The sequence below is a fragment of the Gavia stellata genome, chromosome 1 (genome assembly GCF_030936135.1).
Source record: "Gavia stellata isolate bGavSte3 chromosome 1, bGavSte3.hap2, whole genome shotgun sequence".
Taxonomy (NCBI): domain Eukaryota; kingdom Metazoa; phylum Chordata; class Aves; order Gaviiformes; family Gaviidae; genus Gavia; species Gavia stellata.
Window position 1 is genome coordinate 125,267,325 of NC_082594.1, and position 140,339 is coordinate 125,407,663.

Genomic DNA, 140,339 nt, shown 5'->3' on the forward strand with positions numbered 1-140,339 from the left:
CTGAACATTGCTATTCCTGTTTATGTGGTACTGAATCTACAACACACTTATGCTTTGTCTCTGCTTAGGCTAAAAAGAGATAGCTTTACTGGTGTGATGGATGCACCCGTTGTAATGACAGTCAGTGGCAGACCTACAGTATAACACTTACAGCAACTGTGGCTCCATCTTTGGCTATTTTCAAAAACATTTTAACAGAACTGCTTTTAAAACTAGCTAGGAGTTTTAGAAATTTTTCTTTTTAGATCAGTCCCTCACGTAGATGACTTTTCCCTGTTTCTGCAACAATTATCAGCACTTTATGCACTATAACTGTGCTATACATAACTAAATATGGTCCTGGAAGTTGGTATTTATGCCTCCATCAAGAGGTACCACTAGGGCAGCCAAAAGAGCGTTCATACTAATGATTAGTGTTCATAAAAGATTTCTTGCACAGAATTTATTAAAGGACAAGTTTTCCCACTTGGTTTACAGACATGCGTGAAACTGAAAATACCACCACAGCTAAAAGCTGCTCCTTCAGCTTCAGTCAACAAATTGTGAAACTTAACCGTTTTCTTCTGGTACTCTCATCAATGTAGTTGGAAATGAGTATGCAGTTTTTCATAAATAGCTCGAACACCTTCTTTGATTTCCAAGAACCCTTGATAATGACCCAACCTGTCATCATAGTCAGGAACAATGCCAGCAGACGCTTTTATGCATGTAACAATCCCTGGAAGTCAAATGAGAAATATAAAAGAGGACACAAAAGAGAAAGATATCCTAAAGTATTCTAAAAATGTATTTGTTGTATGGTGTAGAACCTATGAGCCTGATGTAAACCACTGAAAAGCTCTTGAAATTACAAGTGGACTGTTAGGCTTTACAAAGTGGAACAAAAATCAGAAGGTACAAAGTATAAAGTCTTTAATACATCTTTAAATAATATTTCATCTGTGCTGAAAGACGGGAAAATAGATGACAATGAAGCCCTTGACATTAATCACAAACAGCAATTTCACCCAATGCTCCTGTGTTGTCCTTGATGAATGTGCCTTGTAATAAAATGAAAGCATCAATATTGCATTATGATTTTACCTCAGTGTTGCTGGCAGCTGAGGGAGGGTGCCTACATTAGCCTTCCTGTTAAAAATCAGGAATGTGCTTCTCAGACAGCATCCCAATAGCTCCCACATGCAGCACTTGGGTTCATGTCACAGAACGGCTCAGAGCACGGGGATGGGATTTCTTTTAGACAAAACAAAATTGGCAGATGTACTTGATAAGCTCAACTTGGGTGCTCCAGCTGCTAAAGAGCAGTCAGTCCATGGGATTTGACTAGAGCCAGTCCAAGTTAGCCACCTTAAAAAGGCATATAGTGTAGACACTAGGTCTTCAGCACTGTTTGGCTCCACAAATCAATTCCTATTGCACTGTGCTACTCATTAATGTGGACATAGCCATAGTCACCTTGAGGTAAGATAGATCCATATACATACAAGTATGCAAATACTGCCTCCACAACTTCCTCTTAGAGAAGATGACAAGGCCTCAGTGCTAAAAAGCATTTGGAGTTCTTCCAGTCTTTTATTAATTAAAGCTTCAAGAACTGGCAGTTCATTTAATTCCCTTTTACCTGGAAGGTCATTTTCACGGAAACAGTATTTGAAAATTTGTGACCAGCAAGGCTTGTACAGACTAGCACTTCTGCGAGTCAGCAAGTAGAAAACTTGGGTTGCTATGCCTCTCCCTAAACACTTCTTACTGGAAGAAAAAAAAAAGAAGCATATTACTGTACCATGCTCTTGTTTTTCTTATCAAATAAAATTTCCTATTGATTTCACAAGCATCTCTTTCCTCTGCTTTGTAGGCTTTGTTTTAAAACTGTGGGGACAAATGCCCTTTTCTGAGTTAATGTGCAAATAGAGGGCAGTATGAAAATAAGGCATTCAAACATAATTATCACATGCAAATTTGAGAAATATAGTCAAGTATCACATAAGAAAAGCCTCTAGACCTCTATATCTTTCTTAGCTTTTTTTTTTTTAAAGTTATTATTATCTTGCTGTTATATTTCTCATTGTTGCTTACAAAGCTTCATTAAGGTTAGCAGTCACGGACATTTTCCTCAAGGTCCCTTCCAGCTACAGGTGTTATTCCTGCAGTATCCTGTAATACCACTCAGAACATTTTTAGTCAATGAAACCTAAGTACCCATAAATCATTTTCTCCATAAAATATTTCCAAAGGTACTTTGCCATTATGAAATATTTCATGATAACATTAGATATTCTACAGTAGACATTAAATCAGGAAGATTTAATGGCAGAAATTCTGTGATTCCCAGCTCCTGAATCAGTGGCCCAAACACATTTCCTCTAACTGTAAAATTTGAAGTCTTCTAAAAAGTATCAAACACAGCACTGCTCCTGAAAAAAAAACCCAAAAAAACAAAAAAGGAAAACTTACCTTTAGGCAGCAAGCTGTTCCCAAAGCCAATGACTGAGAAGGAGATCTGTCTTTGCACAATTGTTCCAATCCATCATTGTTTTTTCCAGCATTCTTTCCATTTTGATCAATGTAACTTTTCTCATGGCCTGAAGGGGAAAGGATGAATTCTTTATGAGAGATGCTCATTTCTTTGCCTTCAAAATCTCAACAATAATCTCATACTCCATGGAAGAGAACAACTGGCCAAGATATAGGTCTACCCACTCACTTGACTCTGACCTGGCTGCACTGATTTAGCTAAAGTAGCTACCTATGTAGACTGACAATCTGAAATTGAATTAACAACAGATAATAGACTGGATCAGCTTCAGCTGTTTATGACTTAGGAAAGAGCCCACAAAAGGTACCTGCACTGATTCAAACTTATGCAACTGTCTTGATCACCTTCATCTTGGTTTTTCAATCCTACATTATTTAAGAGGGACCCTGACATAGGATTTTCCCTGGAAAATGCAGATAAAACAATTCTCTTAATCTACTCAGAAGACCTTTCTAATTAGAGTGCATGTGGTGATCATCTGGAAAAGATCATGACAAGGTGGAATAAACAGAGATAGAAGGCATAAAAACTATTATACTTAAAGCCTAACTCTGCCTGGGAAAGCCTGCTTTTGTGTGATTACATTAATTGGGGTTATGCACTTGCTGCACTGTGTCAGCCACACTGTTGGTGAAAATATTTAATGAAGTTTCCTTCAGATCTAGGCACTTTCCAGTCTGTCTGCATCAATAAGAACTGAGTAACGGCAGAGCTAGAAGCAGGACAAGCAGGTGAGTTCAACATGTCTGTGCTAAAGCAGTTTTCTACTTGAGACCTCACAGTATTATAATAAACACACATGCAACAAAAAATAAATGTATGTTTCTACACAGTTTCTCTATCATACCATATTGTTTCACATATTGCCATGTATTATGCTATGATCATACATATGCAGTACATACCAACATACTAGGGTTAGTGTACGCTAGTGAGAAAACGGATCTGGTAGAAGAGTAGAAAGAACAGAGTGAACTGAGGTGAGCTGGAGGAAAAAGACAGTGACAGGAAGAGATACAGGAAAGGAAGAAAAAGATGATGAAGAGGAAAATATGCATGAACTGAAGATGTATTAGAACAATAAGACTAAATTAAGAGAGGAAAACAGCAAGATACTCCAGAATTTCTCTGACGATAATGCTTCCTCCCTGAATGGCTAGAAAAATAATAAACACATCACCCAAATCCTTACTAAGGCCAGAACGGTCAGTCCAATTTGCGCACCTCAGCAACTCACTTTTCACTTGTGAAAAATTTATCTGAGATACAGGCTGTTTTCTGCTGGCATTAGAAATAATATGCCTACCTGTTGCTTACTCTTCCCATTGCAAGGGACAGATTATGCCACATGGCCTCAGCAGTCAGTAAGGTCCCTATGTTGCTTTGGATTAGTTATGTGATCTAGCATTACGTATCAATGAATGGTCCAAGATTAGGGCATGTCTAGGAGTGTGGATGTCCTCAGGCTTGGACCTGAATTCGGCTTACCAAAAGGGGGAACCAAGTCCTACATAAAACTTGCAGACAGAGCCACAGACTGGTTGTGAAATAGTTGCACAGGCTCAAGAGTCAAACAGCCTCCTCTCTCTCTCCCTCACACACACTTTTTCCTAACTTACACAAACACGTAGGCACAAATAAACTGTGAAAAGTGGCCAAGAGATCTTGCATTCTAATCCCTGCTTTGCCAGGGGCTCTGATGTGACCTCAAGAAAGTTATGTCACCCTGATTTCAAGTCTCCCCATCCATAAAACTGTAGCCTTCTCTATCCTGTTAGCTGCTTTTCTAATCAGGATTTCTTTCCTTTTGTCCATAAGGAATTACAGCAATTTAGACTCTTTAACATACTCTTCAAAAAAAAACCAAAAACAACCCAAAACCAAGGAGGATCTTAACTCAGGTTAAGACAGCCATCAAGCCAGTGTAACCTTGGCTAGCTGCAGTAGTTCAAGTTTATAGACAAGACCATAGTTGAACAAAAGAGGCTTACCCCAAGTTCTACCTGGAATTGCTCTGTCTTCACTGTTATTTTAGCTGAGCGACAACATAATTTCATCACATGCCACTTCCTGATGTATAAATGTATCTTCCATCTTTTGGGCAACAATAAGAAGTGATAAATGATGTAGGCAGACAAATTTCACTTCAGTAAGGAGAAATAAGTTAAGGTATGTTAGTCTAATTAATCTAATATAGTCTGTCTTAGTTTAACCTGCACACTGGGGAATGGAAGTAAAGTGTAGATACAGTCATGATCCTCCCTCCCTAAATAAGTACGGCTCACATGCCTCCAAGTCCCAACCTTGAACTCAGAACTTCAGCGCTTTTGAGTATGTGGCCACTGGCATGACAGGTTGTAGACCTGCTGTGAGGTCCACGTGTGCTAACTGCCAGTTCCCTCTGCAAGGCCCTGTGGAGAGGAGAGGCTGACAGAGGTTTTCATTTCACCATTTGGAATGTGTGGCTTTTAGGCTACACTGAGGCCACCAAAGAGATTCTGGCATCAATTCACTCAGACCCCATTTTTAATGTCATGAATGTTGCTGCTCACAGAGGATGAGCCATCAAGATTAGATTAAAAAGAGGATGGTTACATACTGTAGTTCTTTACGGTTCTCAGCAACATTCACTTTCATTCTTCCAGTGTCATGAGAGTGCCTGAATCATAGCTGGTATTTTGCAAGCCTTGCTTTGACACACATGTGGCCCCCCAAAGAAACGTGGCTGTTCCATTAAGGAAGCATTCATTCACACACAGCATGCTGCTCTAAGAAGTGTTTTACCCCCACATGCTGCAAAATGTGATCTCCCTATGGCTATAAAGAAGATTCACTAGCAACAAGAGGGCCTATTCATATACTTAGGAAGAATTACTAGAAATACCATCTTTCCCTGGTGCTGAAAAGCAATTTTAAAGGACAATAAAGCTTCTCCATGTTGCTAAATAATGTAGTATCTGGTGTTTCTTTCTGAAGGCTAACTCATGCAATCACATGACTACACATGACCTTCAACTCCTTTGATATAAGTAGTCTTTCATCAGCCTGGTTAAAGATCTAAAGCTGAAAAATCTGAAAGCCTGTGCAAGATGGCGAATAGAGAAGAACCCCAAGTTATTATGTATTTTAAACAAATCTTGTGACTTTGAGTCATCTTCGAACGGATGGCTTGGGCAATGTTGCATCTCCTAATCTTTCCTTATGCTTTGCTGATGATCTCAGTGCCAAGTAAAACTTTTACTTAACAGACAATATAATTTTAAGATAATTGTGTGGAAAAGATTGTACCTTCCAGCATGTTTGCACAGGACATGGCAGTAGGAGACCTGATTTCCAATTGCACACTGCAGAATTGTAAGTGCCATTTGAGCAAATGAAACATCAGGCACTGCATCAAGTATCTTTTTTCCATCTCATTGTTTTTATTTTACTTTGTGGGGAAGTGCCGTATATAGAACAGAATAACTACTGCAATGGATGTCCTGCTGCTTAAATAATGAAGGGTGAGGTCTAAAGACTCTGGATTTCTACATTCAGCTCTGCAAGACTTGAAACGTGGCTCTGATGAGATCAGAAGCAGCCGAGCAATATCCCTTAGTTATAACTACTATTAATATCTAGTGTATTGCGTAGCTCGTAAGACACTCAGATCCAGACCCCTATAATATTACACACTGCAGAAATGCATAACAAGAAGACTGGCTGAGCACCCAGAGTGCTTACTGCCTAATGACTCATTCAGTCATTTTTGGATACTCGGCGTGAAACACATTATGCTAGTTTTTGGAAGTCCCAAGGGGAAGTAGCTCTCGGCAGTAAGAACCAGGGCTGCAGGTCCTCAGCATCCTTTAAGACAAGGCTCAAGAAGTGAACAAATTCTGTCTAAGACCCTGTGGCCAGCATTTCTGGTTAGCAATGTCTTTTGAAAGGCATATGGTCAGCCAACAGGAAACTAAGCTGTTTTAATAGGGCCCAGGACATAGCAAATCTCCCAGATATTGAAGCTCACAGCATTAGCAAACGTTCTGAAAATGTTGGTAGTTGTCCTTCTGCTCATCAGAATGTAATGTGAAGCAGGACTCACCTATGTTCTCCATAGGGTTCATTAATCATTGCTCAATGTTTTACAGTTAGTATGATTCGACTGCCATGCCTCAAGAACGCTAATAAAAAAATATGAATGACCAATTTCTTCTCAACTAAAGCACCCCACATACTATCCAGGCTGTTATAATAAAATAACAGTAAACATGAACAAGACAAAAAATACTAAAAAAAAAAAAAAAAAAGGCAAAGCAGCATGAGTGCCAAACTGCTGCTACTTAACTTCATGCCAGCACTAAGCAATGCAACAATATGCTAAAAGTTAGCAGGGAAATCCAAAACCAAATACCAAATCTGCACAACATAATGTAAGAAGCAGAGAGTATCATTACAGAGTCACTTCCTAAGGGGAAGATAGGTCATTACCACAATTTCCCAAGGGGCTATGAAGTACATCAATGAACTTGAAGTCCTGAAATCCTATTCAGTGCCTAATACAGTTCTATTTTGGCAGAACTCCACTGAAGTCAACTAGAACTTCTGTTCAGTTGAAAGACAAGTTTAACACAAGCAAACCAGCTATTTTACCCCTCTCTTCCTCCAGTAAGGCTCTCCCCTTATTTGCAAAAAGAGGTTTGAGCTCCACTCTCCCGGGATCCTCCCATGCTGAGTCTGGAACCTACTGGAGGCTTTGAATTCAGTTATTGAGTTTGTGTTCTTTTTCTTTCTTTCATTTAGGACTCCAAGCCTATCTGAGATTGTGTTCCAAGGCTTAATTCTGTTTCATTTTTCATCTTGTGTATAGTACACAGAAAAGAGGCCAGCATTTCTTGTTTAAATGCTGGGTATTTTGCTTCTGTTTTCAGTGAAGCTAATTGTTCAGTATGTTTAGTGGATCTACTTTAGCCTCAGATATCCCATGTACTCAACTATTTACGCATTTTAATTGCTCACATCACAATGCCAACATAACATTATTTGTGGTACAGGCATACGAAATGCCTGTCTTCTGCAGTCTATACTCCCTTCACAGGTCCTCAGCAAACATGACAATTGAAGAATTGGAGTTTACATGACAGTCTAAATGCCTTGCTAGAGAGTCTTTGAAAGTATGCTTTTTCAGCAAATGTACATAACTTGCTTTCATATACTTTAAGTTAAGCATCCAAGGTTTTGAAAACAGAGGTCACAAAGCAAAGTAACTGCTGTATGGAATTAGCTGACTAGGCTGTCACTCAGTCACGTACACTTTTGGCATTAACAAGTGAAGCCTCGATTTCCTTCTCTCTGCCAATGCTACTGCTTTGCCACTTCTCCTTAACACTCTAATAGTTACCCTGTGGCATTGTTTTAACAAAAGGTCAAGTTGATCTTCAACAGAAAAAAAAAAGATGTCATTAGGTATATCATTAACAAGAAAAATGTATCTTATGATTTCCTTTGATGAAAGTAACTAGTGATTTATAACTAAAAGGAAGAGGAGCTTATGTTTAGAAAGCAGTACTGTTTTTTTTTAAGCAACTTTAATGTTGCCAGCGACATTTCCCTGAATACGTGTCTGGCTTCCTCTGAAAAATGTGTGGTGGGCTTAACAAGCCTTGTGACTCCAAAGCTTTCCAGAGCATATATCTACCTTTTTCACAAGAGAGGCAGAGTGTGCATTGCTCCTCCATGTATTTGATCTGCCTGTCACCTTCCCTCTAGTTTTGGTGTTCTTTCAAACCCTTTCATGTGAACAGAGCTGCAAAAAGAATCAAGATAACAAGCTAGATGCTGACTCATGTTTAGATTTACCAAAACTTGAGTAACAGTGGAAAATGTGTCCTATTTTCTTTTTGTGGCTGCAATTGCATATGTAATACAGGATACGGCTTCTAACATACGTTGTTGCATTTTCACCAGATATATGGGTCTTTTAAGCACCCTAAAAAGTCAGTCAGCTTTGCAAGGTAAGACATGCAGCCACAGGTGAGTCCCAGCTGGCAGACATAAATATCCCCCAGACCACAAAAAGGAAAGGAAAATAAGCATGAAAGCAGCTCTGAGGTCAACACTGCCTCCTCTCCACCCTTTCCTGCCACCACAGAAAAGCACAACTGCCTGATACAAAGCAGGAAAGGTTTTTTTCAGCCACCCCATTCTTGACAGAAAATAAGAGACTGATTCTATGATGTTTGTGCCTGAGTTAAGACACTTGTTGAGTGGGAGACACCAGCAAAGTACAGCACCGTCTATGAAGACTTTTGGCAATGGTGCTAAACAGCGTGTCAATAAAATACTGTTACCAGCTCTATGTAGCTACATTATGTTTGTCTGCATCATCATAGCATCAATGGACCCAAATGGGGTAGGCACTGAAAAAATCCAGAGACTGAAGCTCAGACTCCTCTTATTTTAAAAGAATAACCAATAAAGGTATATCTATGTACACTTGATACTCTGCAGAATGTTTATTTTGGGTAAGGTACAGCTGGAATTTCTAAATTAAATCTCTAGCTGATCTTAAGGACATCTCTTCAATAAAGCATGAGAAAGAGAATACAAATAGAGTGACAACATTCAAACGTATTACTAAATAAATCATTGGTGTTTCTATCTCTTGCAGAAGCAATCAGAGTATTGCCTAGAAGGGATGAGAATGTCAGACACTCCATTGCAAACCCTGGAAAAGCAGTCATGTGGGACAGAGAGCAGGAAAAAAAAGAAAGAAGGAAAATGTGTGAAAGTCAACATGTCTGATCTAAGATGGAAATTTTCCAATATCAACTAAATAAACAAACAGTTTATGATTTGTCCTTGTCTCTAGTGGAGAGCTTATACCCATGAAAGTACCGTAGTATAACAATTGCATCAGAAATGGCTAAAGATACACTCTCTGAAGACAAACGGGACTTTCACTTTGACAAACAAAGCAAGTATGGAGTTGCGTGTAATTCTCAAAGGAGGCTTCACATACATACAACAAGACCTTACAGTTCTCCAACTTTCTCTCCTTGGAACTTTTTGTACCGTTGAGGATTTATTTTACAAAGGTGTAAGTACCTTCTTATGGTAAATTCAACGAAAACGGCAATCTTTGAACTCTGGCCTTGGTTGTATCAGAGTGAATCTGAAGCAACCCCACTGTGTTCTGCAAGTTCCTTCCAACACACAGACAAAACAGAAGTCAGACTCTGGAACTCAGGTCCCAGCCTGAGGTGGAAATGAGACAGATAAGTACTTTTAGCTCCACAAAAGAAAAGCTCAATATACCGACAAGATAGTCACCTTCACTTACTTCCTTGAATTGTCATCAGGCACCAAACAGTACATATTTTAGTACTGGGAACTAATTGGAATGGATTGCTGTAAGACACTTATGACAAGTTGCCCTTTTAATTTGTATTTTCAAAGTAATCATCCATATTGACATGCCATTTTGCTCCTGCAGAAGTGTAGAGCAGGGGCACTGCTTTTACTATGAACCTTCTTTTTTCTGTTTCTGGCAAGTATCCTAGATTTTGTAATTTAATATTCCTGCCAAAAGCACTGGAAACGTTTGAGATGATCCTCATGGGATTTAGGACAAACTGTGGATTACATTCTTGGCATTGGACTACACTGGAAGCCTGCATTTTTCTTGCTGTTCCTGAATATTTGTGAGCTAACCAAATAAGACCACAGCAGAATTAAGAGTAACTTGATGTTAATTTACTTTTTCTTCTCAAACCGTCCCAGGATCTAATGCACTCCTGCTCTTAGTCTAGTGAATGTGTTTAGGTCGAGCAGATGTGTTTATGCTCATTAACCTTGCATATTAACAAAGAGAGAACAGGTCGCGGTGTGGCTGAGGATGTGACTTTTATTTTTTCTTCTGCACACTAGAAAATGTGTACTCAGCCATGAATCCTGCTCCTGTTTCACTGATGTAGGGGGTCAGTAACATAAGGACAGCCACAGTGAATCAGACCAAATCTATAAAAAGCCAGGCTCCTTCCTCTGACAGTGGCCAATAATGGGTACTTCGGGAAAGAGTACAAAAACCAGGGCAAGACTGACTCTTCCTCTAATATACCCTAAAGAGATCTGGTAATTTGCTATTCAGGGACAGCCAGAGCCAGAGGCTGGTTTTGCATCTGTGCATTTAATAGCCTTTCTATGATTGTCTTCAGTTCCTTTTTTGAGCCCATTTATACTCCCGGTCTCTGTAACACCCTGTGCCCATCAGTCTCATGGTTTATTTCTACTGTGCTATGTAAAAAGAACTTTCCTTTGCTTGATTTAAGCCTGCTGCCTGGTAATTTCAAGAGGCACTCTGACTTCTTGTCCTGTGATAGAATAACCCCCTCCCTAACCATCTGCGGACCATATGTTGAATACCAGGTCATCAGCAGTAGAACCACTATCACCACTATCTGTCCCACCACTCTCTGGTGGGGCAGGGGCTGGATTTAGAAGTGCGGAAGGAGATATAGAGAAAAAGCAAAGAACATAAGTTTTATCTTTTGCCATCACTATACCCACAAATTACAGGGAAAACTTTCAGAAAAAAATACATTGAATGTCAACAGTTTCTGAACTTACTAAATAATAACCAAAGCCCTCAGAGATCTAGTAGGTCTCCCTTGCAGAATAAGCCCAGGGTTTTGTACTTTAAACAAAGAAACTGCTCAAGCTAATGGACGACAGCTGTTAGAGTTCACCTCCCAGTACTTCCAGGAAGGGCTGGAAACATGCTAGCTCAGACATTTTTCAAGATCCAAAGACCTCAGCACTGAAAAATCAATCAAATACATCAAACTGCTTGAATGCAAGCTGTAACTTGCTATCTGAGTTTATGGAGAACTTGTCAAAAGATTATACAAGAAAGTATATAGCAAAACCTAAAACATATTAAAACATATAAAACTGTTGAACAGTTTAAGTAATTTGTCTTTTACAAAAGTGCAATTGAAATAACTGAGCTACAGATAGCGCATCCAAAACATTGACTTCAAATCAGCAAGAAATCAGGCAAGGTTCTTAAGTTCTTAGAATTTTTAAACTGACTATTTCCTGTATTGTAAGATTATTCTTCAAAAAAGGTGTATGTTCTCTAAAATGCTCGTGCTTTCATGAAGCCCTCAGAGTCATCCAGTATATAATATTGCTGTAATCCTGTGACAAAACTGCCCTGAAAATGTAACAGAAATGAGTCAGTATGTTTTTAGAGCAGTATCTTCCACAATTCCACAGACTAATAGAGAGTGTTAACACTGATAGACGTTTTTGAATTATCCAGAGAAATGCTACAGCAGTATTAAAAATACCTCACTTTTCTGTTACCTTGGATGGTTCAAACAATGCTCCACAAGTTTACCGGACTTGACGCACAGTTCTAGGATAGGTTAATATTGTATGTGTAATATACCTTCCTTTATTTCTTATAGCTAAATATAAAATGGGAAAGAAATGGATCACAATGATAGAGGAGGCTCACACTGATATCAGGATGAGGCAACAGAAGAACTATTCAGCTAGTGCATCATGCCTGTGTCCCCCACTTTCCCCAGTTAACAGATGTAGCCCCTTAACTGTTTAAGATAGAGACTGTAAAAACACTAATGATGGATTAAAGCCCAGTTTTTAAATGCATTTTGATACTATGCAACTCAACTTTACAACCTAAGAGACAGCTTAAGAATCAATAAGGGCCCTACCTGCCTTATGTCCCATGGTTTTCACATGGCCCCTTGTTTTACAAATAAAAGCCATCCTCTTACATCTTCCTTTGACAGGTGAAAACAAAAGAACTTCTCCAAGGCCTCTTGTTAAGAAATTTAGAGGGAGAAATTCTGTTTCTCCAGGAAGAAGGCACAGTGCTGCTGTGACTGGTCAGTATCTCACACGAAGGGAGAATGAGGAAGTCCAGAAGAGAGGAAAAGTTTGAAACTTGTGGGACAGGAAAATTTGCAGGAGTTTTCCACAAGTAAGAGTATAAAATAGCTCTTTTGTGAAAAGTAGACTCATGACAACAATCCTAAGGACTTGTGTTTCTACAAGAAACAAGGCCCTTGGGGAAAACCAGTGTTGAGCATGTGATAGTCTAGCCAGGGACTTTCAAGGCAGTTTTGAAGGACGGGGGAAGGAAGACATCGGGACAGGGCTCTGTGTTTTATTACACTGAAGAAGAATGAAACTGAAGAAGTACCCAGGAGGGGAAGATAATGCAGTGCTGAGATCCAGTATTGTTTAGGACACTCTGTTTCATTTAAAAGCTGAAAAGACAATGAAATCCCACAGAACTCATGACAAGGCATGCTCTGGCAAGAAGACCCAGTTATATAAATAGACAAAAAAGGAAGTCTGATGCTGAGGTGGTGCAGCTGCCCTACAAAGTCCTACACCTTATCAGCATTTTTGAGATCTCTGGTAAGGACTTGTACAGAGTAAGTTCTTGACAGATGCTAGTATCAGTAAGAAATCAATTCTGTGGCTTTCATTACGCTGGCCTGCTTCTCAAATCCATTTTAGTCCTTGCAAGCCACACCATACCCAACAGCGCTCCCCTGGAGTAGTTCAGCCCACTTGGGAAAACTAACTTTTAAAAAACATTAGTGGTTTGCAAACTAACTGTCACAAACCACCCCCAGAAGGTTCTGCTCTCTGCCCTTGCTGTCCACTCTCCCTCAAAGTACACCACCTACGTTCATCTGTACAGGGGCTCCTCCACTTCTCCACTCCAGCCCAGTCCCCAGAGTTCCTGCTCATCGACTTGCCTCTGCAGTCCCCAGCCTCATCTCCAGCGTGATTATTTCTGCTTTGGTGACATTGCCCCGTCCACAGAGCTAGACCAATGTGAGATGAAAGATTAAGAAACTCAGGCAACAAAGGAAGTGAAAGTTGTGATTCAACAGATGGTGATTCCTCTTAGGCAAGACTAAAATCAGAGTGCTGCCAAGACATTTATTGACTGCTTTTTTAAGGTGCTCTTTTTCAAGCCAGACATAAGAACAGACAGTGACAAAACACTGTACTTTGTTTCTCAGAGATCTGAGAGAAGAAAAAATTGCTCAAGACATTGGGTTAATATAGAAATCCACTAACCTGTTGATGAAGATCTGCAGTGTTTCACTTAAGAAACACATGCATTTCACGGGGAAGCAACGTATTCCTGACACATACTTTGCACATGGTGACAGTGGTCACCACATACGGAGCTAGTGGGCTAGGATTCTCCACCCTGGTGAAGAGACACCTTTGGGAGACCTGACGGCACGGATGGGAACAACTCTTCACTGTCTCTTCAGATATTCAAGAACCAGGAGCCATCAATAAAGATAACAGAAGCTGGGTTCTAGACAAGCCCTACAGATCACAGAGCTCCTTGCTGGAGGATTTCTAGCTGCAGAAAGTTCTCAAGGGAGACTGAGCATTTAGAAGAGAGATCTATTGACAGTCACTAACTAGATAAACCATACCGGGTTCAGGAAATCCCTAAAGTGAAAATACATAGGCTAGGAGAGTGTCCAGGAGAAGTATCATGCCTCATTCTTCTGCTCCCCTGGTGTCTGCTTTTGGGTTTGGTTTGCTTTTAGTCAGCCAGGTCAGTTTGTACTTGGTACAACACTACCAATCTGTTCTTGTGCACATTTCAAGGGCTGAACCTGTCCCCTCAGCACCATTCCTGCCCTGGAATGGCAAGTCTCACCAGGCCACCCCTAACCACGCTGCTTGTGCACTAGAAGCACTTGTACAAGAACCAGAGCCTCTTGCTGATTTTCTCGCAATTCTGATCTGAGAGGATCTCCCACCTGCTCTCCCATCATCTCTTCTTGCAGCCACACCACTGTCCCCACAGAGTGTGTGGGCTTCCTCACCTGCTGGCCTGGGCAAGTGTGAGCTAGGCAGGGCTTCCCTGAGCTTGGACCAGCTGCTTCCCAGAAAGCACCCTTTCACATGCTAAGCTCCTGGCAAACCATTAGACAGTGAGCCTGGGGCCATTGCTGGAGAAGGGGAGCAGGCAGATGCTTTGCCTGAACCAGTCTGATCATTTGTACATATGTTACTTTAAAGGCACAGCCCTCGCTGACACTCAGGGTCATGCACGTGGGGTGCTGATTGCACCAAAAAGTGCCTTTGGATCACTGAGAATTATAATTCTTCTGTTTTGAAAACAGAAGAAATACTGATGAATAGCTTTACAATCCAACCAGGTTTCTATGCTGAGGTAACAGACCTCATTCTACCCTACCCGATTCTGCATTTCATACCCGCCCTGCAGGAGAAGAATGACTATATTAGATTTAAACCAATGGAGAAAAATCAGGTCTGATAGTCAGATCTGGTAATTGAATAATGGCCATTGCAAAACCTGTAGTTATAACTTCTATGAACTAACAGCATGAGAAAAGAGTATCTCTTACTTGACAGTAATTAATGTAATAAGCAGGCCTTATCATTAGTTTTCTAGAAGCAATGCAGGAAAACCAGTTTACCTTCTTTTTCATAAAACTCCTGCCTGACCTTATTCCGGCAGTACAGTGTAAGGGTAAGGTTAAGATGCTGCATTAAGCCTACGGTTCCACCAGATGGTAAACCAGCCCCCCAGCACCAGGTTAAAAATGCCACAGCCAGGAACAATCGTGAGTCCTCAAGTGCCAGCTTCTAAATAACCGCAACACCCCTCTTGTGTACTGTCTCTTGATCCTTACACTGGTCATCTTCCTTGTCAGCGAGGGTGAGCATAGCACCTTTTTCCATGGAAACTGCTTTCCTGTCCTAAAGCCCTCTGTTGACTCTCCACATATGCATCGCAACCCTCCCTTGCCACTAGTCTTCCTGCTAATGCTGTCTTGGGCGGTGGCAATGATACAGCTGCTACTTCCCTAAGATTTCTGTTTTAGTAACTGCAACTATTAAAAGAATGCTGAATACTATATGATGTTCACTTACGTGTGCCTTACAGAAGTCCGATCGGCAAGCGCAGATTGTGAGATTCTCCAATTTAAAAATCTTAAAAGCCAAAGCAAGCTGTACAAAACAAATGTGAACAATTACAAAGTTACTGGTGTGAATATGATTTAGTCCAGTTGATTAAAGATGAACTAGAACCTAATGACATAGCTTTCATCCTGCCACCACACCTAAGACCACGAAAGGTTATGGACACACAAGATACTAAGACAGCACTGGAGCTCTTTTAACCCAAGTTGCTGCAGTTACCACAGCCACAGAGAAAAATTTTAGTATGTCTCTCTTGCGAGAGTGGGAAATGTGTAGTGCTTTCTGACACCCTTAGAATCAAGGCTTCTTGATGGGCATTACTGAACTTCAGGGAGCATAAGCTCGTGATTTTAAATCTACAAGTTCAAAGTTCAGTTCTGTAGTTATACAGGAGCGTTTCAAAGACCATAAATCTCTGGAGCTCTGTACAGCTGCCCAGAGAGTAGAGCAGTTTCAACCACGCTATCACAGTATATGTCTGTTACTCAGAAATAGCTGCAGACACGAGTCTCTTAATACTTGTGAGCTCACTCAGCTGGTCCTTTAGCTTAACCATAAACAGTGTACCGATTATTCCAGGGAAGACGGAAGGGTGTGTATTTTGGCTTCTGGATGGACTTTCATAACAGCAAACATTACATTTAGTCTGTATAAACAGCTACAGTGGCTGCAAGAAAAAAAAAGTATTATGACACTAGGGCAGGGGAGTAGTATGTTTGACCTGGATCTTAATACAAGAAAAGAAATAGGCAATCCACTTCAACAGATCACTTCTGCTCATTCTTTCCCTTTCCTTGGAAGCCTGGGAGAGATGTTGTGCTTTGGCTTTTTAGCCTTGATGAAGCCACATACGCAATAGCTATGGTTTTGTAAAATTCATGACATTTTATGAAGATGGTGTTATGTAATAGCAAATCTGAAGGCAGAGCTGAAGGAAGGGCGCAGAGGAAGCAGGAAAACAACAGACAGACTTCTCATTGCAGGGAATATTGTAGTACCTGACCTCGAGTACTAGTACATTTCCAGAGGAGGTTGCGTGCAGCACATTTTAGGGCCTGATTGTTAGTGCAAACCTGTGCAGGGGACTCACTCTCTTTGGACAATGCTACATTTCACTTTTTCTCTTCTCATTTATTAACTTTGTAAAGGTGATAAAGCGTTAGAGGACGAAAGGCTTTCCTGAGGCATTTCATAACTTCTCTTACCTTCCAGGAGGTAGCCTGAAGCAATTTCAGCACAGCAGCTTCTTGTTCTGTAGTTACCCTTTCCCTCCTTCATATACCCAGGAGAATCAATCCTGCATTAAACAAAGAAAAGAAAAAAAGGGGGCTTCCTATGAACCTGCGATCTGGACAAATTACTGAGATGACAGATATAGAAGGAAAGGTTTTCATCTTTGTCTTACAACCTTCACATCACCTACTGTTTCAGCTCAGTCCCCAAAGCTTTTATTTCTCTCTCTGACACATACTGAAATACTAACTTAATTCAACTTATACTGTCATGCAAAACCTTTGAGCTGGCCTCTGTTAAACAAGAGTACTTGTCCAACTTTGCAAGCCCTCAGCATCACTTTGAAGTCACAAACAAGGCTTTGTGTGATAAAGTAATCTGGATGAGATCGGCTTTTTTAACTTTAGAATACAAATGCCAACTTGATGGGGAAGTTTTCTGTTCTCAACGAATCTTTTCTTCCAATTTTCTCAGAAGCAGCTGTATTGATTCAGTGCTCAAAACAAAAGTATCAAACAACCTCAGTGAAAGCAATGTGCCTGTCTCGGTCTGAATCAGACCTGATCATGCTTCACTACCTTAGAACATGCAGTGTCTCTTGTTCTTTTGTTAATACCCTCTGTGCATAAATTCCCACAAAAAAGAAAAACCAGGTAGATACCACCTAAATACATGCAGCAGAGAAGCTTCAGAGCTCTTTTCAAAGTACAGGTAAAACAACGACAAAAAAAAAATAGCAATATTCTTTTCTTCATTGGAGGTCACCTTACATAAAACTGTAGATAAAAGTCCAGTTCTTCAAATCTTCTTGAAATCATGTAGCCCTACAACCTTCTCTAGAATCATACTCACTTGCGTCGGTAGAGGTTTTGGCTACAAAGCAAATCTAAATGGCTTCACTCTCATTGAAAACAAAACCCACCACAACATCATCACAACCGCAAGACCATCACTACCACAAGACCATCACTACCACAACACATACAGGTATGAAAATGGATGACCCACTAAGTGATACAATATTCAAAGTCATCTCACCATGTAAATTTTCAGTCAGACTTTAAAAATTGACATGGAAATTTCAAAGGGAAGTCAAGACCTTGGAATTTCACCCGGCCCACTAAAAAAGGAGTAAGGTACATTTCCTCAGATTCAATTCTTGTTCAAGCAAATGCAAGAACCAATTCCAGCTCTTCCTTTTGGCTTTGATCTAAGCTCTGAGTGCCTTTCTCCTTTTCCTTTTGTATTTCCAAAGAAACAGAAGAGCACAGAAATTCAACAGCACACACACAAGCAGAAAGCCCCCACCCGTCATACCAACACTATGCACTGAAAATGCAGATCAGAATGTAAGCTGCCATTTTCCTGCCTCTTATGACTGTTGAGTTGCTGAGCATCTCACACACATCAGTACGTGCTCCTATTCTCAGTACTGTAGAGGGAAGGAAGCTGAAATAATGTGGTGAAGCACACTAGTTCAAATACTGAAAAGGAAGCTTGAGCTACTCTCTGCAATGCTATTTTCACCTGCCAGTACAATTTGGTTGTGCACATATAAACAGGGCTACAAAAAAATATCTCCTGTGCAAGGTGCTGTTTTTGATGCCCTGACTGCTAATTGCACCTTTCCCACTGCTGCCAAGGGTAAGTATACGGCATTTGGCTGAAGTTTCAACCTTAAAGTGCTGTTAGAGAGGAGGCCCTCGCAAGGAGTTAACGCAGGAAGATTCAGCACAGGAACAGTAGGAGTGTTTTACACTCTTGTCACTCCTCCTGAACTCCGGCAGAGAGTGCAGCCCAACCACACTTCAGCGTCCAGCCTGAGAAATCCTAGTCTGTAAAGCAGTCGTGCTTCTAAGATTCAGCAGCAAGAGCAAGAAGCTGACCTAACAATGTGGTTGCGACAAAGGAAATTCTCACTAGATACTGAATGAAGGGTTAAATCACTGACGGTCCCTGGCTGAGACCCTACTGTGATACATAAAAGCTTTACTTGCATAGTTTTAATTATTTGCTGAGCAGAGTTGATAATAGGATGTTTCAAGACGTGTAACTCCCTTCCTGGCAAGATCAAATGAGCCTTGAGGTAGCTCGTTATGCCTCCTGAGTATATCATTGATAACAGGGACTCGAGACGTTTGTGTCAAGATAAGTGCTAAAGAACTAGTTCAAACTGACCCTTTTGTAACATTCTGAGGCCAAAGGATGGATGAGCCAATTCCATGACCATGTATGGACAAAGGAAGCCCGAAGTTCAATTAGCGGACAGTGTGAGGAAGACTATGAACGACCACCAGAGGGTGAAAAGACCCTAACCCTAATTTTACTGCGCATGCTTGGACTATGCAAATGAATTCCGGGAACTCATCCACATAAGACCGCCCTTTTTAGAATTCTGATGAATATGTATGATTTTTCTGTATATGAACTGAGGTGCTTTGCTAACCCGTTGGAGCACTCGTGGTGGACAAATCCCCAGTGCTGCCCAGCGCTGTATTAAAGAATGCCTGCTTAATAACAAACTAGTTGTTATTGAGTTATTCATCTCGGAAAACCGTCCCGATCGCGGGCTCGGTACCGACTTTGTTGTTTCAATACGAAAAAAATTCTTCCCGGTGGGGGTGGTGGAGTGCTGGGTCAGGAGCACAGGCATGACAGGGAGGAGGTTTTCCAAATGCAGATGGACAAGGAAGGCCCTGCGCGACCTCATCCAGCCCAGAAACGGGGAACCCCTGGGCTTGGATTAGAGACCTCCAGAAGTCCCATCCAGCTGAATTATGAGATGTTATCAATCAAACTTTGTACTCAACCTAACACAGAAAAAAAAAATAATAAAAAATCATTAAATGCTCATCAGCGTGAATGCATTTTACACATCTTTTGGCCTCAGCATTTCTTTATTTTTTCCATTATAGTAGTGTCTAAGAAACCCACTTAAAGAGCAGAGCTTTACTACAGTAAGCAGCAGTGTGCATTGTGCACTTCCATGGTTATCAGGAAAATGTTTAGGTAAATCCAGTGGATGCAATTCAAGAAGAAATTGAGCTATCACAGCCAGCCCCAGATAAAGAACTGTGGAAAGAGCTGCTTAGTGCAGCCAAATAAAGCAGACTTACCACAGCCCCTAAGATGGTAGTGTCCTCCGTCAGCCACAGATCTCTCCTGCAAATATTGAGGCACTCCTTCCCTCACTCCTATCACCAGGAGCTCAGATCTCCTGGCTCATCGGGGATCCTGTCCTCCAGCTAAAGGCAGAGGAGCGCCTAGCTCAGAGGTCTCCTTCCCTTCTCACTTGCAGAGCTTCAGCAGCTTCACAGCATCCTCTGCTGCCAAAGAGCAGAATCAGATCAGAAATGAGGCAATGGACTAAGCCTAGCTAACTAACGAATGGACTAACTACTGTTCATGAAGAGTGAACCTTATGGCTTTACACAGACCTCCTCCCCTGCCCCCCCAAATTACCCTACAATGAAAAGGGACAGCTAATGAAGCCCTGATCCATATTAGGGATAAATCTCCTTGCCTTCCATAGAGCCACCCTTGAAACTGATCTCTTCTTGGGTGCTACAGGTGCAAACCAGCCCTGAAATAAGCAGCTCACTGTTTCCAAGGCACAGTCCCATACCAGAGTACAAACCTTGCAGGGCTGGGCTTCTGCGGTAGCTATTATTTTTCTCAGCCTAACCCTAATATAGGTCCTCAATCAATGACAGGTTTAATAAATGTCATTACTTATTAGAAAATAATAATGTGCTTATTTTAAAAAGTAACATTAGTAAATCAGCTGTTTGATTTGAAAGAAAACTCTCATAGCTCAGTTCAGCACAGTACCATCACCAATGGCTGCACTGTCATGTTTGCGCAAGGAAAATTGTCGTTTTATTTGTTCGCTGAAGTCTTTTGTCATTGTGCTAGTTGGTTTGTTGTACTATTCTGCTGTTGATACGGCCAATGTCAAGGCAGCTGAGAAAACAGAAAATCATTTTAATGGATCTAGTGCCAACATCAGCACCAAGAAAATCAAACTCTGAATTGTAAGTTGGTGCTATGCAGTACCTTTCAACATCTGGCTCCACATAACCCTTCTCCTTATTACTCTGAATTCTTACGTTATTAGGAAAAAACCTCAGTGCTTCAATTTTAGAAAGAACAAAGAAGGCATAAGCATGCGCCCTCTCAAATCCATGGGAAATATTCCCTTGGCGCTAAACTGGCAGTCCCATAAACTGATCAGATTCTAAAAAATCACTGCTGCGAGTATAAAACCAGCAACGCCATACACAGCTGAGGAATTCCACTCGGTTCACAGGATAGCTCAAGAAAATACATCATTCCTCCTATTCCAGCCATGCCTGGCCCTGTACAAGGCTTTACTCGCATGACTCTGCGGACTCAAGCAACTGCATTGACGACACCGGGTTATCGGCTACTAGTACGCAGAGGTGTTTTACGGGCGCACGGACAGCAGCCCCCGCTCCCAAGGCCGCACCGGGCGGGCTGCGGCCCCCGAGCGCTCCCTCCACCGCGGGCTCCGCCGGCCGCTGCACCCTGACGGGGCGGGCGGCCCGGCGCCGAGGCAGCGCCCGCGGAGCCGCCGGCCGGAAAGGGAACGGAGCGCCTACAGCCTTAGCCGGGACGAGCTCCCCTGCGCGGACACGGACGCGTATCCACGCACGTAAAGGCGTGTTTCGATACCGCGCCGCCTCGGCCCGGCCCCCGCCCCGCCCCGCCCCGCCGGCAGTGCGGCGCTGGTGCCCGGCATGGCGGCGGCCGCGCAGTTGCTCCGTGGGGCCGCCCGCGCCGCGCCCGCCCTCGCTCTCGCCGCCGCGGCGGGCCGGCGGGCGCTGGGCTCCGCGCCGCCGGGGCTGGCGGCGGGTCGGGGAGGTCGGCGGGCCGCGCTGGCGGCGGCGGGGGCGCTGGGCGGGCTGGGGCTGGGGCTGTGGCGGCGGCAGCGGGCCGCGGTGGCGGCGTCCGAGGAGGAGGAGAAGGAGGAGGAGGAGCTGCGGCAGCGGTTCATGGCGCCGCCGGTGAGCGGGCTGCGGGAGCTGCGGCGGCGGCGGCGGGAGCTGCGGAGCCGCATGGAGCTGCTCATCATGGAGACGCAGGCGGAGGTGTGCCGCGCCCTGGCCGCGCTGGACCCCGGCGCCGCCTTCGCCGTGGACACCTGGGAGAGGAAGGAAGGTACGGGGGGGGTGCGGCGGGGGTCCTCCCGGGCTCGGGCACCCCGGGGGCGGTGGCCGCGGCGCGGGGTGACCGTGGCGTTGGCAGGCGGAGGCGGCATCAGCTGCGTGCTGCAGGACGGCGAGGTCTTCGAGAAGGCGGGTGTGAACGTGTCCGTCGTGTTCGGGCTCCTGTCCGAGGAGGCAGCGCGGCAGATGCGGAGCAGGGGGAAGTCTCTGAAGGCCAAAGACGGTAAGGTGTCCGGCGGGGAGGTGGGGTAGGGGACCGGGACGTCTTCACCCGACTATTCCCGTGCGGGTACTGCGACAGCAGAGTCTGGCCTCTGAGCAGAACGTGAGGAAGGCTGGACTCATCAACGCTCAAGGGAAGATTTCATTTGTATCATGGCTGTTCCCAGCCAGTAAGCCTGGCAGGGGGACTTTCACATCCCTGAAAAAGTAGGCATCAGAGTGCTTCTCCCTCTGTCTTGCCGCTTTAAGCAATGTACTGCAGGCACAGATCATGTCTCAATAACGACGCTGTAGCTCAACAGCGAAACAGCGCAGGAGTTGTGTACCAAAGACGTGGAGGGAGAGAACCAAAAAGACCTGAAGGCTAAAGAGGATTCAACCCACGTTCATGTAGCAAAGGGTAATTCGAGGACAGGGGTGGTGGAAAGCCTTAGTTAGCAGTGCCTTACGTTTTGAGCGATCTGCCTCTAATGGGTGCTCTAACATATTGTTGCATTTTAGGACAAATACCAAAAAAAGCGTTTAGTTAGGTGGATGGAAGTGCGTGGATGAGAAGTAAATTGCACATTGATTAATAATTATGGTGACCCAACATGGGGAATTTTCTTATAGTGGAACAGTAGCTTGGAACCTAAGGAAAAATAGTGATGTTTCTTAAATAGTAATAAATTATTTAAAAAACTGAAGTTTTTTTCCTGCACATCTTTTTATCTAGGAAAACTGCCTTTTTGCGCCATGGGTGTGAGCTCTGTTATCCATCCAAAGAACCCTCACGTTCCAACCATGCACTTCAACTACAGATACTTTGAAATTGAAGAAGCAGACGGTAAGAATTTTAATCCAATGAAGTACGTATGAAATGTATGACCCCGCATGAAGGAAGCGTGAAGGCGTGGCTGGGGTGAGAGGTTAAGAACCGGTCCAGGTTTCTTCCCAGCTGTGCCAAGAGTCTGTTGTGTAGGACAGGATCGCTTAACCTCTGGGCCTTCATTTGTCCATTTGCAAGATCAGCGTGATGCTTGCATCTGGTACGGTAAAGGTGTTGGCAGTTTACTTTTTGCAGCGTACACCAGGGGTTTCAGACTTAAAGTGTAGGACATTATAAGTAAGTGTGAAACATATTCAAAGAAGCAAGTTGAGAATTTAGTAGAAGAAAGGTCTGTGAAAGACCGGTAAGCATTCTATTCAGGATGTACCTTTGTCTCAGCAGCTGGGAGGAAGTAAAGTCAGAAACGTTGCTCTCTACGTGCACTATGCCTTTTGTCCCTGCGTTTCTGCAACTTGCTGCTGTCAGAAGCAGGACTCTAGGCTAGGTGGTCTAACACTGAGAGCCCTTGTGACAGTGTCAGAAGCTCAAAGAGAGCTTTCTTTCAATTATTTTGCCAAAGCGTTGTGGATCATTTTGAGTCAATTACTTCCCTGGATTTCATAAGGATATTTCCTTTCTTTGGCATGCAGTAAAGTGTTTCTGGATTCTTGAGTAGGAATTGCCAGCCCATCTTGTGAAATTGATATCCTGTAGTCAGGTCAGCGGTCCAAAATACCGGACAAATGGTTGTCACTGCTTTGAAATTTCTTTCATGTTTTCCTGAAGCCACTGGTCATCGCACAACCTCAAACTCAAAATTTTCACAATTGATGTTTAGGAACACCACTGAATAATGATTTTTGGTTTGTATTGTAAAAGTAGTCGTTAGTTCTTGGTGAACCACTAGCAATGTATTTCTGTTTGGAAGTTTAAAAGAAAGATGTTGCTGATTGCCTCTCTCCTATAGGAACTAAACAGTGGTGGTTTGGTGGTGGGACTGACCTCACTCCAACTTACCTGAATGAAGAGGATGCCGTTCATTTTCACAAGACTCTGAAAGAAGCCTGTGACAAGCATGATCTGAAGCTGTATCCCAAGTACAAGAAATGGTATGTGGGGAGAGGTCCCTTTTGTGGGAGCAGAAAGCAGCGCTGGGTATTGCCAGTTAAGTGTAGTCTAGGAACAGTAGGTTCTGCTGCCTTTTGAAAAAGTATCGGCAGACCCTAATGACTATCAGCAAGTGCGCACTGGGACAAAATGTAGTCTAAACCAACCTCTTATTTACAGAGAGGCCTGAGTTTTTCAAATCAGAGGGCTGACAACTAGGATCATAAGTCTACAGCCCGAATAAAAACCAAACTGACTCTACAAGGTTTTGTAAGCTACAGACTTCACTAGGCAACTTAAAAATTCTTTTTAGCCTCTGGTGTTAAACTAGGACAAGACTTTTGCCCCATGGACTTGCACTAATTCTGCTTACAGCGAACTCATGGTAAATGTCCATAACTTTAGTGTGAGCTCTTGGACCGGCACTGCAGTTCTGAAAATCCCATTCCAGTTTTTCTGCCTTCAGTCTGACCTTCATTACCTCTTTTTTTTTCTTTTTTTTGCCAGGTAGGTAAAGGAGCTTGTCCTTAATGTAGAAGCTTCATAGTTTTGATGAAGCTGTACTTTTTTTCCAGTGACACATTCACTGAGAGTTCAACAGCATATTCTCTAAAGATGCAAACTTTGAATGTTCTTCTTGAGCTGACAGATAAGAGGTGATGGGATCCTTCACTGTTCAGTGGGGGCGTGCTGCTCTGTGTCTGATAATCATATCTGCTACAAACTGTGGTATCCAGGAAGGAGGAGTTACCCTTTTGTAAGCTACCAGGTCTTGTCTGAGGACAGGAGATAAAGTGGGTGTTGTAGCTCGGGTGTGAACCACTTAGTAGAGAAGCACATCTTACACAACCTTAAGACTACTGTCTTATTCTCTGAGGAATTTTTGCATGGTATTTCAGAGTGTCTGCCTTAATGGTCAGGTTGTCTGCAGCGTAAGTAGGCTAGTAATGCCAGCTGCAGGGGGAGAGAAGGACACCCCTTCTTAGTCTGAGGGCAGCTCACGGGAGGACTAATTGTATCTCATGGACAAAGGCAGTTTTCTCAGTCCCAGCACGAGTGTTTGCTGTAAGCAGCAGCTGTGTAGGGGCATGCGGTTCTCGCTGCCGGAGCAGTGTGAATTTCCTCTGAGCTTCTACTAACTAGCATTGCCCCTTTTCCCACCATTCTCAAACATAAAAGCTCTTGTTATGTTTACCACACTGTCTTTAAGACTTTTGTCAGGCTTGCTCTCTTTTGCATTTCTGACTCACCCTTTTTTTCCTAACTCTTCCTGCTGCTATAAAAACCAAAAGCTGATCATGCCAGTGAATAAAAAATAGCATAGGTTGTCTGTTACAGCTCCACGTCTCTCTCGCTACAGCCATGCCATTTGTATTGCTTGACAACAGCAACTGTGAATGGATACATGCATGGAAAACTAGTCCTAAAGGAAGGCAGGGTTTCCTTGCTGTTGATGGTTTCTGCTTCTTACATCTCTTCCGTTTCTCCCCCACGTGAAGACTTGCAGAGCATGGCTGCCCAAGCAAGCCACTATAAGCAAGATAGGGTGTGGATACAATAAATCAGCTAATTTATAGTAATTGCACACCTACATATTCCCAGTAAATACAATAGAGATTAATTGCCTCCCTGTTGTAGGATAAGCTGCCCTTAATCCTTCATGAAGTTGAACATGAGCCACGAAAAGTCACTGATAGAATAACTCCATCTTGCAATGTTAAAAAGCCTTTTTCCAAGGAAGGCTGACTCACTCTTGATTTTCCCTTAAGTGATGGTGGCTTTCTTACCTGGACTTGGTTTTATACATTCTTTTAGTTTTGATGCAGAAAACCAATTCTTTCACTAGAATGGCAAAAAGAATAAAGAAGTTAATCTTCCAAGTTTATTTTGAGTTCATGTGAAAGCTGTACAAATAATTTGGGATCTATATACAATGCTGGGAATGAAATCTAGAAAGAGCGCGTAAGGTGACGTTCTGTAATCAGGTGTCCCTCCTCCTCATAAGTAGAGGATGTGAATTGGATGATTCCACATGGAAGCATCAGCCATGGTGGCTGAGTGTTACGTGTTCAGTGACTGTGCGGTGGTATGTAGCTTTGAAGAGACTGTTTAATCAGAGCTTTTACTGTAAGTGAACGCAGGAGTGCTTTCCAGATGGTGCTGTAGCATCCTGGCTCTCAGCAGTCAGTGAAACAGCGCGGCACCCGGTGCTGCAGGGACTGACTTTTCATCAATATTTAACTAGTGCCATCCTGTGCCACGTAACCGTTTGGAGTTCTGTTCATTTCTTTGAATATTGTGGACCATATTACTAGTTGTTGCTACCTCTTCTAGGTGCGACGACTACTTCTATATCAAGCACCGTGGCGAGCGAAGAGGGATTGGAGGCATATTCTTTGATGACGTGGATTCTCCCTCCAAGGAGGAAGTATTCCAGTTTGTGAAGAGTTGTGCCAAAGCTGTTGTGCCTTGTTACATTCCCATTGTGAAAAGGCACTGCCATGACTCCTTCACACCAGAGGAAAAGCTATGGCAGCAGCTTCGGAGAGGACGGTGAGTACTGAAGGAGTGAAAGAATACACGGGAGGTGGATTATGCTGGTGAGAAAAAAAAAATGAGCTAGTTGTTCATGGTTGCAGAGTTTATGTCCTGTTGCAGTGTGGGCTAAGTTTGTGTAAGTGCTCTAAAGCTTGCCAGAGAATTTCAACATTTTTGTGTACAGGACTATTTTTGAAATCCAATGCTAGATTGCCGGGGAGGGTGCAAAGAAGGTACTAGCACACCCTCATTTGTATCCCCCACTCTCGTGTTGCAGCACAAGCAACCCATGCAAAATGCCACAGTTTCTCTGCAACTCTTCAAAAATGAAGAGAAGCTGCTGCTTTGTAACAGGCAAAGGGGTGCTTGCTGTCCTGAGTCCCACCCTCTCCAGCAGCCCAGTGACTGCCCTGTGACATGAGGAGCATGAGGGTGAGGGAGTCATGCTTCCTATACAGTAATGAAGCTAAACCCCAGAAAGTCATGGAATAAGTGTACCCAAGAGTACTTTCAGCTTCTTACATACATATTTATTCTATCTGATCTTGGCATTGAAATGAGAACGCAAACAACTCTTTGTAAAGGAATAAAGATACAGAGGGGTTTTGTTTTTCTGGCATGGTCCAAAGTTACTGTAACTTAAAAGACTTTTGAGGATGCTTATTAACTTGAACAACTGTTAATGGTACAAAAGCTGAAGTACGTTGGTAGATACAGTTGTACTCCTTTATCTATGTCCTGTGATTGTGTAAGCATATGTAGAAATGAGAATACATGTGCTTCGTGCAGAACTGGGGAGTCTAGTTTCTGCCTATTCTGCAGAGAAATCTCTGAGAGTGGCATAGAGAAGGCATAAGCATTCAAGTTTAGATCACTGGCCTGCAGTAACTACTGAAATAAGCACATGTGCTTAATTTGGTGAGGCTACTCCTGGGAGTGTTGGCCTTTCAGGATCCTGCTAAGGTTATAAGGGGGAATAGCTTCTTTAGGTTGCAGCCAGGACCGGATCATGAGGCCTGCTTATTTCCCTGGATCTGTTTGCAGGTTACTGGGCTAGGCTAAGCTCTCCATTTCTGCAAACAGATAAGCACTCCTCCCTTCCTGTACCTCTGTTAAGTACTAATACCTCAGTACTGGTTACTGCTGAATAGTCACTGCTTTGTTCCTACGCTGAGGACAGAAAACTGTCTATTCTGGCACTTACAAGTCCCAGCCAGCACTCTGAAGCAGTTTGACTTCTGCTGCTTTTCAACTCTACCCAAGAAACAGAAAATCTTGTTCTGATCTTACTGCTTATGTGTCTTTCAGTATGGAGGACTGCACAGTAGAGGTTTTCCTGCAGTCATTTCCAGTTCCTTTAAGGCTCCTGTTATGTCTGACACCACCACAAAAAGGAGTACTACCATAACCAAGCTAAACTGGGTGTCGAGCTTGCCAGTGGGGTTGAGGCCTAGGAGAAATAAGCTAGTATAGCACCATGCAGAATGCTCTCCTTGAATAGTTTGTCTGCCTGTCATCTGTTACTTCCTATGCTTTGTGGAGTGGCAAGGTCACACTTGCATTCCTGTGCAGACGATGCTAGAGAACAGTTGGCCCCAAACCATGGTTCATTCTGACACCCAACGCAGCAGAAAGACAGGCTGGATTTGTCTGGTGTCTGCTAGTTGAAGAAGGCACAAGCAACTTCTGATAATAAACGTGGTTTTCTGTTGCATCTCTTCACTCCCCATAGGTACGTGGAGTTCAACTTAGTTTATGACAGAGGTACAAAGTTTGGCCTCCTGACACCAGGATCAAGAATTGAAAGCATTCTTATGTCTCTGCCACTGACTGCAAGGTAAGGGCACAGATATGTGGACTTGCAGGTAGGCACCGTTCTTAATAAAATAATTTATAGGATTAAATCAAAGCTCTGTCCTGGTGTCCCATCTCTTTAATAGTGGTTAGTTCATGCTTGATACAAGAACTGGCCAAATACATGCAGATGCTTCTCTGGTCTGCTACACTCACGCAGTTGCCAGTAACGACAAAAATATCTAGAATATAGCCTAGATATTTTCTGACCAAAAAAAAAAGTGGTATTTTTTTGTGCTCAGTACCTCTTGATAGAGTTCCTCTGCTTGCTCCATGGGTTTTTGTTTAGTAGCTCTTTGAAACCATGTGAGCTTAGGGCTGTCCTGACAAGCCTGCGTAAGAAAGTTCCACAGTTTAACTGTGTGTTGTGTGGAAAAAGTGCCTCTTCGTTTTCTACTCGCAGCTGATGACTTCATTCGACTTTTCAGTGAGTAACCAGATTTTCTTCCTGTTCATTTTCTCCATAACAGTTCTTATTTTACAGGCTTCTGTTTTCTTCATTGTCTGTTTTCCAGGCTGACAAGTCCCCCTCTTTTTAGTCTTTGTACAGTAGCTGTTCCATACGTTTCATCACATTTGCCACTTTTCTCTAGGCTTAAGTTTTTCTATGCCCTTTCTTGAACTGGGGATAAGGAACAGACAACATAAACTACGTATGTGTATCCAAGATGTAGGTGTGCTGCTGACTCATACAGTGGCATAATGATGTTTTCATTCCTTATTCCTTTCATAATCCCAATATGCCGTTTGCTGGTTTTGACTGCTGCTAAGCATTGAGCTGGCTTTTTCATAAATTGTTATGATGCCAAGATCTTTTCTGGACAGTAGAAGTTAACTCAGTCTCTCAATGTTTGTGTGCATCACTTTGGATCAATCAACAGTGAATTTCACCTCCCATTTTATTGCTCAGTTGCTTGGCTCGATATTAACCCTTTTCAACTGCCTTTTTAGGTGTTAACCGATCTTGCTTAATCTGGCAATATCAGCAAACTGTCATTTACTGTTTATGCCCCTTTTTAGGTTGCTTTTAGACATGCTGAGTAGCACAGGCCCTATTACGAATTTCCTAAGACTCCACTAGTGACCTCCCTCCGCTAGGATAACTGACCTTTGCCTGCTACCCCTTAACCGTGAAGGCAGTCCTGGTCATACCATATAGCTTCACTGCCAACACCAGATGTGTCCCTCACCTGGTGGTATAGCATGGTCCTCACTTTTGATCTCATTGCTGGGATGATCTGGTTTTGCTTGTTTTCGTCAACATAAACAGCTCACTCAACAGCACGAATGGGTCCTTCCTGGGAGGAAAAAATGGAAAAAGGTTGTACCCATCCCTTTGTGACTGCTGACACTTTTCTTCCTCTGTCATGCCTCTTAATTGCCTTTTCAATAAAATGTGGTCTCTCATCAACTCTGTTTTTAAAACCAAGATTCAACAAGGACTTCTAGTGCTTCCAGTCCAGCTTCTGGAAAAATTTGCCCTGGGTGGCTGAAAATATCGCGTCAGGATCAAATGATAAAATTTGAAGCTGGCGATTTCCTTTAGGAGTCATGTCCTCACTCTCTTTTGTCTGGGTTCTTTATTGGCTCGTCTTCCTCGTCACACAAGTGTGTCACAAGAGACTGCCAAAAGATCTTTGCAAATAAACCTGCATGGATTGTGGGGTATGGGGCATTGCACTTTCTTTTCTCTTTGTTCTTCCAGCCTTTCCAGAAGCTGGGAAAAAAGATGGAGCTAACGTTTCTCCTGTCTCTTCTAGCGTTACTGTTTTTGGTGAACTTAAATGACTTGTAGCCATATCCGTCTACTTGATGCAAAAGTTAACAACTGTGTGTGTAGCTTTGCATCTTGAGAAAAGGCAACTCAAGTCCAAACATAGCCTGGTGCAGGAGAGGCGGCAGCCAGCTGGGCAGTCTGAGTGAGTTTCACCTCTCCCTGCAGGTGGGAGTACATGCACACCCCTCCGGAGAGCTCGAAAGAAGCAGAAATCCTGGAGGTTCTGCGCAATCCCAGAGACTGGGTGCACTGACACGGATCATGAACAAGATGGATTGCTTACACAGAGCCATTATGAAAGAACGAGAACGCCTGCAAACCAGCTCATTTCAAACTGATGTTGCAAGGCGTTTTAGTATAGCTATTTATACTCTTACCTGGTGCCTTAATAATGCTGTAGACTTGTTATAACTTGCAAATATGTGAACTCATTCTTTAAGATCGGTCAGCTAATATTATTACCCCCTGTTGATGTTACCTTGTGAAGGACTGGCGATACCCTCACAGGACTACTGTGCATGCTTAAGAACTTCCTCAACTGATTTGTTTGACTGCAAAATGGTAAACTACTGTGAAGTGTTCTCCCAGTGGAATGAAAGCATTATCTGTGCCTAAATAGCACTGCTTACTCCTAGAAAATGTTGGGCTGTTTTAGAAATATTTTTTTAAAAAATAAAGGGAATATTTGATATGATTTTAAAACTTAAAGTCTGCTTTCAGGAAGATGTGAAAAAGGTGGTGCTTCACTACGTGTTTTTTTGAGGCTATCGACATTGACTTGAGAAGGGGAAAGTGTCTTAAAATGTGCTGCGGTAGCATGACTTAACTGATCGGTAACTGGGAGATTCTGGGCTGGGGTCCCACTCTTACCTGGTGCGAGCGGAAGGCTGACTGGCCATTTTGAGGCCAAAATCTTTCAGCACTGCACATCTCAGCAGTGACCAAGACAGGACAGCCACCTGCCTCGGGCCAGCCCCTTTGCTAGGAAGGTGGGGGACAGATCAGGAAGCACCGAGGTCCTTCAAACAGCACTTCACACTGCTCCCAGCCCCGGGCTGCTTGTCCTTTTTTCCCCGGGCACGAACCTTGTTGAGGACCCCGTGGGGAAAAGCGAGGAGGGGGTCCCATTCCCCCGCCCCGCTGAGGAAAAGGCAGCACCTTCTCCCCGTCGGGGAATCGAACCCCGGTCTCCCGCGTGACAGGCGGGGATACTCACCACTATACTAACGAGGAGTGGGGTGGTTGTCGTTCGGCTTCCCGCCAGGACGTAGTACGACGTCACCGCTGGCGGGTTTCCGGCCCGCGCGTGGTGGTTGCCTCGGCGCCCGTGCCGCGGTGAGTGGCGCCCGGCCGGGGCGGCTCACGCTCGCTGCTCTCCGCTCACCGAAGTCAAGCTTCCCCGTGGGCTACCGTGTTCGTTTCCGTGTTACACTTCCTCCTCCTCAAAACCAAGGAAGAAATAGAACATTCAGTAAAAGCCAGCGATTTTCTCGCTTCCGCGGGGAAAAAAAAAATACCAGTGGCCCGTACGGGGATCGAACCCGCGACCTTGGCGTTATTAGCACCACGCTCTAACCAACTGAGCTAACCGGCCTGTCTGGCGCATGCTACTCGCGTGCACGCAGCTGACGCGCTCCCACGGACACGTCGCGGGTGGAATCGCTGCCGCGAGCTGCTCCCGTGGGCGCCGCCCGCGCAGCGTTACGACGCCCGCTCTCTTTAAAGGCCACTTCGGCGGGCGGTTTCAGGGACCTCTGGCAGAGCAGCGCGGGCGCTAACCGGGGTGACGAGAACTGCCAAAATGGCGACTTTCAAAGCGTCCGCTTTCCGGCGCGCCCCCCTCCCCCGGTGCGCAGGCGGCGCTTACCGGCGGCTCGGAGCGGGGCGGCAGGGCCGCACGCGGACACGCGCCTCCCGGCGCAGGGCAGCCCCGCCGCCTTTCCCCCTTCCGCTCCCCAAGGGGCTCCCGTTCGCGGGAACACGCCGCCGCCGCCGCGGAGCAGTTCCCGACCGCCTCCCTCCCTCTCTCTCACGGCCACGCCGCGGACGGGGCTCCGGCGGGAGCAGGCGGATGAGCAGGAGCGCTCCCCGGGGGTAAAAGACAGCGCCTCCTCCCCGTCGGGGAATCGAACCCCGGTCTCCCGCGTGACAGGCGGGGATACTCACCACTATACTAACGAGGAGCGGGGTGCGACACTGTCCCCGGCGCTGAGTCCCAAGAGCCGCCCGCGGGACCCCCGCCCGCCCTCGGTGCGATGGCGCAGTGAGCAGAGCCGCGCTGGAGGGCACCTGCGTGGGCTCCACCGCCCCGGTACGAGGGAAAGGCTACGCCAGGGTGGGCGGGTGTCCCTCCGCCGAACCGGCTGCTCTGAGCCGGCCAGGGTGCCGTACGCCAGCGGGGTGGCCTGGGTGCATGGCTGGTGCCACGCCAGGATGTGTGCCTGCACAGGCTGTTGGGGGTACCCCAAGGCTCTCCCCGAAATTTCAAAAGGAAAATGCAGCACGAAGGGAAGACAGGCTCGCTTCATAAACCTATGACGAGCCCTGTCTCCTGCTGTGGTGAAACCACCTGCCCTCAGAGGAAAGTGCGAACCCTTCCCCAGCTGGAAAGCCAGCTAGACCACTTGTAAAATCAAGGCGTTAAGTAAAAAAAAAAAGGCAGAAAATACTTAAGAATTAAATACCTCTGAGTCAGGGAAAAAGTTGCAAAGGAGGAGGACATCATCAGATTCCAAGCCCTTTGCTCCACAAACTGTCGGTACGAGTGCCAAACTGAGCTCCTCAGGCACCTTCTCCTTTGCCATTTCATTTGCCACTACCACCACCTATCGTAGAAGGCATTAATAAAAAGAACATATTAGGAAGCAAAAAAAAAAAGGTAACAGCTGCATAGAGAAAGCGTATAAAGGTATCATGATAATGCAAGAGCTTTCTCAAAACCAGGCAACATTTAACACAGACGTTCCCACATTCTCCGCAAAAAAGACGGCAGTTGCCACTAGAAGACTGACAGATGGGCGGTGTGAGCAGACAGTCACAGATCTGGTGTGAGAAAATTTGGAGTTAGAACGGAACAGGACGGGAGACATCTGATGCAAGAAAGAGCGGGAAGATCCAAATGTGCACGAAGAAGAAAGAAACAGAAGCCCCACAATAAAGGCTTCTAAGTTTAAAAAGCATAATTTATCAGTGAGATACAGGGGCTTAACAAAAAACTAACAGTTGTGGGCAGTCTATATATAATGATTATTTAGTTAGCAACAGACCTGGAAGAATCTGCAAAAAGCCATATACCTAAGAAAAGCAAACCTGACGTGCTCCGAATTCAGCTGGCGGTGTTCTCCTTTTGTGGCTCCTCAGCAGCATTGCCAGGCCACTAACACCGCGGGACTCCAGGACCGCAGGTTTTCGTCCATCAGAGACCAACGTCCTCAGGAAGCTGATGAAAAGATTCTGGGAAAAAGTACTGAAGCAAACCAACTACTCCAGGTGCCAGAGGGAGAGCACCTGTCGTAAGCAGAATGCAGATTTTGAACTCCAGTCTGTCTCACGCTCTCTCGCAAACACACTTTCAAAAGATTTTGTTAGAATCTTGAGATCAAGAAACTTTGTCACAAAGAACACTAGTCAGAGAAGAGAGAACCTGTAAGGTCTACTTTACGTTTCTGCGATTGTGAATAGACCGCATCTCATTGTAAACTGATTTCAGAATAATGAACTAATTAAATTCAAAGCACAGAAGAGCGCAATTCTACACTTTTGTCCTGATGCCAACAGCCAAATAACTTCAAACACTTGGATTCATCACACTGAATTTTTCTGCACATTCTGGTGGTTCTTGAGTGCAAAACGCAACAGTAAAAATAAGTGAAAGCACATTGTTCCAGTAATATCAGCTGCAGAAACAGGGAAGTGAAGGAAGAGTAAGAGAGAGCAAAAATTGTATGTTAGCATCAAACACGTTTTTTACACAATGAAGTTCTGTGAAGGGGAGAAACGGGAAGCCACCATACCTTTCAGAGACAAGAGCAGTTTCAGAAACAAGAGCAGTTTCAAAAACCCCTGAGCCATGTCTTCCTTCAATACATTTTTATGACGTGCTCCATGTTCAAACCTGCAGAAGGTGCTGAACTGTTGAAGAACATCCAGGAGAGAATGTGTACCACCTACGGTTCTGCTTCCATTTTCCCCTGCAAAACATACCCTGTTTACCATAGTACACTAGGCTGAAAATTGTAGTAGTTCACAAGTTGACCTGCATGCAGACAGGACACTGCTGCCTCGCAGTCAAACAGCTGCTCAGGATTTTTAGGGTAAATGAGTAAAAGCAGTAACATTTTCAGCATACAATTTTAATCAGATGCCCTGAACTTGTCTGAATCCTCACTGACATTCAAGAAATACAGCCATAAAATAATTTGTCCTCTTAAAAACAAAAAAAACCCAAACACCCCCCCCCCCCCAAAGCAAAATGACACCCACAAGCTTAAGATATACTTTGATAACTGACAAATTTTACTGGCAGATTTTAAATTATGTCCTAACAAATGCCCTCAAATGAAAACTTACAAGACTTAGCCTGACTTTCCCAAAAGCTTTGAGGAATTTAAGTGCATCGAAGACCAAACAAAATAGTAGCTTTGCTCTTTAGTGCAGAGACAGACAGGGTTGATCACCTTTTGAGGGACTGGGATGAATCCCAAACTTTTATCCGTAAAGCAGTGACTTGTCCTCTCCAGCTTCTCTTAGCTTCATACTAAGCCTGGAAAACTCACGAGGGCTGTGCACTGAAAAAAACCATGACCACAAAAGACATGCTGAGCTACCTGGAACACCAATCAAGGTGATTCCCACCACGGGGGGATTGGCATGAACAACCGAACTGAGAACCGCTGGGATAAGACCTTCTCCAGAGCAGGAGAGCGCTCAGTGAAGAAAGAGTAACTGTGAATTGGCAGGCCAGGAGCTAGAAGATGCAAGTGCAGTGAAACACAGTGCTTTCCAGTAATCTTACATGCCGTATACACATGAAACCAGAAACGTAATTTGAAAGCTTTGCTTTTTGCTGACTTTGATATCCCTGTGCAGTCTTTTGCTCCATCTGTGCTCATCCTCAACCTCATCTTCAACCTCACTTATTGGCACACAGAAGAAATGCCCATTTTTTGGGCAATCACACTTGATGCATGATTTTCCATAATGGAAAATTACAAAGAACAGAATAGTCAGAATCCTTTTGAGAACTGACAGGCTATTATAAAAAAAAAGCAGACTGGAACCCAGTTTCTTACCTCAGTTGGTGAAATTTCACGTTGGCACTGAGATAAATAAGATTTGTGTCTTTCTGCAAGACAACAGGTCCTTTGCAAACTGCCTAGGGATTTCAGCAATAACTCAAAGCCTTTTTAAAATGCATTTTGAAGTTTGTCTGCACTTTAAGAGTGTAAATAGATTTTAGCCCTCATGTTTGGTTAGGAGAGGGTCTCTTGGCTTTAGTCCGATAGTCTACACTGCTACTTTTTTCCCTTACCACATGCAGAGGTTGAAATTCTCCAGGCAATACAGGAGTTTTTGCTGCACATTGCCACATAGATCAAAGAAGTCTAAAACAAACCTAAGGGAATATATGAAATTATGTGCTGTTTATAAACACCCAACATTACTGAATTAACGTGTCTTGGTTTTGCCACTGCATTTGTCTGTGGAAGCTTTTAATGGCAATGTGCAATGGTTTGATGTAGCTTTGGCATCAGAAAAATTTTGAGCTGACTAGCTTTGTGGTCTACCTCTTGTGTCATCTCTCTGAGAAGATCCTAGGAAGTCAGATTCCATATCCGTCTCAATGGGATCCACTGTCTTCAGCCAGCATGAGTTTAGGTATCTTCCACAGGTGCTCTTCCCCTTGGCTGACAGTCTGCAAAGCTTAACCTCTGTCTTTTTACACTGCTGTATTATTATCGCTGATCCTTTTTTTTTTTCTTTAAGTTCTTCCTAATTTATTGATCACTCAGTCCTTTGAAAATACCATTTCCCAAGAAAATGATGAAATAATTATTCTGGTATTTAAAAAAATGCAAGAAGCAGAGTTTGTATTGCTTTTGTAATATACAGATATTGTGTGAATATAGTTCAAAATACATTTCTCTGTCTTTCAAGATGAGAAGGATGCCTGGGGAGAGGTATATTTTCTTTTTCCTTTCTGGAGTAAGAAATCAATTAGTTAAGTAACTGTCTTCTCAAATGTTGCTTCAGGAACCTACAGATGAAAGATGGTGAATCTCTGATGACAGGTATTTGTCTAAATACAATACTTGGAACTAAATGTTTGCAATACGTGTCTTCTTTTGCTTTCTCTAATGAGTCAAATTTAATACCTTTGACCTCTTTCCTTTTCCAGAAAAACCAATGTAACCTAACTTTGTACTATCACAAAGTCAGAAGAAGAACTTGGCCAGGGATGAAGAAATAAAGGGTAAGATGAAACTTACTTTTCCCCTCTTAATTTACGGTACCTTGCAGATAAGTGACTGCATCCATATAACTAATTTTTGTACTCCAGTTTAGCCAAGAACTCTTTGACCAGATACTTATTTATGACTTTGCAAATTTTGGAGTCTTAAGGTTGTCTGTAAGTATAATTTTACATTAGATTCTACGGAAAAGGGTTTTTTTAATTGTGTTTATTTACAGGGAGTCTGTCCTTTCAGACAAATGTATAGGTTTATAGGTTGTTTTTTTGTCAACTACAAGAGCGATTTTTAATTTTCTTTGCAGCAATGTAACGTAGAAAACTCTTAGAAATTTTGTAGTTACTGCTGTAAGTTGTGATCCTGCCTGCCAGTTGTTAGTATCACTGCTGGCTATTCACCAAGGTTTGCTATTGCTCCTTACATGAGGACAAATAATTAATTTTAATGCACAATCTATCAGAAATACACTGTGGAATGCTAGTCCTTCTCTTGTCAGTATCACAACACACTTCAGGATTGTGGACTGCACAGAATCACATCAGAAAGAAAGTCATGTGGCTCTGCAGGCCACATACTGTATATTGTAATTAGATTATATGCGAAGGAAGAAGCTATGGATTTTGAAGGATGAGAGGAGCGTCTTGATCATTAACAACAGTTTTGCCTCCTCCACTTCTACGACCCAGTTCCTTTACATGAGCTTGCAGTGGTTGCTTTAGAGGACCCTGAAAGTTGCTGGTCAGAATAAGGTAGCCTGAAAGAATGCTGACTACAATGCTGATTTTCTGAAAAAGAAATGTTGGAAGATAATTTCAACCATGGATGAGGCTCAAAGTTTAGTCCTAGGGCCGGGACAAACCCCGGCACCACCGTGGGCAGACTTGCGGTGGGGTGTGCTGTCCGCTGGGCCAGGCAGCTCCCAGCCAGCCCCCACAGGGTAGGGGGAAAGATAAATGGTGGTGGACAGGAGGACACTCGCGAGTTGCAAACAGCTGTGCTACAATCCGCCATCTCAGACGCGCCGGATAGCCCTGCGTCTGCAGGTCAGGACGGGCGTCCGCCAAGTCTCCTCGGCACAACAGGACCGACAAGCTCAGGGAGTTGTGGGACAGGTGCAGGGACCCTTCTTTTCATAGGGCACGACATCAGGAGGCCACTCTGATGGTGACCGTGACGGTGGCCATCACAGTAGCCTCTTGATGTCACAATCTACCTCCCTGCCTCTTGTCCTGGTAGCGCCAAGGAGACTTGGAACAAGCAGTGGCCGCTATCCTTGCGGTGATGTGCCAAGGAGGCCGTTCGCGGAACCACGGACTGGAATACTGGGCTTGGCAGGAAAAGGCAGCGGGTGAAGAAGAGGAACATCAGCTTTGGCATGTGAGTCATCACTGGTGCTCATGTAAATGATGATGGATGGAGCAAAATGGTGCAAGTGAGAAATTGTTTATAATTGTTTATAAATGCGCCGAAACACGCTGAAATGTCTGTTAAGCGTGGTGGCAGATTGTTGGTGTGCACTCTTGTGCCACCTAACAAATGCCAGCTCCTGGTAACACCTTTCTGCAGGTTCCTGATCCCCCTCAGACTGTGTAACACTCCAGAAAATCCCAAGTGTATTGTCAATTGTTAATGTTTCCCCTTTTTTGGTATTTAATGGAAAACCACTTACATAGCGCCAAGTTTGTGGCACAAACTGAAAAATACTTCTGTTAAGGCTGAAACAGCATTTTCCCCCTTATAGTTTGGAGCCTTCAGCAACCGGAGGGAAGTTAGCAGTCCTCCTAGCAGGGAAAACGCAGGCAGCTTTCCTCGAGAAATGTATTTTGAAGTTCAGAATGCATTAAGCCACCCACCAAGCCGTGCCCGTGCCTGTCACGGATGACCAGACAGCAGTATCGAGGTAGTCAGCAGGTTGCTGGGTTTGGGCGGGGGGGTCTGCGTTCGGGGCGGGGTGTTCCCTTTTAGCCCCGCCATTCAAACCACCTCCCTGAAGCGGGGCTCCCTTCAAATCTCATTTTCGAGTTCGGAGGAACGCGAGCCCGGCAAATGGCGGGCAGCCACGCCTGCCGTGCCTGCGGCGCCTCAGCGCAGCGCCGTTTCAAATCCAGAAAAGCTCGATGGGAGCGCCCTTCCCGCCCGCTCGGTCCCGGCAGCACGGCGCGGTTCCGTGAGGCCCTCCGGCCCGCCCCGGCCCCGCCGCCGTTTACCTCAGGCGCTTTCCCGCCGCTGCCGCCCTCCAGGCCGCCGCCGGGCTACGCGCTTCGCAGCTCGCTCCTCGTTAGTATAGTGGTGAGTATCCCCGCCTGTCACGCGGGAGACCGGGGTTCGATTCCCCGACGGGGAGGTGGCTTCGCACTTTTGCCGCCTCGGTGCCGTCGCCGTCCTCCTTTTCCCCGGCGCGGCGCCCGCCGGCGGCAGGGGTGGAGGGGCGCGGCGGCGGAAGCTCGAGGCGTGCGCGGCGGTGGCGCCGGGCGCTAAGCGGCCGTGATCGTATAGTGGTCAGTACTCTGCGTTGTGGCCGCAGCAACCTCGGTTCGAATCCGAGTCACGGCAAAACCCTTTTTTATGTCCTTTTCCTTATTTTTTTCCCCCCTTCCCGCCCCCGTCGCTGCCTGCCAGCGCTTTGGCGCGGACGGGGCGAGGTTGCTCCTCCCGGCCCCCTCAGGGGACTACTGCGCGCGGCCGGCGGGCGGGGCGGCTGGGCGTTAGGGCGGGCCCGCAGCCGCCGGTGCTGTGGTGGGGCAGCCCGCCGGCTGCCTGCAGCGCCCTGCCCCGCCCGCCGCCCCGCTCCTCGGCCGCGGGCTGCGCCTGGGACCCCTGCGCCGGCGCCACGCATGGGCCGTGATTTCTGACCGAGAGCGCAAAAAACGGAGGCAAAAAAAGGAAGGGCCTGAAAAAGTAGCTGGCCCGTACGGGGATCGAACCCGCGACCTTGGCGTTATTAGCACCACGCTCTAACCAACTGAGCTAACCGGCCCGCGGCGGGCGCTTTTTCGCGGCGTGGATCAATGGCCTATGGGTGCCTCGCGCGCCCCCCTCGCGGGGGCTGCGGCCCGCCCCGCCCCCGCCGCGCCTCCAGGGCGGCTGCCGCCACCCGCGCGCACTCCCCGCGCGCCACCGCAGAGCGGGCGGGGACACCACGCACACGTGCCTACCGCGGGGCGGCGCCGTGGTGGCAGCGCGCGCGGCGGCAAACTGCGGGAAAGCGTGCGGGCGGGAGGCGCGAGGCTGCGGCGCGGGCGGTAAAAGGCGGGAAGCCGAAAGAAAACAATGTGCGGTAGTCGTGGCCGAGTGGTTAAGGCGATGGACTAGAAATCCATTGGGGTCTCCCCGCGCAGGTTCGAATCCTGCCGACTACGGGGCGTTTCTTTTCCCTCCCTCCCGCCGGTGCCCCACGTCCGCTCGCTGGACTTTTTTTTTTTTTTCCACATCGTAGAAATTTTCCCCAGTAAGAAATACGGAAAGCGGGAGAATTCCCAGCCGCCCGCCGAGAGTCCCGGCTCCCAACGGGGCCGCCCCCAGCCCCAGCCGCCCGGGAGGGGGGGACCCCCGGAGCCAGGCGTCCCCGCAGCGCCCCCGCCCCTTTGGGCAGGGCGAGGCGGGGCTGGCGGCGTCCCGCCCGGCGCCGTGGCTTAGCTGGTTAAAGCGCCTGTCTAGTAAACAGGAGATCCTGGGTTCGAATCCCAGCGGTGCCTGGGCCCTCGTCCTCTACTCCTTTTGGGGGGGCGCGGGGAGCTGAGGTCTCAGCTGGGGCACTGGGATGAGCGGGGCGAGGAGCCGCTCGCCTGCGCCGTTTCCCTTGTCCCTCCCGCCGAGGCTGAGGGGATCTTGGCCCATTTACTTTCCGACAGGAAAACGAGCTGTCCCCTCCACCGGGGGAGCACCCCCGGAGGGTGAGCTCTTGGCAGCACCTCTCCTTTTCCCCCGAACCCACCCCTTCCTCACGCTGGGCACCCCCTCCCCACAGGAAGCACCCGCGGCTTGTCAGAACAGCACCCGCCACCCCCAACCTTCCACCTCCTGTGCTCTCTGGGTGAGCCCCTGTAAACCGCGGGGGACGCCAAAAGGACGCTTCCACCTCCCCCGAGTTTTGGTCCCCTCCGCGTTTCAGGCCTTTCGGTGCTGTAGGAAGCGGCACAGCAAGGCGGGGGGGGGGGGGAACAGGCAGCCCCAAAACAGATAGGGGCTCAAAAGAAGCCCGCTGGCCCGTACGGGGATCGAACCCGCGACCTTGGCGTTATTAGCACCACGCTCTAACCAACTGAGCTAACCGGCCACGCTATGTGCGTTTTCCTCAGCGCCCCTGATCGGCGACCCCAGGCGGCGCGGCCCGACCGCCGACGGCAGCACTCGCGCCCGACGGAGACACAAGCGGGTGGACCACAGGCGCAACGTCCTCCTCCGCTGGCCCACTCGCTGTGGGGCAGAAACATTGCCCCCTCCGCGCCCCCCGCCCCGGCTGCGCCTTCAGCAGGGCCCCGCGGCTCCCGGGCCTCAAAACAGCGCTCCGGCGGAGCCCGGAGGAAAAGGGAGTTGTCAGGAGTGGGATTCGAACCCACGCCTCCAGGGGAGACTGCGACCTGAACGCAGCGCCTTAGACCGCTCGGCCATCCTGACCGCTGTACGGCTTTCTCAGCCGGCCCGATTCGGCTCTGCCGCGGGGCCGCCCCGGCCCGGCCCGGCCGACACATATCACGAGTGGGCACTGAGCGCACACGCCTTTTTCTGGCACCTGAACAAGAGAAGCAGCACCTTAGGCAGAAGCGGCTGAGGGCAGAGGAAGCCAGTGCTGTAGGACACGGGTGAGGGAAGGGCGATGCCGCAGGGCACACCTTCCAAGCTTTCCATGACAGCCTCCAGCATGTAAACTCCCCCAGGGAAACACCACTGCTTAGAGCGTAAGGCGCTCTTCTGTCACACCATCAGCAAATGCTACTCTCGGACCTCTCCGAGAGGCTGCAGGATGCTGCTGAAGCTTAAGAGAAGAGATCAGGCACCGCGGCCTTGCTAACTCCCATCCCTTAATTCTGAGCAGGTGGCAGCAGGGGTTGTTCTGCTTTACTTCTAATGAGCCTGGAGAAGAAGATTTCAGGACAGTCATAGGCAAAGAGAAACTGCTTTTTGACAAAGGAGTTCCTTTGTCAAAGGAGTGGAAAAAGAACCCCTGATCTTCTTAAGTGTTATACTGATGTTTCTTTTCTGTAAAGAAATAGTATTTTTGCATTGCAGGGAGATGCAAATACATGGTGACACTGCTAAATAATGTTAGCCCATGTATTTTGAGATACATTTTTACTCAGTTCTGAAGATAACAGTACAAATCAAAGTCAAACCACTTCACTGCCGCCAAGAAAATTCCTTGACAAATTTGACCTTGAATACCAAACTCACATGTTCTTCACTCACTTCTCTTAGCTGCATTAATTCGCCGTTGCAGAAGACGGTATCTAGAGGTACGTGCTACACCTTCAGCTTCAGCATTTCTCTGAACTAAGCTGAATGTCACTTCGTATCCCATTGGTTATTTGGGTTTCCTAAGGAAGGCTGAAGCCCTTTCCTGGAGAGAATTTCATACAAATAGAAAAAGCAATTATCCCCATGGCAATATCTGATACACCTAACAGTTATACTCCATTGAGACTACAGTTACATTCAGCCACAGGAAGACGCACAGAATGAAGGGATAACGTGTGCAAGAGATGGATTTAAACTCTATGTAGTAATACACCTTAAAGAGGGAAACCGGCTAGGCTAACAGTAGCTCCGAGCTCAGACCAGAGTGCACATGAACTCCAGAGAAGAAACTATAACCCGAGTTCTGCTCCTGTAAACGTCCAAACCAAAATAAAGTCATTTGGGGAAGTTAGTCCCCGGCTTCCTGTTTTGTGGGAGTGAACAGATGTTCTGACATGTTTTCCAGAAAACCAGCGTAGCAAGTCAAGCGAGCAGCGTGCTCTCTTCCCCAAACGGAGATTATGGTTAAATTGCCCAAGTTGCACAGCCTTCCTTGGTTCCAAGAGCTGCTCAAGACACTTCCACCATGGTTGAATTTATTGATGTATGCACAGGAAAAATACAAGTTACTATTTTTGTGCCCCCTAGCCCCTCTTATTTGTGCAATGAATTGGAATAATCCCACAGCTTCACTTGCACATCATGTCAAGGCAGGTAAGAGAAATGACTAACACAGCCATATCATACTCCACCAGGACACTGCTGTACTAACAGGAACCGTTGAGCTGCAAACGGATCTCTCCCTCACTCAGAAGGCTCCCAAATGCTACTATCTTATTCCACGGGGAATGGCCATACAGGGACGAACATCTAGTTTCTTATCAGCACTCTAACTTGTCATGCTCTACCACTTAGCGTTAGCAGTAAACTCTTTAAAGGCCCTCATTTGGTATGGAACTTATGGGAGCTGTGCCAAATCCCAGAGAAAAAGAGTGTCATCAACAGAAAACCAGAATACGCAGTGGATGTGGCCAGGGACGCAGCAGAGGGAGATGGAAGCAGGGAAGATGCACTACTGATAAAAAAAAATATTTGCCTAGAAACTTCACTCACCTGCACATACCCCTTCTGATAGGAGACAGAATACAAACCATTAATCAAGGACTTGCAACTCATCTACTATTAAAAAATGGGAGCATCTTCCAAGGAAGAATAGTCTATGCATTAAAAGGTTTGCACCAAGGAAACCTTACACTGTTTAATACTCGGAAGGAAAAAAAAAAGCACCCCACAACAACCAGGAATTCAGGTTCTGTTTCATAGGAACATAACAGAAATCTACTTCCCTGCTTGAATAAATATTTTGAGCAGGGTAGAGAAATGTGTCTTCACTTAGATATAAAAAGTCCTCCTAAGGAGCAAAAGAGAAAACAAAGTATTCCTCTAAGTCCTTCCTTAATTTTGTCACTTATACGTTATGAAGTTTATATAGTCTTCTTATAGCATCATCCTCAAAATTTTCTTTTGCTTCCTTCATGCCCACCCAACCTCACCATTCAATCTCTGAACTCTCCTACCTCATGCTTAACTCTCTTGTTCTTGTTTCACTTGTGCCTGTGCTTCTCCTGTCCTGAAGAGGAAAGTTTTCTAACCAAAAAGCATATGTAGGAAACCAAGAAACAAGCAAATGTTTGTTTTTAATATTTACTGAAAAGTGTTTTAAAACAATAGCTTAATTTATAACTTTACTAACCTTTGGATACACGATTTAATTTCAGCATTAAAACAAATTCCTGAAGTTGAGAACTTCTCTTCCTGGAAGAGTTACAAAAATGTAGTTATTTTTTCAAAATAAATGACCACCTTAAAACAGCAGTCCTTTGTTGAAGTCTGCACAGGTACTTGTAGGTATAAAATCACTTTCTGTTGTGTATTGTAAAGGATAACTAGATGCCGAAGAGAATTTTGAGGTCCGCCAGAGTGAGCTTAGTGAAGGCCTCCCCTTTGCCCGACAGCACCTGCTGGGCGAGAACTTTCTTCCTCCTCTGGAGTTGTACAATCTTTTCTTCTACTGTTCCTTCACAGACAAACCTAAAAAAAAAAACCCAAACAAAGCCACATCATCTCAACTGCTAGGAGAAAGTGTCAGCATTGTAGAAGCTCTTCCCCAGTAAACTTGCAAAGACTTGTCTCACTGAATAGGCTGTTAAATTTTATGTGACCGACAAAATATACCTGTGCACAGAAAACAGCTGTTCTCACATCCAGATACTGTAACATTTCAAATAAAAGTCTGATGCACTTTAGGCCTCAACTTTGGTCATCTGAAGCAATAGTAATTCCGTGACAAAATCCTGTAATGACTGTTTGATAAGTGATGGTGCCTATTATACTAAAAGCATCATACACAAAATAGTATTTTAGGTTCCAGTTTCTTTGAATTTGCTGTGCATTTACAATAACTAAGCTAGCCTTTTAGTACTTACAATTACAGATGCTTTTTCTAAAAGCCAGCTTTGCCACTTACTAGGAGTGCTCTGTATGTTTATGTTAGTGATATTAGAAAGGTCCAGGCTTAGGGAGCACGGTGAAAGAGCTCCACTCAATAAGATAAAAGAAATGGTTTGGTGCCCAAATTGTTCTTAGGAATGAACAGGACATTCCCGCTAAACCACAGGTTGAAAATAAACCACTGCGAGCTATCAGGACAGCAGCATGCAGGCAAGTGCCACAGAAGCATTTTCATGTGGTCTCTTATCTCTATGCCCAAACCCCGATCCCACCACCAGACCTTATGCCTAGCTTTAAGTAAAGAAACAAGCCTCAAACCAAGACCTTGTCTCACCAACTAAAGTCAGACAGTATATGAGCAAGAGCAGCCTCATTTACTAGCGAAAATCCTGACCTGTGTATCACAACATCCTTCTGCTGCCCCACGCGGTAAATGCGGTCACACGCCTGGTCCTCGAGAGCAGGATTCCTGCGAGGTAAAAAATATAGCTTAAGGGCTTATGTTCAGTAATAATTGAAATACTGAAGCCTCTGTGCTTGCCTCATTTGCCTGCCTCCAGAGCATCCTGTTTTCTTCCTCTGTAGAACTAAAACTGCTCCCAGGTTACCTTAGGTTTACTAGATTGATCGCCAATATACACCCTGACTGTATTTCCCTTTGCCCTTGGTAGAAGTATGCTACAACTCCACACAAAGTCAGCTATGTGAATTAGACCACTCTTCCACATAGCCCTATATTTCTGGCCAGTAGTTAGTACTCTGAGACAGCCAAGTAGCTGGTGAGGAAAGAGGAGAGTGAAGCAGAAGGCAAACTCCATTGAAAGAGGCCTTCACTCAAGAATATTTACGTAAGAAATGGTTCGGTTTGACACATGGTTACAGGGAATACTTGTTGGCATAACTTCCATATGGTAGAAACATCTCCTTAATGCTGCTACTCAGCAGCTGGTTTTGTACTGAAGCACATTCATTTGCTTTGTAAGTTCCCATTGGCAACATTTAGTTCAAAAAAAAATTGTGATTCTGTCTTTGATGAGAGACAACATAACTATTATGAGCTCATATGCACTATTATCATAGTCTGGTAAAACCCCAAGGTATCCTACCTATGCCAGATTACTGACTATGCTCAACACAATTGATTTGTTTCAAGACAAATTCCCTTTATCATTTTCATTACTGTAAGAAATTAAGCCAGGGATTGCCAAGTCCCCAGTATCCTTTTGTGATACAGACTGCATACTTGCTTCTTGGGATTGCTGTTATCCTCCTCTTTTTTTTTTTTTACCCCTACAGAACTGTATTTCATGGCAGTGAGCACTGGATTGACAAACCAGAGTGTCTTGGAAGAAGGCTGTAGTAGAAACACTTTTCCACAACTAATCACTAGCCCTTACTCTCAGCTAAACACCTCCCTCCTAACCCAGCTGTACCAGACATCACAATACACGTGGTAAGAAAGCAAGCAGCACGCCCTACATATGTCTTCCGAGATGGAACTTTTATTTCTCTTTACCAGTGCATGTCAAGGAGAAAGAGGTGGTTTCCTCCAGTCAAGTTCAGGCCAACGCCTCCAGCCAGCAACGACACCAACATTACCTTCAAAGGCCAAAAGAGAGTTAAGGAGCCTGTTTCCAGAAAATTAATGCTTCATATACTCCACATATTAATTTGAACCAAAGGATCTGTTTATCGTATTTATATTACGTGTGTATATTTATTATGTATTTGGGAGCTTGCCAGATGTTACTTGATGAGGCACAGAAGCCTGGACATGGAAGTTATGGCTCAGAGAGGCCAGCCTACCATTCCATATATATCACCCCGACATATTTTTACAGACTAGAGAAAGGACCGGAAAGTTCAGACTCTCTCCGTGTCCCACTCAAATGACCAGCCTCTCTGATGACAGCCTGTTGCAAACAATGGGACCAATCAGCGCCAACTCTGAATTAACAATAATGCTTAAACAAACACAGGCAACTGGACTGAAACGGCTTGCTACTCCTTTCACTTTCTTTCCACATAACCTAGATTTTAGAAACAGATGAGTAGCTGGGGAGGAACGAGGATATAGCAGATGGTCAATTTAGAGAAGATTTCTTGTACAGCAGGAAAAGAACTCAATTAAGGACAGAGACTTGCTACATGTATTTATTACTCAATTTCATGGTATGATATCTTAAAACCCTGATCTTGTTTAAGGGGTCAGCTATTCATACAGTTGGCAGAAAGCTTCCTCTGTTTAAGTTCAAAGCTAGAAGGAGAAATATCTATTTTGTAGACAGCAGCTTGTTCAAGAAATCCAGCAAAGAAAACAAGCTAATGCACCACACTGTCCCCTTCCAGTCACAGATTCATCCTCAGAGGAGACAGCCTGTCCTGCCTCAATCACAGGACCGTCAGGGTCCAGATGAAAGTGTAATCACTATGAACAACTAATTTGGATTCAGATGTCTTTAGTCACCTGGCAAGCTTCCTTCCCTTGGCCAAAATTTCAGACTAGAAGCTATTTTCAAGAAGAGCCAACACACTGTAGTTCATCTGTATTTAAACACACACCCACACCCACCCTCCCCGCAAACCCCAACAACTCAAAAGGGAAAGAAGTCACATGAGGTCACCTTATTTTGGATGTGTGCAAAACTATGACTTCTCTCACCCCAACCCCAATCTTCCTATCCTTATACCAGGGTGAGATATGTTCTTGTTAATTTTGGCGTCATTCACAGATTCAACTGCCATCCTCTCTTCTCAAAGAGGTTAGTGTGGTAAAAAGTATCTGATGTGTTGGAAAACAGCAATAAAGTCTTACAGGCTCCTTGGAAAGCAGGTGATCTACACAGAGAAACATCTTCCAATGCAGAAGCGTGAGCTGGAAACAGCCAACTTTCTCTGAGTAGAGCTAATTGGCCCCACATCTTCCACATTACTCTCTGTGGCAAAAACATCTTTGAACTAGCTTTGGAGTCAGATGATCTCAGTACAGAAGGTTAACATCAAAAGGACCTTTTTAGGAGCTGCTCCTGCCCATTATAAGATGTACATTTGTTTTTACAGCTACCTCTTTCCCTGCTGAACTTGGCACCTAGAGGTCCAAATGAAAGTGGTGCCAGTAAATGGAATCATGAAGTCAGCTATCACAGCTGCTTATAGCAGTGCTAGTAACTGTTGCCCTGCCCCAACTGCATACCTGAGGCCCTTTGGGATTGTTATTGAACTCTTCTACCACATCCATTCTCTGTTTAGGATTGACAGAGCCATCCACTGTTGCATACTTCAGCCCTAGTCGCTGGAGGTGCACAGCCACAACTTTCAACATACTCGTCCACTGAGAGACAACAACACTGGAGAGAGAGAAAAGGGAGTTTAGAACAAGTTCTGTGTGTACTGTAACAGTTTGGTTATTGCAGTGTCTCACCCAAGAGGAGACAATGATTCAGGCACTCTTCCCCACTGCAAACTGGAGCAAAGTCCCTTCCCAATTCAGAAACAGATTCACCTGTGCTTGTAGTGGTAGAACCTGCTGTGGAAGCCTAATACCCAATAAACTTCAGACAAATTAAGTCTACAACTTCCACCTCTATTTTTGGATTTTACATTGCCACCTACCAATCACAATTCTCAGCATTTTCTTCTAAATGAATCAATAGCAACACCAGACCTGGATCCCCCTGGGCCTCTTGCTCCCCACGCGCTTTTTGGATTAAACAGTTTGGGAGGCAATAATGTGTTCGATAGCTTTTTGGTAGGGAAAAAAAAGCAATGTTAGTGTTCCCATTCTTATGGTGGGAATGGTTTTTGGAAAAGACTTTGGAAAAAAGCTTTCTATATATGGTGCAACTCTGGAGTTGCCCAAGAACAGGACTTCCCCTTCCAACCCACCCCCAACGTAACAACACAGGTGTAACTACTTTGCAGCCACACACCTGTAAGTGTGTTCTGCATTGTTTAACAAAAACAAGCAGAAGATGCTGTAACACTGCAGTCTAGGGTGGAGCAAAGACAGACAGAACTTGCACAGTGAGAGCAGCAGGACTTCAGCAACGCTGAAGTTCTCTGATCAATGCATTCCTTTATCTCAAACAGGTTCAGTTTTAATGGCTGCTTTATTGCTGCACTTTTTTTGGGTGGTGAGGTTGATTGCAGAGCTGAGGGCAAATATGTCTCAGCACAACCAAATTATTCCCAGTTCTGTTTTTGGAGAAAAGAACAGTCCTCCTGGGCCTCAAGGCCTGAGATTCCTCACACGTTCCCTTATGTTTACACTTACCTACATCTTAAACCACCCTCTTTTGTCTTAGATACTCTTTTCCTCAAAATCCACTTTCAACTACTGCAGTACTGCCACCATTTTACTATGCCAGGAGTTTTGTATTCAATTATTTTAAACTATTTCTGCTGCTGTCAAGAAACATGCTTCAGTCAGTCACTATGACTAAAGAAAAAGACATGCTTACTAACCTTTTCTGAGACTCCGAGTGACTCTGAATAGCTTTCAGTTCAGCCAAGAGGTGAGCTATCTGCAGGAAAAAAAAAACAGTTTATCTGCTTGCTGTCATAACCCAGCTTATGCTTGGCTATTAAAATAGGAGGTGATCAAAATAACTCAGCTGGAATTTCTTCTGTGCTCAGACTTTCAAGATATTTTAAGAGTCATAGTAAGAACACTCCCACCATAGAAAACAGGGTTAAGAAATCAAATCATACAAGCATGTTTTATAGATTCCAACTTTCCTGTGAGCAGCCAAGTTATTGCCACCTCTCCTCTTGCTACCATCCCATTTTTTCTAGCTCTTCACTAGCACCATGCTCTCACATGCATTCTAAACTTCTGTGAATCCAGTGCTCAAGATTTTCACTGACAGTTTTTCAGCACAGTCAGATTCTCACAGCTTTATTAGAAGTAGCCATCAATATCTGGTAAGTTGGAGCCTTTCCAGAAGGGGTTCAGCAGACTATCAATCTATTCACCTGATTTCATCTAAATTGCCAACTTAGCCTGATGTGCAATTACCAAGGTGTGACAATTCATTAACAATTTAAAAGGCAAAGTGCTGAAATCCAAACTTCTCACAGCAGGTAAGAAAGCCACAACCAGAATACCTTGGTGCTCTCCCTGGTGATTTCAAAGATATCTGTTTTAAAAGCTGTGCCATTGAGGTAGACTGTTGACTTGGAATCAGGAGTCTGGAGCTCAGACAGCGTCAAAGCACTAAGTTGTTCCTCAATGGAGAGGGAAAGGCCTTCACTGTTCAAGTTAACTTGGTCCAGAGCCTATGGGAAAGAAAGCAATACAATAAGGGATCACAGTCAAGCCTGAGATCAAATTCAGTACTGATCCACAGTCTGCACAATGTCTGCTGAGGACAGTGGGTTTGAAGGAAGCTATGCAATATGAAGACAGAACAATTAAGAAACACTACTGGGTCAGACCAACAGTCTCTCTGGCCCCTTATTCTGCCCCAAGAAGGGGCAGCGTAGGGAAAGCATGTGAGCTCAGCCATTTTCTGTGGTCCAGTCTCCTCAGATTCCCCCTCCCATAGCAACTGCAGGATTAAAGATGTTAGAAGATAAATCCCTGCCTGTTCCCTTAGTATCTGGACTTATTCCACAGCTCCTTTATATGACAGAGCAAAGAACTTCTGAAAGATTTATCTATTTCATGCAAGGCAACTTCAGTCAAGGCACTTACAGAGCTCTCCAACACACAAGCCTTTGAAACAGGCTAAGCTTGGGGACTTGTGCACTTTTCAAGACTAGGTTAAGATCAAGACTGCTTCTTTGCCATTAAAATTCTATTTTTTTTTTTTTTTTTTTTTAAATTTGAATAAAGGTATTTCCAGAGACACAGCTGCCCACACAGGTCATGCTGGGGAACTCTTCAGTAGGAAGTGTGCCCATCTAAAACCTGCTGGGCTGTAAAACACATAGTCCTAGAAATGGCTCAGTTCATACGCCCCTCGCTAAGAGATGCAATGGTGTTACAAAGTCTGTTAATTTACACAAACGCTTAAAAAAATCCCCACAAAAAACCCCACACCACTATAATACAATGCAATTACCACTTTCAGTAAGGAGAGATGGCAGCAGCACTGACGGAGCCTCAACAGCATGGACAAGACATGGACAGTACTTGAGACCTGGGAGGCACTTTGGGAGCCTGCTAGAAATTCCTTTTGACTGACCCCAAACTCTTGTGCAACTGCCAAGGAAGGAAGACAGAACATCAAGAGCTCTTGGAGGCATTTCCAAGCACTGCCCAGCCACCTCCAGGAACAGTTTTGTCAATAAGAGACAAGAACCAACAGGCAAGCAAATACCTGATTTAACACAGGAACCCATCAAACCCCACTTAAAAAAAAAAAACAAAACAAAACACCACACCACAAATCAGAGTACTACATACCTTACACTAATATGACATCTCTTCTCTGAGCAATTAGATCTTTATTTCAGAAGGGAATTTTAGACCCAGGGAGGTAAAGAGATTTGCCCAGAGACACAACAGTGAGAACAGACTTTTGGAACACTATGGTAGGATTCTTTGTAACATCAGGGAAGCATTTTCCAAAGATAGAATTCTAAGTCCTGACCCCATGTGGCCAGGTCTGTTCCCCCTCCTTAATTGTGCACTTAAGAGTCACTTCTGCAAATGGTTTCAGGGGAGGGTGTACTCAAACCTTTCTCAAATGGGTTACCACCAGTATACTCTCTGCCTTCATTTTTCTGCTCTTGTCTCTTTAAGTAGGATTGTAGTGTCGACCTGGAAAAACAAGACAAAGACTGTGGGATTTACAGCAGGAATAAAGGCAAGAGGGACCTGAGCTTAACAAGCACGCTGATGACGCATTAAGGTAAGGAAGGTTTCATAAATCATTTAGTCACAAAATGATCACAAAACACCCCAGTTTTGTTTAATCTGAATATGATCAAAACCAAGATCCATTTTGGAAAACACAAGAGAAAGCAAGTCTGCTTATTGGAATACCGTGCACATAACAGGACCCAGAGCCCAATGGATAACATTCTTCATAACAAAAGGGTATCTTTAAATGTATATTTAAAAGGAAGGAGGACTTTTTACAGCAACACTGTTGAAAGAGACCCTAGGAGAACCCAAAGTGACACTGGCTTGCATTACAGCCATCTGGAGAAGCCAGCATAATTTCCCAATTGTATAAATATCACAGGGCAAAGAAGATAAATTCTCTCCTTTACAGGTGCTGGCACATCATCATTTAAGAACTACTGTTGCAATTCCAAGTCTTTGGAGTCTTGAAATCAATGAGATTAAGTGTAGGCTAGAATACAAAGCTCATACAAGGCATGAACATATGGGAGAAAAGAAATTAATCAGTTTCAACTATTACCAGAACAAGCAACGTATTTTCAAACATGCTTGACAGATAGTCAGAAAGGGAAAAAATTAACAGGAATTTGTCCAAAAGCTCTTCTCATCTAAAGTGGATTGCTCTTTCTAATTTTTCATCCCAGTAAGAAACAAAACCACAAAATAACCTATCTCAACCCATGTTCTTACCTGGATCTTGCAAAGAGCACATTGTACACAGATTGCTCCTCTGCTGAAAGTTTTAACTGATGCAACTGCGTGCTCCGCTGGGGCAGAGGTACCTGAAGTAAAAATACACAGGGTCAGATGTATATAGTTCAAAAATCTTATACAGTATCACAAACACCAACGTTCCAAGATTTAACACAGTATTCCAAGTCTCAGAATTAAACTTCATTAAAGTTATTTGTATTAATGCAACTATGACACAACATAGATACTCACAGAACACCAAGTAGCCTGGTTAACACTCAAGATAAAAACGTTCATTCCAAATCATCCGACAGCAAAAGGCATGAACAACGAAGTATGGACTGCCACATAACTACCATAGAGGGATTCATTTATTGTATGGTAAAAGTAGCTTCTCAGTTCCCCATTCAGAATCAGACAAAACACCAAAACTACACCTTTTAAAGGCTTACAGACACGCCAACGACCTAATACTCAGTTTAACAGACTATTTGTAAAGAGTAATGCAGAAAGCCAATGCCCCAACATGAACCAGATCCATTTGACATGCAGCAGCTTTGATTCTCAGAGATCTTGGCTAGCTCAGAGACCTAGGCTAACTTTCTACTAAGTGGACATTTATCTGCAATTACTTGACATAGTCTTGTCTGCGTGTCGTTTATAACTAAAAGGTTTAATTATTCTGTGTATTTCCACTTTCTGGATAAGCAATCAAAGCATCCCACAGGCATTCGCTCCTCTTGCTCAAGAGACTGCAGTAGACAGGAAAACCCACCTATTAACAAATTTATGCAGGTAAATAACTAACTGGCTGCTGCAAGGAAAACAACGGAATGATTGTCTAATTGTGGAACGTGAAGTTCTTACCAAGGGCTTGCCAGCTGAATCCAGCTGGTCCTTAGTTCTCCGTAATAAGAGGCTCCTGGTTAAGAGGCTTAGCCTCTCTCCTCCTTTCTTTGCGTTGTTATCTACCTGGTACTTCCACACTTTGTATTCATCAAAAGGAGAGCAACGTAGAAACCTAGACAGGAAGGAAGGAGACTTCATACCAAGGGAAGAAGAGTTCTTCTCTTGAGTGACCAGAACCAAATTCCTTGCTATCCAGAACAAACCATTTTCAAATGCTGTAACTGCTAGGAGCAGTAAAACTCTTCTTGTTTACTCAAAACTCTAACTTGTTTGCTCAAAAGTCTTACCATCACTAACACTGTGAAAGCATCTTTCTGATTCTGTACCCATCACTTCCTCTTAGCTCATTATGTCTCAAGCATCACCAGCAAATGAAGGACATCAAGATGCAGAGGTACTTGCCAAAAAATGTATTCATTTTTTATTTCAACATCCCATACCTCTTACCTGAAAATTAATTTCAATTATCCAAAATTAATTTCAAAGGCAAGTTCTCTCTGGTTCTCCAACACCCTTCATAATCTTTCCCCCCTCAGCAATGAGGCTGCGTTGGTAGGAATAAGGATTATCGCACAAAACTTCTGTTCATTAGAATTGGTTTTGTGGATATTCATCTTGGAGACATAGGAGAGCTGAAGTAATTTCCCCTTTGACCTCTATGGAAGCAGAATAGCTACAGGCAACAGCAGACACATGGTCAGCCTTGCACAATGCCTCAGCCACAGCCTTTCAGTGCCTGAAGCGTTAATATAACTAGTCTCGCTACCCCACGTATCTTAGAAACCTCTCAAACTTAGAAGCAACTTCAGCACTTCATCAGTGAAGAATTACTGGAATTGGAGCCCTGTCCATGTGTTCAGGTGCAGCCAGCTCACCTCAGGAGAGAATACATGTCCAGTAAGTTATTCTGTATCGGCGTCCCGGTGACAGCCCATCTGGCACTGGCTCTCAGTTTGCACACAGCTATAGAGGTTTGAACCTTTGGATTTTTAATATTGTGAGCTTCATCCAATATAACTCGAGCCCAGGCTACCCTGAGCAGAGGGGAACAGGGAGATGACCCACTCTGAAAGAAAAAGCAGATTATTTATAACCCAGGGTCTCTAAAGAGCCACAAGCAAACGTATTTTTCCAGCAAGAAGCCTTTTCCTGATGTTAGTCGGCAGTAAGCTGAGCTCCTACTGTCATGTGGGAGATGGTCTCAAAAAAATCATCTCTTCAAAGCTTCCATGAAAGTTTATAAGCCGAAGAATATAACATGTTTGCTTGTTCTTAATAACAATTTCTAATCTTTTGCTGGTTTTTTTGCTTTTAATATTTTATCACCTCTTTCTTCCCAAGAGGCATTTCATATCAGTAAGATTTTGCTAGGCTGGGACCAAGGACCACATATAATTATTCTGATATCTCTACAGTTTTATAGATGCGACCTTGAAGTTTCAGGAAATTCAAAGGCCTGTTTGCTTTAAGAGCTACATCTAGGTCTGTACACAGAGGTAGGAGACAACAATATCCACCAGCAAGGGACTTCCTCTATACTGTGTAGCCAAGTTCAGTTAGCATTCAGCAATCATTTTATTATTTTCATAGCCTAACAAATACACTGCTGTTTCTTCAAGAGTGAAGCACATAAGCTGCCTCAGTCTCACTTCAGACTGACCCAGAGCCTGAGCGTGACAGGTTTCTGGTAGTTTAAAGTGACATTAGCGCTTCAAGCAGCAAAGAACACCAAACAGGAGATTCTAGTGTCCCTTCACAGTCTAACCTCAGAAGGAAGAGTACAAGATTCATCACTGCACTCTTGAAATTACTTTTTAAGACATTTCAACTGTATTAAATGTAGCATATTCTATATTACTACGGAATGGATTTATTGTGAATATTTTTCCCTGTTGTCTTTCCGCACTTCACAGCACTTTCTCTCATCACTTTATTTTTATTGTGCAAACTCAACAGGGGACTTATGGAAAAAAAAGTAATCAACTGGCTGCTCACTGTAGCATACATAAGGTGCTACAGTAACGGCTTGCAACGCCTCAGAACAAAATGTTAAGGCAATCCTCTAACAACAATACAGCTTCTCACCCCCACATCATGGTCCTCAGCAGGGACTTCCCCCTCCTCTTTGCTTGTGGGAACCTCCTTGGAGAGAAGGCTGTAGGTTGTGACAACAACATCATATTCAGAGAGCCTGCATAAAGGGAAAGTAGTAATCAGGAGCAAGAACAAATGAGGAATTAATTTTGCAAGACAGACAAAATGCATGCTGAAGGTTTAAGAACAACACAGTTCTACAAGACCTGAAATGCAGAGTTCTACAGAAAAGTGAGCTTCATAGCAGTCAAACAGGAAGGACACACTGTCCCCATTTTATGCATACTGGAAGTACACACAGCAAGCTCAAGAAGACAGTAGAAGTCAGTGGTACAGAATGCACACCACATGAGATGAACCTTACTTAGAATCTGGCATCTAGAAATACTGGCTCAGCATGGCCTAAAGTGGTGTAGGAAATTTTCTGATCTATACATACAGATATATACACATACATACAAAGCACAAGCATGGAAGAAAGCACCACTGACAATCTCTGCAAGCAAGAGATGGTTTGGAGACGATACACCTTTTTTTTTGTTATCAGGAACATCAATAGCCCGCACCAGAACCACTCGGCAGGGGTACAGGCCGTGAAGGTTTTGCTATAAACACCTTGACAGCAGACATCAGCCTGACCTTCTGCATCCTCCACATTTCCATACTTCAGGTTCTTCCATCATTCTACAGCCAGTGAATTTCAACTCTGATACATACAATCTCTTGCTAAGTAGTATTTTACTTTTCTTGATCATATTTATGGTTTAGCACTTACACCTCTGCATGTTTATCTCTGTTTGGCCCATGATACAAATATACCCTCAGTTTGCCACAGCCCACACGTCTGTCAATCTCTTTCTTCCAGTGATGGATCAAGGATGCAGGACAAACGATTAAAGTGCTGCAGGAAGGGATAACAGTGGAATCTGCAGGGAAATATTGCAGACAGGTTTCAGCGTCTTCACATTAGACTACAACAAAGACAGAAGTTTTGGAAATTCACAACAATTAAGAAAATTGGTCCACTTTTCCTGTGAGCAATTTGTGAAGTGCACATCTCTACATTGCATCCTTGGGGACCGTTAGTTCTGGGTGGAGAAAAAATCTCTACTTAAACACTAATGTATCACTTTGTGTCGGCTCAGAGTTATGCTATATATCTGTGCGCTTCCTTTGGATAAGCTGAAAGGTTAGCAGTCAGGAACTAACCCTGATCTCTCCTAAGAATACAGTACCAAATAAATTCTTTCCTGTTCTAGAAGACTGAAATGTTACCGTTTTGAATCACACAGGAAAAACACACACAGTCAGTAAACTTGGCAAGACAGGAAAAAGTAGTCCAACCAGTTCCATGAGGATGGAGACAGTAACAGGTTGTGGACACAAAAACAATACTCTTTAAAAACTCTAATATCCCTTATCTCTATGGATAAGATAAAAGTAATCTTACCAGGGGACAAAAAAAAAAAGAAAAAGAGAAAAAAACCCCAAAATCAGTCACAGGGAGGTGAGTAGTGACTAATTTAAGCCCTTATGCTATGGAAACTATGCATATGCTTGCATATGTTGAAAAAAACTATTAAACTTTTTTTAAAACAGCATATGCTGGCTTAGGAAACTAATCAATAATAAAAAAAATAATCCCAAAACAATATAAAGTAATGAGTTGGGAAATCCTACATATCCAGTGGAAGAACAAATGACACTGATCAAGAGAAAGGCCTTGCAAGGGAGTGCAGTAAACATTAAGCCCAACGGAATTTTCCTAGAGAAGGGAAGTGAGCATAGATAGAGTCTGTTGTTTTATGAGCCATTAACCTATAATGCTTTAGGCATTCCAAATGCCTCTGCATCGTAATGTATGTACTGTATGATGGAAACAATTCTGTACCATTTTTGGATAGCCATATTTCTAATTTCTCCTTTCTTTTCTCTGTCTTCAGCTGCTTCTGGGCCAGAATGAGAGCAATCATCGTTAAAGTCTTCCCCAAGCCCATGTCATCCGCTGAAAAAAAGACACACAGAAGTTGTGATGACCTGCAGAAATGAGCCCCTCTAGCTCAGATCTACACTGAGGTAAATACTGCAACAGAAATTGCCCTGGGGAACCCTGGAAATAAAAATACACATCTCACCATTTCAGGGTATGATTCAGTAACAGGTTAATACCTGTAATAGGTCAAAGGGCACAGAAAAACAAGCCCACTTGACATGCATACAAAAAACCTAGTTTTTGGCTTCCGAGTAAGTTATGTGCCAAACTGTTGCTGCCATAAATCTGCCTCCCAAAACCTAATTTCCTGTTCTGTTGCTTACCCAGAATCCCTCCACACGGCCTCTGACTCTCTCTCCAGAGTAGCCATGCGAGCGCCTGTTTTTGGTGCACCAGCAGTGGAACCTGAGAGGGCGAGACAGAGGATTTGAAGGAAACACCTTGCCAAGTTCAGACACTTCTGCTTCCTGTACCAAATTATCCAGTTGAATTGTCCTACTATGATTGTACCAAAAGGAGTTTGCCTACCTGTTTTTTTCCCACATGGATGGGGATTCCCAAGATAAGCAACTCCTGCAGACAGGTCAGCAGTACCATAGACCAGTCTTGCTATTGCTTTATGCACAAACCAGCCTAGCACCTCACAGTGCTCTGAGGGCATGCAAAGGCGGCTCGTTCAGGTGGAAAATCCACCCAAGCCTACCTTGCTCACTAAAGGCATCACTGTCAAGGAGAGGGATTGAGAACACTTCCCCTTTTCTCACGAAGTCTAAGACCCCTACAGACTCTTAAAAGACAGGAAGAGGGACTACATACTATCATCATAAGACATTAAATGGCCTTCCCCAGCCCTGAAAAGGTCCCAAGAGGATCTGACAAGTGACACAACATATATACATCAACACACCATCTTGTAGAGGCATGTGCCTTCCAATACCTTGTACATAACCTCAACTATGGGTTCTGCACCACCTGATAGATAAAGACCTACTCTTTGGCATATGAGAAGGGACTATGCTCGAGTCCGCTGGGTTGCATGAACTCGATGACCTGCAACACTTTTAAAAGACTATTTCTTATCGCTCACTGGGAGACCTAACTGGGAGAAAAGAACAATAAGAAGGTTCTTAGTCTATTCCTCACTAGAGACCTGCTTCTGGTCTGCCAGTCACATACAAAGAAGTGGTTGTGGGTTGGTTGCTTTGTCTGTGGCACTACTACTTCATTCAAGCGCTAAATATTCTGAAGACACCACAGCAAGAGGGTAGTGCGCCAGTATTGGCAATCTGAAGCAACTCTCATGGATGGAAAGTAATTAGAGCGTCTCCTTCCAGCACGATGAAAACTGCAAAGTACTTCAAAGTGTGAAAGGACAGGATGCTCTAGGGTATGACCCAGATGTTACACTTCATGATGGAGGTAACAAGAAACCTCTAAGTTCACCAGCACAGCATCCTCCATCCTTGTCAACTCACCTTCAGTCCAGAGGGATCTTCAGCTACTGTCTGCTCTGTCGGACAGGATTCTAGAGATTTGTGAAGATGATTAATAGCCTCACTTGTGGCACTGTGTACAGCCCTGATTCGGTCTTCTGTCATTCTTCCTCCATATAGATTCTGCACACTAGAGTTCACTGGAAAGATGCAGTATTACACATGAGATGTGTTTACAAAGCTAACTTTCCCAAGCAGATCTTTCATCTCAGAGATTGATCTCAGTGGCTACAGATGCCTGGGGGCAGTATGCAGCTCACAGTAACAAAAAGAGTTTAGTACTCTCACGTATATCCACAGGCTGCAGGATTATTTCAGAAATAGTACTCACCAGTGCTCTCTTTAACGAAAAAAAGTCTTTCTGTACTTACTTCCAAAACTGTGGCTGTAATATTCACTGGAACCTGAAGTAGCAGCAGCAGAGGGGTGACCATGTGAGCCTGAAGATGTCCTTGCTGTAGGATTCTGGAGCGGTAGTGGTGTTATCAACTTTGTACCACCTGGCCTGCCAAATGGGTTAGGCAGAGATTCCTCACGGCAGCTGCTGCTTGTGCTATCCTCCCCTTATGAAGAAAGGAATCGCAAGTTGAAAAGGTTGCGCGATGGACCTCAGAGCCTTGCGTTACAGCCCAGAGAAGGGCCTGCGTTTTGCCCAATAGTCTGATTGCAAAATATTACGTAGTCACACGTATTTAACAGCAGGGTAGTAGGTTACCATATCATCTGAGCCACTGCAACTACTAACATGCATGCTCTTAGCCTGCTCCTATGTGACAGGCAATGCAGTTCAGCTCAAGCCTCAACGCGTGGTTTATACCAACACAGTGAACCTTGCAACTGTGCTCAGATTAGTGCAAACACAAGGTCAATTCTGCACACTGTTCCCAGAGGATTTATTCCTTTTAAAGACATCTTTCTTGTCAATGTTTTGGTCACAAAAAATACCAAAGCAGCCAAGAATGAATGGGCCAAGAACTTGTGAGCTTTTCTCTCCTTCCTGGAAAAGTCTGTGTTGCTTAAAACCAGATATGGTGTAAGACATTGGGACTGCTTGTTGTGTGGTGGCCTGTGAGTTACTGCTTCCTTTCTAGAGATCTTCAGTTTCCAGAGTTGTCAAACTGGATCTTTTCATCAACACAACTGATACTATGATCACAAAGTAACTCTCCTGTTGAGGTGATCATTCAGGTAACTCAGCAAAATGCCTCTTTTCCACAGGTGATTAATACTAGTTAATAGAATTAGGAAATCACTTTACAGGAATAGCACACTGGAAGCTGCTTATCTTGTATCCAGTAACTGAAACATTCAGACACAGCAGCCAAAACATGCATAAGCAGCATGGTTCCATACTGCAACAAAGAGGAAGTTAACACTTCACTGGCAAGTTCTCAGAGACACCTGCCTCACTCACGTAGCCAAAGCTGGAAACAGAACTAGCCTCGGGTCCTAACTGTGGGAGGAAACTCTCTTGGGAAGCCACCACACTTCAGAGGAAATGTTTGAGTTGTTCCATTAAACCTCTCCCAGACACACACATTGCAACTAACACTTTTCATCTTCAGTGAATCTAAACGAACTTTATATAGACCACATGCCATATGTAAGTTTATGCTATTTTTCCTCGATATCAACAACTGTAGTAAGACAAAGTGTTTTGCAAAGTTCTGGGGCAAAAAAAAAAATTAGCCCTACCTTTTTCAGTAGTATCTGCTGTCGAAATGTTAAGAGCACTGAGTGCAGCTTCCAAATCCTGCACTTGCTTTAATAACCGTTCCCCTTTATCTGGCAGCAGCTGGATGTTCACTGTAGCCAACGTACTCTGCAAAACAAAAAAGAATCCAAAACCTGAGTGTGCTTACCAAGCTCCCTACCAACAGGGCACAATCAGGTCAGAAGTTTAAAAACACTAATCATGCCATAGTAATTTGTATTTTGATTCTGTTCTACAATCTCCAAAAGCATTTAAGTGCCATTCAGTGTGATTAAATAGTCTTTTAGCAGAAAATAAACTAACCATTAGTGTACTTTAGAAGAGATGGAAGGATCCAGGGCCTCCCTCTTTGTATGAAACAGGATGAACAGGTAGTCAAGTGATTCGGACAATCTTAACATCTCTCAAAGCTCCCAACGTTCAACCTACTTACGCGTTTCTTTCTATACTAGCAGGAAGGACAGCTCTGACTGTTTTATTTCAAGGTTCTGTTCTGAGCTGTAGGCAAACAGGGGTTTTTATAATAAAAATTATGGGACATAGTTATTGGCAATTACTAAAAAAAAGCGAACAGATGGGTAGTTTATTTCATCTTAGTGGGAGCTTTCATGGCTAGATCACTCTTACTCCACAAGGCCAAGAAAGACTACCAGAAACAGCCATATTCTTTAAAAAGGTTAAGCTGGCTGTGCACTGTTCCATCCCATGCAAATTACTTTCTGGGTAAAAGACAGACACAACCTCAGGCAGGTCAAAACTGAGCACCCCCAAAGGCAGAAGGTTGTATTACTTTAGGGGTAATTGTCTCGTATGTGGCTTAAAACAACTCGCCTGTGCCTGGGCTGAATTCCCTCCCTTGCCCCGTCTTCCTAAACCTTCCAAATATTTTGAGTTTCTGCTGTGAGGGAATACCATATCCTGATGCCTGTCACAAGTAAGGGAAGTCACCCTGAACACAGAACCAAAAAAAAGGAGTAATAGGTGCAATAAATGACCTTCTTCTGCTTCAGCTGGACTACAAGATGGTTGTGAAGAGCTTCAGGGTCCTGGGGTCCTTCCACGTGATGCGATGCTGCAGCTCCTGGCAAAGATGTCCCCTGCATACTCTTTCCTGATCTTCCTGAAGGAATCTCTCTTGACTGCAAATCCTCAACTGATTTCTCAGGTTTACTTTTACCTGATGAGGAATAAACAAGTCCCACTTCATCACTGTCACTGTCAGAGACTTCATCAGCAGGCTGTCCCAGGCCTGGCCTGATTTGCATCTTGGGCAGTGCTGCCTCTGCTCCTCCCTTCAGGACAGCATGTTGCAATGCCGACTGTGGTACTGCTGGGGAAATCGTATCTTCTTTAGGCATCGGTTTTGTTTCTCCATTCTTCTGACCGGTATATACTTTCTCTCTGGTTTCTGTATCCCCACAGCTTTTTAAGCTTTTGTCTCTGAGCTGCTGCTCCACCTCTGGAGGCTTGGTACTTGTACTTTGCTTTTCAAGACTTAGCGGAAAGAGCTTTGATCTCCCGCCTGGCTCTTTCGCCAGATGTCCAGAAGACTTCTTGGATTCCCTGCCACTGCCACCATATTTCTCTTCCTCCCAAAGGGCGTTTTTCCCTTTCCAAGTCTCAGAAAGACCAAGTTTAGATTCAGACACTGTGCTTTCCTTAAGTTCTGGATCACTCCTATTTCCTGTGGACTGCTTCTTTTTAGTGCTCAGCCCTTCTAGAGGTTCTTTCTCTATTGAGGAATCAGAGGTTGATTTCTTTTCTTTATGTGACACCAGCACGCGCTCTGTCTCTGCTTTTACTCCTTTTGCTTTACTTTCCTCTCCGTTTCCTTGCTTAATTTGTTTCCAGGATGATGCTTCACAATTCTTGTCTATCACTTTGAACGGATTTCTTTGGCCGCTGGGATTGAAGAGAGGTGCTGTGTTGTGCTGGGATTCTACGGCTTTTGACACTTTGGTAGCTTTTGGATCCTGCAATATATACAAGTGAGTAAATGCTAATGTACAAATTATTAAAGTCTGTTAACTATACACACAACCTGATCATCTCAAGCAAGACTTGATTCTCTACAAACATCATCTTTCCTATCATTTTAACAGGATCAGGATAAACATTTTACAAGGAAAACAAAACAAAACTGCTGGTTTCCTACTTTCTTTGCCATTCCCATGTTTTTTGGGGGATCAAGTCCCAACAGCATCATCCTCAAGAAAAGAGGATAGCCAGAGATCAAACCCAAGTTTCTTTTAAAACTGGAGAACAGTGATTACTTCACACAATTTAGGAGCAAGAGAAGTCTCACCTGGAGGACAGCAGGCTGATAAGCTTTTCAGCTAGAAAATACAAACTCTCCCACTGTGTGGTCTCATAGGTGATTACAATATACGAAATGAAAAGTCGTGCTGGAGTAAGCTGATACTATAATACAAATGAAACATTCATACCTGCCATGGGATGCTTCCACACCATTTCTTCCCATTCAACTTACTTTTAAGGCATCGGTAAAACAACCTACCAAAGAATAAAACAAGATTTGAACCACAGGAGCCAGTAAAGGAACTCTAAGCTTCTTTAAAAAGTACTCTGCACCAAAAACATCACAGACAAGTTCTCTTGATCTGCGCTTTACATCCAGACATCTGCATAGCAAAAGGCCATGAACACTGGCAACAAAGCTTTTTACAAAAGCCTCGTTCTCTGGATAAAGATTCCTAGGGTTTTGGGTTGTTTGTTGTTTAATTTTAGCAATTAAAAAACCAGTAACTGCTCAGGCAAAAATATTGTCTCTGTTCAGAGCCTCAGAAGCGTCCTATGATTTCAAGGAAACAGCTCTTCTTTTAGTTACATTGCACAGGCCACCTCATCTTTAAAGCACCTCAGGAACAGAAAAACTTTGGATGTGATTTTTTTTTCAACTTGCAGCCAACCAGGACTGCTGCAAGAACTTTATCAGAATTAAAATTGGTGAATTCGATGCAACTGTCGTGAGTCTTGGATGAACCCAACCACAGAGCCGTGTTCAAGTCCGTTAAAAACAAACATTATCTGATCACTTAGGTTTATACCATTGAGTATAATTGCTAATAAAAATAGCAAACATTTTGAAACATGCTAAGTGAAGGCCTCGAGGCTGGATGAGCCTGTTCAATTCTAGAAGAAAATTGCAAGTCAGCCACCATCAAACAATTCCGTATGTTCAAACCTGTACAACAAACCTTTGTTTCCACTTTGAGGAACTTACTGGTATTCATCTCTGTCCTGCTGCTGAACCAAGACCTGCAGCTCCACCATGCATCCCTCATGGATCAAGCAGTGAGAAGCAGGAACACTGGAAAGAGGAAAGGAAAAGAAGACGACTAAAGACAAGACAAGCTGCCCAGCGAACAGCAAAAACAATTACTTGGGACAAAATACTTGGGAGTCTTCTCAAGGACTACGTGACTGAGAAAATAAAAGTTTATGGCTGCTGACATAGCACTGAATTTCCCTCAGGAGTCGTGTGTGTGCCCCCCCCCGCCCCAGCCGCACACCAGCGGGGAGACCCTCCCCCGCCCTGCACCTACGGCGCCGGGAGAACGAAGCCGCAGGCCGCCGGGCCCTGCGCTCCGCACACGTAAAAGCTCTTCCCCTTGTTGGGACCATCGCGGACGCCCGTCTTCAGGAAGCAGAGGGACCCTGCAAGGCGGAGAAGAGGGGAACTGGTCAGACCGGCACCGGGACCCAGCAGCCGGGAGGCCCCTTCCCCGCCACCCCTCACCGTGCTCCGCGCACCGCACAGCCTCCATCGCCGGGCGACAACCGCCACGCCCACGCCTGGAATCGGCCAATCCCACCGAGCGCCTGCGGACTGTCCAATGGGAGCGGGGCAAGGGGGCGGTGGAGCCAATCGCCGCTGAGCTGTGACTTCACTGTTCCCCGCCCCCCCCTCGCTCCCCCACCTCCGCGCAGGTCCCGTTTTCGAACGCCGGGGGAAAGGGCGGGAAGAGGAAGGCGCGCTGCCATTGGCGGGCGCACGCCACGGGAGGGCGGCCCGTCCCCAAGTGGGCGTGGCCATGGGGCAGGGGGCGTGGCCGCCGCCACGGCCCACCCGCCAGCAGCGCGGCGGCAGCCCCGGCGGGCTCCCCCCGTTCCCCGCCCCGCGGGGGGCTTGAGGCGGTACGGGGTTTATCCGAGGCGCTGCTGCGGGGCCACGGCAGGTACCGCCCTGCACTGAAAACCAGCCCGGGGCGGGGGGGGAGGCCCGTCTTTCACCCAGGATGCGTCCCTGTACTGCAGAAACAGCTCCAGCTGCCACTGCTGCCAGGTTCATCCATTAAGTTCAATGTACTCTTAAAATACTTCAAAATAAATTGGAGTAACAGTGGTATGAACAAACACCATGGCCCAGGAGAAGCTGGAAATCGTTTTCTGAAGACGGAGAATACAATTTTTAAAAAACATGTGCATTTCTTAATTACTGCTTTTGTTAATGACAATTCAAGTGAGAAAATGACTGGTAATAACAGAATTACAGAAAGGTTATAACATGTGTACAAAAATATTAACAACATTTACACTAAATAACAGATTAGTGACATTTAACACTGACAGCCAAATTCAGGCACGGTGTAAACCGATGGACCTGCCTGACGGCTGAATTTGGCTCCGTACCTGTGTCAAAAACGTGCTTTTTACACAATACTAACAGTTTTGTGCTTTCACATGTGCCTTGGAATTTTTCCTCCTAAATACACACTGTTTGGGGCTAGCACTGACCTTGCGCCACCGCAATGCATTCATACTCACATGTGCCCTTTCCACGTTCAGCCACAACTTTGCTCCACTTGTTTTGAAGCAGGAATATGAAATAAAAGAGACACAGATAAAATACTTCAAGCCACCTGAGGCAAGCGTATACCTTAAGGAGTGCCGAGTAGTACCAGCAACTGTGCTTGTACTGTTAATGATAGCAATAACGACCTCACTGCAGGGCATTTCCTGGCAAATCCTGGGATTTTTAATTTATTTTTTTTAACCAGTGCCCACAGGTGCCAATTTATCTAACACACTAGAAGCAAAAGCACAGGAGTGCGGACCTCACTATTATTAGTCGTTTCATTCCTGTGTTACATAAAGAGCCCTTTTACTGGTGCTTAAGTGTTCTTGCTTTAACAGCCTGTTCTTAATCAGCAAACCATGTACTGAATTTTAAGCATGCAGTTCTATCTTACATGGGAATGTAATGGGGTTCAGGCTAGTTCATAAAGTCAGGCTGCTTTGTCCAGAGATGGACATAAGCTTGTGCTGAGATGTATTTCTGAGTTGGGAACACAGACAAATAGGATGTCTAAATACAGTACTGGGCTGCGGCTCTGCCTCAAAAAAAGTTTGCTTCTGTCCCTCCAAGTAAGTCGCACGCAGCCATAACTTAACAAGTGTACACCTAGTTTTTGCCCAGATGGAAACATCCTGCCCCTGACTTCCAAACAATCTGCAGCAAAACCTCATACAAACCACTTTCTGGGGAAAGGTGGAGGCACAGGGGGGAGCAGACACAGAGTAAACAAATGCAAACCCTTGGTCCTTAAGTCCATTTGCTACTGACACCCACCCCCAAGAATTTATCCTACTCACTTACATCTCCCTCTCTCTGAAATAAGCAGTTAGGCAGGGCTGTAACCCCCACAAAGCAAAGAAGGGGCCAGCCCGGGAAGGCACAGAAAGGTTCCTCAAGCTGGGCATTCTCCTATGATCCACTTCATCCCTCTTTTTGTAACAAACCTTTCCACCTTTGCAGCTTGTTTCATTGCCAGCAGCTTCACTGTTGCAGAGGTCCCCTTCTTTGGCAAGCAGGGCTGATCAATCTTCTCACAAAGGCCTAACAAGGTAATGTCTGTGCAGTGCTTAAGAACATGCAAAGTGCAATATAAGTGCCAAATGTTCTTATTTTAGAGATTAATGAATTAATACTCCAAGAAATATATGCACTGAGGTAACTATTGCTTAAATACTACATTCCCTCATGATTAAAAAATAAAAAACAAACTCTTAGAACTTTTCTCTCTGGAAAAGATGAATCCTGAATATATCGCTAAAGTGGTAATACCTTATTTATATTCTGTCAAGCTTCCTACAGACATAGAGCGCCCTTTTACTAAAAGTAAAACCAGGGAAGTGAATTGAAGTTCTCAGAGAAACTAAGAACTCTGCACTGATGATTTCCTCAAATACCATCTCTGTGACATGTCCAGCACAGGTCTGCTCCCACCCATTATGTCTAGAGAAGCCGGTGTGTCATAACGCACAAGCAATGCACAATCCAGTTTCAGATCTAGCATTCTGGTGGCTGAACAGCCAGAAATATCCACTAGCAAGGGTAAGAAGGACCACAATCTGCATGAGCTCTCTGAAAAGTTCAGGTTTTGTCCCTTAGGGAAGTCCACGCTCCATCATTTGGGAGTCCGTGACAGTAAGGCTGTATGTAGTATCCAATGCACGAGCTCCTATTAGAGCGCTCCAGCTGTCACCTCCAGCTGGTGGTCAGAAAAGGATCAATGCAATAATGAATAATGCAAAAGGATCAATGCAATAATGTACATACTTTTCCTTTTTCATTCCTGTATCGGCTTCAGCCAATAATGGACCCAAGATCTGACAGACTAATGATCTGGTCGATGAAACCAAACCCCGCATTCCTATGCACTGTGTGACAGATTTAAGACATAGCACAAAAGAGTCAATAGCACCCTAAACAGTAAACAAATACTGCTGATGTAAGTACCAGAATTAGCTGGTTTTCAAGTGTTGAAAATACATTGAAAACATCCCAAAAAGGTATGCTGGTTCTGTTGAAACACTTAACAGCTGTAGTAGGTCCCGCTTAGTGGTTTCATTCTGTTTTCTTACTCCAGTGCTCCTGTCAAATATTCCCTTCATCGATGCTCTGCAACTGAAGTCTTTGGCTAGCATGGGGCCTGATACCACGCCGTGTGTTCATACTGCTTCCTGGCAGAGTCCGCACAGGGAACAGAGCTCCTGGTATAGCATCTTCCCCAAACAAGCTGATTTTCACATCAGCTTCAATAGCTCTTGCTAAACTGGATGCGTAACTGTCCAGAGATTTATGGACCTCAGCTTTTACATGAAGAACAGAATTCTTTGCAGCTTCTGGGGAAAAAAAAAAAAGCAACGTATCAGAAAATTCACAGCTGATCAGCATGGCTGCGCAAATGCTTGAAGACTAATATTGATCCTTCTGTAAAGGTATGATCATGCCCTCTGAAAAATAACTACCCTACAGAGCACATTTACCAATGACACCCAGGGTTCCTAAACCATTCTATGTCTCAAGCTTCAGAGTGACCTCAACAGGTCAAGCGGAGAACGACGGCCTCCAATTCAAGTGAAAAAAATAAGATCTGATGAAGCAAAGTGCTTATACACATGTTTAACTTTGAATTAAGCGCATGTTGAAGGATTTTCTGAATCTGAACCTGTGCACACAGGATTTTATTGGTCTGAATTTGTACTCAACTGAAGTCAACAGCCTGGTTTCTGCTTACTACCTAGAGTCCAGGATTAGGAACAATGGGGATGTCTGGCATCAGGCAAGAATTCATGCAGAAGACAGGAACAGAGCCCTCATTTTGTACTTCCTCTGCTGTAAGCACGACTTACAGCCTTACAGGGATTCTCAGTGCATTTGGACTAAGATCCCACACTTCACTAACATGAACAGTGCAGTTTAAGAGCTATTTTATACTATGTTTTAAGCCCAAACACCAGATGTTGTGTTTATGGATTAACAGCCCCCAAATTCCAAGGGCTTCTTCCAAGCAGTGATTAAAATCAGCAGCCTGCTGTCCTTAGGCTTAAATTTGGTCCAGCCACACTGTGGATCCAGTTCCACTTCCAGCGGGGAAGCTGTAGAGCTCCTCACGCCAGGAGAGGTTGAAGACGGCAGCTGCAGACAGTAGTATACTTCTTCCTAACCTTCTATTACCTTGGATACGCCTGCTCTTCAGTGTTGATGCAGTTGATTTTGTAGCATCTATATACCTCTCTACCTACCAACATAGTGGGCAACACAGGCATTCGTCCTAAATGCAATTCTTCAGTGAGGCTGCTGAAATAATTTAAAGTCTCAGAGATCCTGAAAACCCTGACACATACCAAGGAGAACTGCTAACCCTGTGAGAACTTTTGCACTAAGACCTCCCTCTTTCAACTGAACTGCACAAAAAAATTAGATGCCTGCCCCGACGTAATCACTCAGGAAGACAGTGGGAAACATATGGTAATGTATTTGTCCAAGGAAATAATCAGCTCTTGCTAGGAAGAAGGCAAAAGTGAATTTTGCCAAGATGTCTGAAGAGAAAATTCCCCAGAAACAGTCTTCTCGTTATTTCAGAATCAGAAAAATCAGTCAGATTTTATTCTTACTTGATTCTTAAAGGCATTCTGCTCATTTTTGTACTGTCCACAATCATTTATCATTTAGTAAATTCCATTGTTATTATCAAGTCTTCTAGTCCATATTATCATAACTATCAGCTTAAATTAAACTAACTTTGCCACATTTTACAGATGATCACAGCAACACTGTGCTAGCACAGAATCAACAAGTCAGTCGACAGAAAAAAGTGCATGGGGTTCATCTATTTTCACCCATATCTGCTGAGAAACATACTCAGTAAAGTGAAGTAAAAGTTAAGTAAAAAAAGTGAAACAGAATGAAATCATATTCAGACCACTGAAGTCTGTAAATGGAAGAATTTCAAGTCTGTGAATGTCAAAGTTGAGAGGAGGCAAATGAGAAACAGTGGGATACTGGAATCAAAGTACGAGGGCAGGAAAATATATTCCTTGAGAAACACAAAACAGACTGCAAAAGCCACCAGATGAGCAGAATTGTGCAGAGGATACTGCTGTGCAACAGAAATGATGTGTATGCAGGGAATCCCCGCTTCTGACTCCTGTCCTTGTCTGTTGCTACTTGAGAACTGGAAGAAAGACCTCATCTTACTTTCTGTTGTACCTGCATGAGTGGTCAGGTCTGTCAAGGTAACAGTGGTCAGATACGTTGTAAGGCAATTCTTGAAGGTCCTGGGAGGCTTCCTGAGCAGGCAATATAGTTGGTTGTGAGCATTTCCATACTTACCCCTAAACCCACCTTTAATTTGCTCTACTTCATCTTCAAATGTCACTGAACTCCTCCTTCGAGGCGGACAGATGCAGTGTGGGGCATGAGGGCCATCTGAGCTGTAATCTTCGAGAAGCATTGCATCTGTTCCTGAAATAAAGCAAGAGTTCTCAAGCAAAACAGAGTAACACTGGGTGGCAAAAACTTTTCAGTCTACAGCAGTTCCTTCAAAAGATGTCTAAACCCAGCTTTTCTAAGTAAATTTCTGCTCGAATTAAACACTGCACAGAAAAAGAATGAGGTCAGAGTTTTCACTGAAAAGACTTGGACATCTTTTCTCATTAGCCATCTAAAACCTCAAGCAGCTCCAAAATGCTCAGCCGCAGAGCTTATAATGTCAATAGGAGAGCAGACAAAGGTGAAACCTTACCTTCAGTAAATAAAGGGTGAAGTTGAGGGCAACTTCCCCCATTTCCTGATGAAGACAAAAGGCTAGCAATGGCTACCTGAGAGGCAGACAGCGATAGCTACCAAATGTCATGCTTGTAATCAGACCTGGACGGAAATGTGAACTGGAGAATTTTTCTGCTCAGTTTAGTTTGCCTCTAATAGCCTATTTTGACTTTATTGAAGTGTATTTTAATGGGAAAAAATCTCTTGCTGGTTGGGAATTATTTTTGTCCGACGAGTCTTTTTTTCCAGTTCAGGAGTCTTTTTTTTTTTCTTTTATTTCACCTCCCTGAATTTGCTTTGCACCTTTCCAATACAAAACAGAGTTTACAAGCACAAGGAAATTCATCTAGGCATCTCTGCAATGCCTTCACACAAAGAGCAAGACTGCAGCCTAGTCCTCTCTTGCGATGCTGGTCTCTCTGCTGTGTAAGGGAGAGGTGGAGCAAGCATTTTGGGGAGACGCTAGGACAGTGCCGAGTGAGCAGTCCTCAGGGAAGCTGCTGTTGGAAGACACAGTTTGCACACACTCGGCAAGTGACACTTTACTTTCAGTCCATTTACTCCTGTGATGTGACAACAGGCCTAGGACAAAGAAACCTTCGCAGGTTTCATAACTGTGACAGATGGTGGCTTCACATCCCTCTTCACCCACTTGACTAGTTCTGATCCCCAAACTTACTCCTTTTGCAATAAGGAGGGTTCCAGTGCCCCTTTTACAGAAAGCGAGACAAAGGCATGGCTGGGGGTGTACCTCTAGACAACATACTCCTCCATAGGTCTACTCTTTGCTGACAATTCATTGTGATATAGCAAAGTGATAAACTTTTTAAGGTGAAACTTGTGTGTTCTGTCACACACCTCTCTCCAGCACACAAGAAAGAACAAGCTGCTGCCCTAATACACAGTCCCAAATAAGGAACAGCTTTCTGTGCTGTACTGTGGATCAGCCGAGTTTGAGGCTGTCTACTGAGACCAGTAGACTCTTACTGATCTCCAAGGGTACAGAATCCACCTCAGAAACACGATGTGCAATGGAAGGGTGGCACTAGGAAGAAAAAGATACTTTCTTCCACGGAGCAGATTTTTTGTTCCTTTTTTCAAATGCACTAGTTCAGTGCGTTTTTTTCAAATAAGGCTAGTGAAGAGACTAGCCTATTATTCTTACAGGGTAGGTCTTTGTCCTTGGAATAATTGATATTAAGGCAGCGTTTCAAGCAATCAGGACTCTGTTCTCCTACTTCAGTATTTTGCATACAGCTGGCACCACTTGCATTTTTCCCCTCTCCTACTACTTCATCTGTTTTTCACAATGTGAAAAGCCCAGCTTCTGTTTACCAGGGCAAATAAAGTCGCAACTGCATCGCAGGCCACAGGATCACATACTGCAGCAGGCAGCATTGAAGAGAGACTAAGACTTTAGTTCCTGGTCTTTAGTTCCTCACAGTAAAGGCATCCAGTGGAACAGTATTTCGCAAGGGTGATCACTGTGTATGTATTCCCAGGCTATGGGCTGTACCCCTCCATAACAAACAGTGGCACTTCTAACAGCATTAGGTTACGTACTTGGTTTGTTCATTTGTTCAAACTGCTCAGTACCGTTCCTCAAAAGATGATAACGCAACATGCTCTTAACTGAGGCAGGTTTACCAGGATGCTATTCTCCTTTATCCCACACAGCTGCAGAATACTCACAACAGGCATAAAACTACCAGTGTAAAACAACTACCAAAATAAATCCCAGCTCCATAGACTTCATTTACAAAAGTAAGACACAAACCTCTAACACCAAGCAAATGTCAGAAGATCACGCTCTGGTGTCTCTAGAGCAGAAATACTCTTTAAAAATAACTGTAGTGCAGTTAAGGAATGGTAGCTGAATTAACTGCCAGAAAAATCTAGCTACAGTTCTGGATAGAAAATTACCAGTGGAAAGTTTCCCTCTTCCAAACCATCTTCAGTTGAAAGATCTTAAGTAGTGACGCAATCATAAGCTGAAACCGTCCTAAGTGTTTACGTTTACACTGCAGGATGAACAAGACAAAGGTCTCTCACAAACTAGGAAACAGAGAAGCACATTCTCCACAGCACTTTGTTGCTCTGTTCCTTGTGGATACAGGGAAAGTCCCTGAAGAATGATAGAAACTAAAGGAGAAGGGCATAAAAGCAGCAAGTCCTGTTCCCAGGTTGGACTTGATGATCTTACAGGTCTTTTCCAACCGTAGTGATTCTGTGATTCTGTGATACATTATCCAAGGTCGGTCATCATTCCTTAGAGTAATCAGTATTTTACAAGTAAATATATTGAAAGCAAGGAAGGATAAAAGCAACTGCAGCAGTTTTGTTGTAACAGCTGGAACAGATGCTTCACGTCATCCATCCACCAAAAGACATCTGTGTTTAAATACAGACTATCCCAGAGAGTTCTGCCAAGTTACAAGTGCAATCTTCCGCCCAAGAGAAGAGAGCAACACACTTTTAGTTACCTGAATCCTGTGAGCAGCTGAAACCTGTGTCTCCTGTGCTGCTGCTGTTTCCTAATGGCCGCCCACCTGCCATGAGGGCAGTGAGATGAGGAGACAGTCCCAAATCTGTAAGAGAGTTTAATTTCACATTATACAATAAATATTTAAGGGGTCTTCAGTAGTGAAAACCTCTTCCCACTCTACTGCCTTATTTACTATTCTATATATAAAACTTACCCTGCTGATCCAGAGTGCACAGCATCTGGACTTTCAATCTTGGAAATCCAGTCAACAGCTTTCACGTATCCCTGGAGCCTTTCCACATGGCAAGTCTCCTTTCTATGTGCACCATCTCCCTCCCGCTCTTCTTGCAATTGCATGTGTTTTATCAGCCAGTCAGGCTGAACACAGAGCATATGCCTTCAGACAGATGGTGATATTTGCCAGATACCTTCTAGCCAGGGAATAACCTGGTAGCCACCAGCAGCTATGACAGGCCATTAGTGTGGCAGGAAGCTCACAAGCAAGGTTGGGGCACCAAGATCCCCAAAACAGTAAGGGAGGATATTCTAGGATTCCTACGAAGGTGCTGTCTTTGGATCTTGCTTAAAGATTTCGGTTTTTGCTTGGTTGGTTTTTTCCTCCCTATCAGCCACCAACAAATTTGAAGCTGTCAGCTTCTTATCACTTGGAAGGAGAAAGAAATTTCCTGTCTTTTCCCTCCCACTTCAGTTCCCCATGTATTTATCCATAGCATCGCCTGGATACAGATTTGCTAAAGGAAGAAGTGCTGGAGACCTCTTGCAGCTTGTGATGTGGCTGCAGCTGCAGAGCTCTTTCATTTAGATGGAGTCTCTTCCAGCGATTCCAGTTTGCAGAAAAGACAACGGATGCCTTGCTGCTCTATCCTTCCTTCTGCATTTTAGATCTTCCTTCCCAATTAAGTAACTTCAGTTCCTGCCTCTGCATGAAATGTCCCAAGGGACACTGTGAAGGTGTCCTATTTTTGGAAGCTTCTGAACAGGACCAAGGAAATGATCAAAAATCAGAATTTTGTTGCCTTGCTACTTTAAAAAAAAAAACCCAAAGTCTGAGCAACTGAAGCTCTCAGCCTGCAACTTGGGGAGACATCAAATAGTTTTACTCTTTTACATAGTTTTACTTTGTTTATGATCTTCCCTTCACAACCATTAAGCCTAAAAACTGAATTTACAGAAATAGTAACACCAGTGTAACTCAAAGAGTTGTAGCATAAAGCCAGGAATCAAAGAACAAGTGCTGCAAAATGTACTATTGGTAGTGCTCAAATCAGGATAACACAAAATGGTAGCCACATGAAAGGAAATGCTTGAGAGAGAAGAAAATAAATTATTTTTATTAACCTCATCACTATGTCTTCTCTGGAAGAGAAAATTTTACTAGAGTAGGAGAAAGAGGTTAATGTCTACATAAAAAAATTTCTCCTTTCAAGTGTCTATGATAATCCGAACAAAAGACTGCTGAAACCTCCAGGAACATCCCACTTTGTTTACAGAGCCCTGAAACACGCCAAGCACGCACGGACATTAAGCCTTGCTCTTACTGGTATTAAGGAAGAGTGTCTTTTGTGGCCACACATCTTACCTGTGATCCTATTGGAAATGCTGAATAACCTCGATGTCCTATGCCGCTGAACAAAGGACTCGCGATAATACCGATCCCCAAAGCACATTCCTAGTAGCTCCTTGCGTACTGTCTTGTTCCACAGTCCATAAATTAGTGGATGGCAAATGGCACTGGAAAAGGACAACCAGGTAGCTAATGTCTCCAAGGCAGGGGAAATACTATTTTTTCCCCAAAGTGCCTCTGATGTAATGACTACCATGTAAGGTCCCCACGTAATCACAAAAGCACCGATGACAACCAAGATGGTTGTGAAAGCTTTGCACTGGTTGGCTGAGTAGACAACCCCTTGGAAAGCGTTCCTTCGGCTGCCAGAAGAGGACGTGGAGGTGCTGGAGTTCTTCCTCCCGTTCCGCTGGGAGTCCTCCTCCACGATGACGACGCTACCACAGTGGATTTTGCGAGCCTTAATCCTTGCCACGCGGAATATGAATCCATAGCAGATCGTCATGACCACAAAAGGCAGCAATGCGCACCAGATCTGCCAAAAGGCAGTGTAGCCAGCCTCTTTATGCCAAGCCGCCACACACATCCACTTGAACTGGTCAAACTCCAAAGACGACCAGCCGAAAAGGGGAGGGAGGCAGCCAATAAGGGAATGTAGCCACACATATACAAGAGCTACCACTGCTCTGTTGCCTGTTATCTTCATCGGGTAAACCATCGGGTACAGGACAGCATAGTACCTGGTGGACAAGAAAAGAAAGAGTCAACAGGAGCACCAAAGACGTACAATAAAAAAAGAACATATTTTAACGACGTTAATATCTACTTCTCTTTTCTCCAAACCTCGAAGCGGGCTCAGGGACCCTGTTCATAAAAATAATTACATGAAAAAATACGTATCGTTGCAGGCAAGATTGTAAAACTTGGCTGAAGGCACACATGCAGCTATTCAATCTGTTCCTACATGCGAGTGCATGCTTAGGGTATAATCTGTAATTTTAAGTCATTATTTCTTGTTTCTCAAGCAGCATGTTATTATACCATCAGTAGCTTTAAAAAACTCTAGATGCATGTCTGCATTTTGCATTATTGATGACATAATTTCTTCTGTTCTCTATCAAAATTTCACAAGGGGCTGGAGGAAGAATGACACTACAATGGTACGCAGCATCATCCACCGTAGCGCTTCTCAACTCTATGATAAACAGCTAACGAGTCACTCTACGGAATGGCTAGGCAATTCATCACCGTTCATTAGAAAAGAACTGCTTACCGGTCTATAGCTATGAGTCCAAGAGTCAGCATACTGGCTGAGCTGATCAGCATGTAGAGCAGGGCTGAGAAATTGCACCAAACGACTCCGAAGATCCATTCCCGCCTGATGGAGCTGGTGACAACAAAAGGTAGCACCAGTACAGAGAGTAGAAAGTTGGAGAGGGTCAGGCTGAACACAAACTTGTTGCTCAACGTGAGAAGGTAAGACTTCCGATAGAGGGTGACGACAATCACCAGGTTGCCCAAACAGATGAAAATAGCAATGACGATTATAGCAATGGACTCTGTTACTCTGACCGCCCCGTCTTCCTGCGTGGTGAGGTTCCTCAGGCCCTTCACATTGCTGAGGGAGGAATTGCTGCTCATGGTCAGAGTGTGCAGAGCTGGAGCAGCCAAGACATGCTGAGCGGCTAGAAGCAGAACAACGCTCAGAAACATTCAGGCAAGATTTCTTCAAACTCTCTCCAAAGGCTGGAGGCCCTTTTGCCTGCGCTAATTAAAATTTACCTGTAGGATGCAGGAAACCATTTTAGATGGGAAAGCGAAGGGGCAGGAAATTGCCTATGGGTACACCAAAGAGGTCCATGACAGAGCCAAGCCTAGAACAGGGAAGAAACTGTCTAAAAGACAAAAAGAGGTGGAGGGGAAAAACAAGGAAGAAAATTAGCACATTTTACTTAGAAAATTTTCTAAGGATCTTACTTGTTTCTAAGCTATACTTACCAGTTGTGCATCTCAGTCCCTTCATTTGGGCTGTGAAGAAACGAGAATGTCACTATCAGTCTTTGTCTCTCTCACTTTAAAAAAAAATTACTTTTTTTTTAATTCTGCCTGTTTATCCTGATTGTTACCCTGTATTCTGCCTATGCAGCATTTGCTGGTGGTCGGTGGATGCCTGGCTAGTCATACCCTGCTGACTCTTTCTTAACAGTTGCTAAGTAACATTCAAAGACTCAGGGATAATTGCATGTACTCTCCTAACATCACTTCTCCGTGTTCATAATCACCTAAGCTAGAGCGGTGATTCTATTTTACTGCTAATACCAAAAGACTGGGGGAACTGGGTTTCTGTACATGAGGTTCGAAAGACACTTCCTCGCATTAAGCTGTGGGCCACCCTACAGAAATGTAACCTGTATAACGGGCCACCCTACAGAAATGTAACCTGTTTAACCCCCGACTTCTCACTGTTAGCATCCATCCCGCTGAGTCACAACCTTGTTTTGTGAAACCTTGGTGTTCCTCCCAATTTCTTAACAGCCTTTTCCCCGCTGTCTCCAACAGGCACTCCTATCTACTTCATCCAGTCCTTCCCCCATCTGCTGGCCAGCACACTGAAGAAAAAACTCCACCAAAAATGCAAATATGCAAACCAGAAAACTGAAGAGTCCGCCAATTAATACCCAGCTGATATTAGCACTGGGTGGAAATGAGGGACTCGGGGAAAGTTCTCTCAGCTAACTCAGTGCCTGCGCCCACCCATCGCTCCCAAAGGGCCAGGGGTACTCACAGCACACACGCTTCCATCTGCCCGGCTGCTGCGGCCTCAGGCAGCGACGTCGGGCTGCAGAGCCGCCTTTTTTCCATTTTGATCCGTGCTTTCCTAAGAGCATAATTAAAGACATTACCGGGCCGTGCTTTGTAAACCAGTAGCTCCTCTCCAGCGAAGCTGCCTGCCGGCTGTTTGGGAAAGCGCTTCTCCTCAAGTTTCTCCCCGAACATGCCCGCACCGCCTCCGGGAGCCTCCGCAGCGCCTTTGGACTGGTGGTTTTGGGAAGGCGGCCACCCCCGAGGGGCCGCGGCCGCGCCCCGGCGACGCCCGGGGCATCTGCTGCTCCCCGTCCCCTCACGGCCCCGCGGCCCGCCCGAGGAGGGGGGACATCCCACCCCTGCCCGGCTGCGGGCACACACAAAGCCAGCGGCCTCCAGCTGGAGATGCGGTGGGGAGAGAGGGGGTCGCCATTTTGCCCCCGCGCTCCCTCCGGCGGCGAACAAAGGGCGGGGGTAGGGTCCTCCCTCCCGGGCACCCATCGACACCCCCCGCCCTCCCAAGCCTGCCCCGCCGCTCCCGCTGCCCCCCGCCCCGCCCGCTGGTACTGGCGCCGGCACCGCACTCACCGCCCGCCGCCACCGCCGCCAGGGCGGGAGGTTTCGGGTTACAGCGCCCCAGACCCCCCACAGCCGCCGCCGGCCGAGAGGCCCCGAGCCGCGGCCCGACCTCCCCCCCACCCCGCCATGGCCATGCCCCTGCCCCTCCCCGGCGGCCCGCCCCGCCGCGCCCCCTCCCCGGCCTCGCCGCCCGCCATTTTCTCTGCGGCCGCCCCCCGGGCTGGTCCCGCAACGGGGCGGGGAGCGTGGGGCCGCCACGACACCCCGTTCCGGGGAGGGGGGGCTCCCCCGGCCGGGCCGCTCCGCCGCCGCAGGAAGAGTCCCGCCATGACCCGGCTGCAGCGGGGCACCGCACGTACCCCGCGGGCCCGCCCCGAGGCACGGCCGCGGCTCCCCGACGCCGCAGGGCTCCGCGCACCCCTCCTTCGCTGGAAACGCAGGAGCGCAGTTAAACGGGGGAACCCCATTTTACACAGGGCGGGTGAAGGGCCTTGCGCTGGCACACAGCGCGAGTCAGTGGCAGGGAGGGGCGGATCCCAATTGCTACACTTCCTAGACCCCAAAATGTTGCTAAAAGTAACACAGAGCCGTTTTGGGGACGAGTTCACCCCCCCGCACCTGAAGCAAAACGCAGCTGGGCCCAGCACACAGGGTGAACGATAATTAAATGCCACACTGTGCATCCCGAACTCCCAGCTTCCCCGTATCCCGGCGAGGCCCTGAAGCACAGCAGACAACCGCTCTGCCTCGAGCTTTGCTGCGCTGTTTGCTCTGTGATTTGGAAGGGATGGAGGTTTTTTTATGACATGGGCATCAGGTTCCTGCGGCCGCTGTCTCTGCCTGCCCTGGCACTGCCGCCTGCCCAACAGCCGGACCGTGGGTCGTGCCCCCATGCCAAGGGGAGTCAGCTCGTCCTTTTGACGATGCAGAACAGCAACACCATCAGTGCTGGAATAGTGAATTACGTGCAATTCTCAACCACTTCTACCAATGCTTTTCTACAGGATTTTAAGCTTACCATGCCATCACACTTTGACATTTTTTAAATATCATCTTCGGAAAGCGTTCAAGAAGATATCCAACCAGCACAGGAGATTCCACACGTATGTCTGCGCCTACAGGTGTAGCATCTAGAACAGCACCGCGCCTCTGTGTGTTGGCGCGAGAGAGAGCTAGGTAACGCCTGCCGAACCTCCGGGTCTGGCAAGGGACCGTCAGGGCTCAGGAGCTCCCCGTGACCGCTCCCACCCGCCCGCTCGCCCGCAGCACGGCCGCAGGAGCGCTGCCTCAGCGTACAAGCCCGCCGCCCCCGAGCTCCGCGCCTAGCCCCCACCGCAGGACCAGGGCCGCCCTGCCGCTCTCTGGCTGGGCTCGGAAGTACCACGGGGGCGCGGCTGGAGGCGCGAACACGGGCCGGGCGCACGCACGTCTTGCACCGGCTGCTGCGGCCGCTGCAGCCCGGTCCCCCGGGAACAGGGGCTCCGGTGCGCTCGCTGCCCCTTCGCGCCCAGCTGCACACCGCGGGGCCAGGCAGAGGAGGCCGGAGACGCCCCTCTCCCGCGGCGGGCGGGAACAGGCACGCAGCTCCTGCCCGCGCTCTCACCGCGCAGCACGACGGCTCTTGGGGCGCCGAGGAGCCCCGGGCCCGCGGCCATCGCCCCCCGCTGAGCCGCGCCGCGGGAACCTCCCGCCCTCACCGCCCGCCCCACGTCACCTCCTGCCGCCGCACAGCTTCCGGGCTGCGCGCGCAGGGGCGCGCCCCCGGAAGCGGAAGTCCCTTGAGGCAGCGGTTCTGGCGGCGCCGGTGCTGCCGTTAGGGGTGTAGGGGCTGCGGTGAAGAGGTGAGGCGAGGTGAGGCGGGGCGGGCTCCGCCGCCGCCCCTTCCGGCCCCTCCTGCTCTCTCCTCGGTGGGGCCTTCCCCCTCGCCTCCGCCATGCACCCCGTTTTCCAGAGCAGCCGGCGCGACTTCACTTTCGGGCCGTGGAAGCTGAGCGCCGCCCAGACGCACATCATGAAGTCGGCGCAGGCCGAGAGGTGGGGCGGGCTTGGGGGGGCGGGGGGGGACACGACCTGCCGGTACCTCCGCTGCCCCTCCCCAGGGCGCGCCGGGGCCGGGGCCTTGCTCCCTGGCAGCGAGGGGTTTGGGGCGCTTCGTCGCCTTGCGCAAGAAATAAATAATGTCCCCTGGGTAGGGGAGACGCTGTTTATTCCGGTAACTCGGGGGGCGGGGGTGGGGTTTGTTCCCTTTTTGTGAGGGTAAGCTTGGTTCTTTGGCTTGAGAAACTGATTTGGGTTACAGATGGTTTCCAGAATTTCGTTTTTAATAATTGCTAACGGTTTTGGAGCTCTGGACCTCTGTGAACTGCAGCCTGCTAATTAGAAGCCTGTTTTTCTTAATTACTTTTTAATAGTGATTAAGGTTCTTTTAAATGTGGTCCACAGACTCGCATAAGCTATTTTGTGGTAATGGCTATTTTAAGATAATGGTTTTCATTAAAAATTTATTATTTGCTCTCTCCTTGTAGTAGTAATTTCCACTGCTGTCAAACTGTTGGAGAAAATGCTCCTGTGTCAGCATGAAGTACTTAAGTCAGATTTGCTAATGTGGAACTCAACAGTTCAGCTCTGTAGTGCCATAGCTGACCTTGGTGGCAGCTGAATTTGACAGTTCTTGGTTTCAGTTTCTGGAGTATGTACATGGAAGTCTTGTTAGTCTTGTTAAAAGTATCTTCGTTCATGTTGCTTTTAACTTTTCTGAGGCTAATTTGTTTGATAAAGTCCCATGTCTGGAAATGTTATGCTGTTTATTATTATTATTATTATTATTGTAGTAAACTATGTAAATGGTAAATTTTTTAACATAATAGCATAATACTGTTTTTTTTTTTTAAACTGGGTGTCTGCCTTAAAACAGGTAAAAACTATATTCCTTCCTCCATTTAGATCCTATTATTTTAATGCCTAAAATAATCTTCTCAAACTGCTTCTGACTACTGGTCTTTTAGTTTTTGCAGTTATAGGTAAGACAACTAGAATCCTGTGATTTAGTAATTTTTCTGTAATGAGGATTCAACATCTAGCTAAGCTGTACCTGTGTCCTGCAGGGGAAGGAGGGCTATTATTAGAGTATCCCATTTTTATGGCATGTTTGTGAAGACTTATTTTGTAGGATGCTACCTCTTAAAAATGAAGATCTTTGTTCTTAAGATCAGGAGGGTGTTAACTCTCTTCATTGTCTGTGAACAAGAGCGAGACTTGAACTGCCGGTCTAGAAGCCAAATTGCCTGATGTACTCATCTTCTGATCTATTCAGTTTCTTTAACTGCAGCTATTTTAAAATAGTCACCTCTGTAATTTTCAGAAAGTACCTTTATCTGTTCAGATGTTTCTGAGGGACACACAGTTTTTTAGAATGTGTTGAAAAAGGCTGAAAAGTAAAGTTGCAAGAGCCACAACACAAGCGTGAAAGAACACAGGAGGATTTTTCAGGGCAGGAAAGAGGAAGTCCAAAATCAGCTGTTTACCTGTAGGTCTTGGTAGCTAGCATGAGACCCCCAAAACAATTCCTCCACTTCAAATTTCAACAGTTAAGAACTATCCAGTTGCAGTGCTTTTAGTCAGCTTCCTTTTGTAATGTATTTCTCTTGGCATTTTGCCTTTTTTATTGCTTGGGGAACATCATTAGTATCTGTAGGAGTTTTATTTCTGGCAAACGTATATCACAAAAATATCTCAGCAACCTCTGTGGAGAGGTGAAGGATTAAATGTGCTGCAGCCAAGAACTCCTTTGTGTGCTGGAGTTGGTCTTTGCAGGTCAAGGGGGCCCGCACTTGATGAAATGGAAAAGTTCATAATGTTATTCTGCCTTCTCTGGGAAAGACATAGGATCTTATTCTCCAAGTCTATGAATTCACTATTTTTATTTCAGTTCGGTTAGCATAATGTTCTTTTGTATGCAGGGTTACAGAAATAACCACTTTTGTTCAGGAAAGCCTTATTATCAATGTGAAAGTCACAATTAGGACACTTTTTTTTCTTGCCTCCTTATAATTAGTGTATTTCCTAAAGTTTTCTTCTCTCCAGATGTCATGTATTTCTTTTTGATCTTGATAAGTAAAGTAGGTAGTGGTAGGGAGGAAAAGAAATATATGAAGCCTTTTGGTAAATAAGGCCACTGTGTATATAAAGTGGTGTTATATGTATTTGTAAATAGTGTATGTATATATGTACATATATATAAATAAGTATACAGATTGATGTAAAACAAAAAGTGAAATAGGATGGTTGGAAATTTTCTGCAAGGATCATGCTTATTTTCTTCATACAGTATTTTGTTCAGTTGGGTCTGTGGCTGTGGCTGAGGCTTTCATGCTTAAGGTTACAACTACCAGTATGTATTCTCTACCAGCTCGGGAAAGTAGTAGAGCACAGTAGCATTTTCTGCACTATTTCCGTACGCTGCCAGGGTTGTTTACAGCCCCTTTTTGTAGGCTTCCAAATTTGGAGGTATGGACCACTGTGTAGTGAATTTAAACTTGCTGACAGTGAATGCTCGTTCCTAAAACTTCTTTTTTGGGCACCTGCCAAAGAAGTTCATGGACCATCCATTGCCACAACAGGTTGAAAGCTGCTACTTCATGCTTGTCAGGTATTTTTTTAATTACTCATGTATGAGACTTTTGTACGAGCCTGATGGAGAAGGAATGTTTTAGGAATACTTTGTGGTGGAAAAGTCACCTCGGATCAATGACTCTGCAATTCATGTCAAATGGTAAAACTGGGAAAACAACAAAGTTTTGCAGAACGTATTGATGATGTGTCTTCTAAATTGCCATGGTCTAAAGAATACTTATTGCAAAACAAGGAGTGCTTTCACTGAACTATAGCTGACTGATCTCTCTTCATGGGACTTTTATGTTTCTGTGCAGACTGGCTGATGAATTACACATGCCTTCCCTGCCAGAGATGATGTTTGGAGACAATATCCTAAGAATACAGCATGATCGTGGTTTTGGAATTGAGTTCAATGCAACAGATGCTTTAAAATGTGTCAATAATTGTCAAGGTATGATCAAAGTGGCTTGTGCAGAGGAGTGGCAAGAGAGCAGGTACAGTATTTTATCACCAGTGGGCAAGTACTGGTGTGTTGTGTGTGAAACTGCCATAAAGTAGTTAAAAGAATAGACTGAACTCTTGAAGACCATGTTGCATTTGGTTCTACCATAGATAAGTGTGATCCCAGAGGTCACTTAGCTTTTCTTTGCCATGATCACCCTATCTGTTCAATTGGGTCAGCTATATTTTTCAGTTGTGTCTTGGCTTTTTTAAAATAAACTACAAGTTTAACATGGCTTAATGCTGTTTCTGTTTATTCAGACTCATAGGGCCTCGAGCCTTACAAGATTGTATCTTGTGGCATTTCAAAGTGCAAAATGCTGGACGTGTTCAAAATCTTAGCCTTAGGAATATAGCAGAACAATTACCATGCATGAGAACTAATTGCACTGCTTAGTATTTACCAAATTAGTTGTAGAGCACCTAGAAGCAAAGCATGGAGAGAAATGAAAGCTGTCATAAAAACTAAGGCAAACAGCAGTGTTAATGATTGCTGTGTGTTGTCAGCACATTGCTTTCTGCCTCGTTAAAGAAAAAATGATCTTGAAATACAAATTTTTCAACACCATTGAACTAAAATCTTTATTTTGACTCATAGGACTGAGATAGTGTTAGCACAGGAATTCTGGTAACAGTTTTCTAGTTTATTGTGGAAACATGTTATGAAAGAACCGATACTGTATGATTAAGTCTTGACATCATCATTGCAGCACAGACAATGCTGCTGGTTTTCTTATTGAAGAGTGTGGGAATCGTAATACATAATCTTATGTGAGTTTGGAATTTTTTAAGAATTACTACAAAGCATGCTGTTTTCTCTTTCACTTCTCGAGGAGTGAGACTGAGCACACTAAGGAAGTTGTCAAGCCATATGATTGGACTTACACAACAGACTACAAAGGAACGTTGCTGGGAGATACTGCAACATTAAAGGTAACTGATTTTGCCTTGTTAAATGCTCTTTGCATATTGTTTCAGTCAAACACAAACACTTTCTTTTAAACTCTCATTTATCTTTTAGTAGGCTTCTGTGAAATCTTTCATACTTCATAGTTTCTGACTTCCAAGTATAGTTTGGGCTTTTCATGTCTCTCAGCATGTTATCCTAATCAAATCATGGCTTATTTTAATAACAGTTTAGGGGTTTTTTTAAGCATTTTAGGATTATATAAAAGGGTGCCATTGTATCCCTTAGCGAGGACTTACTCAGAGAGTAAAGCACATGGGAATCTTCAGCGCTTGCTGGATGGCCTTCTGAAGCCCTGAGCTCCTCACACACAACAGAACTCTCAACTTTGTAGTTCTCTAGTGCCTTTACTCTCTGTTGCTTGCCCGCTTGTGTAAGCAGCTAAGTAGATCTGGCTGTTTCAATGGCTTTGTGTTTTTCTGCAGCAGTAACTCCTCAAACTTAAACTGACAGGCCCTCCCTTGTCTTTGTTTACTTTAAAATAAGACTGAAGTTCCCAGCTTCTCTTCATTGTGTACAGGTTGCTTACTACTAAGCAGATAATCTATATTAATTCACTAGGATTGCATTAGTCATACATCACTTCAGTTATTCTGGAAATAAATGTGCAGCATAGGAATAAATGATGTCTTGTTGGCCCGTGATCTTTGGGCAGTGGAAGTGTATGAGTGTATATGGAGCCCATGAGATGGAATACATACAGGTACTTCATTTCCATGGAAGGGCTTTATTAGAATCCTGTGTGGGGTTTGTAGGTGGCTAGAGATGCTAAGTGGATGGAATACTACTTATAACCCAGAACTTCTCAATTGTATGTTAAGGCAACTTTGAATGTTTTCAAATACAGAAAGTGAGCAGAATTGTTTGCAGATGAAACCCTACTGAGCTTGTACCCAGAGGGAAGTATATTCAGAATTTTCCACTCTTTTTTGCTTTGATTAATGTTTCCTCTTGGAAACTTTGGTTTTAATTTTAACTTTTCCTCTTAGAATTTTGGGATGTTTTAAGCTTAGTGCCCTAAAAGCTTTTTCCTTTATAAAACTAGCAATTGCGGGATTTAAAAGATCAGGACAAATGTATGTAGTTTGGCAACAAATTAACATGCTAACTGTTCTTAATCTTTTTCTTTAGGTTGTTCCTACAACAGAACACATAAATACAGAGAAATTGAAAGCTAGGGAGCAAATCATGTTTTTTGAAGAAGTACTTCTGTTTGAAGACGAACTTCACGATCATGGAGTATCAAGTTTGAGTGTAAAAATAGTGAGTACTGAGAGGTGTATACAAGACGCTTGGTGACTCGGTTGGCTAATATATACAAAATGCAGTCGCTTTTTGTATGTTGTTCCTTCTGGGATTTAAAGTTTAAAATGCAGAGTTCTTTATCCTCACTCTTAGAAATATAATTTACTGGATACTATGTTGTCTTGAAATCTTTCTGTCAGTTGCTTCAAGGAACAATCTTTTCCCTCTTTCTGCATTCTGCCTAAGAATCTTTCGAGACACTGGCTGCCCTGCTGTCCAGTGATAGCTGTAGCATATCAACAACCCAAATTTTGACTTTGCTGCTGAAAGCTCCTCATACTATCTTTTGTTGTGAATAGCTGATGCAGATAAGTGCATACTTAAAAGAAAAACTCTGTAATATGCTGAAAGGAACATCTTTATTTTCGCAGAGAGTTATGCCTTCCAGCTTTTTTGTGCTGTTGAGGTTTTTCTTGCGAGTTGATGGGGTACTTATCAGGATGAATGATACAAGGCTTCATCATGAGGTAAACCCTTATTCTCCATCATGAATATTTTACAGGTGCTCCCTTGCCATGTTACTTTCAGAGAAGACCTGTACAGATTCCTGCAATTTAATACTGATGTCTGGGGGCATAGAGGTTACCTGAACTGAAATTTCAAGTGTATTTTATTATTGTGGTGGTGCTGAAGTAGCAACCAACAGCTGGATGCCACAGGGCTAGGTATTATATGAGCAGCGTAGGCTACCCCTCATGTGAAGTAATCATTTAAATATATTTGACAGACGCAGATTAGAGAGGAAGTACAAGAGGAAACATAGGCAACAGTAAATGGTGTGATATTGTTCTTATCCTCGTTTCCAAGTATAGGTTTTTTGGCTTGTCTAATATATGACTGCAAGTTCTAACCTGCAAATAACTGCCCGTACTACATTGAGTTCTGGTATCTCATAAATCGTACAGAACATAATAGTTGTGGTTTGCTTATTCTGTCTAGCTCTTTTTGTACTGATGTAGGAGTTCTAGCTGAGTAAAGATTAAAAAGCATATTCAGTCATAGAATTTCTTTTTTTTTTATGCATGCACACAGAAAGGTGACTTTTGGGAAAGAGAACATTGCTAAACATGCTTCTCTGTCTTCGTGAATTTGAACATACATTTCTGCTCCCAGGTGAAAATCTGCGGTCAATTCAAATGCTTACTAAATTCAGTGTATTTTAAGTGCTCGTTTTGTACTGATACTAGATGATAATTTTGTAATGAATTTTTCCCATTTTTTTCCCATTAGGCTGACAAGGCCTACATGTTGCGAGAATATACCTCCAGAGAAAGCAAAATATCAAGTTTAAAGGTATTGCATTTTAAAATTTTTTTTTTGTCTGCTTTTTAGAATTGTTTATGGTCAGCATAGAAAATACTGTGTCTGTAAGTCATTATTTGTTAGGTTTGGAATCGATACAGAGGAAAAACCCTTCTGCTTATGCAACATTTATTTTGGTGATTTCAGGGCAGATTTGCATTTGTAAATGCTCAGCTCCATTGACCACATGACAAGATATGGGACTGGGTTACTTTTTTCTACTACTACTTTTGAGTTAACAAGTGGCTTGTTGTTTTTTTTCCATAGAACTGTTCAGCCACAAAATCAGGTAGTCTGTGTCCCATGATCCTAAATTTCAGGGCTGGTTGTATGCTTGCAAGTAGTATTAGGCGTTAAGATCTGTTTGGGAATGGGCTCATTCAGTTTTTCTCAAATAAGTTTAATAGCCCACCTTAAAACTCTAGTAATGGCTCAAAATAATTTGTGGCCCATTTGGAGTTGCAGCTGTTGATTTTTATTCTTGACCTAACATCTGATCTTGGGTATTCATGTTACTTTCCTTCTCCCTTGTTTTTCCTTCACCTGTAAAAAGTCAGTAAAGTGTTACTAACCTTCTGAGGGAATATTTTTGCAAAATGTTTTTCTTTCTGAGGAAAGGGGCACTGTATAATTTCTTAACAATATGTGATCCCTATCTATAAACAGGATTAAATGCAGACATGAGCTTTTTGACAGTTTTGTGGTTTTTGAAATATAAATCGGTGATCTAGGTTTTACTTCATCTCATGTTTAAAAATTATCATTTACACTGTTAAATAATTTTTACTGCCTGTTGTTATAGAGAGGAAATGCATATAGCTTTTCAGTTCCCTAGATCAGCTTGCGTAGGTAAAGCAAAAAAGATTCCTGCTCCAGTTAGGTTTGAAATACTTGAAAGAGCAGTATGATTCCTTGTGTGTTAGGGGTAGCCAAAATACAGGTTGTGTTTGAATAGCTCTGGATACACTTCTTAAAGAAGTTTTCTGTTGTCTAACAGAAAGTTTGAAGGTGGTTTGCTCAGTATAGATTTTTATATTTTTTTTATTACATGTCTTGCATGTGGTGAAGTTAAGTTGTCTATAGGAATCTTGAGAAAGATATTGATTAACATAATGAAAACACCTAATTTCTTCAAATATGAAATTAAAATCCAATGAGTTTTAGTATTTCATACAAATGTCTGTGGTAGACTTCATAAAACTAAAATACATGTTGAGATGTATCAATTATCAATAGCTGAATCTGAGCAACTCCAGTGAATGTATTGCAATGGCTAGAAGACATTAAGGATGGGATCCCTTGTAGCCATCCTAGTCTCTTCTACAACTAGACCCTTAAAAAGACTGTTTGTTACATTCAAACGATAAATGTATTTTTTTAAAAACATTGTAGCTGTTCATGAATGTCTCTGACTTTCTTGTGCTCTTATAATCTGCTGCTTAAGAACATTAAATACCTTTCCTTAGCCTATTGATCCACGCAAGGAGTAAAAGACTGTATGTACTTCTGAAGTTATAACGTAAATTTTAATAATCATACCTGACTTCAGGTGTTTAAATCAAGTAAATTATAGATTAATTAGATTAAGTTTGGTTTTGGAATACCTTTTTTCTTTTTCCCCCCCCTCCTTTCATTCACTTGTTTCATGTTAAATTTTTGTTTCTTAGCATGTTCCACCTTCCCTGTTCACGGAACCTAACGAGATCTCTCAGTATCTACCCGTAAAGGAGACAATCTGTGAAAAACTAGAATTCCCAGAGAAGCTGGAGCCTAAACCAGAAGCATCACTGGAAACCATGTGTGTTAAGTCTAAATAAATGTGACGACTTATGGACTTGAAGTAGACTGGAGATAATGTGATCGTGTAACCATTGCCATGCGGGGGGGTTTCACTACTAGTGGAATAAAGAATTTGGCTAATTTTTCTGTAGCCTTGAGAGAAAACATTTCAAGCAGGTTTTGCTAATGGTGTTTTTTGTTGGTTTTTAGGGTTTTTTTAACCTGTATCTGGAGTTAATGATAGACTGGTGGTGAGTTACAGTCTTCTGTGGCGTTGCAGAAAGACTCACTATTAAGAGTCTGGGTTCTGTTTAGTTCACTGGTTAGGCAGGAGTGTTGTCTCAACCCTCCACCACAAACACTTCTATGAAGATTTTGTTATTGCTGCTTCAGATACTAAGAGACTACTGGAGTTGTTAGATTGGCACGATTTTATTTTTATTGAGAAATCATCTACAGTAAAAAAAAATTAAAAATATCTTTTCCTCTGCATTTATTTTGAGCTGTCAGTTCTAAACTACACATTTTGCTTGGCTTCCCCTGCTGTGAGCTGATAACCTACTAAGTTACTTCGTGGAGTCTCTGATCCAGACTCTAAGTTAAAGAATATTAATTTCATCTGAAGATAGGTTTAAGAAGAAAAAAAAAAAATTGCATTTGTTTGACCCTATAAAGGTAAAGTTACCTTATTTGTGGGGCATTAACTCCAGAGCAGGAGAAAAGCAGGAGGTTAATGGAGACACACTGGTTCTCTTCACAAATAGTGGTTTAATCTGATGTCAGCCAGATTTCTCTGGGCAGTTCTGGAGACTATTGCTTGGGGTCTGTATACTGCTACAGTCACGTACTATAGTGGAAACGCACTGTACGGTATTCACCTTCTGTTGGACATATCGGATGGTGCCCGTGTATGATGGTTATACTGCCCTGACAGTCAAATTGCTAGATTGCAGAGAGGGGTGTTTCATCTCTAATCCCTAAAGGATGCTGGTGTTTGCAGTTTGAGAAATGAGAGCCTATGTAGCCTTTAAAGGGATGCTAACATGTATTCCAGATACATTGTTTTGGTTTATTTTTAAAATTCTTTAAGTTCTGCTATTAACAGAAGTGTGATCACATGTATAGTCATGGTTTTAACTCAATACTTTGTAGACTAAACTTTAAATATTTGTATTGCTTTTAGAAATCTTAAATTATGTTAATGGTTTGGCCTAAGAATGGGGGAGCTAAACAGGCTTGTCTAGGTTTACTGCCCACACTCAGTGAAGTGCAAGAAGCAAATGACTGTAGCGAAAAGCACGCCTTGTGGTTTAAGGTGGTGGCAGATAAGAATGTGTACACATTCTGATGTCTTGGAGTTTTTTGTTTAAAAATCTTCATATTCTACACTGCATGGCTTAATAGAAACAACCCACCCCAAAACCTGGTATTTAACCAGGTCTTTTGAGAAAAGGTTTTCACTTAGAGAAGACCCCAAGGTTTTTAGAAAAAAGTCTACTACCATCTAAGTGACTGTTTTCTTAATAAAAACAAGCAACACACTTTGTTTCACTTTTATTTGAGGCAGCCTGGTCTAGTGGATTGATCATCAGGTGGAAAGGTGGGAACTAACTGCAGTTTTTCCTGCATCACTGATTCACTCTAACCACAGGGAAGTGACTTCTCTGAGCCTCAGCTCCCTGCCTGTAAAAATGAGAGTTAATACATGCCTATCTCACTGAGGGTTTGTGAGGATTATTTTGTAAAAAGTTATTGATGAGAATATTTTTTTCCTGAATACACCTTCAGTCTTTTCTCTGGAATCTTTTGGAAAGGATTACTGCAAAAAATCTTATGATCGTAGGATAAAATTAGTTAAGAGAATTGAAATTAAACAGTTTCTGAAAGAAATTATTATCAGCCAGACATGATCTGAGTGAGTAATTTATGGCCACTTTGAAATAGAGGTGCGCTCCTCTGTATTCCCCATATGAGTCCTAAATTCTGTTGGGTTTTTTTTTCATCTTCCTGCACCTGTTTCCTAAAGATTTTAGTGTCAGATGAAGAAGGGGCTGTGAATGAATGCAGCATGGAAGTGATCAAAATTCATTTGGTAACAGAAGATTATTTAGGTCCACTCCAGTGATATAGGGATAGGGGGAGAGAGTGAAAAGGAAGGGAACAACGAAGTGAAGAGAGATTTTGCTGGTGGAAGTAAATCATGGTACTTCTTTTACTTTAAGCATATATTATTTTACATGCCTTAAAGGCTTATAAAAACACACTTTAAAGCTGGTAGTGACCGAGAGGAGAGCTGATGTAGTGCTAGCATGAGGGAAACTATATCTACATTTGCTAATTAAAATTATGATTTGGGTTTGGTCAGTGATGCTAACATTAAGCTCCACTGGGCTGAAGTATAATGCGTGGGGGACCCACAGAATCGGCACCTAGCACTGAAAAGGGTGCTCTGCATGTTTAGCTTATACTGTGTATTTTACCTTGTCCATCATACATACTGATTTGTGACCTGTTGATACAGTTGTCTTGAATGGACTTGAATCCTGACTCTATAGATATGTGATATCCATCTATTTTGGGTGCTGTGCATTTAAGTGAAACACACATGTTGGGGAAATCACAAGAACATGTTTAGGAAGTTACAGTTACTGCAAAGTAAAACTTGGAGCACTTTGTGACTCTCTCGTATCACACAAATTATCAATAAGCAGTGGTATAAACTGGTGTACCGCAAGTGCTCTGGTACAGATTTTCCGCAGAAAAGTACCACTTTGGATACACAATTTTAGGGGGAGGGAGCGGGGTGATTCTCCAGCTGTTTTGTGGCAAGTTTAATGTGGCAGTTTATATTCTTTCTTGTATGTTGCTAAATAAAATGTACCAAACGTTTTATAGTTCTGTTTTTATCTGAGCAAAATAAACCGAAATATCTACTCCTGATGCTGAATTTCACATGCTATTAAGATGTTGCATCCATGTGCCTTTGCCTGTTACCAGACCACTCTGTCTAGTTATGAAAATAAGGTGAGACTTTTTCAGAACAGGGGAAGAGCCGGAGTAGCGGGAGCAAAATGAAATCTGTATTACTATTTCTATAAGCTTCACTGTTGCCAAGTAATGGATTGAGAAGTGGTGGGAGGAGGTAGGATACAACCAGAGAAGTAGAACTGGCAGAGGGCATCGACTGTATTTTCTGAAGTCTGGAAAACACTGGGAGGGTTTGTTTGTCAGCTATTTTATGCTTGGAAGAGTAAGAAGTGCTTGACTCTTAGGGAAAGTGGGAGTGTTTGCTGTCTCCTGCACAAACCCAAACCGAACCTCTAACTTACTACGAAGATAATCTCTCTGCCACATGAACCTGGGAGCCGGCGCTAGGCTGGTCTTTCCAATCTCACTGGTTTGGAAGGCCTGCAGTACCGGGGTTCGTGCTCCCGCTCCGGGAGAGCCGCCACGGGACGGCGGGACCCGCCACGCCATTCCCAGGACCCTTCTCCCCTCAGCGTCTCCCACCCGGCCGCCCCCGACCGCCCGGCACCGCCGCAGGAGACGGAGCTGCCCGGGCGGGCCGGGCTCCGAGCGCAGGGCTCTCCGGCGCGGCGCTGCTCGGGGCGCCTCCAGCCCACCCCCGCGCCGGGCCCCGCTGCCCCGGGGGGACGCGCCGGCACTTCGCCCCTCGTGAAGTCCGGGAGGCGGCTGCTTTCCCCCCGCCTCACCCCCTCCCGGCGGACTACATCCCCCGGCAGCCTCCGCGCCGTCGCCGCCGGCCTTCATCTACCTGCCGAGCGCAGGTAGCCCGCCGTGGCGCGGTGCGTGCCGGGGCTGGTAGTCCCTGAGGAGGGGAAGGGCGGTCCGGCCGTGCGTGGGGCAGAGCCGCTCGGGCGCGGGTCGAGGCGGGCGGCATGGACAAGCTCAAGCGGGTGCTGAGCGGCCGCGACGCGGAGGAGCCAAGCGGCCTGGCCGAGGTAACGCTCCGCTCCCGCCGCACCTGCCTCCCTTCCGGGAGGGGCTGTGTGCCGGGGCCCGGGCGGCCGTTGGCGGGGGAAGGGGGGGGCCCTGGGCCGCCCCTCAGCGCCGCCCCTCAGCGCCGCCGCGGCCCCTGGGCGCGGGTCGGCCGTCGGCGGGACGGGCCTGCGCCGCCTCAGCCCGCCGTTGGGTCTCCGGCTCCCCGGGGCCGAGCCGGCCGGGGGCTGCCGGGGCCGGCGGTTCGCCTGGAGCGGGTCTCTGGACTTCAAATCCCCCGTTTTCCCCCGCGAGCAGCCGCTGCCGGGTGCGCCGCTGCCTGGGAAAGGGGCCCCGGCTTCTGGGTGCTGCGGGAGAGAACGACCCGCTCTCCCGAGTGAACCCGGGCCGGCCGGGCACGGGCAGACTGGTTGCAGCGGGGCCGAAAACACAGCGGGGGGGCGGGATCGTGCCCGGGCACTTGCTTGGCGTGAGCGGGGAAAAAACCCAGCCAAAGAACCAGCCCCCCGCCCGCCTGTGCGGGGCTGGCGGAACGGCGGAGGGGAAGAAGCCGGCAGCGCCGGGGGGGCAGTCCCGCGGGAGGCAGCGCTCCCTCCCGCAGGAGCTCCCCGTGGCCGCTGCCTAAGGGGGGCGGCTGGGGGGGGTGCTTAAAAACGGGGCCTCCCTTCGTGCGAGCACGCAGCTTAGCATCGTAAACTGACACACTTGATACGTGACAAGGTCTAGTAGTAAATAATAACTTGCCTTCTCATTTTTCTCCTCGTTTCTAGGTTATTGATGCAACTTCGTTGGGCTGGGGCACCAGAGTGAAAGGCTTCGTTGCTTGTTTTGCAGTAGGATGCCTGTGCTCGCTCTTGGTAAGGACTTTTTGCTGGATCTCCCTGATAATTTCCGTTTCAGGAGCCCCAATAATTACAGCCTTGTTGTATGCTGTTGCTTGGTTGGGTTTTTTTTGAGTCTCTGGGAAGACATCTGACTCCGTTCCAGTTAGATGCACTAACTCTTAACAAGAATGCCAATAAATGCAATTTACTTTTGTGTGTGTGTTATTCTGCACTTTTCACTTTTGTTTGTGTGTGTGTGATTCTGCACCTTTCACTTTTGTGTGTGTGTGTGTGATTCTGCAGTTCAGGTTTAAGTTTTCCTAAGACTTCTTTTGTGTTGTGACATTTCTTGGATATATTTCTCTTGCGATTTAAAAACAACATTAACTTTTTTTCCCCTCTCTCTCTTTTCTTTTTTAGGGTAGTTGTTTGCTGTGGGTACCAAAGAAAGGGCTGATGCTCTTCGCAGTGTTTTATACACTGGGGAACATTGCATCTATTGGGAGGTAACAATCTTTGTTTATTAGTTCCCTAATAAAGGTGAGAAACTAAAGCAGAATGATAGGTGAAGGTGCATATGTGGTAGAAACTGTTGCATTTGTATGAGAAGATTTGCTTATGTAGCTCATTCTCTTGTTGCTGAATTTTAAAGAACATTTCCCCAGTGGTGCCCTGAAATGGTAAAGAAAACTCTTATTTTGTTTATTGTTATTAGCAGTGTATTCCAGGTAGAAGTTGCTCATCAGTAAGTAAGAATCAAACTCATATTTTGAGCATTGAGTTTTTTCTGATTTTGTTGGTTTTCCTCCCCTCAAGATAAAAATAATTCTTTGCCATTTTGCTTTTGGCCATGTTCTGTGTGTTTTGGTGAATATATTTGGGGCAGCCTGTCTGTCAGGGTAGGCCTGTCTGATAAGCCTTCATGGCCACTGAGGTTCCTGAAGTGTAGCGCCACTGACTTTGTGACTGACACAACCTTCTGTGATTGAGGAAACTTAACAAGATGTTAGAAAGCACAGGGAATGGAATTGGAAATAATATAGTAAAAAATTTCACCTTTTGTAATTCATGCAGTATCGATCACCAGGGCTCTAAATGAGGGCTGCAAATCTGGTAAGGGATCAGAGAATGGATCCAGGCCTGAAAACAGCCCTTCACATAGAGCAATTGAGCTGGATTACCTGGCAGTCTATGCAGAGGCTCTGTGGCTGGGGGTTTTGAAGAGCAGGTTAAAAAAGCATCAGTCAAAAATGATCTAATTGAAGCTGACCCTGACCTATGCTTCTAGCTTGTTGGTTCTACTCTGCTTATGTTAATTGTAACTGAACAGGTGTGAATAAAATTATAGAATAAATACCTTGCACAAAGAAAATAAATACCTTGCACAAAGAAAAGCAGGACTGGATTTTGTCTCATTGTATGTCCTGTTCCTTTTGTAACAACATAGCGTACTGATGCTCTGCATGACAGCAGACAATTTAACAAAACCACCCCTCTTAATGAGGGATCTTAACCTAGTTTCACTTTTGCCTTTCTGTCTCTGTGTTCATCTGGGTTTGGTTTTCACAGCACTCTTTTTCTTATGGGACCAATGAAACAACTGAAAAGGATGTTTGAGCCTACACGTTTGATTGCTACTATTGTTATGCTGGTAAGTATCAAAGGAGTCAGTTCTAACTCAGCTAATCTGTAAGCAATTTCCATTGTAAAGTCCTTTCATATACATTGATCTAACTATGTCTCAGGATGTGTTTGTGGGTGGTTTTTGGTTTGGGTTTTTTTTTTTTCTTTCTTAAAACATCAAACATCCTGCACATCTGCTATAGTGGAAAGGTATGTGTAGCACCAGAAAACCACCTTCCTATTACGAAAGACTGAGCTGAAGCCAGGTTGTTATGCTAAATGAGCATTAAGGGTCTGTGGCTGGCGTGCATGAACCATGCACATGCTTTTTTAGGGTGCTTGAGGTCACATCGTCATATTTTCATGTTGCTTAAAAGATGAAAGATGGGAAACTACTTTTTAAAAAGTTGTACTATGGAAGTTGTTAGATATTCTGTTTTGCATAATTTTTTCTTTTTATATTCTATCTGATTTGCTTTAAAGAGCTGTGTAGATATTTCTACCTAGATAAAACCATCATTTCCTGACAAAGCAACTGCGGAATCTCTGTGCCTTGGTCATCTTGTATTAAAAATATGGAAATTATCCCAGGTGGCTAAATGACACAATGAAATTGCAAATTCAACTGAAGTCAGCCCTTGGAATTATTTTTATCTTCAGAAGATGGAAATTGTGGCCAATCTTCTACTGGGGGTGTATGTGTGAAAATTGCTGCTGAGTTTCAGACTCTTGTTTAAAGTGCGTGTGCTTTTTGTCTCTTCAACTTTCCCATTTTCTTTTGGAGAGTCTAAAATCTGGAAGGTGGTTTAACTTGCATGAAACTGCCCTTCTGTTTTCAGCGTGAACGTCTTCAGAGCGTTCGCTTGGCATCAGTGTTTCCTGTTTGCACTTTAAACATCCAGAGAGGCTGCAGGCAACTGGTAGAGCTTGAGAAATGGACTGTGTATGCTCACAGATCAGCAGCAGGCAAGAAGCCTACTGCGTGGTGTGTTTGTTTTGTTTTGTATGCATTTAGGATGCCTGGAGTCAGGAGAATGCCTGGAATGTTGTTTGCTGGAATAAAGCCAGTTGTTAGATGTATGATGTAGTATTTAGACCAATATACAAATCGTCGCCTTAGAACTAATGGGAAAAACTTCATCTAGTGTCAATAGTCATGGTTGAGGTGAAGTGTACGATTTCTTTGGCAATGCATGTGTTACTGTCACTGTCTTGAATATGCAGTACTAAATTATTTTTTTTTAATCAGGCGGAAAAATGCACATTATAATCTCCGGTAGCACAATGGCACATGTGTATCAAAAGGCCGTTAGATGTTGATGAAGGAAGATGAAGTATCAGCATCTGTCACAGCTAAATGAGCTGTCATGTCTTAAATTGAAAATGAAAACTTGAACTAAAAGGAGGCTCCTGTTAAAATTGAGGGTTCAAACAGAAAATAATCCAAAATGGCCTACTACCCCAAGATTTTAACTGTAGTAAAGACACAGTGCAACTCTGAAAAAAAGAAGTGGTGCCGGTTTGAATGGATGTGCTGGACTTTATATTAAACAGGAGAGCTACTAAGCAGTAGCTGAAAGTTCTTGAAAGTGTATTGTAGTTTTAATTGGTAAGAATTAAGTAATGACATAACTTCAACCCCATGGTAACCTTGAGAATCAGCAGGAAATGTGGCATGTACAGAAGCAGAAGGACTAGAGCTGAAATTGAAAAGTCTTACTTAGGCAAAACGATGAAGTGTGGTGTGTACCTGTGACACCAAGAAGTGTGTGGGATGAAGTAGGAACCTGCTGATGTTGCAAAAGAGCTGTAGGAACCTCTTCCTCTTGTTCCTTTGCAGCCATAAAATGACTTTCTGAGGATATCAGGCTGGTATTTCCTCATTGCTTTAATTCACTTCAGAAATGTAATAGCGAGAGCATTTTAAATAAGGGGAACTCTTATGCAGGACTGGATAAAACCATGAAATTATGCAATCTGTTTCTGTTCCCGTGAAGGAACCTGGTACGGTGTTACAATATCTATAAAAACTGGAGTTATTTCTATGCTTAATAGAAATTGTTTGTTTTCTTCTAGTTGTGTCTCATACTAACACTGTGTTCTGCTTTCTGGGTGAGTACTCGAGTCCTATATGTATATACAAACTGGAGTATATTTTAAAACTAAGATGCTTACATTGTTGTCTCATTGTGTGCTATGTTCCCCTCTGGCCCCTTCTCTCTCCCTCCAGTGGCGTAAGGAAGGACTTGCACTCCTTTTCTGCATCTTACAGTTTTTTGCCTTGGCATGGTGAGTGGTTTCCTCCTCACACGCTCCATTTTCTACTGCACCTAACAGCAGCTGAATTGTGAGTGGATTTTGACCTTGCATGATTTAGAGGGAAGGAGAATTTTTACCTCACCGTTCCCCTAGATGCAAGACAAGGCATCAGTGAGGACCTGACTTGTTCCTGCTTCTTGATCCGCCACTTTGGAGGCTATGGAGATGGAGCTCAGGGCTCCGTTTCCGGGGGAAGTTCCATTGAACGTGTTTAAGTTCTGTGAGCTTGAAGTAAAACTGTTTGTTTTTCTTTCCCTTTTAAATCAATTTGTTGTTTACTGTCTGGTATTCCTCTTTTACACTCTTCTGTTATGCCTGTTAAGACATAGATATGCCAATCAAATTAAGTGTCAGTGTTCTTTATGTTAACATATGCTCTGTGTAATGTCACAGAAGTAGTACAGAAACTGGTAGGAACATCTAGCCAGCCCTTAAGACTAATCTTGCCTGCCTGTAGGCATTGGAGCATGAAGAACGTTGGGTACAGGAGAACTGTGTTTAAAATGCTTCTACAATATGCCCCCTGAATTTTGCCATAGTGTTTCACAGCCTGGCTGGGCTAAGATGACTTGCAAGGATACTCATTCCTGTTGCTCACAAACTCAAAGCTTCCCTTTTGGTTGTATATCTTGCAGTAATCTGTTTAGAGCATCAGAGGAGTTGTTCATCTTGTTTGTGACTCTAATATAATCGGACGTGAAGAGTAACTTTAAAAATCTTTCTTCTTAGGTACAGCATTTCCTTCATACCATTTGCAAGGTAAGCTTCCCTACTCCCTTACTTCTTGTCATCTTGAGGTTTGATGATACAGAAGATTACAATGCTTCTATAAACTAATGTATGGCTTTAGAAGTTTTTCCATGGTGGTGTTTTAGGGGAAGGACATACATGTAGTTAAGCCTGAAACTGAAAGTAAGCATCTTCTCTAGTGGGAGAACACAAATGTAACAAAATGAGAGGGCTTCCCATAAAAACGTGTAAGTGTGCTGACCACATGCTAAACTTCGGCATTCCAAAGGCAAGCCCTAAATGTTGGTCCAAAATGCTACTAGACAAGAGTATTCTTCCGAGTACCCTTTTTCCTGTTCTCCCCCATGAGCGCTATGCTGTATTTAAGCACACAGATCTCTCCTGCTCCACCAGCCTCACCCTTCTTCAGTGCACTGCCTCAATACAGGCTTACAGGTGTCATTTCCATTGCAGCCGGGCAGGTGGACGGTGAGCAGACCTGCTTGTCTCTAATGCATTCATGTAGTCAAGCAAATTATATAAGCTCAATTAATACATGATCAGCTGATCTGTAAAATCCTCAGTGTGATAGCAGCATGGACTGAGTCTCATCAAGCAGGATAACTGAGGTGACTCTTTTTGTTTTTTGTTTTTTTTTTTTTTCTCCTGCCTGTAGGGATGCTGTGAAGAAATGTGTTTCGGTCTGTCTGTCCTAACAGGAATACTGGATGCTTCACAAAGTTCTAGGACGTATAGTAGAACTATGATAAGATCACTGTGTATGATTTTCCTACTTCTGTCTTAAACATGTGCCTTTCGGCTTGTTGTTAACACAAGGAGCTTTAAATCCGGTGTATGCAATTGCTTGGTTTTGTAAGCAATGGTGTCTGTAGGACAGGGTGCTCGTGATCAAATGAAGTTCACTCTGGCAGAAGAACTGGGCAGAGATCCAGAATTTGTTATGATAATTCTTATGTAAAATCATGTATTTGTTTTGTTTTGCAAAACTGACAAAGTAATACGTGAAGTCTGTAAAATGGAGACCTTGACTCTGATGGGACTATGCCAGTCTAGAGGATTTCTTTTGCAAGTTGCCAACTGATTTCTTACTGACAGCTTTTTTTTTTTTTTAATAGCCTTATGTCACTTAATCTTTGCACTGTTTGCCTTGGATAATGGAATATTGGTTTTCTTTCTTTTCCTGTCTTTTGCAAAATTTTAGGTTTATGAGACTTCTAAAAGATTTAATTCCAAATGAAAAGATTGTTTTGGACTAAGTATGAAATATTTGCATCTTTAATGAAGTACTTAATTTTCAGTTTTGACTGATGCCGTTTCCTTAAAATACATGAAAGGGACATTGTCATCTGTAAAATCTTGTTCCTGTAGGAAAAGCACTTGCAAAATAAGGTTAATAGAATTTTTCAGCTGCCGGGAACCTGAGTTCTTTGCCTTGCCTACAGCTAATGGCAATACATACAAAGTAGGAAACTGCAATTTTTCACATGAAGCAAGGTGCTTCTCTTCTCGCCCAGCTGTAGCATAGGAGCAGTGCGAAGCTGGGGACATGATAGGTAAGCAAAGAGAGAATTTATGTATGTCCTTTCTCAAAGGACAAACTCTAAGGTGGAAGTGGGCTATTGTTTAACAGCCTGGGCCGCGGAGGAGACGTTTTCTTCTGAACTTGTAAATAAGGTAAAACTCCAGTATTTCTTTTTTTTCATGTAAGTGGGATCAATTTTGTTTCTCCTAAAGCCCTTGCATACACCAGTGAGCTACTGCTGCTTTGAGGGGAAAGTACAACTTTCCATTGCCTGTCTTAGCAAAGAAAGCGTGTAACAATCCAGCTGCCAGCTCCAAACAAATGCTGAACAGTCGGTATCCAAACTCCAAGGCCGCTCTACGTTCTCTTTATCTTCTGAGCTATGTATAATCATTTACTCCCAAACCATTGCAGTGGTCAGTTATTTAATATCTGAGCACGGATTCCTGCTTCTGCTGTGTGAGATACTGTTTAACTGCTTTCAGCTTTCCTCTTACCAAACTGTCTTGCTGGAGTCAGTGTCTATGAAGATGATTATCCAGTGGACTTCAGTATGAACTGAAGCCTCTCTTCCTCCATCTACCAAGAGTTTAGTCATTCAACAGCGTTGTGTTTGCATGGCAAGTGTATCCCTGACTTGGACCACAAAGATTTTAATGGAGGAAAAATCTAGATCTACTTGGCAATAAAGTATAAGCCCCCAGTGAAGCCAAGTAATTCTATGGCTTCCAGAAAGTTACTAGAAACTGAGTTAATTCAAAATCTTAAACTTAAGTGTCTTTCTGATAATTTATAAAGCACAGTATCATCCTGCTGTTAGGATCCTCTTAAAAAAAAAATAAATTCCCTTTTGAGGATGATATGAAAGTGAAATTTTAACAGGCTTTCTGTGGATTCCAGCTAGCTAGAGTTACTTTACAAAGGCATTTGAATGGCAAATGCCGCCTTGAAAACATGGCACTGATGTTGGGATGAATCAATTATACAGGATGGTGTTCAAGTGCTATGTCCTGGTGCTTTGTGTCCGCCCCCCCCCCCAGGATTTGGAAGTTAGTGTTGAAATAACTAAGTTGACTATTACTTTTCTTGAAAGGACAAATTAGTTAAATGTCCAAGGGAGACTGGGAATCAAAGAATACCGATCCTTCTTTTCCCTGACTGATCTAAGACAAGTATCTAAACTGATGTGTGTCTTTTTTATCAGGGAGTAGGTTCAAAACCTAATGTACGTCTGTCAAAGGACCCATGTTAGTCTTTTATTACGACTTCAATAATGTTTACAGAATTCCTTTTGTATAAGGGCAATTGAAATGCAACCCTAATACCTCTTACATTCCAATATTTCTTTAGTCTTAACATCTCTGGGTGTTCCTGAAAAATTCTACAAGTATAGCATACATTATTTCTCCTTCCTCTCTCCAGGAAAGTCGTGTTAACTTGGATCATCATTCCAGGCTCATCAGCAGTCAACATAATGGAATTTGACTTCTGGGGTTCTTTTTTTGAATACTTCAGATTAGAAGGAGTAGTAAAAGCCTTTTGCTTATTCCCTGACTAGCTTGTGCAGGATTGTGGTACCCTGACTCCCTAGGAGTTCCTCTAGAAGAACGCTAGAATTGGGTATGCTGGATATTAGTTTTTCAACTTGCGTACTAGCTAACTGGAACCTTTTAGCTGACTGTTGTGAGCACAACCACTTAGAAATAGGAAATTAAGGAAACTACCAATAGATAGCAGGTAAGCTTAAATGGATTTTTTTTTCTCCCCCCTTTTTAAAGCTGTAATTCCAGCTCCACAGCCTTTTATTCAGTAAGAGAGAAGAACAAATCTTTGTTTGACTGCATAGCACATGAGGCTAAACAATTGTGCTTTTAAAGGAAGGGAACCCAAGGGGAGATGGCAAAACCATAAGGATCACCAGAGTGTCACTAGGGTTTATGTTGCCCTTTGGTGTTGTATTCCGTTCCCGTGAAGGTCAGACAGTAGGAGAGACTTGCCATGTTCTTGCCGATATGGGAAACATACTCAGGGTTTGTCACTTCATCTGCAGTTTTGATTTAGAATAACTCTTCTCTATCAGAACAAACCTCTTCAGATTCTTACTCGCTTGTAAGTAGTTGTCTTCAGGCTATTGCCAAGTTTAGCAGCAAAAGATTTTTCCACTTTGTTAAAATACTTTATTTTATATGTCTCTACATAATCAGGGGGTAAACTAGTATATGAATGTTCCCTCTCGACCAGTTTCAATCTGAATTAGATTATACCATTATACCTTTTTTTGCTATTAAAACTACTTTGTGTTAACCAAAGCTGATGATATTAAAAAAAAAAAAAAAAAAATCTGCTTGGCAGGATGCATGGTGGGCATTTCTGAAGCCCTCTCTAGCTTTCTATCTTAATGTCCTTCAAGGCAGGAATGTTCGTTATGTGCGCTCTACTGCAAATAGAGATGTTTGTGTTTTAAATCACAAAGCTCCTTCCTTCCCAAAGTCCTTGCTCAGTTGCCTACAGCACTTAACTCAAGGCTGACTTTCCTAAAGAAACTTGTATGATGTTGGATGCCCATCTCAGTAGGATTTGGTGTTCTACCAGAAAGTGCTTTTTGCCCAGCCTCACTGTTGGTCAACTTGCCTATCCACTTTTTTACTTTTTGCGGTACAGATAACATAACCTTAACCAAGCAGCCTTAGCATACAATTCCAGCCTGAAATGTGCGTATCTGGGGTCAGCTGACTTTCCAGATATAGTAGAAGTGGAAATGGGGAGGGTGGTAGTCATCTGTTCCCAAAGTACTGAGATTCTATACATTAAAATGTGGGACTTTTTTTTTCATTACTTCAGAGTTTTGCTCTGTGATGAAGTCCCTTGTGAATACTGGTACTATCTGAGATGGTTCTACAGTGATGATGTGAACAATTCAATCTTGTGTAGTATTTACAGTAACAAGGTTGTTCATGAGCTGTTACAAAAACCAAGGAAGAAACTTTTGCACCAAGTTGAAATTCTTTCAAGAAATCGTATTTTCAAAAAGAAAGTGCATTAGGCTTTATGTGTGAATACTTACTACGCAAGTTTGCAGGGGGGGCAGAGATTCTGCTATGGGATGGCTTCTAGCTAGGTGCAGGATGACAGGCTTGAATCGATCGTAACTTGTGGGTAGATTGCAGCTGGCGTGCAATGCCTTTGGAGGCTCGTGGCACTGTTGCTTAGATGCGGTCTGACCCTCGTGTTCTGGGAACTGCCTTGGGAAGCAGTGTGGGCACTTGAAGCTCATCCCTTTTTGCTGTGTGCTAAGAGATTGAAAGAGCCTCTGAGTTTCTGAGAACGGTTCTTGCTTAGTTTTTGTACTTAATCATGTTAATGAAAGTAAGATTACTGTTGCTATTGTAGGCTCTCAAAACTGAGGATGATGTTTAGCCACACATTTGTCTTAAATACTGATGTTTACAACCATAGCAAATACTGACCATGTAGGACACAAAGCACAGAAATGGTGTATTTTCTTAAAACCGCGTGCCTCACTGTAATGTGACAACACTAAATTGTTTTGTAAAATAAAAACCAAACTCTCCAGAAATTCTCCGCAATGTTTTATACTGTAACTGATTCTGTTTGTTGTTGTGCTTTTTCTATGTATTTACACTGTTTGATTTCTACTTTGATAAACATCTTTTTTCCTAACTTACAACTTTCTCTGTAATGAGGTGAAATATTTACTTACAAGTGCTGGGGTTTTTTCCCTTCAATAAAGTTGTCATTGCATTAAATTAATTGCTCTTATGGTTAATATGGAGTTTTTAATGATGCTGATTCTCCAGATGATGCTGGAATTGCTGTGGATTGGTTTATTGTTTTGTTTTAAAAAAAAAAAAGTGATTGTCCTTGTTTCCTTTGCTGTGTACACAACATGTACTGCTGAGGGAAGTTTCTGTGTGGCGCTGCTGTGCAGCTGCTTCACCCATATGTCTAGCTCAAATAAATTCTTATTGGCATAGCTGCATGCACCTAGACAACTGGTTGGCACAACTAGAGTTGTTAAGCATGATATTTTTATTACTTCTTACTTTTATTTATTTACCTCAAGAGTCAACCTACATGTGCTTACAAACTATTGGCTTAGTCCATGCTACCGAGCAAATAATTCCTGATGCTATTCTGTCAGTAAAAACTAGAGGTATGAAGCAGTATGTCTCTGGCTCTTCAGAGTGTGTTTATTCCACAAAGAATACTGATGTATGCTGGAAGTAAAAAGCCAATGACTTACGAATGTGTGTTAAAAGTAGAGTTAGAGGCAATGATTTTTTTTTTTTGTTTTTTTTTTTTAAACTTTCAGAAAGCATGTCCATTTATGTTTGTGCCTAATATGCGTCCAAACACTCACTGTGGTTTTATTATTTCTTGGCAGTGCACAGGGCTCTGCATTGGGCTGTTCAGAGTACATTAAGCTTTCTTCTGATTGACAGGGCAAACCAAAGCAGTTGCTTTTTTTTTTTTTTTGCAAGGGTGCTGGTGAGACTTGTGTGCTGTGGGAGGTTGTATTAAGTTTTCAGTTACATTTTTTTGTTGTTGTTGTTCTTCTAAGCAAGCTCTGTCTCAAAGCTGACTAAACTGAAATTGCTGTCCTACAGGAAACTCCAAAGTTTTGTTTGAAATAGAAGCCTGTCTTCCTGTAATATAGAAACCTACGGGCTTGTATTTTACCTTTTCGAAAAGGTTAGAGCTTCCAAGGACTGTCAGGAGAGCTTGACATACCTATTTCATACCAAGACAGCAATGAATCCGAGTCCTAAAAGGGCAGTACATCTTTTCCATATTTAATAGCTTAGAGCTATTTTGCTTGCCTAGTTCAACCTCCTGCATAACAACAAAGTTGTTGAACTTTGCCACGTCATTCTCATGGTCTTAATACCAGAATGATTTTTAAAAAATAAATAAATAAAATTAAGTCTTCAGTTGAAATCTCTAAACAGTGAACAATCAGTTGCCCTCTAGGGAAAGTGTATTCTGTAAATGACTTTGCTCCTTAGAAATATTCTGAAAGGGTTTATCAGTTGTGCCACAGCATCTAGTCCCCTGAATCCCACTTATAACTACCGGGGCAGAGTCATCAGCACCACATTCAAATTGAGCGACAAGGCTCTCGGAAGGCTGCCGTACTCATCCTGCCCCTTTCCCTTCTCCTTCCACAAGGTCTAATTTGCAAGAGAGGGTATTTCGTGGATGCAGGAAGCTCAAAGTTGGGGGTTGATATTTATTTCCATCCCTTACTGGTACCTTTCCTGTTGAGTTTGGTCTTGGTTGCAGTTATCAGTGGGGGTACAGGCTTGTAACTGCCCAGCCATGAAGAGCTGGAGGTGCCTAAAGGGAACAAAAATCCTCTATTTTCTGACTTTTCCTGAAGAAAGCTTCTGATGAATTAGAGATGGAATAGTATATCTGAGCTGCCAATCTTTGGGATTGATATTTTAAGTTAGCCTATTTGAAACCCTTTTAAGTTTTTATTGGGTTCCCTTGTGGCATCTCTAAGAGGAGTTATTCCTGAGAGTTTGTGCTTTAAAATCTCTGCAGAAGCAAGTGCGGAGTAACACTGGCGTAGTGGAAAAATGGTACATTGACAGTATCAGCTGGCCAGCATGACTTCATTGCAGCTCTGAAGGGGTGTCGCTTCCAAAAAGTGACAAAGTGTGAAAACAAATTATTTTATTGTGGGTATGTACTCCTGTGTTTTCTAGTTTTGTGTAACAGGATGCATCAGCCTCACCACTTTTGAGAGAATCAAATGCTTCAAGCGAGTTATACTTGCAACTTGTTAACTCTCATAGTTAACAAAAAGCTTTAACTTACGCATCCCAGTCAAAAGTGCATGTTTGATTTCCTTAATATAAACACTGAACCTATTATTTTTGTTCTGAGATGTTGTGAATGGAATTTAAAAGTTTGTTTTGAATCTCTTAAATTCTTTGTTTTTATTATTTTCTGGGCTTAAAAATGGGGACACTAATAGTTTCTCGCACTAGGTTCTAATCCATGTTTGGAGACAGCACTGAAGATCTTGAAGTAGGAAAAACATATAATTTTTTGTTAAAAACAAACTAACTTATGTTTTATCACATCAGGATTTTTTTCTTTTTTAAAAAGAAGAAAGGTTGCTCTGGAAAGCCTCCCATGCTTTCTGGGCTCAGAATTAATCTCAGTTATAATCTCAATTATAACACCAGGCAGGGAGGTACTACTTGAACAAGCTGCCTGCCTCACTGCTAAAAACATACCTGGTTGAAGTTACTGAGACTGTCCCCTCGCCCCCCGACATTAATGAAAAGGCTAATCTTCTCTAAGTCTCTTCTAACCTAGCAATCTCTTAAGGGGCTGGATCCATGATTAAAAAACAGAGGGGAAGCAGCTGTCTTTTTATCCTCTCTTAATTATTCCTTGGTAGTTGATAGGTGTTGATTTCCTGGGAGTGTCATGGTGGCGGAGGTTACGTTTCCCCGTGCTGTTGGGACTAAATGTCCAGAGGGGGGGTTAGCTGTGTGAATGCTTCAGTGGGAGCTTTGGAGGCGGAAAGAGTGAGTCTTGTTCTCTGCGATTTCACCTGATCACGAAGGGCTGCCTTTTATTTGGAAACATGCACCTAAAGGCCAAAAAACAGCTATCCAATGTCAAGGCAAGGAAGGCCTCTTTAATTACCTTTTTCCTTTTTTGTTGTTTTTTTTTTCTTTCTGCTGTATTTCACCAGCTGGTGTCCAGGGGGGTTTTAGAACGAGTTTAATTAGAAAGTCAAAAATAACACCTTGCTTTTTCCTGCTGTAACTTGGTGAATAAACTCCAGTAAGCATTGCAGGATCGTTCTTTCACTGCTCTCCCCAGTTGCTTCATTTAAAAACACGAGTCACTAAATTCTTATTAGTAAATCCTGGACACGGCTGGAGATGATGATGAGTGTTGTACTTGCATTTTTAACTAGTAGGGTTAGTTCTGACTAGCTATGAGCCACGAGGTGTCTGATCCCTGCTTGGAGGTTCCCAGCTCGCCCAGCTGGGTTTCAGGGGAAGTTTACAACATTGCAGGTTTTGTATGAGCATTTTCTACTCCCTCTGATGCCCCTACTGATTTGCTTGTTTAATTAACCGGGAGACAAGTGCAAGAGGGGTAATAGTCTCCTGTCCTTCGGCCCTGCTCTGTCCCACTTGCAGGGACAGTGATTGTCAGTCGCCTCATTACTGTGTTAGTCTTACGCATCGCTACCTTTTCTTCAAACTTCAGGTTCAGGGAGATGTAACTTCCAGCCAAGAAATAACCCACCTGACGTTTGAGAATGGGTTATTCTCAGTGCCCGGTAATACCTACGTCCAGTGACATTAATCTGTTTGTGCCTCTGTTTCAGCATCTGTAGACTTGGAAAAACTCATCTTACAAGAAGGTAGGAGAGAGAAGGGATGTTTGGGAAGTATGCAAAGTTGTTATTTGGGTGAACAGAGGGACATAAGATTGGAGGATGTCTCTTACTGCTCCCAAAACAGGCTGAATATTCAAAGTAAAGATTTCCACCCTTAATATTTTCTTTTTTAAATGAAAAGCCAATGATAAGCAATAACTTTGACAATGAATCTATCTGTCTGGTTTCTCTTCTGTAGCCCTCTCCCATGGCAGCTGTGTGAAGCAAAGGCAATGTACAATGTGAGGAAGCCTGATGTGTGGGATGGGATTCACATGGGTCTGGATACGTATTTTTAAAGTAAAATCTCAGGCCCCAGCACGTTCAGCTGATCGTTTGCTTGCATGTGTGCAAACTTGTTATTTCTTTGGCTAATTCTTCTAGGCTGGAAAGATGTGTCAGTGGTGAGCTGTGCCTTCTTAATATGTTGATACGTACATCACAAATTGCTCTTAGTCTGAACTCTTACAGCTGAAACACCCTTCTCCACGCTGAAAATAGCAATTGGGCTATTCCCACTAGCCAACCACAGGTAACTACGCTCATTTTGGAAAATGTTGTGGTTGCAGGCATCCTGAGCTATGGTAACATAGTTATAAAATTAAAATTCAAACTGTATGAAAGTCAGGTATTTTAAGAGATTAGATTTGTGTGTGTGTGGGGGTTCCTCTGGGAGACAAGACTTTCAAGCATTAGGCATCTTGTATGAGTGATAACCATAAGTGCCCAAGTGTAACTTACTTTTAGTACCTGAAAGTGCATTTTATTATTGTGCAGGATGAAAATTTTAGTATGATACTCCAAAGCAAATGCCTTCGTGCTTCTCCCTTAGGGATGCTAGTTGTAAAAAAAAAAAAAAAAAAAAAAAAAAAAAAAAAAAAAGCCAGTCTTATGGATGAAAAACTTGTTTCCCAGCCCATTACTGGAATGGGTCCATTATCCATTCCTTCCATATATCATTCCTTCTCCACAGCTCTGTCCCAGGAGTGCTTTGGGCAAGCAATGCACTCAGGGCAGGACCTCCCTTTCTTTTGCTTTGTGGCTGCCTCCATTTCCAGTCCATCTTTGCTGAACGTATCCTTCACCTCTAGCAATTCACCAGTCTGTGGTGGTGAGACTGTTTCAGTTCCTCATTTTGAAACCCTTCCACCAACGTGAACTGTTGTTGCCTTGTGCATGCTTTCGATTTCCTTTAAGCTCTAAGCATCTTGAGGAAGGAAGATTAGATCTGATTTTTTGGAGGCTCTGATGTGGTATCACTCCACTTGAAGTCCTGTGGGAGAGATGGGCAGTCAGTACTTCTGAAAAATAAACTGCTTCCCTTTTTTATTTGTCTATAGAAAGAACTGTGTGTAACTACTGAAATATTACTACTTTTGTGAGCTATTGTCTCTGCACGTGCCTCAACTTTGAATCTCCTGATTTCTGAGCAACTAATTCTAAAAAAAGCTATGTGGAAGTAGGACTTAAATTAAAAAAAAAATAAATAAATCCCAGAATAACATAGATGTATTTGGTTTAGAGTTGTCTGAAAAACTGAAGTTGTTGAATTGAAATGCACAGTACTTCAACCAGCTCTGATTTCTGTGTTTATGTACATTTATAATATAATGAAACTAAAAACTGTCTCACATTTGCTATGTCCTTTGATCACAGGCAGGGAAAAATTAAAGTTGTAGCTTCTCTCCTCTTTCAGCATTTGAAAAGGAGAATCCAAAAGTAAACGTATTCCATGTTACACAATGTACTACCTGAGATGCAATTATTTTTCCAAATATGAAGTGGCACACTTCCAACTACCTAAACATCCTATAGATTTTAAAGTACATTCTTCAGTTGTTCAACAGTGAAAGTGGGCTGGATATTAATTAGAAGTTGCTGTTTGCCACCTCCTAGTTGAACTCACAAGGTGAGCTGACTGATAGAGGAATCTAGGTAACTTTGTTATGAGTTGACACTTCAAAAAAGGTACATAAAGGCTGAAAAGAAGAGAGGGAAGATATGTTAGAGTGTGAAGTTTGAAAGTAGCGTGGTTGGGATTACCCAGATGGAGAAATACCTCAGACCTGTCTGGCTTGCACCTTCCAATGGTGCCGAGATTGCTGGGAACTGAGTGTTCTGTCCTGAAGTCTCCCGTTCTGCAGAAGATCACATTGCTGCACACCCGCAGCTGTGCAGTTTGAGGACTTGCAGCCAGTATTCTTACTCCATGTAGGGCTGGAGGGATGAGTAGGACTGGTTGCCAAATGAGGTGCCGTACAACACAAATAGGATCAACAAGCTCTGGCCCTTGCTACTTAGGTAGATGGCATCTCTTGGGTTTTTGAACTGCAAGATCTGTTGAGCCTTGTGAAACAATGGATTTAACTTAAATCTTGTTTTACAAAGTTTGCCAGACCCTTTCTTGTCTTTTTATAAATACCATCAGTGATCCACCAAGTCATTTCATCTTTTAGAAAGAACCAGAAGCACAGGAATTCAACAGGGGCTATTGAATTAAACAAATGCAAAGTTCTCAATAAGTAGCCAGAAAATATATTTCTCTAAAACCGACTTCCAACAGTATGCTTTCATAATCAAGTCCCTGACTATGTCATGTCCAACAGACCAGAAATTTCAGAGACACTATCAGAGCTGGATGCATCAGGAGAAATCAGGCACTCAAATGCCTTGTTATGTGCCAAAGTCCAGTGTTTGCGGGTCACCGGTATTCACGTGGCCTCCACTTAACCCCTTAGCATGGAACTGAATCCAGGTCTCTCATATCCCTGGCTGAGTGCCGAAATTGTTGGACTTCTCAGTAAAATGGTGGCTTCTTTGTGGAAGGTATGTGCAGTTGGATTAGGCTTGTCAGAGAAGGTCTCAGCCTGAGGCGAGAGGGAATGCCTGCTTAGGGATGCTGAGGGAGCTTTTGTAGGAGATGCACCTTCAGCAGGTCAGCAATGCCAGGCCTCAGGCGGTTAGGCTCACACCCAGCCCCAGAAGCATGGGGTCTATCCCTGGAAATGCAGCCGGAGGGGAGTTCAGCTGCTTGTAAGGTGCAGCGGGGGTTTTGTGAATGACAGTGGGACCAAGGGGTGGACACAGAAGGCATCAACGGTGGAGTGCAGGGATGCTACCTTCTCTTTGTGCATTGAAACCTCAGTGCAGAAGGGTCTCTTACTATTACACTTTGCTTTAGGAACATAGAGGAACGAGGTTAATGTGTTTGTTCAACATGCCTGGTGAAAATATTTTAAGACTACCTTCTCTGTGTAACTATCTTGACTGTTACCAGCTCCTTCAGTTAGAGTCCGCATCAGCGTGAACGCAATTTCCATGCATTGTTTCAGTCTGGAAATGAAACAATTTTCATTAATGGAAACCTGGTTCTCAAGCAGAACAATTAGACCCACTTCAGGTTGAAAAAAGATAAAAGCATGCTAATTTGGATGGAGGACTCTTCTTTCAAGGCAGCCAATTGAGTCATCAGCCTGCCACCCACCTGACCGTCTGACAGGTAATTAGAAGATAGTCCTCTTTTTGTGTGGAGCGTGTGCGTAAACCTCCACACGCTGGTGTCACTGCCCATTGGGACTTCCAGAGGAAAGCTAGTCAGTGTCAAAAGAGTGCGGAGAGCACGTTTGTCAGGCTGTGGCCAATCAACTGACTTCTTTTTTTGATTTAGCTTATGATTTTTGTCTTTTAACAGCTACCTGAAGTTTCTGGCAGTAAAGTCGTCATGGCAGACCTGGGCTGCAAAAAGCCCAGCGACTGCACCGTCTCCAGGCTACTCAGTGTAGTGGAGAGCGAACTCCGGGCTGGGAGAGACAAAGGCGACCCCACTGAGAAACAGCTCCAGGTTGTCTTAGAGGATGCGACGCTCTGGCAGAGATTCAGGGAAGTCACTAATGAGATGATCGTGACCAAGAACGGCAGGTGAGTGCTCTGCTCATCCCTGTGGGATAAGTGTAGATGACAGCTGGGGGGTTAAGAGGTATAATAACAAACTGTGTGTGCAGACTTGAAAGAACTGCAATGAGAACATAATAGTTTTATACCTGCAGGCTTGCAGTCCCCTAAAACCAGCATACGAACAGAATGGGGTGTCCCTGCTCCTTTTTGGTCACGCTAAACCATTCCCGCCACCCTTTATTCCTGCTTGTGAAACTTGCTGGGGAAATATATTGACTGACTTAAGGTTGCACAAAAAGGGAACTGTTGCAAGGGAATAGAGGAGACCTCTCAGAACCCTTTGAATGACTTCTTGTACTAATAATCATCAGCCTTTATTAGCAAGTCCTTACCTCTAGACCTCAAATTACTGTACAGAAGTAGATTGGTGTTGTTATCCCCGGCTGCAGTTCCTGTCTCTCTGGCCTTGGGTATTAACAGCTTGTACAAGCAGTCTGTACTAGAAAGGGGTACGCTAAAAATGTGCCCTATGAGGCATGTATGTGCAGTCTGGATGGCATGGTCCCGCAGTTGTGTTGCTCCATAGTTGTTGCTGGTGCCCTTAGAAACAAGTGCGGAATACTGGTTAACACACGCAATTTTAGAAAGACAAAATATTGTGATGTACATGGATCACATATCGTACTATTTGGGGAGCACAGAAAAGCGTAGGAAAAGAGAGTAAAGCCTGGCGAGAAGGACACTAATTCTGAATCAGACGCTGGCTTGAAGGAGGCTCTCCAGAGAGGTTCTGCTCTGAAGTGGACTGACAACAGAGTCCAGTCCGTAACAGACAGGCAGCTACTAGAATAAGGTTTGCCGGTACAGTGGCACTAAGGTTTTTATTTAATCTACCCTCGCCACCCTCTGCCGTCCCCCACCCCCCCAAGATGCACATGTTTCTTTTGCAAGACCTCTCGGAAGATCTGCACAGGAGAAAGGAATGAAGAGATGGAGAGAAAAATTTAGTCATATGGTGTGACTTTTATTAATTTTGCAGACTTTGATTTAGCAGAATTTGTGGACGATACTGCTGTTGACTGTAGCTTGACAAGGGACATAGGTGAAAGCATTTAAAAGGACAAATCTAGTCTGTTGGCTCAGCAAGGTTATTCTGTTGAGAGAACAGCTACCTTCCCAAAATATCAGCTCTTGGAGTAACACTGCCTATTGCCATCCTGATTCCTCCTAATAACCTATAGGGATAGAAATCTTCTGGTGAGGTTTGCTTTACACTCAGAAGCTGCTTTTGCTTCATTTAAAATTGCTTTAAAAACTGCTGTTAGGCTACAGCAAACTTCTGAGTGGACTTTCACTTAGTGTACGGTAGCTTAAACTGACTCCTCAGCAGCGTAAGTGACCAAAAATTATAGGTTTGACTCAAATTAATTAAATTGGTACAAAGAATCGCACCTTACCAACAGGGTTTTTTCAGCTTCTTTCCTCTCAGCTAATGTAAATCGTGATTGCATGTCTAAAATGTCTAGCTGAGTGCATAAATAAAATCTTTTTATGACGGTGATAAGGGAATCTGTCATTATTTGAATATGTTTGGTTACTTCTTATTTCATTGTATAAGCTGCTTATCTTTATTTATCCTAACTTACACAGTCCTTATCAGCTTGATCCTATTTTTCCTAAAGCCAGTGACAGCTCTAGTAATGTCAGTGGGGGCAGGAACGGGTTTCTTATGATCAAACTACAGCAATCTTGAAATAAAAAATTGTAAGAGTATGTTACACTCTCATCTGCATAAATCCTTTTAACGAAGTTACTGTAGCGTCAGGGACTACGAAAAAGGATCTCTTGCATTTCTGAAAGTATCTTCCATAAGAAATGCATCAGCGCACCGAAAAAAAGAAATATAGACCATGGCCTGCAGCAAAGCTCTCTGAACAACACCATGCTATCCAAAAGGAGACAAACTTGAGACAGTTTCCTATGAGTGCTGAGGTTTTTTCAGGTTCAAGATTCTTCAGTGATTGTCTCCAGAGGGATTCTCAATAGAAGAAACATTGATTTAATTCTGCTGCTGCTTAAATCAGTAGAACTAACTCAGTCATTCTGGCTGAAAGGTATATGAATGCTTTTGAAAACTGAGTTCTATGATTAATGAGAAAAGCCAGTCTGAACTTCTGCGTGTGATAACTAAGGTAGTTTGTGCCGACACATTGTTAGCAAAATTCAAGAATTAAACCAAAACCTGATACAGAAGCATTCAAGAGAATGAAAGGCTGATTGATTAGTGATCCTCGAGTGTCAAATTCTAGCATGCACAATTCTATCTGCTGCGATTGAGTCATCTCTAATTGGTACCGAGGGTCGCACAATGTTACAATTAGATCGACCAGCTTCGGTGTTAATACATAGATACGTCTCCATTGCTGTATCGTACTTCATTATAATAATCACCTGCCATAGCCATATGCCCAGGTACACGGGGAAGGTGGATATATTCTAAAGAGAACAGGCACCCCTGAAATTAAACCGCATGCTATATCACAAAGTACATCCCAATGGGTGCAGCTGATATGGTGGGAATCCGTCTCCTGTTTTACTCAGATTTATTGTATTCAATTGGCATTTCAATATCAAACACTCTGTTTTCTGATTGAGTAAGTTTTCTCTCTGTGTTTCCTAATTCTCTCGTATTATCTATGCAGTATCCTGAGACTTTGCAATCCACACTATGGCCTGGAGGCAGGAAAGTGCCACTGTTCCCCTCTGCGTATGGGGAGAATCTACAGCGGATCAATGCAGTTAAATGTGGCGGGGGAGAAGCCCTGTTCAGGCTTAAATACTAAAGCAACTTCACTGGTTACTACATATTCAAGTTTGATATCAAACGTCTTCCCACTCAAGTGCTATACTGTGGAGTAATAGTAGCAGATCTGCTCTAAATAAATTGAAGAGGCTGAAGTGCTCAGCTATTGCAGTAATGGAGGTCACGTGTGTGTGTACCTACCTGATCGCTGAACCAAACATTCTGACTGAAACACATTTGGAGAAATCATTGTGCTAAAAGAAAGACAAATGTGATTATAACAGTAAAGCCACTTAATCAGCAGAACAAGTGAGGTGGTAGGTTTTCCATCATTAGAATCTGTACAGTCAAGACATGCTGGTTCAAATGAGGTGGGGATTAACTGTGTGTGGAGCAGGTTAACGCAGGGAAGTGCCGTAATCTCTGTGATATGGTGGTAAGAGTTGATGATCACAGTATTCTCTTCCAGCATTAGTCTATAGGTCTTTTTGGGATGAACGCAAGCCTCTCAAGTAGAAAGGCAGAGAAGTCCGCGTTGTGGGCGGAGAAATTAACAATATGTATGTAACACAAATAGTTCTGAGAAATCTAGTGACATTAAATTTTCAGGTGGATGAATTTTCCCCTCCACTTCAATTTCAGGTAACTATCTAAGTGTGTTACTTTGAAGACTGACTGTAGGAGATCTGGGGGGTGCAGGGAGCAATGCATCCATACTTTTTATCACATCCTGGCTTGATAGCTGCATCCTGGCCAGAAAGACACATTATATGTAGTGTAGAAATCCTTGGCTAAGCTTCTATTTAGTTAGAAAGATCACGGTTCAATATATCTTTCTCAATGTTGCACTGGCCCTACATCACCAAGTATTTATATTAGAAGAAAAATCTCAAATTTCTCAAATCCTGTCTTTTCCTGGGAGCAGAAGGTGCTGAATATATACAGCAAGAACTATATAAACGTGTCCGGAAATGGTAAGTGGTGAGCGAGATGTTACAGGAGCATAGGAGATTGTCGGGGGCCACTGGAGAGTACAGCTGAGGGGCCCTTGAGAGAGCCTGGAGTTTCAGTTCCCTTCTTCTGTATTTTGGACGTCTTGCCCTGCTACCTAAGCCTAGAGAGCTACCTTACCTTAGCCCCGGGGCCACGGACCTCAGGCAATTGCTGTGGCTGCTTGGTGTAACCAGTCTCTCTCTACCCATAGAGAAAAGGAGCTTGAAGATTCATTGGCCTGTGCATAAAAAATGTGGCATGGCAAAACGGCAGTTGCCAGGAGAGGTCAGTACGGAGGTGTCTGGGGCAGGGAGGTCTCTTACGCATATAAGAAGAATGTAGGAGGTGATGTATAATAGCTATAATAATCCTCCCCAGTAACGATGTGTATTCCTTGACAAGCTAAGAAACTTAATGAATAGGATACCTTTATTGGGAGACTCCTCTGTTCTGCTGACCGCAAATTTTGCCCAGTTTCTGAAACTGTTGGAGCTCTACTAACTCTATTGCTGCAGACTTTCAGGCCCTGAGATGCCAATTCAAAGCTGTGTGGTATGAATCCCAAGTACTGGGACAGACAGAAAACTTGCGAATGTCTAGCTGTGAGCTGCTGCAAATCTCCTTTACAAAAGAAAAAATAATAATTAAAAGGGTGTTGAGAAAAGGTGGCATTGGACCTTTAAGCACAGAAGGAGCCGCTCAAGGAAAAAGATGTTTTGAAGTATTTTCCCAAAACTAAACAAAGGCAGGATTTCAGTTTTAAGTGCACAAGATGGTGGGAAGGCTGGATGATAGATGTTTAGAGCTTAGTAATGGACAACACTGCATCTAAGGTGGAACTAAAACCTGTCTTGATCAAGCTGATGAGGGCAGGGAATATGGAAGAGTAGGACCACATTACTGGAAGAACTGCCAAGTGCAAGGTCTAACAGCAAGGATTTTAACCAGACTTCTCAAACTGGAAATTTCTGTAATGGTAGTGGGGCAGTACGTAAATACTTGCACTTAAGAAAGGGAGAAAACACATTTCGGCTACGTACAGACCTTTAACATATCCCTGTAATAAGAATTTGGGATGTATTTTGAAGACAAGGGTAACAAAATATGTGGAAGCCAATGGAAAATGAGATAAAAAGGCATTTTATAATATTTAAGTTATGCCAGACTAACCTGACACAACCCTGATAAAGTAAAGAAGTATTTTAAGCAAGGAAAACGTAGCAGACTTACTAGGGCATTTAGAATAGCGAAACCATTACTCAAATGGGAGATGTTGGGGATTAATACAAGAACCATGGGAAACAACAGAGGGAAGTGACTGACTTTGCTCACAAAGATTGTAGAATATGACTGTCCCTTCAAAGGAAGGGAGAAAAACCTTTTGTACAGAGTAGCGTGGTCAATAAATCAAACCGGAGTCTGATGAGTACCTGGCTGGGATTATGTCCTGAGTGCCAGAGGCTGCAGGATGACTTCAGAAGATATAACCAGAGTTAGACAAGGTGATATTTGGCCACTGCATAGAGTATGGGAGTGTGTGTCAGGGGAATCTAAGCACCAAAGAAGTGCACTTTAGAATAGGATTCTGCAGTTAATGCAGTGAATCTGTGGTTCAGCTCCACCTTCTCAGCCATTTTCAACTCTGTTCAATCCTGTTCGTGCCTTCTTGTCCCACACCTAAGGATGTATTTAGCATGTCCAGATCCCATGGACTCTACTGACGCTATACACAGTTCATTATGTTCATAACTCTTGGCATGATCAAGACATTAAGTGCCCCGCTTTAGAGATAACGTGTTTTTTTCCAAATGATTGAAATAAAAATAAAACTAAGGATTAACCTTTAAGAGACTTCTTTGGAGGGAGGGAGGGAGGATGTCTTTTACATTGACCTAATCTGGTCACAAACATACTGAGGAGAGTCTTTCAAAACCAGTTTCCGGTGGTGTCTCCCTCTCTTGTTTCCTGGCCAGGCGGATGTTCCCTGTTTTGAAGATCAGCGTGTCGGGTTTGGACCCAAACGCCATGTATTCCTTCCTGTTGGACTTCGCTCCGACTGATGGCCACCGCTGGAAGTACGTCAATGGAGAATGGGTGCCGGCTGGGAAGCCAGAGCCACCAAACCACAGCTGCGTCTACATCCACCCGGACTCTCCCAATTTCGGGGCCCATTGGATGAAAGCTGCCATTTCCTTCAGCAAAGTCAAGCTCACCAACAAGCTCAATGGGAGTGGGCAGGTATGGCCTGATGTTTCCCCATACACCTCTTGGCTTCAATTGCAAGCACCTACCAATCAAGAAATATCAAGGGTGCATTTATGTAATTATAGAGGCCCTTACAGGCCTCTTCACCCACAGATGCCAATTATTCTCTGGAGGCCAAATATAAACAGGAATAAACAGGCCTTAATTGGCGCTTTCAGATTTTAATGGACTTCTTGATGTTAAGAGAGACAGAGTGCTGTGGTTTACTTAATCATCAGGGGGCTTTTCAGAGTTGGTCTTATGTGCTGGGGTTTTTTACATAGGACTTCAGAGAAGGGGGAAAAAATGGTCATGGGTATTAGGTTTTTGTTGTGTTCCCCCATGTTGTTTGGTGTAAGTGGAATGTTGGCAGGAGTCAGATAGCAGAATAAAAGGCTGCTCCTAAATGAAATAATTACTATGTCTGCTTCTGCATCATGATAATTATCAATATTCTATTGAATCAGCTTTGGCCTTTGGAAAGAAACCACATGTACCAGAAATAAGTGACTTTCTCTTTGAACCCCATAAAAATGCAAACAGGAAAATTAGTTTTGTTTTGTATTTTATTTTTGATAATGCATCTAAAGGTAAAATGTTGCACAAGACCTTTTGTTTGCTTGTTTGTTTTGTACGAAACTCCTACATTGGATGATACTTGTCAGCCCAGAATCAATTTCTTTCACGTAAATATTATATGTTCTCTATCTGTTATTTCCATTAGGTTTGTGAGGTACCACCATAAGCCTACCCTAATTAGGAAGGAAATTATCTCAATTTTTACAGACTGGAGAACAGAAAGATGACCTGACTTTTCCTAAGTCACACACGGAATCAGCACACAAGATTTATTGTGGAGCATAGAATGGGATCTGAATTTGCAAATTCTTGTCCTGCATCCAGGACCTTAGAAAAGTCAAAGGCCTCAGAAAAGTATGCATGGGGGTAAAAAAGCTGCAGGAAATCAACTTGGAGGGTTAGAGAGACCCTGGGGGAAAAAACAGGGGCCTGTATCAGAAACAGTGTGGGCAGCAGGAGTAGGGAGGTGATCGTTCCCCTGTACTCAGCGCTGGTGAGGCTGCACCTCGAATACTGTGTTCAGTTTTGGGCCCCCCACTACAAGAAGGACATTGAGGTGCTGGAGCGTGTCCAGAGAAGGGCGACGAAGCTGGTGAGGGGTCTGGAGCACAAGTCTGATGAGGAGCGGCTGAGGGAGCTGGGGTTGTTCAGTCTGGAGAAGAGGAGGCTGAGGGGAGACCTCATCACTCTCTACAACTGCCTGAAAGGGGGTTGCAGAGAGGTGGGTGTTGGTCTCTTCTCCCAAGTGACAAGTGACAGGACAAGAGGAAATGGCCTCAAGTTGTGCCAGGGGAGGTTCAGGCTGGATATTAGGAAAAATTTCTTTACTGAGAGAGTGGTGAGACACTGGAACAGGCTGCCCAGGGAAGTGGTGGAGTCACCATCACTGGAGGTGTTCAAGGAACGTGTGGACGAGGCATTGCGGGACATGGTTTAATGGGCATGGTGGTGTTGGTTGATGGTTGGACTTGATGATCTTACAGGTCTTTTCCAACCTTAGTAATTCTGTGATTCTGTGATGTGTGTGTATATATATATATATGGTGAAGTGGAGAGGAAAAAAAGTAGAAAAGAAGGGAGGAAAAGCCAAATGAGAAACAGAGCCCAAACAAAAGTCACTAAGTAACAACTGAAGCTCTCCTTGTTTTCTTTTGACAACAGCGTTAAGGTAAACCATGTTCCCACTTGTGCTTCAGCTTCCTCTTCCATGGTGTTATTAGAAAGTAATAGCTAGCTAGCAGTGCTTTATGCTAATGGCTGTGTGCGCGTATATATACACACAGCACTTGCCAAAGTATGGATCTTTTAAAAAATATCTTTTTCTTGCAGTAGAGAGAATTAAGCAATGTAATAGCCTTCCTGAGGAAGGTGTACTGTGGAATCAATGCTATTCAGAGCTTTTAATGCCAGGTTAGAGACATCCCCTGAGCCTCGTGTAGGTACAGTTCATCTTACCCAGAAAGATGACTAGGTGACTGCCTCAGCTCCCTCCTGGCCCTGATTTCTGTGAGGGTGATGCTGAGTCTTTCAGATAGTAGAAGCAGGACAGGGATCACCCCTTGACTGCTTGAACAGCCTCTGGTGCAGTGGAAGCCTGATGGTTTGAAGGCTGTAGCTGCTAACACAAATATTCACTAATGCTGCTGTATCGAAAGCTTTAAATCCAAGCCCAGTGAAGTCTCACTCTGTTCAGCCCTGTGGTTCATCAGAAGGGAGGAAGGCACCCACCCTTCTGCTCTCAATAATTGCTGACTGGGGAGGTTTAGCCATGACATCTGGTCTATTACAGAGCCAGAGCGAAAGAGCAGCTGTGGGATACCAGAGTGGCATTGGGGTCTGTCTGTCTTGTTTTGTTTTCTGCAGATAATGTTGAACTCCCTGCATAAATATGAGCCCCAGGTACACATAGTTCGCGTAGGAGGCCCCCACCGGATGGTGATGAACTGTTCCTTTCCTGAGACGCAGTTCATAGCTGTGACTGCCTATCAAAATGAAGAGGTAGGCAGATGCCACACTGTGCTCTTCGTCATCACTGATGAGATATATTAAAAGCTTATTGACAACAAGATCAGCATGGACAGACAGGTCCTTTTCTTGTTTCCCCACCGGTCCCATGCCATGTAATGCTCCATCCAGTCTAATACTTTGCCTTCTCTCTGCAGTAGAACATTGTCTAATCCAGTAGCTGGCTGCAGTACTAAGCCAGGTTTAGTTTAATGTCCTGCCACGGCTATTCCAGACTGGTCTGTCTGTCCTGGCACCCCAATCTCTTACTGGAAAAAACCCTACATTCAAGTCCAGTATCTTTCTCCAGCAATGACTGATAGCTATAATGACAACCCTATCTTCTCCCCCCTCCTTATAATACATACAATTCCAGAACAGCACAACATTCCATGGGAAAATTTCTTCCCAACCCCAAAAATATACTTGAGGGATGCTTTGGATTGTGACAATTGCTAACTCATGTGCCATATCCCTTAGCTAGTGTTGCTGCAGATTTGATTTATACTTGGTAGGAATTCCATGTCTAAACTCTCTTGAAAGGGCTCACCATCCCACAGGATTTCCCAGACTAGACCACACCAATAGGCTGCCCTAACTGGTGTTCTGCCCGTGGCACTGATCAGTACACAACACCCCGCAACGAGAAAACTCTCTCATAGCCAGCTCTGGAAACCATCATGTGTTGGGGATATGTTTTGTAGGGGTAACCAAGGCAGGTCCACTTAGATTACTCTGGAAGATGTTTTGTCAAGTCTCTATTCCAAATTGCCTTCACTAACATGTCTTGTTTTCTGTAAACTCAAGATAACAGCTCTCAAAATCAAGTATAATCCCTTTGCCAAAGCCTTCCTGGATGCTAAAGAAAGGTGAGTTCCTCTTTTTTTTTCTCCAGTAGCATTTTACTGATATGGTTAAAATTGTGGCATCACAATGTGAAAGATAAATTATATAACTTAATCTTGTTTCTGCTGTCTTAAATTCAGAGTCACTCCACTGAAATTAGTGGGGAGACTCTCTATATACTTATTACCACAATAGGGTCTGAAGTGGGTGAGTATCCTCTTGGGGATCCTAGGACTTAGCACTGTCTACACAAGAAGCCTGAAATGAGATGGTGTGAATTTCCCCAGTAATGTTATACACCATGTATGTTCACTATATTGTACTTGTGCTCCAATGAATCCTATAAATTGATAGCTCAGGGAGAATAAAAGTTAACTGCACATGTAAAAAGCATAACTCAAGTGAAATTGCACCGTAACTGTAATATAACTACATTGCTATTATTAAACCGGTGTGATAATGTATGATGTGTTTGTTTAAAGCAACCTGTAGGTGCTCACTATGTAAGATATTAGAGATGCTTCTATCAGAAACAAATTGTGGTTTATCTTGGAAAGTTTTACTTGGATGCCCCACTGCATTAGCATGGATGATGCAAGTGGTGCATTCCAGCCCATAATTGCTAATAAATTTCGTTTGGACCTGCTATGTCTTCTGACACGTGAAGTGTCCCACATGCCTGCAGGAGAATCTGTATTTCTTTCCGTTCCCCTGGGCACTTGAGAAGCTGCTGTGTCTCAGCGTCAGGGTTCCCAGCTGCGGAGGGGGAACGCCGCCTTCGGCTTGCCTGGCAGAGCAGGAGGCAGAGCCCTGCCTTGGTCTGGGCGGGAGGCCAGGTTGAGGCTGGTGGCGCAAGCAGGAACAGTGCCCACAGGTAGATTTAGAATTCCAGGTTCAGCCCCCAAATTTGGCACAAACTTAGGAACGTTTTTAGGCGTGCCATGAAACTTAAGTTCCTGCTTCCTTTATGGCAGACTGCAGAAAAATCTACTGCTGTCTAGCAAGTGATTAAAGAAGTTGGATTTCCCTCCTTTTTAACTTACTTTTCCATTTTTTTTTAGTGAATGGTTCTGGTTTTAACTTTCTTTTGTAATTGCTCAATGAGAAGTTTTACCACTAAGCATTTTGCTTTTCAGAAACCATCCCAAGGATGCTCCAGAAACAGTCTCTGAAGGTCAACATATGACATATTCTCACTGTAAGGTTTTTATTCATGTCAGCTGGAAGTTTTGTGTGAAACGATAGGTGCTGGGAGCCTGGGACTTGATTAACTGAGTCATACCAGTCATTCACTGAGCCCTGAATTGTGGGACCCTTTAAAAAAAAAAGGAAGATTGAAGAAACCTCACAGTAGGAAATAATGTGACGGTTTCTGCAGAGAGATCATTTTCCTTATGATCCAGTTTTTCAATATTAAAAAGAATCTAGAATCCAGAAGATTTATGGCATTTTTAGGACTTTCTCCCCCCTTTATTTTTTTTGTATTTGTAACTGTGAGTATTTTGTGACCTAAAAAATTACCTTTCATTGTTGAACAGGTAAAAAAAAAAATGGGGGGAGCAGAGGTTGTGTTTGTTTTAATGATGGTCAGTTTTTCTTTCATTCATTTGGTTTGTGAGATTTTCTGTTAGTTGTTTTCAGGTCTTGTTTTTAGGGTTGGTGGTTTTGGGCTTTTTTTGGTGGGTGTTTTTTTTCGGTTGTTTTTCTGTGTCAGTTGTTCCATAAACCAGTATCTTGGAAACTGCTTGGTATTTCTGAGGCACAGCTGATTCTGCAAGAAGGCTGGTTGCTTTATTGTATTGCAGTGTTTTAGTGCAGTCATAGCTTTCTTCTCTCTTTCCCCTCGAAGTAGGTGGCTGGTTGATTTCCAACTCGGATGCAATGTGCGCATCAGGAAGCTCTAATTATCAGTACACTGGACCTTTGCCTCTGCCAGCTCCACACACTCCCCACAGCTGCGAGCGATATTCAGCACTGAGAGGGCATCGGGCTGCTCCGTACCCACCTTCTTCCTACATGCAAAGAAATCATTCACCTACAGGTACAACTATAATACTGCTTCGCTTCCAGGGAACAGACACTCTGCACAACTGACCCTTGCTTTAGGTTAGCGTAAGTGTTTAAACAAGCAAGAGGTGAGGCTGGGAAAGAGCATGGTGAGTCTCTGTAACAATCTGCGCTGAAACCCTGTATGCAGAGGGTATGTTTAAGGCAGGAAAACAAGAGGCACAAAGAGCTGGGTGCACTGTAACTGTTATAAATGAGAGTGAATGATCTTTCTTAAAGTACAGCTCCTAATTACACAAAAGGAGCATTGCAAGCCTCCTTTCAATGTCATGCCATGAAGCAGTTGCACTCTCAAGTCAAAGCAGCCCTTAGGAACAGGGTAGGAACTGACTTGAGATGAGGGCATTTTGGTATTGCCAGAATGTCTTTTGAGTCCCTTTCACTCTCTAGATCTGAGTACAGAGTTCCAGAAATTGCTTCTACTTTGATCAGAGGAAATTGGCCAGAAACAAGAGTAAGGATAAAGCAGTCTGCTCACTAATTATAATTTAGCCAGGCATCCTGTTTAACGGAAATATTTAAGCTCAGGTTACAAGGAAATCTGTATCAAAACATTGCCAGTCATATGGCAATTATCATGAATGAAAAGACTATTAGTCAGACTTGCAAAAATGCATGTCCTATGTCTATCATGCTGTACCTTCTCATATATCACACCTGGAATTACAATGGCACCTTGCTACTCTCTTAATAAACACATGAATTTTGTCCTTTTACCTGTGGTTAGGAACCTTGTGATCAGATTGATTCCTCAGGCCTACCCATGTTCTCTTGCCTGAAGACAATGTCTCTGCAATAGTCACTGAGGATTTCTTTGTTGCTTTTTCCTTCCCCCCTTCCCCCCCCCCCCCAAGTTAATTTGTTGGAGAGCTCCAGCAATAATCTTCAGGTATTCTCAGGACACGACAACTGGACTTTGCCATCCTCTCCACATGCTAATTTGCTCTCAGTGCCTCACGCGAAGGGAGCTGCCAGCCCTGGACCCAGGTAAGGTTACGGGAAAACTGCTGGTATTAGGAGCAGTGAGGCTTGTAGGACTGCTCTGGTGATTCACACTTTGTTCTAAGCTTTAATTGGCATCCAGGGTTTAAAACATGTCCTAAGTGCCCAACTCGAGACTCCTGGACAGATCTTTCCGACAAGCTAATTATCCCCTGCTCTGAAATCAATGGGAGCTTCATTTTTCCCCAGCACTGCTGAAAACCAGGATCTTGGAACAGCTACAGAGAACTCTGGTATCTACAATCTGTGAACGTGTTAAAGCCAAATTATTTTTCTCTATATATGCCTCACTATTCTCTTGCATGAAATGAGGATCCTGCTCCCATGCAGGGATGTAACAATCTAATTCATGTTCTATTATAAAAATATTGTTAATAGGCTAGTAAACAGTTCTAGGAATGGCTGGAATTTAGACCCAGAAAGTCAATTAATTATCAAATATTTTCCCTTCTTTTCCCAAAATAAATGTATACATTTCTTCTCTAATTTAGGTTCCAGGAAAATCAGTTGCAATTCTTTAAAATTCATAAGCTTCATGAAAAACATCTTTAGATCTTGAAACCTGATGTGTATTTGTGTATTTCTCTCCATCCCTCCCTCCAAGGTCACCGGGTCTGATGGTCGCTGGTGGTTTTTCACTGAAGACCTGTGAGGCTGATGTAGTTTAGTAACTCGATTCGGATAGCTGCCTTTTAGCAGATAACGCACTTAACTTTACTGTGGCAGAGGCAAATGCTTTGAAATAAGTCATTTAATTTGTACTGCATTTTTTCCAGCCACTACCCTTGCCTGTGGACAGTGAGCAACAGTGCTGTAAATGTTGCCAACCCGGGAAGCGAGGTCAACAGCAGCCCTTCAAGCATGTTTCTAAGGGGTAATGTCCCCTTACCCACTGCATCATCAGTCCAAATCCCTCTGCAGGGCACGGTATCCGGCAGCATGGAAATGCAAGGGGAAACCTCGCTAGCCAGACTAGCCGACTCTGCGTGGACAGCCTCACACTCCTTTTAACGGACAGGCAGCTCACGAGAGAAGCTCAGCCAAACAAGACTGGCACAAATGGCAAGCGATCCCCTAGAACTGCAGCTCAGAGCAGGGATGTGTATGCAGAAAACCGACTTCATCAAACATCACCTTTCCATAACGTGCCAGAGAAGCCAAAATGCATAATGCAAAGGCAGGAAATGTTATGGGAACCAGCTTATTACTGTCACCTTTATGCGTCATTCAGGGTGATGTCCAGAAAGAACCTTTGTAGTTAGTTTTGCTTCTATATCATGTAAAAAATGGTCAGAGACATGGGACTGAGTGAAGGGGACATGGCAGCTGGATATTTGCATGTCATTTTAAAAGTCTTTTCTGTAACTAACGGCTGAGTCCAGAGGAAACTGTGAGCCAGTTTGCAACCGGTAATTTGAAGGGACAGCACTGCTTTAAAGACTTCCTGAATCTGTCAGGTGAAGGTTTCCACAATACCTGAAACTAAACCCTTCAGGGGATGAAATTAGTCTGGCACCCTAATGTCACCTGCATAGAGTATTCTCTGTGCCCTTCCCTTCCCCAGCTCCTGTTTGTGTGCTATAGGGATAACGGACACACTCAGACTGAGAAAGTGGCTGCATTGTAGCAGCAGGTTTAGCATATATAGTCTGATGTGATGGTCTTTGACATGAAAAGTTCCAATGTTTTCTATATGTGCTATTTTTGAAAGGGTGGAGGGAAAAGAATTCCAGAAAAAAGATTCAGCTTGCATTTCCATTTTGCTTCAAGTATAGAGTACAAATAAAATATGAATAAATGGTGTATTATCTCCTCAGTGCCTTTCCAAGGTGTAAATGCACATACCGTCTTTTTCACCTAACAGCCTCTGAGCAATTTAAAGCAGCTCCGCCAGAAGCAAGTTGACAGGACAGGAATTTTCTATACCTTGGCCAGTGACTGGCTGTATGCTCTTGGGCATGGTATTTCATGTCTTTGTACGTGTTTCCCCTCTTGCCTTTTGTCTGTTCCAGCTTCTTTTTTCACGCTACAGCTTTTCCTATCCTGTGTGAGTGTACAACATCAAGCACAGTGGAGGCCTGATCCTGGCCGGGATTTCTAACCACTAGCGTGATGCAGATAGTAAGTTGTCCCCCAATCTTCCTTGTCCTCTCATTCACCTCCTCAGGCAAGCCCTAGCAACTTCTCAGAGAAGAGTGCTGCCATCCCATCTTTTGTAAGGGTAAAGAAAAAATTGCAAGCTAACTCATGTAGATATGTCTCTGTATAATGAAATGCCCAGCAGCAATTCAGTCCTGTTTACAGTCATGAGCATTGATAGGAGCTGGATAGATAGCCCTTGAAGAGGAAATCCTCAGCATGGGTATGGAAGAGGATTCTCCAAAGCTCTGCTCTACAGAGGTATTTCTGCTTCTGCCAGATAAGGCAACATTCCCTTTGTGAATACACATTTATTGCATACACGCTCTGGGAGCAGCATTTTTATCTTCGGTAGACATTAGGGGCAGCAGCAAGGAGAACGTTTTGATTCAGGCCATCAAATGTGCATCTGTCTGGTGAACTCAGCAAGCTCCTGTTTCGTATTCTATTCCCTCAGCCCTGAACCATCCCCTTAAGGTGCTGTCAGTGTTACGCGTTTTCATGACTTCCCCATCCGGCCTTTCAGATTCGCTGCAAGCAAGACGATGTGCCAGGATGCACTCAGGAACACTGTTAGTTTTACTGTCTTGTGCTGCTATCCCCTAAAAGCAAGATCATGAAGTTGCTTTGGATGTGCGTTTTTATTAATAGAGCCATTGGCCAAACGGGAGCAAACAGAGAGTAAGAAGCTCTGTGGCTCTGCGGTCTAATCCTTGTCAGTCCTGACTGTAAATCTGCCTTTCCGCATTCTGTCAAAAGCTTGGTGATGAGTTTCTCAATGTTACGTTTCTCTGCCTTGCAGCCAGAAATGTAACTAAGTGTTTCTCTCACAATTAGCTCTGCTTTACAGATGAGGTTTATTAACAAACTTATGCTACCCTCTTCTGGCTGTTCAGCTTCCCACGTACGCGCCACGGGCCCAGGCTATATAAGGTGGCTATAGATGCTAAAACAAGGCCAGTGGTGACTCCTCTATGTTCCAGGACTTGCTATGTGCTTCCTTCATGGTTAACGACTTGGATAATTTGTTATTTCCCCATATACTGCATTACAGTAACAGAAGAGTGATCATAAGGTGTTACACAAACTGCGTTTTTATTTCCCAAGTAAACAATCTAGGAGAAAATCCAATTAGTTTTCCTGATAGTCCTGTATGTTTGAAAGGATGAAAAAAGGATCAAAGTGAACAGGCAGAGTAATTTTTCTTTCTTATCACTGTAAGAGCAGCCGTGACTCCTGTCACAGGCATGTCAGAGGCAAAAAGTTCTGAGATCTCAGAAACAAGCTAAGTTTTTGTCATTGCAGACAATCTGATTTAGCCAAAGCCTGAGAAATGACACGGAGGGATAAAAATACCCCAGGCTTGCTCACTACCTTGGCGTTTCCTTACATTGCTAAAGGCTTTGAGAATCGGGATCTGGCTTGGACAGATGACTTCTAAGGAGCAGTGGGAGCACTGGAGAAAGCTTTTGCCACTTGTTCACAAGAAAAGCTGCTGCTTTAATTTTGCAGATCTCCTTTCCCAGCACAACAGAGTTCCCCACAGCACAGTAACAGGCTGGGATGCTGGCGGCACCATTCTCCCGTGGGAGGCAGATTCCCTTAAACTGAATATAAACCGTTCCCCTCTCAATAAGCTGTTACTGCGGATCTGGTTTTGCACCTGTAGTGCCTTTGCTCCCCAACAGATTTTGGCTTGCCATTGAAAAGCACACAATAATAATTCCTGACTGAATATTTCACTGGTTTCTATAGGCAGTAGATGTAATTGCAGCAAGATAAGAAAGCAAACACACCCCACCCCCACCCCCCCCCGCCTCGTTTTTATGTGTTTTGACAAGGTCACTTCTTGATTTTGGGAAAGAGAAATACCCTAAGAGACTGGAAGAGCTCTTTTAAGGTCTCCAGGGTAAATCTACTACCTGGTATGAATGACAGTTCATATTGTTTAACTTCACGGAGCCTCTCGGCCCATGACACGCGGTAGGTTCTGCCCTGACCGAGAAGCAATGCCGGGTGCAGGGGCGGCAAGGCAGCGGGGCCGTACCCCCCCTGTCCCGTCAGGCCTCTCGCCTGGACAGCCGGAGGGCGAGGACTGGGGGGCACATCTCCTACGAATCTTCATGTAATTAGAGGGAGGAACCATTTGTTTTCAGTTTCTGCAGGGCTTCAGCGCTGTACCCAGCTACCGAATGTGAGGTTGCGAGGTGGTTTGTGTGACACCTCATTTAACTGTATTAAAAAAAAAAAAGGTGGGGGGAAGGGGTTCGTAAAAGCAGAAGATCTAAAGGGTAAAACCCACGGCCGCGGTGCCTCTCCTGCTGGGGTGGCGGTATTTTGGGCAGGCAACATGTGGGCCCGGTGGGGACGGGCGGCAGCGGCCCCCTGGGCTGGTACCATGGGCGCTGCCCGGCATTCGGGACCGGTGGCCGGGTTGCCTCTGTGCAGCGTGGGGCGGTCAGCAGCCCTCCCCTGGGGCGGCAGCAGGCTCCCGCGGGCACACGAGGCCGCTGCAGTTGCTGCGAGGCCCAGGCCCAGCCTGAGGCAGGTGTCTTTTGTCTCCGGCTTTTCCCTCGGGGTTTATTTTCCCAGCACTGGGGCAGGTGTCCTCCCAGGGAGGCGAGGAGGTGCCTCCGGCTATGCCTGTGGAGAAGCTTTTCCCTCAGAGGGTGGCCCACAGCTCCCACATAGCTCCCGTTTTAAGCCTGCAAGAAAGGCTCATGCCTGTCCCCCTCTGCTTGGCGTGGTGGGTGCGCTCGGCTGCCTGGGTGCCCCCATCGCAGAACGTCACACCTCCTCTGCTTCACTCTGTCACAGAATCACAGAATCACTGTGGTTGGAAAAGACCTGTAAGATAATCGAGTCCAACCATCAACCAACACCACCATGCCCACTAAACCATGTCGCGCAATGCCACGTCCACACGTTCCTTGAACACCTCCAGGGATGGTGACTCCACCACCTCCCTGGGCAGCCTCTTCCAGTGTCTCACCACTCTCTCAGTAAAGAAATTTTTCCTAATATCCAGCCTGAACCTCCCCTGGCACAACTTGAGGCCATTTCCTCTTGTCCTGCCGCTAGTCACTTGGGAGAAGAGATCGACACCCACCTCTCTGCAACCCCCTTTCAGGTAGTTGTAGAGAGCGATGAGGTCTCCCCTCAGCCTCCTCTTCTCCAGACTGAACAACCCCAGTTCCCTCAGCCGCTCCTCATCAGACTTGTGCTCCAGACCCCTCACCAGCTTCATCGCCCTTCTCTGGACATGCTCCAACACCTCAGTGTCCTTCTTGTAGTGAGGGGCCCTTGCTGGGTCTCCTGCAATGGGTTGTTCCAGCCCTCATGCCTCACCTCAGGCACCTGTGTGTACGCCAAGAGAGGGGCTAGATGTCTTCAAATGTTCCCATCCATGACGGTGGAGTTTTAAGGGAACGTCCCTTTGCTCCCTAACAGGCAGAAAACCAGAGAGCAGGTAAACACCAGCATCCTGAAGTCCCCAGCACCAGCCCAGGTGCTTCTTGGTGAGCCAGCCCTGGGCGCCCATCATTGCAGATGTCCACGCCTCTGTTGACAACAGAGAACCTCCTCAGAAGCAACTCTCCCCTTCACACCCTTGTCCTGCCCTCTTCCCCCCCGAGTGGGCTGTGACCTGCCCTCCCCAGGAGATCCTGCCTCTGTGCTTGCGCTGGACCCCGTGTTGCTGGCCACCACCCCTGCGGGTCTGCCCGCTTCGTCTTTCAGAGTGGGCTTGAGGTCTTCAAGAGTTCTCAGATCTTCAAGAGCTCTCAGGCTTACAAATTTTCAGGTGTTTTGGGGATTGTTCGGCCAGGACGTCCTGCTTGCTGCGGAAATGCTTTAGGATGACTGCCCAGTTTTTCCTACTGTGTACTGATGCAAAACCACACAGGCATTTTGAGAAGGTTGGGTGTTTGACAAGGCACAGGATAAAGCCCCTCAGTGTAGCACAGTTCAGCCAGGTTTGTAGTGAACAGAACAAATGAAAATGCCACAGCCCGGTTCCCAAAACACTTTGGAGGCAAGGGCACATCTGTTTGTAAAGGCCACTTTAGCTGACAAAACTCTGCAGTGCCTTCTGTCCTCGGCTGGGGCATTGGCTCAGCACCCACTGAGGCGGAAGGGTGCTCCATACTGAATCTCTAGCATGACTGCTGGGAGGATCTTACTTTCTCCTCCTCTCTGTGACTCACTCTGAACTGTTTTGCTTGCCTCGGTCCGTTATGCTCACACGTATTATCTCAGACATAACACTGAGGGAATTCAGGAAGTCAGGAGTACCGCTGGTGAACCAGCCATCCATCCTCCTCTTTTCCCGTCAGAGAGATGGCTGATGAAGGGCACACTGTATGCCATGCTCTTTGTAAGTTCTGGCCTTCATTTTTTGTTCTGCAAGGTGTCTGTTTAATCAGCTTATGTTAGTACATACTGTCCTCTAGGAGGACGGTTGTATATTGCAGTTGAGAGATACTTTGCTATAATCTGTGTTTGTTCATCCTTGCTTCCCTCCTGCTTTCCTCTTGCTTTCCTCCTGCCTTCCTCTTGCTTTCCTTCTGCTTTCCTCTGGCTTTCCTCTTGCTTTCCTCTTGCTTTCCTCCTGCTTTCCTCTTGCTTTCCTCCTGCTTTCCTCTTGCTTTCCTCCTGCCTTCCTCTTGCTTTCCCAGCGTGGGCTCTCCACAGTAGTGTAACAGTCCCATTAAGGCACCCTGGGCTGAGATCTGGATTTGATTTTTTTGCATCCCACATTTATAGACTATCTACAACTTTGTGTTCAATAGAGACATGAACTATTTTTGTAAAATGTGGATCATTGTTTGAGTCTGAAATGCCATGCAGTTTGCAGGGTAAGCAGAAGAAATTTGCTTCTGTATTTGGATTCAATCAACCACTGGAGCAATTACAAATTTTCTTAGGAGTCAGCAATTTCTGAGTGCTAGGTCAGTTTCCATAGTCTTAGCTGTTCAAGAAAGTTGTGTCACGTCATCTGAATCTGTAAAAAAGACTTGGTAGTGTCCAGAAAACTAGGCCTAGCTGCCAATATTTCCATTTTCTCCTGTTTTTTTTACCTCTTCTGCCATGAAATGTCAATTCTCTGACTCTTTGTTGGCTGGAATTTAGCAAATGTAGAAACAGGGAAAGAATGGCTGGTACTAAAGTTAACAGCACCTTAAAACTTAGAAGAATCTGGAATTTTGTGCTATTAGAAAATATTTCTGTCAGTTTAAACTTAACTGCTGTGGTTTGTCCATGCTGAGATGCGACACTGGATGCTCGGTTCAGAGCTCAGATGTAGTTTTGTTCTGAAGCTGGTTTTGGGTTCTCATCCTTGGGCAGATCCTCTGTGCAGCTCATCTGGGTTCTGTGTTTCTGTTTGTTCTTAAAATGAGCACGGTAACAACTGATAATATTTAACCACTTTTATATTTTAGCCATATATACTGGTTATACAAGTATGTAGGCTAAAAATAATCCTTCTAAATATAACACACTGGTACAAAACCACTGTTTCTACCTAATGGCTGGAGCTATTGTGTGTCATAGTCTGCCAGGCCTACAGCAACAATAAATAACAGTCCTTACCACAGAGATGCTAATGCTTACTACATGGCTTGAAAGTCTCGCATTTAAGATGTTACTGGAACATAAAGTATGAGTGATTTTTATGGTGAGTTGAAGGATACGCTCAGTTTATAAATGAAGAATTGACGGGGAAAGAGTGAATTAGGGGAGGATGTGAATTATCTGGACTGAATACCTATAGTTTTCATAGACTTTCTGTAGGGCTTTGCCTAAATGACTTAACAGCCTTGTAGGTCAAGTGCCTGAGCATCTTTTTTGTCTCAGGGGCAGTGTTGCATCAGACATCTCAGTTTCTCATCTGAAAACTGGGCCTTTTGCCTTTCTCTCAACCTCTGTAGCGGGAGATCTGTGGGGTAGGAGCTCCTCTCACTGCACGTACGTACAGCACTGGCAAAACGAGGCCTTGTCTTGCTGGGACCTTTTGGCGTACTCTTACGTATAAAAATTACCCAGCCTTGAGTGTTTGTACGTGTATCACCGGTGGAGGCAACAGTCAGTAGCACTGTGGTCCTAGTGCTCTAAAACCCATGAGCCGAGCTCTGAATAAGACTTTGTTGGTGTTCCCAAAACACAAGCTGACTCCTAAAAGGAAGCAGTCCGTTTAAGTAATCTGCAGTGCTGGATGGTGCCATAGAAAATCTTTTAAAATGTTTCAGAAATCTGTTTGCCAGGCTGTACGTTTGCAGTGAAATTGAGGTAAAGCTGTCTTCTGTCTTTCTAGGTGGCTCTGTGAAAAATCAGGAAAACGCCCATGTAATTCACTTCACCTTTACTTTTTGGACAAACTTGAAACTCAGGACAGGTTCAGACCTACTGGCAGGAGCAGGCCAGACTTGTGGGCTTTGCGGATTGCACAGGATCTTTCCCAGGAGCACCAAATGCTGGGAGGATGGGCAGGACCGGAGCCCGTGTCCCCACCTCGCTGCGATCTCTGCAGCTGTAGCTGGCTCAACACTCCCAGCAAAGGAGGGAAGAGTCGAATTCCCCAGGCACAGGGTGCTTGCTGGCTGCGATAGCAGCCTCCTGTATTTTATATTTCAGCAGCTAGATTGCTTTTCAGAGAGGATGTAGTAAAAACAACATATAAAAACATAACTTCCTGGTGATGAGACATTAACAAGGCACCTCATTTAAACCACAAAAATACACTCTAACCCTTGGTTTTGTCAGAGCCCTGGGTGCACTGATGAGCCTTAATTGCCCTGACCAGCCTCACCTGGGGCCCCCACCCACACTCCTACCCTTGGGCCCAGAAGCCTTATTTAAGCTCAGCCTGTTGTGTTGGGGAGTGGGTGCTCTTCTTGAGTTAGTGTTTGGCTTTCCTGGACCTGGCTTCTTGGCTTGCCTGATGCTCGTGGGGCTGTTGCTAGGATGTGTTTCCATCGCAGCCCTGTTCTGCTTGCTGGGCTTGGGTGCCGTGGGGTTGTGCCCTGCTGATGAGCCCTGCCTGCATTGTGGCAGCCCTTGCCTCCCCATCTCTTGGAGATCAGCTCTGCTCCGGCTGCCCCTGGCAGGTCTGTAGCTGTCTAATTTCTGTCTCCCTTTATGTGATCCCCCCTGATGAAAGAGGAGCTTGACAGGGCAGTCTTGATGTTGTCCTGACCAGCTTCGAATGTGTGTGGATTTGTCTCTGTTATGGGTATGACCCTTGAGCCTTCAGAAGGGTGACACAATATCCCTGCTTGTGGGGTGTTGGTTGGAGGTCAGGCTCATACAGTATATGCAGCTTTGGAAAGAGGGGTCATCCCTAGGCAAGAGCTGGTTTACTGTCCAAATCTATATTCAGCTTGGTGAAGAGGGGTTGTTCCTCACTTGCATGATGGCATCTGTTGAGTGTTGTTGTGCTCTGAGAGGCAGGTCTCCAGGGGAGAAACAGGGATAAACCTATTTAACGCATGCGTTTTGCCTCTGCTTGTTCATCCTGTCTGTTCAGGCTGTGAACTCCTCTGAATCAGACAGTCTCTCCCTGGGTTTTTTCTGTTGTTCCTGGCTGCTTTCTGGGGAAAACAGGGCTTCTAGTCACAAATGTAGTGCTAAATTACTGCGGTGGCTTAAAAAATGCATTTACTGATAACATGACAGATTAGGCGTGTGTGCAAAGTGTGAGAGTTTTCATGGCCAATATTTATTGCTGCTACTACTACAAAATGCTAGTTTTGTAAAAAAAAAAAAAAAAAAAACCCAAAAAAACCCCACAACAGAATTAGCTTTTCAGGGAAGGCCTCTCTTCATTGGTATTTTAAAATTGTTTTGCAGAGGTCAAAGTGTTGCTTAATGTTCAGGAGGGTGGTTGAATGGTGGTATTTCAGCTTAAACTGACTTTCACTTTGTAATTCAGAATCATTAAAACACTAAAAAACCTATTTTGAGGGTACTGAACTCTTGAGATGTTTACTATGATTTCTTTCCAGATTTGTCTTGTGCGCTCTCTCTCAATTTGAAATATGGAAACTTCTAGATAATTCTTTTTTTTGGGCAGGAAAGACATAAACAAATGCCAGAACTGTATGATCTGGTAAGATTAAAGTAGGATTGTACTTCCAAAGAGTATGTTATTTTTCCAAATAACAACACATTATAATTATGAAAGACAAAAATCTGTGAGGTTTTTAAGAGTTTTTAGAAGAATTATGTTGTAGAAACCCTAGGTGGGCAAACTTGAAAGAAAGACTTAAGCATATAAGGACATTTGAAAGTACTTATGCATGAAGCTTACTCTTCCAGCAAAGTCAGTAAGAACAGAGTAAAACTTATTGCATAAATTCTTCAGCAAGTCACTTCCTATAAATCCTAAGCACATAATTATGCTTGGTTTAAAAAAAAACAAACCAAAAACAAAACCAAACCTTTTTGTAAAGCTCTGCCCTTCTTCTCCTGTTTCTACGTGCCATTGCACAAGTTATGACTCTGCTTTTTAGATGCTTTATCTCTACATGTCTCTTGCTCTCCTCTACTCGCTTGTAGTTCCGGAGGGCAGTATGAAATACAGAAGGTACAGGCTATGTCTCATCTCCAGAGGAGTGATATGTTACCAGAGCAGAAGTGTGGCAGTTTAACCCAGGGGGAAGAGTGAGTGTGAAGCAGGTATAAAATAAGTGTATGGGCACATAGCAAGATGAGGTGAGATGCTGAAGGCAGCTCTCATGCTGAGACAAACGTGCTGCTGGTGGAAACCATCTTCCCTTGGACAAGCTGACTTTGTACTGGCTGATGGTGTAGCCTACAGTGCACTATCAGCACAGCTTGGATAAACGCGTGGGCCACCCTCGGCCTTCTCACCGCCTTGGCTTTCACTTGCCCGCTGTTGGTGTAGGCAGTCCTCCCCGAGGCTCAGCGCAGTCCGCCAGCGGAGGTACTCGCCCCACGCCCAGCCAGCCGCGGCACGAGCTGGGGTTGGGCACTGCGCGTGCAGTACCTGGGGTGCTCGGGGGAGATGCCGTGTTTGCTGTACAAACCCAGTGAACTGGGGTTCCCCATGGGTGAGCAGGAGCAGGGCTGTCCAAGGCGTCGCTTCTTCTGAAGCGGTCCGCAGACTCCGGGGAGCTGTGTGGTCGTAGGGTGGTACGTCGTCTTCTGTTTCCTAATTGCCTAAATGTATGGGAGTCTCCTTGTTCATTAGCTAGCGCAGAAGTTCAGACGAGTACTTAGTTAACAGAGCCCTGATCTTGAACTGGTCCTGCTCTACATGAAGTAACTGTAACCTGGCAGACTGAAGGCTTGAGCTGACCCTGCTGGGGCTCAGGGAACCACATTGTCCAAGCCCATGCTTTCAGCTGCTGTGAAATTCCACCATGCCAGTAGAATGGGTTTCACCAGCTGAGCGTCTTCCTTTCAAGCCCTGAAGTCTCCAGACGAATCAATTTTAGCCATAGGACAAGCTGTGTGCGTGTGTCTGCATATGTGCCTGTGGATAATATGTATTTGTAACCCTTCCGATAACAGTAGCTGGCAGAGAGAACATGGCAAGTTTCCCATCTGATGCTTTTGACTGTCCTCGGGTCCTTGCTGTCCCCTGCTATAAAAGTTCACAGAATCACAGAAATGTGATTCCTCTCTGCACAAGAAAATACCCAGGCAAAAAAATCAATTTCTGTAACAACGTTGGTCAATTGAACCAATTTTGCCCTGAAAAGCCAAATGTCCAAAAGGGACACATTGCCTTTGATCTATTCTGTCAGTATGCAATAAAATGCTTTGTCCACGTTTATTTGAGTCTTTGGTTTGAGTCACCTAGAGCAGATTATTTTTTTACATTGCTTATAGCAAGAAATCTAGTTTCTGGAGCCTTTAAAATGTTTTCAATAATGTCTCTATTAGAAAGGTTGATATAAACAGACAATCAACCTGGGAGTGTAGGATTGGCAGGGAGCACCAGAAGCATGCTCTATTCCCCTGCCATTGGGAGGAAAACATCATCCATTTTATAAACTGATCAAGATTTCTTGGACTATTGAGGCTTAGGACCCAGCAGCCCAGTGAAAAGGCTGACATTTAGAAAGCTTATTTCCAGCCTAAATGTGTTTATGGTTAATTTATAAACATTAGTTCTTGGGCTGGCATTGTCCCTTAGCTGAAATGATTAATTTCTTCTTTCTTATTTTTGGGGTTTTTTGTTTGGTTGTGTAGTTTGGGGTTTTGTGGGTTGTTTTTTAACTGCTGTACTTAGCAGCACTTCATAAATTGCCCTCGTAAGTCAGTTTTTCATCATGCCTCATTGGATCTTGCTTCTGCTGAAAGAGGAGATGCTTGCTTTTAGCTCAGACGCACACTCCTGCTGCTTCCTTGGTCCAATCTAGGCACGCTGCAGTGGTGTGAGCTGGATCCGCTCGGGATCTCACTCGCTCAACACAAGGGAGGCAGTGGGACTGGGGCGAGTGGGACTGCCCTTCTGATAGCAAACTGCTGTTAGATCAGATTAAACCTGGTTTGAAACTGCAATCTCAGCCTTCATTTTGTTGGCTAACCAAGCAAAGGTTTGGTTTTTATTTCACCCCCCTTTCAGGTGTTTGGTTTTCTGTTGCTGTGTTGATCCTAGAGCCCTTTTCTGTGCTGACTCAGTTGAAATTCATCCATCCTGAACTTGGTGAGCAGAGCTGTCTGCAGGATTTCAGAGGCAGTCTTAACAGTGTCTTGTACAGTGCCATAAAACCTACCCTCTTTCTCCTGGGAATACTTCAACAACTTCGCCCTATGATCATACTTGCCTCTATCGCAGAAGGTAAGCTTCTGCTTTGGGCAGCACGGATGCATGAGGCTTGACCTTTATTTCCCCTGACTGCCAAGGGGATCCTATGATTCAGGGCTCCTTGTAGCTTTTACAGCATTATCTGAACCAGCTTGCTTATTGCTGCAAGGTTTGCTTTGTGAAAATATCGGTGCTTCCAGAAAAGCTGGAGCAGAGGAAAACCTTGAATAAGGGAGCAGATGCATTGTTAGCTACGTGGGGTAAAATCCTGGCAGTACTTTCCCTGACTTAATAGGGTAAAGAGTCAATAAAGATAATTTGTCCTTTCACAAAATGTCTGGCTGACTAAATCAGGACCTTACATAAAATCTGGTGTCTAATAACTGTTGAACATGTGATTCATCTCTAATTTTGATATGAAAATAGGAAAACTAGGGAGAGAAAAGGAGTGTAAAGCAGGAAACGTACAACCTCCACAGTGTGTTTTATACCTGATTTAATTTCAGCCAGGCCTGTGTTTCCCCTTGGTGGAAGAAAAAGCTTAACCACTGCATCCCGTGTTGTAAGGAGCTAGGTGATGTGTGAAATAAACTTGACCTGAAGAAACAAGAAAGGGAGGGCGGTCTCCTGCCATAAATAACTAATGAAAAGCTATCGCCTTGCCTCTGACAGCGGTGGCAGCTGCCTAATTGGATGTTAAAAATATCCCTGAGAGTCTTTGAACTGTACGTGTTTGCATGGTGGTGAGATAACTGGTACTTTGGCCTTTGTACAGGATGCCAGAAACCAGGAGCTGATGTCTGAGCTCATGTCTGAATGTGTAATGGCTGCTTCCTTTCGCTGCCCAGGCTCCGCATCCCCAGCATCTGATTCATGCTGAGGTCCTGGATTTTCAACAGAAAGCCAGCTCCTTTCTGCACTCCTCCTCCTTCAGAATTATATCCTGACTTTGCAGAAAGCTTGTTTTCAGGGTAGCTTCTTTTTTCTGATGTTGTTTTCTTTTTATTTAATCAGGAAGGGGTGAAGCCGGTCTACAGATCAATGGTGGTCTTGAAGCATAATTGCACATTACAGCCCCTTGTACGATTTGCACAATCCACAGCAGAAGACTTTTTGTCTTTGTGATTGCCTGTTAGTGCTGGCAGCCCAGATTTGCCTGTCAAAGAGGGGAGAAAAAACAGAAATAAGGTGTGCATGACGCGGTAGGACCCAGTCAAAGCCAAACTATAGACAGCTTAATGTTTTTCTTCCTTTCCGCCTGGCAGTAAGTTGCAGGTATAATATTTTTCTTTGCAATCCAGCAGATGGTGTTAGATGGCTATTTAATGGCTCGCATGGGACTGAAAGAACATCTTGTTGGTGATAAAGCTGAAAGGATGCAAGAAAGAAGAGTTTTGCAGGGATGTTCAGTGAATCTGAAAACTGTGATAGGCTCCTGTTTTAAGCATCTGTGTGTATGCTTTTGGTTTACTACTGGTAGGGCGTGGGGAGCTTCGTAGCTGTAGTACTCAATTTAAATGGAGACTTCTGTGACATCTATCACACTTCTTCGTCCAAGGGTTTAGGTGTGTTTGAGTCCAATGGAGCAGAATGAATATAGCCACTGACTCCTACTGAACACCTTGGGGTTGGGAGGTCTATAAATTATTTTTGCTACTTATTTTTTTGATTGCATTTCTTCTTTACATGCACCTGAAGAGGGAGAGTGAAACAGTACAATTCTCTGCTGTGCACTGCTGTGACAGAAGTATCTCCTAAATCATACTTTCCACATGAATGAAACAACTGAGGTGGAATGAATAAAATGTGAGCTCAGCATGTTGTATGCTGTCCAGCTGGGCTAAAATATGACATCAGTCTCTGACTGCTTTCTGTTAGCTGGTGGGATGAATGCACTGGGTCTTGGTCAAGCTCCTGCAGAACAAGTGTCTGTCTACACTGCTGACCTGGACCTGTTACAGATGATAGTTATTACCTGTGGAAACTGAGTGTGAAGTGATTAGTATTAGTGGAGAAAATCAGGTGGATGGCAAAAATCAGCTTGGATATATATCCACACACACTGGCTATAACTTATTGCTGACTAGGAGAGATCTTGGGGTCATTGTGGATATTTCATAGACTGTCTGGTTAGTGCGCAGCAGTTAAAAGTTAGGAATTGTAGGGAAAAAATACATACTCAAAGATCCATTCTGTTACCATATCAGTCAGTGGAGTAACCCACCTCTTGACTACTTTAGCCAGTTCTAATAACTATACCTCAAAAAGTTTATAGAAGAGCTAGGAAAAATATGGAAAGAGGCAACAAGAATAGTCAAAGGCGTGGACTCACTACTATAAGGGCATAAGTAGTTTGATTCTTAAACTGGAAGAGAAGTGGCTGGGGTAGGATATGGGAGAGGGCTATACACAATATGGTAAAGGTGAACAGGGAAAGACTATTGCTGTTTATTGAAATGTGATTGGAGGCAATGCCCTAAAAGTTTTTTAACCTGCTGGTTCTTGTAGTGCATAATAAAACTGTGGAGCTCATTGTGACCTGACTTTTTTTACTTTGGTAGAAATTGGAGAAATAAATGGATACAAAATAGGTCGGACAAATTCAGAAGACCCATTGCTGGCTGTAAAACATGACTGTATGAATGCAGGCTCTGGCAACATATCACAAGAAGGGTCAGCCTAAACATTGCCTTTTGAGTCTTTTGCCAAGCTTAGTTCTTCGCTGGCAGTTCCTAGTAGGTCACCCGTAGATCTGTCCAGTGGTTACTCTAGGTGGCTACTGGAAGTGGGATTACAGCCTTGTGAAGGTCTCCCTTTTCTGTGAGATAACGATGCATCATTAAGTGATGGATTTCAGTGGTGGAGGTCTATAGGTATGCTACTGTAGGTGTACGGGTAGGCTACTGTACCCTGTCGTTCAGAGAGCTGCTTATAAAACTTAGTCTAAATCTGCTTCTGCCATTTAAGCAGCCTTCATCCTGGACCCCAGGGCTGGGTTCAAGTATGCTGGTAAGATTCACCTTAACATCAAACAGTTAACAGAATGACATGGAAAAATCATGAGCAGAACAGCCTTGACATGCCAGTCAAGGGCATAATTTATACAATCCTAGGAAATTTGTTTTATAAAGTGACAGCTTTTAGTGATGGAATAATGTATTCTACTTGGTAGACTTGTTCCTGAGCAGTCATTAAAAATAGTAAGCGCTAGGGTATATAAATGTCCTGGGTAGAAGCACAGAAAATGAGAGGAAAGGTAGAGCAGTGCAACTTGTCTGTTAATATTCTGCAGGACTAGTGGTTTTGGGGAAGGTTTTTCATGTTGTGGGGTATTTTAAGAGTTATCCCTCTGACAGGGACTGGTTTCTGTCCCGTAGTTCATAAGAAGTAGTGCATAAATCCACACCCAGCAATGAGAGTAATTTATACTGTGATATTTAATCTTAGAGCATCCCAAAGCAGTTTGCAGGTGACTAACCACAAAGGGAGCTTTATCAATATCTGATCTGCGAAGCTGAGTCATCTGTCAGTGTGGTCAGCCCTTCAATGGGATGCTAGCTGGAAATCATGTGTCCATTCTGGCCTGGGGAGAGGAACACAACCCCCAAAGCAAACCAAATGCCTTCACCCCAATAGGAAAACATATTTCCTATTTTCTGGTATTGCTGGCCAGCTTCAAGTATCATTTAGAGGAAGGAGGGCTGTGATCTTGCCTCATGCCCTGAGTTTTCAGAGGGGATTTGCTTTCCCTACGAAAGGCTTTTGTTGGTTTGCTCAAGAAACAGTGAAGAAAAAGAGCATGTAAGGAAGGGCTTCTGGCTAGGGCATCTCAAAGCCCTAGCTGGTTTGGAGGGGGATGTTGTGGCTAGTAGTACTGCTTTGATGTCTGATATATGTGCAATTCTGCATTGCAGATCTGATGTAGATGAGCTGGCTGAGTATATAATACACTGTGGTTGGGCATTAAAGCTGTCTCCTTAGGCTTGCTTAGCTCTTGGTTACTTCTTAAAAATCTCTTCACTGCTTTTATCCCTTCTGGTTCATGTCTATAGATGCAGTCCTCGGTGGAAATGGACTCATCCTTGCATTTGCAGTACAATAATTCTCTTTAGATACTGTTTGGGGGTTTGTGGGCTTTTTGTTGTTTTTATTGTGCTGGTGTCAGTTTAGCTTATCAGCTTCTGAGGCAGCTGTATGTGTCCCCATCCTATGTGGACTGAAGGGGAGCAGAGGCTTTCCAAAACAATCTTTGGCAGCCAAGAAGGTTGAAGTTATTTACAAACTGTTGCTGTGGTAACACATCAGCACAGTCCCTGGGCTGAGTTTTCACTGGTAGGTGCTAACATTTGGAATTATTAAACTGGACTGGGAGCTGTGTTGGTGGCAGAGCACTGTAAAATGGGATTAACCACTTCAGGTGTGTTAAGTGAAGCTATCCAGTACTTTCCCAGATGGCTCTGAAGATTCGTGAAGGGATAATACAGCATTTAGGGCGTTCTTGGCTCTTCAGTGGTCCAGACAGAAAGTATGGGTATGCGAGTGCAATAGTGGACAAAGTCCACAGGCTTTCCTTCACCTTCTTAATGACAGTCTTAGCAAAAAG

General features: G+C 44.0%; 6 protein-coding genes and 10 non-coding genes across 19 annotated transcripts; 8 read left to right on the forward strand and 8 right to left on the reverse strand.

The window, feature by feature from the left end:
* The first annotated feature begins 21,537 nt into the window (after positions 1-21,537).
* Positions 21,538-30,954, forward strand: CPOX (coproporphyrinogen oxidase). Its single transcript, XM_059821339.1, has 7 exons — positions 21,538-21,958; positions 22,046-22,189; positions 22,904-23,014; positions 23,964-24,105; positions 26,438-26,656; positions 28,374-28,478; positions 30,438-30,954. The coding sequence occupies exons 1-7, from the start codon at positions 21,538-21,540 to the stop codon at positions 30,523-30,525; spliced, it is 1,230 nt and encodes a 409-aa protein (XP_059677322.1). The 3' UTR covers positions 30,526-30,954.
* Positions 30,955-31,433: 479 nt separating this feature from the next.
* TRNAD-GUC (transfer RNA aspartic acid (anticodon GUC)) lies at positions 31,434-31,505 on the reverse strand. Its single transcript has one exon. It is a non-coding gene; the product is annotated as a tRNA-Asp (tRNA).
* A 287-nt stretch (positions 31,506-31,792) lies between these two features.
* Positions 31,793-31,866, reverse strand: TRNAI-AAU (transfer RNA isoleucine (anticodon AAU)). Its single transcript has one exon. It is a non-coding gene; the product is annotated as a tRNA-Ile (tRNA).
* A 517-nt stretch (positions 31,867-32,383) lies between these two features.
* On the reverse strand, positions 32,384-32,455 carry TRNAD-GUC (transfer RNA aspartic acid (anticodon GUC)). The gene has a single exon. It is a non-coding gene; the product is annotated as a tRNA-Asp (tRNA).
* Positions 32,456-39,014: 6,559 nt separating this feature from the next.
* On the forward strand, positions 39,015-39,086 carry TRNAD-GUC (transfer RNA aspartic acid (anticodon GUC)). The gene has a single exon. It is a non-coding gene; the product is annotated as a tRNA-Asp (tRNA).
* Positions 39,087-39,223: 137 nt separating this feature from the next.
* TRNAH-GUG (transfer RNA histidin (anticodon GUG)) lies at positions 39,224-39,295 on the forward strand. Its single transcript has one exon. It is a non-coding gene; the product is annotated as a tRNA-His (tRNA).
* Positions 39,296-39,645: 350 nt separating this feature from the next.
* TRNAI-AAU (transfer RNA isoleucine (anticodon AAU)) lies at positions 39,646-39,719 on the reverse strand. The gene has a single exon. It is a non-coding gene; the product is annotated as a tRNA-Ile (tRNA).
* Positions 39,720-40,019: 300 nt separating this feature from the next.
* Positions 40,020-40,101, forward strand: TRNAS-AGA (transfer RNA serine (anticodon AGA)). Its single transcript has one exon. It is a non-coding gene; the product is annotated as a tRNA-Ser (tRNA).
* Positions 40,102-40,363: 262 nt separating this feature from the next.
* TRNAT-AGU (transfer RNA threonine (anticodon AGU)) lies at positions 40,364-40,437 on the forward strand. Its single transcript has one exon. It is a non-coding gene; the product is annotated as a tRNA-Thr (tRNA).
* A 507-nt stretch (positions 40,438-40,944) lies between these two features.
* On the reverse strand, positions 40,945-41,018 carry TRNAI-AAU (transfer RNA isoleucine (anticodon AAU)). Its single transcript has one exon. It is a non-coding gene; the product is annotated as a tRNA-Ile (tRNA).
* Positions 41,019-41,276: 258 nt separating this feature from the next.
* On the reverse strand, positions 41,277-41,359 carry TRNAL-CAG (transfer RNA leucine (anticodon CAG)). The gene has a single exon. It is a non-coding gene; the product is annotated as a tRNA-Leu (tRNA).
* Positions 41,360-43,876: 2,517 nt separating this feature from the next.
* On the reverse strand, positions 43,877-64,244 carry TTF2 (transcription termination factor 2). Its single transcript, XM_059817031.1, has 23 exons — positions 64,217-64,244; positions 64,023-64,134; positions 63,701-63,787; positions 62,904-62,970; positions 61,452-62,429; positions 60,438-60,564; positions 59,114-59,305; positions 58,725-58,882; positions 57,573-57,654; positions 57,148-57,261; positions 56,032-56,182; positions 55,248-55,353; positions 54,038-54,228; positions 53,121-53,274; positions 52,251-52,342; positions 51,391-51,473; positions 50,773-50,912; positions 49,814-49,984; positions 49,172-49,230; positions 47,901-48,054; positions 46,224-46,306; positions 45,102-45,176; positions 43,877-44,287 (listed from the first exon to the last, which is right to left on the reverse strand). The coding sequence occupies exons 1-23, from the start codon at positions 64,242-64,244 to the stop codon at positions 44,143-44,145; spliced, it is 3,549 nt and encodes a 1,182-aa protein (XP_059673014.1). The 3' UTR covers positions 43,877-44,142.
* A 636-nt stretch (positions 64,245-64,880) lies between these two features.
* Positions 64,881-76,900, reverse strand: GPR161 (G protein-coupled receptor 161). 4 transcript variants are annotated; one of them, XM_059816513.1, is made up of 8 exons: positions 76,889-76,900; positions 76,102-76,131; positions 75,886-75,998; positions 75,377-75,788; positions 74,119-74,843; positions 72,517-72,621; positions 69,599-69,730; positions 64,881-67,605 (listed from the first exon to the last, which is right to left on the reverse strand). In XM_059816513.1, exons 4-8 carry the CDS (start codon positions 75,742-75,744, stop codon positions 67,358-67,360), a joined length of 1,578 nt encoding a protein of 525 aa, XP_059672496.1. In that variant the 5' UTR covers positions 75,745-75,788; positions 75,886-75,998; positions 76,102-76,131; positions 76,889-76,900; the 3' UTR covers positions 64,881-67,357. The 4 variants fall into 4 exon arrangements, with proteins under 4 accessions (XP_059672496.1, XP_059672503.1, XP_059672488.1 ...); XM_059816520.1 differs by lacking the exons at positions 76,102-76,131; positions 76,889-76,900 and having other exon boundaries at positions 69,611-69,730; positions 75,377-75,490; positions 75,886-75,975; XM_059816505.1 differs by lacking the exons at positions 75,886-75,998; positions 76,102-76,131; positions 76,889-76,900 and having other exon boundaries at positions 69,611-69,730; positions 75,377-75,808.
* A 2,440-nt stretch (positions 76,901-79,340) lies between these two features.
* Positions 79,341-87,993, forward strand: TIPRL (TOR signaling pathway regulator). Its single transcript, XM_059817669.1, has 7 exons — positions 79,341-79,521; positions 82,416-82,595; positions 83,436-83,535; positions 84,701-84,832; positions 85,246-85,341; positions 86,105-86,167; positions 87,844-87,993. The coding sequence occupies exons 1-7, from the start codon at positions 79,421-79,423 to the stop codon at positions 87,991-87,993; spliced, it is 822 nt and encodes a 273-aa protein (XP_059673652.1). The 5' UTR covers positions 79,341-79,420.
* A 3,861-nt stretch (positions 87,994-91,854) lies between these two features.
* SFT2D2 (SFT2 domain containing 2) lies at positions 91,855-98,145 on the forward strand. The gene is made up of 8 exons (XM_059823983.1): positions 91,855-91,917; positions 92,686-92,772; positions 93,160-93,245; positions 94,309-94,390; positions 96,439-96,474; positions 96,593-96,651; positions 97,411-97,440; positions 98,087-98,145. Exons 1-8 carry the CDS (start codon positions 91,855-91,857, stop codon positions 98,124-98,126), a joined length of 483 nt encoding a protein of 160 aa, XP_059679966.1. The 3' UTR covers positions 98,127-98,145.
* Positions 98,146-109,948: 11,803 nt separating this feature from the next.
* Positions 109,949-123,831, forward strand: TBX19 (T-box transcription factor 19). The gene is made up of 8 exons (XM_059823116.1): positions 109,949-110,306; positions 116,052-116,316; positions 118,765-118,899; positions 119,713-119,774; positions 120,888-120,949; positions 121,601-121,792; positions 122,673-122,805; positions 123,597-123,831. Exons 1-8 carry the CDS (start codon positions 110,110-110,112, stop codon positions 123,829-123,831), a joined length of 1,281 nt encoding a protein of 426 aa, XP_059679099.1. The 5' UTR covers positions 109,949-110,109.
* The last annotated feature ends 16,508 nt before the right edge of the window (positions 123,832-140,339 follow it).

Coding starts and splice junctions, on each gene's coding strand:
- CPOX (XM_059821339.1), top strand. CDS start 21,538: ATGGCGGCGGCCGCGCAGTTGCTCCGTGGGGCCGCCCGCGCCGCGCCC. Junction 21,959..22,045: donor CACCTGGGAGAGGAAGGAAG/GTACGGGGGGGG, acceptor TGGCGTTGGCAG/GCGGAGGCGGCATCAGCTGC. Junction 24,106..26,437: donor TATCCCAAGTACAAGAAATG/GTATGTGGGGAG, acceptor TACCTCTTCTAG/GTGCGACGACTACTTCTATA.
- TTF2 (XM_059817031.1), bottom strand. CDS start 64,244: ATGGAGGCTGTGCGGTGCGCGGAGCACG. Junction 50,913..51,390: donor TGGTAACCCATTTGAGAAAG/GTTTGAGTACAC, acceptor CTTCCTTGGCAG/TTGCACAAGAGTTTGGGGTC. Junction 45,177..46,223: donor TTTCTCCTTGACATGCACTG/GTAAAGAGAAAT, acceptor TTTACCTCGCAG/GAATCCTGCTCTCGAGGACC.
- GPR161 (XM_059816513.1), bottom strand. CDS start 75,744: ATGAGCAGCAATTCCTCCCTCAGCAATGTGAAGGGCCTGAGGAACCTC. Junction 72,622..74,118: donor CATTTCCAATAGGATCACAG/GTAAGATGTGTG, acceptor ACTCTCTTACAG/ATTTGGGACTGTCTCCTCAT. Junction 67,606..69,598: donor AATTAAAGGTGGGTTTAGGG/GTAAGTATGGAA, acceptor TTTTTTCCCCAG/AAGCTGCAAAGAATTCTGTT.
- TIPRL (XM_059817669.1), top strand. CDS start 79,421: ATGCACCCCGTTTTCCAGAGCAGCCGGCGCGACTTCACTTTCGGGCCG. Junction 82,596..83,435: donor GAGGAGTGGCAAGAGAGCAG/GTACAGTATTTT, acceptor TCACTTCTCGAG/GAGTGAGACTGAGCACACTA. Junction 86,168..87,843: donor GCAAAATATCAAGTTTAAAG/GTATTGCATTTT, acceptor TTTGTTTCTTAG/CATGTTCCACCTTCCCTGTT.
- SFT2D2 (XM_059823983.1), top strand. CDS start 91,855: ATGGACAAGCTCAAGCGGGTGCTGAGCGGCCGCGACGCGGAGGAGCCA. Junction 91,918..92,685: donor AGCCAAGCGGCCTGGCCGAG/GTAACGCTCCGC, acceptor CCTCGTTTCTAG/GTTATTGATGCAACTTCGTT. Junction 94,391..96,438: donor TTGCTACTATTGTTATGCTG/GTAAGTATCAAA, acceptor GTTTTCTTCTAG/TTGTGTCTCATACTAACACT.
- TBX19 (XM_059823116.1), top strand. CDS start 110,110: ATGGCAGACCTGGGCTGCAAAAAGCCCAGCGACTGCACCGTCTCCAGG. Junction 110,307..116,051: donor ATCGTGACCAAGAACGGCAG/GTGAGTGCTCTG, acceptor TTTCCTGGCCAG/GCGGATGTTCCCTGTTTTGA. Junction 122,806..123,596: donor GCTGCCAGCCCTGGACCCAG/GTAAGGTTACGG, acceptor CATTTTTTCCAG/CCACTACCCTTGCCTGTGGA.